General features: G+C 37.3%; 10 protein-coding genes, 1 long non-coding RNA gene, 2 other non-coding genes and 1 pseudogene across 27 annotated transcripts in view; 6 read left to right on the forward strand and 8 right to left on the reverse strand.

The window, feature by feature from the left end:
- Window positions 1-5,857: 5,857 nt before the first annotated feature.
- Window positions 5,858-6,534, reverse strand: LOC127503579 (uncharacterized). Its single transcript, XR_007927120.1, has 2 exons — window positions 6,411-6,534; window positions 5,858-6,298 (listed from the first exon to the last, which is right to left on the reverse strand). It is a non-coding gene; the product is annotated as an uncharacterized LOC127503579 (long non-coding RNA).
- A 4,522-nt stretch (window positions 6,535-11,056) lies between these two features.
- nudt2 (nudix (nucleoside diphosphate linked moiety X)-type motif 2) lies at window positions 11,057-13,909 on the forward strand. Its single transcript, XM_051877552.1, has 3 exons — window positions 11,057-11,222; window positions 11,944-12,070; window positions 12,567-13,909. The coding sequence occupies exons 2-3, from the start codon at window positions 11,947-11,949 to the stop codon at window positions 12,884-12,886; spliced, it is 444 nt and encodes a 147-aa protein (XP_051733512.1). The 5' UTR covers window positions 11,057-11,222; window positions 11,944-11,946; the 3' UTR covers window positions 12,887-13,909.
- Window positions 13,910-14,213: 304 nt separating this feature from the next.
- Window positions 14,214-24,921, reverse strand: LOC127503575 (ubiquitin-conjugating enzyme E2 R2-like; annotated as a pseudogene).
- Window positions 24,922-26,072: 1,151 nt separating this feature from the next.
- Window positions 26,073-33,335, forward strand: LOC127503573 (ubiquitin-associated protein 1). Its single transcript, XM_051877549.1, has 7 exons — window positions 26,073-26,254; window positions 28,209-28,257; window positions 28,400-28,524; window positions 28,604-29,398; window positions 31,022-31,180; window positions 31,295-31,396; window positions 32,310-33,335. The coding sequence occupies exons 2-7, from the start codon at window positions 28,218-28,220 to the stop codon at window positions 32,448-32,450; spliced, it is 1,362 nt and encodes a 453-aa protein (XP_051733509.1). The 5' UTR covers window positions 26,073-26,254; window positions 28,209-28,217; the 3' UTR covers window positions 32,451-33,335.
- A 3,687-nt stretch (window positions 33,336-37,022) lies between these two features.
- On the forward strand, window positions 37,023-49,053 carry LOC127503572 (DDB1- and CUL4-associated factor 12). The gene is made up of 9 exons (XM_051877548.1): window positions 37,023-37,445; window positions 41,223-41,513; window positions 42,531-42,809; window positions 42,998-43,058; window positions 44,136-44,329; window positions 44,429-44,494; window positions 44,607-44,769; window positions 44,854-45,032; window positions 47,401-49,053. The coding sequence occupies exons 1-9, from the start codon at window positions 37,389-37,391 to the stop codon at window positions 47,557-47,559; spliced, it is 1,449 nt and encodes a 482-aa protein (XP_051733508.1). The 5' UTR covers window positions 37,023-37,388; the 3' UTR covers window positions 47,560-49,053.
- A 404-nt stretch (window positions 49,054-49,457) lies between these two features.
- LOC127503569 (ubiquitin-associated protein 2-like) lies at window positions 49,458-70,094 on the forward strand. Of its 4 annotated transcripts, none has more exons than XM_051877543.1 (27): window positions 49,458-49,601; window positions 54,349-54,486; window positions 55,929-56,006; window positions 56,087-56,197; window positions 56,808-56,970; window positions 57,897-57,974; window positions 58,613-58,682; window positions 58,774-58,871; window positions 58,956-59,014; window positions 59,493-59,563; window positions 59,692-59,869; window positions 60,193-60,442; window positions 60,680-60,969; window positions 61,880-62,073; window positions 62,290-62,539; window positions 62,945-62,984; window positions 63,101-63,272; window positions 63,369-63,426; window positions 63,520-63,721; window positions 64,158-64,249; window positions 64,550-64,600; window positions 66,667-66,748; window positions 66,881-67,243; window positions 67,330-67,434; window positions 67,543-67,610; window positions 68,885-69,076; window positions 69,350-70,094. In XM_051877543.1, the coding sequence occupies exons 2-27, from the start codon at window positions 54,391-54,393 to the stop codon at window positions 69,443-69,445; spliced, it is 3,507 nt and encodes a 1,168-aa protein (XP_051733503.1). In that variant the 5' UTR covers window positions 49,458-49,601; window positions 54,349-54,390; the 3' UTR covers window positions 69,446-70,094. The 4 variants fall into 4 exon arrangements, with proteins under 4 accessions (XP_051733503.1, XP_051733504.1, XP_051733501.1 ...); XM_051877544.1 differs by having other exon boundaries at window positions 58,956-59,008; XM_051877541.1 differs by having other exon boundaries at window positions 58,774-59,008.
- Window positions 70,095-72,162: 2,068 nt separating this feature from the next.
- On the reverse strand, window positions 72,163-80,374 carry LOC127503571 (nucleolar protein 56-like). The gene is made up of 12 exons (XM_051877547.1): window positions 80,238-80,374; window positions 79,304-79,393; window positions 77,877-77,991; window positions 77,532-77,696; window positions 76,747-76,945; window positions 76,024-76,211; window positions 75,672-75,823; window positions 75,409-75,509; window positions 74,634-74,782; window positions 74,322-74,443; window positions 73,262-73,396; window positions 72,163-72,906 (listed from the first exon to the last, which is right to left on the reverse strand). Exons 1-12 carry the CDS (start codon window positions 80,238-80,240, stop codon window positions 72,697-72,699), a joined length of 1,629 nt encoding a protein of 542 aa, XP_051733507.1. The 5' UTR covers window positions 80,241-80,374; the 3' UTR covers window positions 72,163-72,696.
- Window positions 73,469-73,535, reverse strand: LOC127504394 (small nucleolar RNA SNORD57). The gene has a single exon (XR_007927363.1). It is a non-coding gene; the product is annotated as a small nucleolar RNA SNORD57 (small nucleolar RNA).
- LOC127504395 (small nucleolar RNA SNORD56) lies at window positions 74,514-74,585 on the reverse strand. The gene has a single exon (XR_007927364.1). It is a non-coding gene; the product is annotated as a small nucleolar RNA SNORD56 (small nucleolar RNA).
- Window positions 80,375-86,167: 5,793 nt separating the features above from the next.
- LOC127503574 (retinol dehydrogenase 12-like) lies at window positions 86,168-91,395 on the reverse strand. The gene is made up of 6 exons (XM_051877550.1): window positions 91,101-91,395; window positions 89,824-90,063; window positions 89,642-89,731; window positions 89,352-89,540; window positions 88,200-88,309; window positions 86,168-86,793 (listed from the first exon to the last, which is right to left on the reverse strand). The coding sequence occupies exons 1-6, from the start codon at window positions 91,261-91,263 to the stop codon at window positions 86,614-86,616; spliced, it is 972 nt and encodes a 323-aa protein (XP_051733510.1). The 5' UTR covers window positions 91,264-91,395; the 3' UTR covers window positions 86,168-86,613.
- An 8,442-nt stretch (window positions 91,396-99,837) lies between these two features.
- On the forward strand, window positions 99,838-109,913 carry LOC127503457 (aquaporin-10-like). Of its 4 annotated transcripts, none has more exons than XM_051877307.1 (6): window positions 99,838-100,086; window positions 103,382-103,508; window positions 103,586-103,723; window positions 103,838-103,956; window positions 104,047-104,264; window positions 109,646-109,913. In XM_051877307.1, exons 1-6 carry the CDS (start codon window positions 99,952-99,954, stop codon window positions 109,662-109,664), a joined length of 756 nt encoding a protein of 251 aa, XP_051733267.1. In that variant the 5' UTR covers window positions 99,838-99,951; the 3' UTR covers window positions 109,665-109,913. The 4 variants fall into 4 exon arrangements, with proteins under 4 accessions (XP_051733267.1, XP_051733265.1, XP_051733266.1 ...); XM_051877305.1 differs by lacking the exon at window positions 109,646-109,913 and adding an exon at window positions 105,379-107,019; XM_051877306.1 differs by lacking the exon at window positions 109,646-109,913 and adding an exon at window positions 104,746-104,791.
- LOC127503458 (tubulin polyglutamylase complex subunit 2-like) lies at window positions 105,794-109,660 on the reverse strand. The gene is made up of 7 exons (XM_051877309.1): window positions 109,513-109,660; window positions 109,047-109,126; window positions 108,862-108,949; window positions 107,757-107,888; window positions 107,540-107,650; window positions 107,262-107,425; window positions 105,794-106,175 (listed from the first exon to the last, which is right to left on the reverse strand). The coding sequence occupies exons 1-7, from the start codon at window positions 109,586-109,588 to the stop codon at window positions 105,954-105,956; spliced, it is 873 nt and encodes a 290-aa protein (XP_051733269.1). The 5' UTR covers window positions 109,589-109,660; the 3' UTR covers window positions 105,794-105,953.
- Window positions 109,675-133,201, forward strand: LOC127503455 (protein hinderin-like). The gene is made up of 11 exons (XM_051877295.1): window positions 109,675-109,913; window positions 110,400-110,435; window positions 110,552-110,790; window positions 111,491-111,591; window positions 111,726-111,841; window positions 119,910-120,034; window positions 122,090-122,622; window positions 122,854-122,958; window positions 123,466-123,587; window positions 123,688-123,805; window positions 132,809-133,201. The coding sequence occupies exons 1-11, from the start codon at window positions 109,859-109,861 to the stop codon at window positions 133,014-133,016; spliced, it is 1,758 nt and encodes a 585-aa protein (XP_051733255.1). The 5' UTR covers window positions 109,675-109,858; the 3' UTR covers window positions 133,017-133,201.
- Window positions 133,202-133,792: 591 nt separating this feature from the next.
- LOC127503456 (CUGBP Elav-like family member 4) overlaps window positions 133,793-143,188 on the reverse strand; it is a 103,220-nt gene continuing 93,824 nt past the window's right edge. For 6 of the 9 annotated variants that reach the window (XM_051877303.1, XM_051877301.1, XM_051877300.1 and 3 more), the window contains 3 exons: window positions 142,552-142,695; window positions 139,403-139,599; window positions 133,793-137,436 (listed from right to left, as the gene is read on the reverse strand). In XM_051877303.1, the coding sequence (XP_051733263.1) occupies window positions 139,472-139,599; window positions 142,552-142,695 (272 nt within the window). In that variant the 3' untranslated portion in view covers window positions 133,793-137,436; window positions 139,403-139,471. The remainder of the gene's footprint in view (window positions 137,437-139,402; window positions 139,600-142,551; window positions 142,696-143,188) is intronic. The other 3 variants (XM_051877304.1, XM_051877302.1, XM_051877299.1) reach the window with 1 other exon arrangement.

Consider the following 143,188-nt stretch of genomic DNA (forward strand, 5'->3'; position numbering starts at 1 on the left):
CTTCGCCAACAACTGCCTTCATTGTATTAACTCAAATTTTTCATTTCAATGAACTCAAAATTTTAATGTAACTTACTTTTTTTTAAGTTAAACCAACAATTCTTTTTTACAGTGTATATACAGTCAAACCAAAATTTATTCAGACACCTTGAACATTTCATTCATTAATACAGTTTATTCACTGTAAAAAAAAAAATGGTAATAAAATATGACAAGATCTCAAAGTTAAACTGTGTCAGAAAAAATTAATCTTAATATGTCAGATAACACTTCAGCAAAACATGGTCAGGTCAAAGGGTCTGAATAATTTTTGGTTCCAAATTTTATCAATTTTACTGTAGTCCACTGTATGAAGAATTTTTGGGTATAATATGTAACAGTTTACTTATTTTGCTATCCTCACTTACATAAATGAACTATAGTGTCCTACACCCTCTGTAAAAATATATCAAAAATGTAAAAAATGTCTGAATAATTTATGGTTTGACTGTATATATATATTATGGAATATATATATATTGAGCTGAAATCATATATATATATATATAATATATGATTTCAGCTCAACCAGCCTCTGAATAGTGAAATTTTTCAATTTTGTTTGCAGCAATGAGAGGATTTTTCCACATCTTTTAAAACATCTTTCATTTACTGAGGCCCCCTAGAGCCACTGGTGTAGAACAAAGGTGTAGTAAATTCAAAGTCGATCTCCTAGAGGCAACGTATTGACGCTGAAAACGCTGTTTAAAAATAGCATTTGACCCTATAACCTAATCTGCAAGGAATAAAAGCTGTCTTATTGTCTGTTCTCTTCATCTCCAGGAATTATTTGCCATTATTCATTAGACTCACACAACTCTATTCATAAACAAGCTGCATTACTTCAGTAAATTGGATACTTCTATTTTTAGCCAAGTGTTGTGTATTAATTTGCTTTGTATGCCACAATATGACATCAAAAAAGCCTCAGCACCCTTCAGATCCCCCTCTGAGATCACCAAAATAGCATCATCTCTCCTGAGCCGCAGCGAATCTAAGCTCCCATTCCACCTTATTTCCATCAGTCATGCTGTCCTGATCTCCTGAAAGGATCATTTTAATTCTACCATAACAAGCTTATTATCCAAACAGGTCTAATATAATCCCACATCCATCAACGTTGAACGCAAAGAGAAGCTTTGCATCATCGTTACATGCGGGAAGATTGCTGATTATAGGGTAAAAGTATAGGGATGTTTTTATTTCATGACCTACTGAAAAAAAAACGTGGTGTAGAAACAATTTTTATTCAGAAATTGCTAGTAATTTCACAAACAACTAGCCTAAACGGCAAGCAACAAATTGAAATAAACATGAAATTATGAAATAGAAAAATCTAAATAGTATTTTCTTGTAAAATTTTATTAGTGGTGCTTGCGAAGTGAAGCGATCAGATTAACGATTTTCGTCCAGAGGGAACTTTGTGACATCATATCTCCATATCAGAATGTCGTAGGGACTTGGGGGGCGGGCTCATTTCACTCGGCCTAGCAACCAGCCAATAAATGGGGTCAACTTCCTAGCCATGCCCTAGCAACCAGTTACAGCACCCTAGAAACCACCCCATAGACTTTCCACTGAAAAAGAATGTGAAGGATATCTCTGGATCAGAAAATTGTAGAGACATGGGGTCGGTCTCTTTTGATACAGACTGTCAGTAAGCTTTAGGTATCATCCTGGCAACTGTCTAGGCACGTTCTAGCAACCATTTAGAGCACCCTAGCAACCTTGCAGTAAATCAAATTGGGCTGCATCTCTGGATCAGAACAACATAAAGACATGGGGATGTGCTCAGATCAGACTGACAAGTAGTCTTTAAATATCACCCTGGCAACTGTCTATCCACACCCTAGCAACCATATAGCAACATAAACAAGCCATATCTCAGCACCAGAACATTGTATACACATGGGAGTTGGCTCTCTAGCAATCATGCAGAAGACGCTAGTAGAACTCAGCCAAGTGCCCGAGTTTTGCCATAGCAAGCGCCACTCACATTTTCTTCAGAAAATGTACATATTAACCAAAAAAAACACTTTTTACAGTGTAGTTGGACTTGCTTCAAATATACCCTCTAAAAAATGCTGGGTTAAAAATAACCCAAGTTGGGTTAAGCATGGATTGTTTTGACCCAGCGGTTGGGTTAAATGTTTGACTCCAACCTGCTGGGTTGTTTTATTCAACTCAACTATTGTCTAAAAATTTCTATATTGCTCGCTTAAAATGAACCCAAAATAGGTTGGAAATGAACATTTACATTAATTGTTTAATATTTTATATTTTAATTAAAGGGTTAGTTCAACCAAAAATGAAAATAATGTAATTTATTACTCACCCTCATGCCATTCCACACCTGTAAGACCTTCGTTAATCTTCGGAACGCAAATTAAGATATTTTTGTTGAAATCCGATTGCTCAGTGAGGCCTGCATAGCCCAGCAATGACATTTCCTCTCTCAAGATCAATTAATGTACTAAAAACATATTTAAATCAGTTCATGTAAGTACAGTGGCTCAATATTAATATTATAAAGCGACGAGAATATTTTTGGTGCGCCAAAAAACCAAAATAACGACTTATTTATGGCCGATTTCAAAACACTGCTTCAGGAAGCTTCGGAGCGTTACAAATCAGTGTATCGAATCATGATTCGGATCGTGTGTCAAACCGCCAAACTGCTGAAATCACGTGACTTTGCCGCTCCGAACCGCTGATTCGACACTCTGATTCATTATGCTCCGAAGCTTCCTGAAGCAGTGTTTTGAAATCGGCCGTCAGTATATAAGTCGTTTTTTTTTTTTTTTTTTGGCACACCAAAATATTCTCGTCGCTTAATAATATTAATATTGAACCACTGTACTCACATGAACTGATTTAAATATGTTTTTAGTACCTTTATGGATCTTGAGAGAGGAAATGTCATTGCTCCCTATGCAGGCCTCACGGAGCCATCGGATTTCAACAAAAATATCTCAATTTGCGTTCCGAAGATTTACGAAGGTCTTACGGGTGTGGAACGGCATGAGGGTGAGTAATAAATGACATTATTTTCATTTTTGGGTGAACTAACCCTTTAATTTCCAACCTATTTTGGGTTCATTTTAAGCCAGTCATATAGTAATTTTTAATCAATAGTTGAGTTAAATAAAACTACCCAGCAGGTTTGGTCAAACATTTAACCCAACCACTGGGTCAAAACAACCCAATCACTGGGTTTGTCCATATTTAACCCAACTTAGGTTGTTTTAACCCAGCATTTTTTAGAGTGCAGTATTCCAAACTTCCATAAATTCATTATCTAATGAGGATTTATCATGCCAGACAGTCCTTTCCATTCTACAAGCTAAAAGAAATGATTTCTGTTTGTCAACAGGCTGAAATAAATAATAAAACACGTTCTTTTTACAAGCATTGCTGAGAGGTGTATATGCTATTTAAGGCTGCTTGGTTGGTGTACCATTGAGAACATTTGTTTCTAAGGGCAGGGTGGGTTATTATAGGTCATCAGCCATGCAGAATCTTATTTCTACTCCAATGCACAATCACGTGCCTGTCTTGTGCATTCTTGGCCCAGAGATCACAATCACTCCACAGGGAAGTGTAACTCCTGATCTTACACAGGCTACACACATTATTCCTCATTGAGAATGGGAATAACAGTCCATTCAGAGCCATTAAACGGACAACAGGCCCTGTTTAAGCAGGATATTACGTTACAGTAACTGTACCATCAAGCTTTGTGAATTTTCTTTTAGATAAGTCCATAACTGCAGAATGAGAAGTGTATGGATATCTGCCAATCTAGTTAGTCAAGATACTTATCAGTGTGTTTTCTTGTCCTTTCTTTGTTCATAGTGTAATGGGATTTGTTAAACAGGCACCATTTGAGTTTATTAAAGCTTCTGCTCTCAGCTAAATAGATTCATAATCAATAATTCTGGATCATTTAATACATTTCACTTACTCAGCACACTGCTGCATGGTTTATCCTTTGTTAAACCAGTGAATGTTATGGTATTATTGTCCAGATATTGTTGCAAGATTTGTAATATTACATAGCATTATCACAATGAGGACCTTATTACATGGCTACTCTGCAAATTAATAAAGATACAATTCAAAAGTTTGGGTCAGAATAAGAAATACAAATAATACTACTTTAATTCAGCAAGGATGCATTAAATTGATCAAAAGTGTCAGTAAAGACATTCAAATAATACTGATCTTTCTATTCGTCAAATAATCTTGAAAAAATGATCACTTTTTCCACAAAAATATTAAGCAGCACAATTGTTTTCAACACTGATAATATTAAAAAATGTTTTATTACGCACATAATCAGCATATTAGAATGATTTATGAAGGAATACCCAGCTTTAAAATTATTTTAAAATATATTAAAATAGGAAAACAGTTATTTTAAAGTATAATAATATTTCACAATACTGTTTTTAGTGTTTTATTTTTTAATCTATAAATGCATCCTTGGTAAGCATAAGAGATTTCTTTAAAAAATATTTTAGAAAATCTTACCAACCACAAACTTTTGAACAGTAGCGTAAGTGAACATGATATACTGGCCAATCAGAATCAAGTATTCAATAAAGGCCTGTAAGGAGACAGGGTTGCCAGGTCTGTGTAACAAAACTAGCCCAAGGGCCAATCATAAAAATAGCCCAAAAGTAGCCTAATGACCATATCCCAATATGAAAACTCAAAATATGCCATTCCCACACCTAAAATACATAATTTACAGTCACTGTATTGCAAATTGAAAACCACTATATCGTAGTGATCATAAACACCGCTCAAAAGCTCCCCAATAGTGGCCCTTCTTCACAAAACTTAACATCTAGCCACTGATCATCAGTACATCTAGCTCAGATTTATCACTGGTAGTAATATAACATTTCAATACAAGCATTTCAGTTAAATATAAGTTATGCAATATATCAAAACTTTTAACCCACAGGGGGGAAAAAACAACCTGCGGCAACAGTTCAAAAGTAGCCCAAATCCATGGAAAAACCACAGACTTGGCAACCAGTGATCTCTTTTAGAAGAGACATGGATTTGTGACTGACATGGGGTTTGTTTTATTGTCTGGGAGTTGTGCTCTGCTGGGTCTAATGTGGCAATTTTCATGTGTCAGTTTATCAGATGAAAGACAATTAGACAACATATACAGACTATGTATTATAAAACCATTCCAGCAATGGCCCTCACATAATTACACAATTATGAACGATGTAGGCATGCAGGAGCCAAACAAATTGAATTATTTATTAAAATATGAAAATTAATTATGATGTATTCCAAGACTGTCTAATTTCTGGCACTTTGCCATTTACTTTCTGCTATGCTTGAAGTTGATGGTCATTGTTTCTCTTTAGTATATTTCATGCATGAAATAATAATTAAATGCCAAATTAAATATTTGTGCAAGAATCAATTGAATTTTTGCTAAAATAAACATGGCATTATCAATGTCAATATGAGCTCACAGCTTGAAAATAGACTGTTCCAACCTTCTGTTATACCCAAAGATATCATAATACGAGAAAAGTGTAGTTATCAAACCATCTCCAAAATTATTTTGAACATCTTTTACTATTATTATTGCATTCCTGTAACTAAAACAGTAGAGCATTCCAAGGAAATGCATGAACTAATAAAAATGTATGCCTTGAAAGCAGTGGCTTTGGATCGTGTCAAATGCATAAATGTAATATATGTATATATATATATTTATACTGGCATCAATATGAAATATGGAGATGTACAGAGAGCCTGGCACTGTCACCAAAAGGGTATGATATTATTGTGATTCATGATGTCAAATTGCATTTTTATTCAAGCAGACTGACTCTGAAATCATCAATCTTAATATATGCAGTTCCCTTAGGATCTTTGAAGCTCTCGTCTCACTGTTGCTTCCAGACTATACGTCTTCATCTGCATCTGCATTCACGTCTTCTTCTCCATCCTCCGACTCCTGCGCTTTTCTCAGTTCTGCCCTGCCCTTCTCAGTCTGATAAAAGTCTGACTCAATCCACCCGGGGCAAGTGGACAACGTCACAAAGATGTCTTCGTCTACTTCCGTCACTTTGTGCACTCTCTGCTTTATGCCTTTGGAATACCACTGCGGGGTAGGGACTGCTTCCATGGGGTTTTTGGCCTTGTATAACCCCTCGCCTTCAGCCAGAGTGATCTTATACTTGTGCTTTGGGCACACAATACAGAGCTTGTTGTTGATTTCCTGTGCATGAAACATTAAACGGGGTCAGAGTTCACATGGGAGGTAACAATGCGTATCAAGTGCATCTATGGATCACTCATTGATTCAGCTGCTTGAGCAGAAATGGCTTTACCTCAATATCTCCTGTTTCCAAGGTACTGCCAGCATCTGTTTGGGAAAAAAAAAAAAGGTCATTCAGACATATACAATAATCAGACTTGAGCAAATGACCTCTGATTCTGGGCTTTTACCACTAGTATTATTGGCACACATGCTCAACAGCAGTGCTACAGTGCTACTTTGGTCTCCTCTAGTGCAGAAAAATAAGCAAAGATGCTTTTCATGCTACTCACTGGTAACACTGCAGATCCATTGCATAGAACGTTCTCTGATGATATATAATAAGAATGTCTCTTCCATCCAGAGTTACAGTCGTTCTCTTGGCCTGAATGAGATTCTTCTTTCTTGCCGATAAAATACAAACGAGAAGGCTTCTTTTCCTCCATGTGGTGGCGTTTTGATTATGTCTTCTGTGAAAAGAGTTTTATAACTCACTTATATCAGTGCAATCCACCTACTAGTCACTGAAATTTATGATAAATAATTTCAATAAATAAAATCCAAGTAACAACATACATATATATATGTATATATATATTATATATACAGGTGCTGGTCATATAATTAGAATATCATCAAAAAGTTGATTTATTTCACTAATTCCATTCAAAAAGTGAAACTTGTATATTATATTCATTTATTACACACAGACTGATATATTTCAAATGTTTATTTCTTTTAATTTTGATGATTATAACTGACAATTAAGGAAAATCCCAAATTCAGTATCTCAGAAAATTAGAATATTACTTAAGACCAATACAAAGAAAAGATTTTTAGAAATCTTGGCCAACTGAAAAGTATGAACATGAAAAGTATCAGCATGTACAGCACTCAATACTTAGTTGGGGCTCCTTTTGCCTGAATTACTGCAGCAATGCGGCGTGGCATGGAGTCGATCAGTCTGTGGCACTGCTCAGGTGTTATGAGAGCCCAGGTTGCTCTGAAAGTGGCCTTCAGCTCTTCTGCATTGTTGGGTCTGGCATACCGCATCTTCCTCTTCACAATACCCCATAGATTTTCTTATGGGTTAAGGTCAGGCGAGTTTGCTGGCCAATTAAGAACAGGGATACCATGGTCCTTAAACCAGGTACTGGTAGCTTTGGCACTGTGTGCAGGTACCAAGTCCTGTTGGAGAATGAAATCTGCATCTCCATAAAGTTGGTCAGCAGCAAGGCTGCGTTGACCTTGGACCTCAGAAAACACAGTGGACCAACACCAGCAGATGACATGGCACCCCAAACCATCACTGACTGTGGAAACTTTACACTGGACCTCAAGCAACGTGGATTGTGTGCCTCTCCTCTCTTCCTCCAGACTCTGGGACCCTGATTTCCAAAGGAAATGCAAAATTTACTTTCATCAGAGAACATAACTTTGGACCACTCAGCAGCAGTCCAGTCCTTTTTGTCTTTAGCCAGGCGAGACGCTTCTGACGCTGTCTGTTGTTCAAGAGTGGCTTGACACAAGGAATGCGACAGCTGAAACCCATGTCTTGCATACGTCCTGTGCATAGTGGTTCTTGAAGCACTGACTCCAGCTGCAGGCCACTCTTTGTGAATCTCCCCCACATTTTTGAATGGGTTTTGTTTCACAATCCTCCCCAGGGTGCGGTTATCCCTATTGCTTGTACACTTTTTTCTACCACATCTTTTCCTTCCCTTCGCCTCTCTATTAATGTGCTTGGACACAGAGCTCTGTGAACAGCCAGCCTCTTTTGCAATGACCTTTTGTGTCTTGCCCTCCTTGTGCAAGGTGTCAATGGTCGTCTTTTGGACAACTGTCAAGTCAGCAGTCTTCCCCATGATTATGTAGCCTACAGAACTAGACTGAGAGACCATTTAAAGGCCTTTGCAGGTGTTTTGAGTTAATTAGCTGATTAGAGTGTGGCACCAGGTGTCTTCAATATTGAACCTTTTCACAATATTCTAATTTTCTGAGATACTGAATTTGGATTTTCCTTAGTTGTCAGTTATAATCATCAAAATTAAAAGAAATAAACATTTGAAATATATCAGTCTGTGTGTAATGAATGAATATAATATACAAGTTTCACTTTTTGAATTGAATTAGTGAAATAAATCAACTTTTTGATGATATTCTAATTATATGACCAGCACCTGTATACAGTTGCAAGAAAAAGTATGTGAACCACTTGCAGAATCTGTGAAAAATGTGCAAAATTTTAACAAAATAAGAGCGATCATACAAAATGCATGTTATTTTTTATTTAGTACTGTCCTGAGTAAGATATTTTACATAAAAGATGTTTACATATAATCCATAAGTCAAAAAAAATAGCTGAATTTATTAAAATGACCCAGTTCAAAAGTTTGTGAATCATTGATTCTTAATACTGTGTGTGGTTACCTGGATGATCTACGACTGTTTTTTTTGTTGTGTGATGGTTGTTCATGAGTCCCTTGTTTGATCCAAGCAATTAAACTGAGCTCTGTTCTTCAGGAGAAAAAATCTCCAGGTCCCAATAAATTCTTCAGTTTTCCAGCATCTTTTGCATATTTGAACCCTTTACAGTAGTGACTGAATGATTTTGAGATCCGTCTTTTCACATGGAGGACAACTGGGTGACTCAAGCACAACTATTAAAAAAAGTTCAAACATTCACTGATGCTTCAGAAGGAAACACGATGCATTAAGAGTCGGGGGTGAAAACTTTTGAACAGGATAAAGAGGTCCAAATTTTTCTTATTTCGCTTGAATATCATTTTTTTTTTTTCATTTAGTACTGCCCTTCGGAAGCAACAGAAGATACTTGCATGTTTCCCGGAAGACAAATTAAATCAAATTTACCTTGATCTTCAAATTCCAAATGTTTTCACCCCCCATCTATTAATGCATCATGTTTTTTTCTGGAGCATCAGTGAATGTTTGAACCTTTTTTAAAAGTTGTTTTTGAGTCCCTCAGTTGTCCTCAGTGTGAAAAGACGGATCTCAAAATCATTCAGTCACTGCTGGAAAGGGTTCAAATATGCAAAAAATGCTGGAAAACTGAAGAATCTGCAGGACCTGGAGATTTTTTCTGAAGAACAGAGCTCAGTTTAACTGCTCAGGACAAACAAGAGACTCAAGAACAACCATCACAAAACAAAAAAAACAGTCGTAGATCATCCAGGTAACCACACAGTATTAAGAATCAATGGTTCACATACTTATGAATGGGGTTATTTTAATAAATTCAGCTAATTTTTTTTTGTCTTATGGATTATATGTAAACATCTTTTATGTAAAATATCTTACTCAGGACAGTACTAAATAAAAAATAACATGCATTTTGTATTATCTCCCTTATTTTGTTAAAATTATTAACATTTTCACAGATTCTGCAAGTGGTTCACATACTTTTTCTTGCAACTGTATATAGATAGATAGATAGATAGATAGATAGATATTATAATTTTGTACAAACATTGGCACTTGGAAAAGAGCCTATGTAGACAATTTTCTATTTTGATTATAGCGTAATATATATACACATTACCGGTCAAAAGTCTGGACACATTACTATTTTTAATGTTTTTGAAAGAAGTCTCTTATCTCATATCAAGCCTTCATTTATTTGATCAAAAATACAGAAAAAAACAGTAATATTGTGAAATATTTTTACAATTTAACTGAATGGTTTTCTATTTTAATATACTTTAAAATATATTTTATTAATATGATTCAAAGCTGAATTTTCACCAGCCATTACTCCAGTCTTCAGTGTCACATGATCTTTCAAAAATCATTCTAATCTGCAATCTTGTCAGAAATCATTGCTAATATGCTAATCATTCTATATTATATACATATATATATATATAAAATCAAAACAGAAAGCTGCCTGCATAGCTTTTTTCCATGTGCCAGTGTTTGTGCAATATTATATGAACCATAGGCCTTCTCAAACTAAGAAACTAGTTACAAATAAAATTAAATATGCAATTTGGTATTATATATTATCAGACTGTATATAAAGTAGCCTAATATTGGTATAAAGTAAATACAAATAGGCCTATAAGTCCAATATCCATAAGATAAATCAGCTATGACAGGCTTCTCAAACATCAAATCAGTTTAAAGACAAAATGCATTTAAGCATTTAACACACTTATCATTTAATCGATCATTTAAATTAACTTTTTAACTGTACATATAGGGCTAATACATATGGACATTGCTGAGTAAACATTTTAAACAGTATTACCTTGTCCTTGTCTTGGTCGTTGTGAATCTTGTGAAACGTGCGTCAAATAGCGTTTAAGTATCTTCTGGTCTGAAGGATCCTGTTATCTCGAGCCCACCGGGTGGTGCGTCCAGCCCTATCAGCCCTGCAGATCAGGACCCACTCAACGCGTTTAACATTATCTTTGTTTAATGTATACAACTGAACGACACGCCATTAACTGACAGATTAATACACTTCGAGTTCTACGATACCAAAAAGAAGTTTTAAAAAGCTGCATTTGATTGCCCAACTATCTATTAGTAGCATCATATCATATTATTCAAACCAATTATTTCTTTAAAACATTTTTTAAATAATACGTCCTTCCCCATCCAAATCACATTTTATGTGTTTTCTCTTCATAACAGACAATAAAATGTCAAGATTGCTATTTAAATTACCACTGAGGGAGCCAATCATAGAGCGACTCACACTGCGTACTCATGAACATCATCTTTGCGCCGCGGTTGCGCAGCTGTGCCATCAAAACAGAAAGTAGCCTACATATTAGGCTCTTTTCCATTCGCCTATTAATGAACCAGGTTATGTCACATCTGTTTTAAACAAAAAGGAACATTCAGTCATTTCCGGCTAGACGTAAGTGGGAATTATTTCGTTAGTTAAAACAAGCCAAAGCTTAAACACGGCTAATGAATTGTGTTAGCCTGCTGTCTTGTCTAGATTAGGAAGTACATGCATGTTACACATACGCGAGCCCAATTTCTTTAGAATTTCTAACCCACAGCTTGTATTTAAATAACTGAAAACGCTTTGAATTGAAGGTCATATTACCTGTGGGGGAAAAATCATCTTAAACCAAGTGGTTTGAAAGTCTTGTGCCTAAACTGTCTACTTCATGTTTCACTGTTTTCTGAAGGAATTTTTTCATTTTTATCCATTGAAATGCAACGTGTTAAAGTTTTAATAAAGATGACTTTGAAAAACAAGCAAACAGACCTGCTAAGATCAGCCTAGAGATGTTCAAAATGATTTTCACAATCAAAGTATATATATACACATATATGTTAGTATTTAGGTACGTATTTTGCACATGGTAAATGATAGTTTCCTTTAAGAAGCACAGTAAAACCTCTATATGTTAAAACTGTAATAAACAGTTGCATATGCTTCAACACATTTTTAATTCTTAAAACTAAATAAAAATAAGTAATAAAAACATCCAATATCTAAGATAAAATAGCTATGATAGGGCCTTCTTAAACATTGTCACATCTCAATTATGTATTATTTTAAAGAAAACAAAGTGAAACTTGTTTTGTGTTAAAACTATAATAGACTTATAATGTTGTATTTCTAGGTTATGGCATTGCGAGCATGTGGATTTGTAATTTTTCGACGTTTGGCCCAGCACCTTCCCCCTGATAATATAGAGTTCCTGCTGCTGCAGACATCCTATGGGGAACACCACTGGACACCACCCAAAGGTGCATCCCACAGCTTCTCATGATTGTTTTCTACTGTGTTGAACTCACTGAACTGTCAATTCCTTTTGGAACCACTAGCTTTAACTTACTTCTGTCAATTTAAAAGAACATTATTTTCAACATAAAGTCTATTTCTACTAACAGAAAATGAGTCCATAATGCATTACCAGAAGAAAATCCTGCACTTATAAGTATACTCAATTGAAATGAAGATTTTACACAAATTTACAGTTCAAGTAACATTTTGCAGAGGAATTAAAGTAAACCATAACCGCTGCCACAAGTACTGGTGTTTAAGTCCTTTCGAGCTTAACTTAAACACTAATAAACATGAGTTAACAATGTATTGCGTTTTTCTATTTTAAATAAAATGTAAAAAACTACAACTTTTTACAATTAATGTCACACCCATCAGTAGAACCATGCAGAGACATGTGGCTATCTGCAATTTCTTAGAATTGTTACTGAAAGAATAACATTGTTCTCCCCCCATAAGGTCATGTTGACCCTGGAGAGGACGACTTCACCACCGCCTTGAGAGAAACACAGGAAGAAGCGGGTTTAGGTAAAGATCACCTGCGTACGGTCGATGGCTTCCTGCAGAGGTTGCGCTATCAGGTCCGGGGAAAGGACAAAGAAGTCCTCTACTGGTTGGCAGAGCTCCGTGACCCAAACACACAGGTCATTCTCTCAGAAGAACACCAGGATTACCGCTGGGCCAAACTAGAGGAAGCCTGCAAGCTGGCAAAATACCAGGACTTACAGGACACTCTTACAGCAGCACAGCGGTATCTAGAAACACAGTGCAAACAGTGACATTTACACTTGGTTTTGACATTTAGACACTGACAGAGTTGAATACTTGCATTCATCTTTATAAAATTGGTTTAATGAAAATTATGTATGTGTAAAGAGACATTTTACTTCCGTCCTTTTTGCATCTCTACTTGCTAAGCTGAATTTAATTTGAACTCATAAGAAGTTGCTTCCACATTGTTAAAAATGTTAAGATAAACTCACAACCACTAAATCTCCACCAACAAACAAAACAAAGCCTCCATTCATTTTAAAGAAGGTTCCGGGTTCAATACAAGTTAAGCTCTAATGACGCCATCTGTGGCAAGCTGTTAATTACCACAGAAAATAATTGAGTTGCCCTACAAAAAAAATGCACTGAAACACTTAAAATGGAAGTCTAGCATGTTTGTAAGTGCATTTTGATGCCATAAATACAATTCAACATTTCTTTTATCAACATTGTGCTTCATAAAGCTTAAATTGTGTATATAGTTCACTCAAAAATGGAAGATTTGTCATCATTTACTCACCCTCAAGTTGTTCCAAACCTGTATGAATTTCTGAACACAAAAGAAGATATTTTGAAGAGTATGAATAACCTAACAGTTGATGGACCCTATTGACTTCCATAGTCAAAAATACAATGGGGTCCATTAACTGTTTGCTTAGCGACATTTTTCAAAATATCTTCTTTTGTGTTCAACTGAAGAAAGAAATTCATACAGGTTTGGAACAACTTGAGGGTGAGTGATGATAAATCTTTCATTTTTGGGTGAACTATCCCTTTAAGGCAAGTCTTGGGAAGACACTGTGGTCCTTAGACACTTTTTATACACCTAATTATCCAATCTAATTGTCACTTTTGTTTCCACAAAAGCTTCTCCACATAATGTACATTTTTTCGAAGTTGCAGTTTAAGTGACTAGTAATGAATCAGAAATGTATAAATTGTATGCAAGTTATTTTGCTAACTCTTGCATCATACAGATTGTCCTAAATGAACTAAAATGAAACCAGTAAATGAAAACCACTGCTCATGAACCAGTGCTGTTTTAGTATTATTTATATATTATAGTTTTTATTAATTTTTCAAATTAGTTTTTCATTTTTATATTTTTGAGTTCAATTATTTGTCATTTTTATTATTTATAAAAATTATTTATTTATTTATTATAAAATTATTTATTTTTTTAAGTTTTATTTTCATTTCAAGCACTTAAACTTTAACTTAGTTGCTAAGGTTAGTTGCATTTCAGCTTTATTTAAATTAACAAAAATGTTTTTTTTTTTTTTTTTTTTATAGTTTTTTCAATCGCGACACATGAACTGAAAGCACCTATGAATGTGTTGTCTAATGGTTTAATTGCTAAGGAGCATTAACTCCTGTACATACACACAAACAAAAATGAATTGTGATCATACAAGCACAGTCTTAAAATTATCATACTGGACATCCCCCCGCCCCTCCACCCCAAAACTCAAATACTTATGTTTAGAATAGAAACAGGTATCGATTTAGATTCATTCTTACTGTTTTTCCATTCTTCTTCACGTGAATCTTTAGAATGATATTCCCTTTAACAACATTACAAGAAAAAGGAAATGCACTGAACTTAGAGAAAATAATGAATTCGGTTGTTTTGATCAGGACCACAAATCCTGTCAAAGAATTAGCATTTGAAAAACAAAAAAATGCTTAATGAAACATTTAAAACACAATCATGACACACAAATAATAAAATCCTTCAAGACAAATCCACTGTCGACTAACGTCACAACACTTTTTGAAATGAACTTAGTTGTTTTGCTGTGCACAGGGGTGTAAATACACCGAGAGTCTCTTGTTGAACGTGAAAAATCCAGTCCGTTTTAATCGATTCACGTCCTTTTTGAGCCCCCTTGGCTCATAGTCCAGAGGTTCAAGAGAGCGATTGAGTCGGGAACGATTGTTTTTGATAGTTCAGTGAGTTCCTGATGCTCGGCAGAATAAGAGAGCACGGTTCCCTCAAGATCCTCACTCCCTTTTGGAGGGGTTTTGTAGGACCAGGAATCAGCATCCGTGTCCTTGGCTGGTTTGCGGGAATAAAGGTGTACCTGAGACCCCATGTGCATAAACGTCTGCGCTTCCACCCCCTTTAATGAGACCTTAGGGATTCGTGTGCCTCATTGGATGATTGACACATCATAGAAAACACATTAAAACACACAAGCATGCTCTTGAAAGCTACGCCCCACCGTGGCACTGTTGCCAACGCAAAAAAGCATAAGACCGGGGATGAGAGGGCTCACGCTGATGAGCGAAATGTCCTCAGCAGTCACTGATCTCAAACCCCGAACTTAAAAACTCCCAAGATTATCTTCAAAATCAGTGAGGAAAAGGAGAAATAGAAATGGTTTGGTACAGCTGCTTGGACACTCATACATGATCACTTATGATGAGTATGTGTATACTTAAAAGCATAACAGTATGATTACCATCAGCCAAAATTGGTGGATCAAATATTCAGGGCCGAACGTTGGACATCATCTTAGTGACTTAAACAGTCTCAACATAGTTTCTGGGTCAGCGAATGAAGGTATGCTGGAAGTATTTTATGCTTGTGTTGCTGAGCACTTGAAAGCACCTTCATGTGCCATATAATCTGACACTGTGATTTAATGGCTCAAAAAGCTCAAATGATTTGGGGGGTACGAGCTGCGCATAAAAGAGTGTGTGTAGTTAGTAGTTGTGAAGGTGACCCTGCAGATGTGGATGGCTGGTCAAAATGATGACACTTAAATTTTATGTGAAAGAAACAGTCTATTCAAGCTCCATTCTCCCAACCTTGAATACTTACCTTTTTTTGTGGAAAAGTGGGAAATTAGATACATACTGTAGAGTGGAATCAGTGAAGCCCTATACTGTAAAGACAGTTCTGTAGAATCTGTACATACTTGAAAATCTGGGAAAAGAACAAAACATTCATTTGTTGGTGATTTTACCAGGCATAACTAGCTCATGGGTGGGTTGAAGGGTTAGTTACCTCAAAAAATTAAAATTGTATCATTATTTACTCACCCTCATGTCATTCCAAACCTGTGTGGCTTCCTTTGATTCAAACTGGCACACTGAATTCGGTTACGAAACATGCAAGAATCAAAGGAGCAAAATTGGCACATGAATGCTTAAATGAAACTTTAGAATGAATAACAACTTAAGTTTTGGCCTATTCCTCTTCTGAAGCCAACGTATGGCTATAAAATATTAAGAATATAGCTCACTAGTCATATTATTATGCTGCTTTTAGTGTCGTTTTAGGAGCGCGTCTGAAATCGCATAGTACATTTGATGAAGAACGAACTTCGCAATGGGGATGTTACTTGTGATTGGCAGTGAAGCAACATAGCTAATGCCACAACTCCTCTCTCGTGGCTTTATGGGATAGTAAAGCATCCATCAGATGCGCATTTCAGAATCTCGCTGGAAGTAGTAGGCAAAGACCCTTTAAGACAACTCACTTCACTCGGCGGCAGTCTTTGAAACACCTCTCCAGTGTTGCCAACTGTGGAATTGGGCTACTTTAACACTGTTGCCGCGGGTTGTTTTTTCATGTCCGCAGTTTGAAGCGTCCCCAAATGACATGATATTTAGCCCATGGAATGCGAATTTTACTAGAGGAACCCTGCCAAAAATGCAGATTTTACCCTCCGGAAAGCATTTTTTACCGGGGGATCCCCCCTGAAATGCGAATGTGCTAGTTTTGAGTAGCAATTGGGTGGGTTTTGTTGTTAACACCTGGCAACCCTTGCGCCTTTTGGGCATGCAAGTGCAGCTCCTATATCTTTGAATGGGGGAAACATCAAATTCTCCAAAACTGTTCACCAAGCCTACGATTAAAATTTCATATATGAAATCACCAATGAAATCTGACAACATCTGTCTTATAAATTTTGTTTCTAAACACTTGAATCATGACAAAAAACTGCATTTTTCACGATGGACCAAGCTAATGTGCATACGCAGTCCTAAGTGTGCGTCTCAGAACACTGACTGTTTCTACAGCAAACGGCAGCTGCAGTGACGTGATGACTTTACCAATCGTCGATTGGCTCTTTTATTTAGAAGTCGGGACTTATTCCGCCATATTGCGCGTTGCACTTTCTCCCATTTATTGTAATACGAGTGGACCGTCTTTCTGTATATAAAGTCTTTGGTTGTAGGTCAACTGGATACTTTACTGTTGTTATCAATACTGTGAATTCAGACATCATATTCCTTTCATATACTATATAGTAGGGAAGTAATATTACACAGGGATTGTTTGGTTATAATCTATGAGAAAAAGCAGCTCAAACATCCTTCAAAATCTCTTTTTTGTTTCACGGATGTAAGAAAGTCCTACAGGTTTTGGAACAACATGTGGGCTAATAAATAATGACATATTTTTCCATTTTTGTAGGAATTAGCCCTTAAAAAAATTGAAATGAACATATTTAAGGTGGCCTGACAAGCTCTGAATATCCAAAAGCCCTGAGGTTAAGAGGCAGGAGAAGGTGGGATGTAAAATGTAACTACAAATGACTGGTTTATGACCCCATAATGAACTTTACTGAGAAACTGGGAGGTGCTGTAAGGACAGAGATCTGAAGTTATGAGGTTTTTGGAACAGAGTGAAAAACGAAAGCTTTAAGCATAGGAAAAGAGAAAAGACAATATGAAACATGAGGCTGGTGGGGTAAAGAATAGTGAGAGGGCGAAGGTCAGTGTCACGGAAAGAAGGAGGTCAAGACTCCTCGTTGCCAGAGTCGTCTTCGTCGCCAAAACAGTCCCCGGCCATTTCGCTGCCAATCCCAACGGCCTCTGCCTCGTCGTCGTCATCATCATCCTCTTCTATGTCGTCGTCATATAAATCGTCGTAGAGCAAGTCGGAGCTACTGTCGTGGGAAGGCACTTTGGTCTGGATGCAGTATTCAGCTAGCGTAGTTGGTACTTTTACTCCATCTCGCTCTGCATCTGCCTTAGTGGACATCACCTGCTTCCTGTGCACGACGCAACGACACAGTGTCAGCAAATTGATTTAGATTATTGTAACAGCTGTCTGTGTAAATATACACTACCATTCAAAATTATTTGCTCAGTAAGATTTTTTTTTAAAGAAATTATTCAGCAAGGATGCATTAAATTGATTACATTTATAATCAATGATTTATATTTTTAAATAAATGCTGTTCTTTTGAAGCATCTATTAATCAAAGAATCCTAAAAACAGTATCACAGTTTTCACAAAAATATTAGGCAGCACAACTGTTTTCAACATTGATAATAATAAGAAATGTTTCTTAAGCATCAAATCCGTATATTAGAATGATTTGTGAAGGATCGTGTGACACTGAAGACTGGAGTAATGATGCTGAAAATTCAGCTTTGCCATCACAGGAATAAATTACATAAAAATTAAAAACAATAATATTTCAAAGCAATAATATTACTGTTTTTACTGTATTTTTGATCAAATAAATACAGCCTTGGTAAACGTAAGAGGCTTCTTTCAAAACATGAAAAATGTTTAAATGTTAGTGTATAATTTCACTTCTTTTTCCAAAGAACAAGCAAATCATTGAGTTTTCTACCGAGGGATCTGTTTTCTTAGAAAAGAATGTCAATAAGGTAAAAGTTCAACATTTTTCGCTTATGTTTACTTGCCCAAAAGGGAAATAAAGACACTCAGGACAGTATGTCCTGAACTTCAGTGGGATGGTGCAATGGAAGTGTGTTGGGCCAAAATTTGGCCTTAGCCAAAGTTTAATCAAGGTCTCAGCCAACCTCAGTGGTATAATTCAATTTTGGCATTTCATAAAGAATATGTAAATTGTGCAAATTGCTATGGTGTGCTGGGTGGCTGCCAGGGCACTGCTATGCTGTTAAGGTGTTGCTGTTAGAGCATTGCTTTACAGTTGCTAGTTAGTTTTTGTGTGTTAGCATGTTGATAGATCTCTGATCACTGCACTTATCAAATCAATTAAGCTTCACAGCTTCTTTAAACAGTCAAAAGTTCGCATGTCTCTATGATATTCAAATCTCTAGATATGGCTTAGTTCCCCTACTTTAAAGTAAGTCTACGGATTTTTTTCACACGTTTTATGGTTCAATAGACAACAACTATAAGTCTGATACAACAAGCCACACATTTTATGAAATATTATTCATTTTTGTAGCACAGACAGTGCAGAAAAAAAGTTATACACTGAAGTTTAATACTTAGAGTTTAAAAACTTTAGCAAGCATCACTAGTAATATATTAATCATTTAACTCCATCTGTACTCCATACACTTTATACATTGTGCGGTGAAGCAAATTGAAATGCAAAAGAAAACATCTCTGTGAAATTCTGTAAATATGGTCCAACAAAATCTCATTTGTATTAAAAAGTCAAGAGTAGGAAAAAAAGTTGCAGACTGACCTTTAAACTTAAAATAATTAGATGGAAAAAGCTGAGTATGAGTCATTTAAATGATAAAGTAATGGTACCTTATTATCTCGGCGTATTCCTTGTCCTTTCCTTTGCTGTCCCTCCACTTGCGAAACATGACTGAGGCATCCACGTTTGCAGGAGAAAAGGTATTGGGTTCATTCAGCAGTGAGATCACACTCAACAGGATTGTTCTGCAAACACACACACACACACTACCATAAGTTTGGGGTAGGTAACAATTTTTAATGTTTTGAAAGAAGTCTCTTATGCTCATCAAGGCTGCATTTATTTGATCAAAAATACAGTAAAAACAGTAATATTGTGAAATATTACTATTTAAAATAACTTTTTTAAAATTTTAAAATGTATTTTATTCCTGTTATGGCAAAGCTGAATTTTCAGCATCATTACTCCAGTCTTCAGTGTCACATGATCCTTCAGAAATCATTCTAATATGCTGATTTAGTGCCCAAAAAACATTTCTTATTATTATCAATGTTGAAAACAGTCGTGCTGCTTAATATTTTAGTGTTATACATTTTTTTCAGGATTCTCTAGTGAAAAGTACAAGAGAACAGCATTTATTTGACTTGTTTGTAACATTATAAAAATCTTAACTGTCGCTCTTGATCAATTTATAGGGATAGTTCACCCAAAAATGAAATTTCTGTCATCATTTACTCACCCTCAAGTTGTTCCAAACCTGTATGAATTTCTTTCTTCTGCTGAACACAAAAGAAGATATTTTGAAGAATATGGGTAACTAAACAGTTGATGGACCCCATTGACTTTAATAGTATCGGAAAAAAAAATTACTATGGAAGTCAATGCGGGCCATCATCTGTTTGGTTACCGACATTCTTCAAAAAAATATCTTCTTTTGTATTCAGCAGAAGAAAGAAATTCATACAGGTGTGGAACAACTTGAGGGTGAGTAAATGATGAAAAAGTTTCATTTTTGGGTAAACTATCCCTTTAATGTACCCTTGCTGAATAAAAGTATTTCTTAAAAATAAAAAAAACCTTACTGATACCAACTATTGAACAGTAGTGTTTATACATAGCCATAGTCATTCAGGGTGATTTGAGTGTAATTGTGGGTATTTTCACTCTAATACCTGACATTCTGTGTGGGGTTCCATCGCTCCGAGGGCAGCTCTCCGCTCTGGGGGTCATCCACAGGAGGATGGAGGATGGAAATACAAACATCGCCATTCTGGGGTTGAGAGATGTATATTAAGCAACAATTGCAGCATTGTTACCATATGATTACTAAAGTACATTTTAAGCTGTTGTAATCTGTTTGGTGGTCCAGTAAACATGTATTAAACAGACACACACACAAGCATTTTCACCTCATAGATGTTCGGATGCCACATCTTGGTGAGGAATCGGAAAGTCGGAGGAGAGTAGGGGTAGTCAATAGGAAATTTTATATGGGCCTGAGGAAAAAAAACAGAGTGAAACAAGGAGCATTATTAGCTCATATATGAGCCGTATTACAGCTAGTAAATGAGCCGTTATAAATCAGTCCCTAAATGGTAAGGGCACATTAGACTAAAAGGGTTGGTATAAATATAATCGTCATGAATCTCAACATCATGTACTCATCAAGTTTCTGATATGGTGCCAAAAGGGAGCTTGAGACGATAGTGCAGTTCAACTAAACAGAGCAGTGCTGTGTTAAATGCTGCACTCTCTTCAGTCCAGTGTACTATTTTGTGCTGCTGAGTGTTGTGATTTATTGTGGTTATTATAACAATAGTGATTTTGAAAGTGATTGTGACATTGAGTTTAGTTATAACAACTGCAATCATTGTGAGAGCAGTTAAAGGTTATACGGCTATGAGTACTGTTTTAAACGACTAGTTAAGCCAAAATTGAAAATTCTACATTATTTACCCACATGACTTTCTTTCTCACATGCAACACGAAAGGAGACATTTTGAACAGTGCACTAGCTTTCAGACACAATAAACAATGGGTCTCATTCACTAAGCATGCGTACGAAATCTCCACGAACAAACTAAGATTCATCAGTAACTTGCATTCTAAAATGTATTCTAAATTACGAAAAAATGTAGGAACAACTGAAACCGCTCGTATGTAAAAATTACATACCCTTAATGGCCTTATAAACATGTTAAGATGAAATTTTACACATATAGATCTTAAATAGGCTATATTTCATCATATATAGGCCTATTAGTAAAAAAGTAAGAAAAGGTGCATCATAGCTCAAGCTGCAAGGTAGCTCTGCATAAAGATGCAGATCCGCGTATGTACAGCTAGCTAATCAGAGGTCTGTAATGTCTTTATAAAAGGTGTTTGTCTGTTTGAACTTGTTTTGAGGATGGCACTCTTGGCATTGCTCGAAGATCGAATTGATTCTGATTCACTGAAAATTTTTGATTCGTTCATTCAGAAATTGATCACAAACACACCAAGTAGAGCTATTAGGGGTGTAACGATACCCTTATGTCACGATTCGATAGATATCACGATACTGAACTCAAGATACAATATTATTGCAATACTCCAAGACATATGGTAAAAGGATAACAAAAAATGTACTGTTATTAAAAAGCTAAATCTGGTATTAGATTGGGAGTGGAAATGAATAGGCTTGGACTTGGTGCTGGTAACCCAATGCACAGGACAATGGTGACACCAGAATAAAAATATTCATGATTCTAATGCTGAAACAGATTTATTTTAGATGAATATGTTTCCACCCTGTCATTGGCTAGATATATTTAAAATAATGTAGGCCACTTTTTACTGGTAACATACGACAAATATTCCCCCATTGCATTATTATACATTATATTCAACATTATATATAGTAGTTTAATGTAGAACTGACACTAAAACTCTGTAAACTTGAATTTTTTCCCCTCACACAGTAATTTTCATTTTTGGTGAACTATACACAACACATATTGTCACTATCCACGATACGATATTGTTGCATTTTTGTATTGCGATATATTGTGACACGATATATTGTTACACCCCTAAGAGGTATGACAGGTTTGTCACAGTTTGCAATTTGCAGTGAATAACAGTGAAAACAACTTTAAATTTTAATCTGTTCCTCACAAAAAGCTAACGTATGACTTCAAGGACTTGGAATATACTCCATAAGTCATATGGACTACTTATATGGTACTTTTATACTGCTTCTGTATCTTTTTTGATGATTGAAACCTCCAGATAATGAGAGAATTGCCATTTCTGAGTGAACTATTGCTTTGAACATGAGTGCGGTGCTGCTTCTAAGGCTGTATCTTCTCTGCATGTGGAAATCCTGCTACTCGCCACTGTTGCTGACTGCTGATTATGTGTCAGACTAGATGAACTGGCTGGTGCTCAAGTGCAGCGTGACTGTGGCGGTGTGAATGAAGATCTGTGTCTCAGTCAAAGAACTGAGTCTTAGAAAGGAACAACCTGATGTAATCTAACTTCATTAGTGATCATTAGGAATAAATGGGAACAAACGATACAGCTCTTTGAAGCTAGAAAAACGTTTTTTTTACAGGAAACTTTGCATACATACAAAGTAAAAGAAACTACATTTGATGTATAACAAATTAGAAGTGCTATTCTCCAAAGATGCAAAATTTATATCCATGCAAAATCATGCTGAAGCCTGATAGCAAATACTTTGTCTGATGGGTGGAACCCAAGCCTGTGCTCACAAAGATACTTTAATCTTCCTCCAAACATGCTGCATCACATATATCACCCAGATAAAACCACATATAAATGCACCACATTAAACTAATAAATGTTTTACTATTCAGACAAATAGGTGATCAAAACTCATGAGGGAATCGATCTACAAACAAACATAGAATAAAGTATTTTAACATAAAAAGACATTTAATTAAAACTATATGAATCAGTCAAACTGAATTGCTACCATAAACTCATATACCAAAACACTGTTATGATATAATAATATAACTGCTGAGGAATTCTGTTGTGGTAAAGTTGATGATGCGTCACTGTGAAAGTACGGACTATTGCAGTTGATAACATGCCTCTGAGAATAAATAACTATGGGGAATAAGGTTGAAACACACTGTCCTTCTCTTTTTAGCTCTAATATTGAGATGTCATTAATATCTGTCAAGGCTATAAATAGAGATCTAGAGTATAAGGAACGCACTACTGGGGAGAGAAGAACTAGAGAATGTGAAACATGGGGTATACTAGTGAGGTATACTATAAAATGAAATATAAAATTATAAATATAAAAACTGTGATTGTTGATCTGACTCGAAACACCCTGGTTCGATGGTAAGCATTCAAGAATATTTTTCAGGCTTACCTTGAAGTAGCCCCCCTCATAAAGTGTGTTTGGAGGGCCAAAGATGGCCACCTCCCAGTTGTAGAGGTCGACTCCTCCACCAGAGTGATGCGGAAACCTTCCACTGGCTCCTCCTGCAGGGATTTCAGCTCCAGCATCAGAGCCTTCTGTGAGCTCGGCATCTGCTGGTGTGCCATGTCAGTCCCGATCCTTCAGCCTTACTGTGGATTTAAGGAAAATGGGTTTAGTTTTTTTTTCTTCCCCAGAATAATATATTATTTCATAGTTTTTTGACAATTCCGTTATAATTTCTGGATTTTTTTTGTTTTGTTTGAAATATCTTCAACTCATTATTTATGCATAGTGGTATTAACAGAGGTATTACTACTAAAACGAATTATATATATATATATATATATATATATATATATATATATATATATATATATATATATATATATATAATTGCAAAATGAAATAAAAAAACTAATACATAAAAACACTTCTTTACAAATTTATGATAGATTAGTATGCAAAAACTATTTTGATAAATAAAAACATGTTTATAGACTGTTTATTACCTGCGCTGCTCGCCAGGAAATGTGATGTTGGAGTTCCTTAAACTTCCAGCTTCATGTAAATTTTAAAACGTTGCTGATATTTATTTATACCTTGGGGCCCAGAAGGCAATTTTCCTTTATTATTTCTCGAGTCCTGTTGCTTTTCCTGTTAGACGTGAAGTTATCCAGTCTTCAAGTAGAAATAAAGACAAATCAATCAATTTATCACCCCTATAAACAGTAAAAAAATAAATCAGCCGTTTGTTCTGTATCTGCTGCTGCCCGCAATGGAGGTGAAGGCGATGGGTTGGGAGTTGTCCTCGTGTACTGCAATAACGTCTAAAAACTCTACAGCATGCAAATAAATCCCTAATTTGGCTTTATATGACGCGGAATATGTTTGTCAAACCCTGCAGGTCGCTGTCATCACGCCGTTTTGTTGCGCGTCTTCGGCCGCACAGCTGATCAGCTGCTTGTTTACATTTGTTCTGTTGCGAGGCTTCAACGCACCTTCAAAACCACCCGTTTGCGCACAGAATTACACTGCCAACTCTGCTTTATCCGTCCAGACCGACTCGACAGCAAATTAAAGTAATGGTACGGGTGTTATGGAAGTGGGATATGGAGATTAAAGAGAGCACAGGAGAGATATATATGAACGAAATCGACAGGTGATGATCTCTTTCGCCGTTTCTCAATCGCTTCTATTGATGCTTCCGGTTATCATAGCGCGTGCCTGAACACGTCTGTACGTGTGTGCGTCATGACGCAAGACACGCAACTGTAAATACATTTTGTTATTATTTTGAAGTGCCCATAGAACAGTCCATAGAGTTATGTATTACATATGTACACAACATATGTTATGTATTATTACATAGGTAGTACCCATTCCGTGTGTGTATCAATTTCTTTCTTCTGCTGAACACAAAAGAAGATATTTTGAAAAATGTTTGTAAACCAAACAATTAAAGGGGCACCATTGACTTCCATAGTATTTTTTTTCTATACTATGGAAGTCAATGGGGCATATCAACTGTTTGGTTACCCATATTCAAAATATCTTCTTTTGTGTTCAGCAGGATAAAGAAATTCATACAGGTTTGGAACAACTTGAGGGTGAGTAAATGATGACAGTATTTATTTATTTATTTATTGATTGATTGATTGATTGAAGGGGTTAACTAGCCAAGTAAGAAGAGTAATTACATTTTAGTAAGTATAAAATTCCCTTAGGAAAAGCCTTAAAGGGATAGTTCACCCAAAAATGAAAATTCTGTCATCTTTTACTCACCCTTATATTTTTTCTTCTGTTAAACACAAAAGAAGATATTTTGGAAAATGTTGGTAACCAGATAGTTGATGGTAGCCATTGACTTCCATGGTATTTTTTTCCCTATGTAAGTCAATGGCTACCATCAACTGTCTGGTTACCAACATTCTTCAAAATCTTCAAAATATCTCCTATTTAGTTCAACAGAAGAAACTATGTTGGCCTTTATAACATCCTTATTATGTAAAAATAAACAACTTTGCATAATGTTTAATTTTTAAATAAATCAGACTTGAATGTGTAGCCTGATGGAGGGAGGATAGATAGATAGATAGATAGATAGATAGATAGATAGATAGATAGATAGATAGAAAATCTGGTCTACTTTTTGAAAGTGTATGGACAAACACAGATTCTTATCTCTCTTTTACTTAATGGTTATTACAGTTCACTAACCAACAATATCCACCAAACTAAAATAGATCAAAACATTCATTTTCAACGGTGACGGACTGAAACCCGTGCTGAACCCATGTGCAATGCCTGACACAGATGACGCTCCTCCGCTGCTCCTCGCTGATTGGTCGAATCTGTCATCATTCAGTGGCAACGCATGTCGTCACAGGAACCGAAAGAGGCGGTCAAACCAAGATGGCGTTCCGCGATGAAGCAGGAAATATACTCCGTTTTCAGTAAATCTCCTCATTTGAGAGCATCGACCGGAGTTTGTATGTCCGAGAACAAGTGAGAGACCTATTCGGAGACTCAAGACAGAGCAGATATTGGTAAGGACATTGGTGGGAAACGCAGGGGCAGTTTGAGGGGCGGTGGCAGAGGAAGTCGGGCCCTGTTAGGTCGCTTCACTAACCTTAACTGAAGCAAAACTAGACAGTTGTTTTGAACCAGATGTCTACATTCATTTCTGTGCCTCTCTAGTTCTTAAGTACCAGATCTTTGGTTTTTAGGTCATAAATATTTTCGTTATTTGATATGACAGATCGAAAAGAGAAAATCGTAGTAGCTTGGTAAAAAGCCAGGAAGAAATATGTGTCATCTCATCATCCAGTTTCAATAGAAGCCAACTTCGCCAGACTCTCTCATCAGTATATCTAAAGATTTATTGTTAAATTTGAACTGGTATGGGACTCATCGCGCTAGCTGTCTTTATGCATTTTTCATTGTCTTTATTATTACGCAACAAATCTGTTGGCTGTGTATAGTTAACATACTGGTTATGTTTTCCCCCTGATCAGCTGTTATGCTTTTTATGTAAGATATTATGGGTGGTGAAATGACATCAGAACCGGTTTTATCAGCCTGTATGTCAGCATGTGATACAGTTTTGGCCTATAGTTCCCTGGTTATCATAAAGTAGATTGTCACTTGTGCTCAGTCTATTGATGCTTTAGTTTGTAAACTTACTGTAAATGTAGAAGCTTATGTGTTTACAGTTTCACAAGAAAAATCCAAGTGATGCTTGTAACTTAATGCTGTTGGACTATGCTGTGTTTTCTACTGATCTTACTATGTATTTTTTCAACAGTGTTTGAAAGTATCCAATTATCAATATGCAGCCTTTTTTTTCTTTTTCTTTTTGACATTATCAAATCATTAGACAACAATGAAAACATTATATTCCATAATATACATTATTACTATTATTTATTCATTTTTTGTTAATGGTTAACTGTTAAGGTTTAAATGCTATGCAGTTAACACTTAAGAATAAATGTAATGTAAAGAGTAATTTATTCAAACAATATACAGAATACATTATCTGCGAAAGTGTTTTAAATGTGTTGTTGTGTATTGTTCTTTATAGACCCACTAAATTATGTAATTTATTGTAGACATGATATTAGAGCTGATACCTGATTAAATAGAAATAATGGTAAATATTCTACTGTTCAAAAGTTTGGGATCAGTACGTTTTTGGTTTTTTAATTTAAATTAAATTAATACTTTTTCTTTTATTCAGTCAGGACACATTGAATTGTTTAAAAGTAAAGATAAGTGCCAGTAAAGATATTTGTTACAAAAGATTTCTATTTCAAATTAATTTAGTTGTTTTGAACTTTCTATTCATTAAAGAATCCTGAAAAAAAATGTTATCACATCTGTTTTCAGCATTCAACAACAACAGTTTTGCCACCACAGAAATAAATTACATTTTAAATTGTAATAATACTTCACGATATTGCTGCATTTACTGTATTTTTCATCAAATAAACCCTGAAATACAACCCTTGAGACTCAAAAAACAAGTAATATTTTACCAGCCCCAAACCTTTGAACAGTATTGTATAATATAGGTCAAACTGATTGCTGATATGTTTTCCAATGGTTATGAAATAGTTTTTCAATTTTGTTTGTGTAATTCTTTGTATTTAAGATCAATAGTTAGATTACTACAGCTATTAAAGTTGAATTTAAATAGCATATTTCATTAGTGTCTTAAATCTCTTTGGTGTTGTGTTGGCATAATCACTCACAACCAAGAAATTCTGTTGTTATCGTAAACAATAGAATTGTAATTCTGTCTTTCTTTTACTTCTCAGCTAATTTTGTATAACCCAAAGATTATCTCAAACCTTGCTTATGATATTTTGTGTGTGTGTGTATATTGTAATTTTAATGTCAAAATGCTAACTTCTGCAGAGAAAGTCAAAGAACAAGGAAGTGAAAATAGGTAACTGTCCACAGTTTGTGTGAATTTATGTTGTTTGTTTATTTCATTAGTTACTCTAAATGGCTGCGAGGAAGTCTGGATCAGATATCCACAACAATGGTGAGTCAACCAATCAGCTGTCATGATTGTTTAGTTGTTTTTTTTTTAAAGACAAAAAATTAAAAATACAGCACAAGTAAATGATTAATTTTAAAATAATTTGGTTTCCTTGTTCTTCTGTTGCTTCACTTGATGTTTCAAGGACCTGTCAGCTACCTTGATGATGTTCCCTTCAAGCTCAATGAGAAATTCCGCTGTCCCTCAAAAGTGGGTCTTCCCATTGGCTTCTCTTTATCCGACTTTAATTCCAAACTCTTGGATCTGCAAGTAAGTCTGATTTTCCCTTTAACTTTCCATCATAAAAGTGTTTTTGTCAGAAATAATTAATTCTTTGCTTTTACTCCAGTATGACTTCAGTCTAGAGCGACGGAGCGTTCAGTGGGGGGAGGAGCTTGCCAAAGCACGAGCTGCCGAGGCTCGAGCAGCGGAGGTCGCCCGGGTGGCTTCTGAAAATGAAAGGCAGGCTGCTGCTCAGGATGTAGATGTCGGATTGGTTGGGGGGAAGAAAGCCCGCCCCTCTGATGAGCAGGACAATGTCCCACCAGCATTAAACCCGGTTTTAGCTGGCCTATGGCACAACGCAATCCTTACACCTCTCCCAGCCCCCTCTTTTGGACCGACGCGACCAGAACCTAGCAACCCGGCCCCGCAGAGTCTGAACTTAGCTGATTTTGAGAGAGAGGAGGACCCTTTTGACAAACTTGAGCTTAAGACACTGGACGACAAAGAGGAGTTGCGTAATATCCTGCAGAGCCAACCGCAGTCATCCGTTTCGCCTCCTCAGCTTCCTCCAGCAGAAAATCGCCCCGCTTCTCCAAGTACTACGCCTCCTCTTCAGGCCAAAACAGGAATGTTCCATAAACCCAATGGGCTGGTTGGACTGCTGGACTTAGACCGAGGCGGGGTTGTGGGGACCCCTCGAGGACAGATTGATGCTGACCGCCCATGTAATATTCGCTCACTGACTTTCCCCAAGCTTTCAGACCCAGGAGACTCCCCCTCAGAACCTCCTCTCAGCGCTTACCCACCACGCAGTCTGTCCAACGGCACGCCACCATCCCTGCAGAGAACAGCATCGAATACCAACACGACACTCCCCCAAGAGCAGCCTGTCTATGCTCAGAATGGGACTCCGAAGCAGGTATCCTTACATGGCTGAAAACATGCATTTCAGTGTTGATTGTTAGCATGTAAAATAGTCAACCCAGGCTCCTTGGAAAAACATGCTTGTGATGTTATGTAGCTTCTTGCATGTTACACAATACTTTCAAGTAAAATGAATCTTGAAGGAAAAAACATGACACTGGCAACGTTTTATTACATTGCTTGTTGTCCATATCGAAACAGTTTGAAAATGAAATGTCCAGTGAGTGGCGCTTAATTGCATTTGAAAATAGCGTAGCACCTAAGCTAAGCGGTGTAACCAACATGACGGTTCGGTACGTATCTCGAAATTGAAGTCATGGTTTGGCACAGGTTCGGTACAGCAGGGGGGAGAAAACTAAACATAAAAATGCTTCTTTTTTTATTAAACAGTGGGTTATTAAACAAATTGAATCTCTCTCTAACATTTTCTCAAGGATAAAAAAAATTATATCAGCTAATGCTGTAAACTATATATAGGGAGCCCTTTCTTGCACATTACTATAATATTAAAGGTTACAATTAACAACAGAGCCCAAACTATTAAATGAAGTTGCTATTTATTTTTAGATATAATAATCAACACTCAAAAAAAAAAAAAAACAACAACTTGTAAATTGCACATAAGGCAGGTTATGAATTTACTTCTAAATCTAATTATAAAATTATTACTCTAATTCATTTTTTAAATATAATCATTTACACCGTTACTGTCATAACTTGTTTTCATTACAAATTTATTTAAACATATATTAAATAATTAAGACATTACTAACAGGTAAAGTAAATATAATGAATATATAAGCTAATATAGTGCATATATTTAGTGAAATGCTCCCCTCTAGAGTTCATTTCTCTAGTGAACTAACATGCTGTGGACACTAAATGACTTGCCTGAGGTAAATGTAATGTTATGTGAGATTATTCTCAGGCTGTTTTATTGATGTCTTTCTGCAGTTGAAACACTAGTTGAGAGATTACACGTAAACAAATTCGTCTGTTCTTCTGTGTTTTTCCCTGTTGTGGCGGTTAGCAAACAGTGTTGCATTACTGCGCGCCCCGTTTTTGGTTTGTAGTATGGATCGCCTGTGGCTGACTGTATTCATCTTCTAACTGCATGAGCCAAACCGTGACATCCATACCGTACGGTTCGGGATGAATACATGTACAATTACACCCCTAACCTACATTAAACCCTACCTTAAACTTAGCTGATAGTGTTAATAAAAGCAAATGTGAGATATCAAAGGATTTGCTGAAGCACCCATGCTGTTTTAGCTTGCTTTGATCTTTTTATCATGACTTGTTTCACTTGAATCAAACTATGTCAGAAAAGCCATACATATGGAGCTGGTTATGTGATGTAAACATCAAAATGTATTAGTTCACAGATCATTCACAATAAATCATAAAGTCATAATGTAGTATGTTAAATCTTTCTTAACCAGTAAAGGTTGTTGGTGTTTTACTGCCACTGTTGGTCATTTCAGCTGGAAACTGCAGTGAATTTTATGCATAGGTACAATTTGGAGTTTTGCCACAATATAGTTAGAGGCACATTTTTCCAATAAGCCTAGGCTGAAAATAGTTAAAATTATTTTCTTTCTAAACGTTTTTGCAGTCAAACACCGTCACAGCTATTAACCATCCACCTGCTGCCACGATCCTTCTCGGCCTTTCTCCCAGTGAACGACAGTGTGTGGAGACAATTGTGGGCATGGGTTATTCTTACGAGGGTGTTCTCAAAGCCATGCAAAGACAAGGACAGAATGTGGAACAGGTCACTTTTTAGTCTTGATTATCCTTACTACCAGTCTCTGTGATAGTGTTGTTTATGTAAACGATTAAATGAGACTTAATTACTTAATTGTTATGCCATTTCTCTCATTCGTAGGTGCTGGATTACCTGTTTACTCACAGTCGACTGTGCGATCGAGGTTTTGATGCGACTGCTGTGGAGGAGTGCTTGGAGATGTACCAGGGTTCAGAGGAAAAGGTTGGTGAATTATGACAGCCACAAATACACACAAAGACTGAATTACAATCTGCTGTCTAATTTAAATGTACATTTCCATGTATACTTGTTTACATGTGCTTGAAAACACTGATCCTATAAGGAATGTAAAAAGAATTATACTTTGCAATAACAAAGAGTCATTTAAGAGTCTGTGAGGTAAATAAAAATAAATTTTGTTATCATTTGCTTGAAGGTTCATTTGAAACTTTTTTTTTTCTTAAACTGCCGTTCAAAAGTTTGGGATCAGTAAGATTATTATTATTATTATATTTCAAATAAATGTTGTTCTTTTTAACTATTTATTCATCAAAGAATCCTGAAAAAATCCATCCTGGTTTGCACAAAAATATTAAGCAGCACAACTTTCAGCTTTGATAAGAAATGTTTCAACCAAATCAGCATATTAGAATGATTTCTGAAGGATCATGTGACACTGAAGACTGGAGTAATGATGCTGAAAATTCAGCTTTGCACCACAGGAATACATTACATTTTAAATTATATTCAAATAGAAAACAGTTGTAATTTTCACAATAGTAACTGTATTTTTGATCAAATCAGATTCGAATAGTAGTAAAATATTAAAAATTCAGTTCAGATATGGCATTAAATGTATCTAATTTTAATTTTTTTTTTTTTATTCACACAAAGCTATTTCATGGTGTAGAAGGCCTGGAATATATCGGCTACTTTTATGCTTCCTGTATTTTTTTTTTTTTTTTTTTTGGAGCTCAGTGCCCATTCTGGACATTGTTTATTACATGTCCTTTTATGGTAATGGAATAAAAAGTCATACATATTTGAAACGAAATGAAGTTGTGTGTAAATTATGACATTTTTATTTCCTTTTCAGTTTTGCATTTTTATATTTATGCAACATTCTGTCCCATAGGCTCTTGAGTTTCTGCAGCTGATGTCCCGGTTTGGGGAAATGGGCTTTGAGAGGGACACTATTAAAGAGGTACTGCTCGTGCACAATAATGACCAGGACAAGGCGCTGGAGGATCTGATGGCCCGAGCGACTGCGAGCTGAGCTTCGAGAGTCTGTCCACCTGGAGCCACCCCTCCCCTGGCCCTCTGAGGGGTCCTGGCTATGGAAGGATGTGATTCTCTTATCTCTAAGACAGGACAACTGATTTTGTATCCTAATAAAGATATACCTCTTGATGTAGGGATTGATGGCACCGCCCAACTGTGCATTCATCCCTCTTCAGCTGTATGTCTGTTAAGTGATCTTAGAATGGTGATGAGTGGGAGGAGCCCAAACCCTCCTCCGAGAATCGGCATTGGCTAGTGTCTCTGTTGCCATGGTGACAGGCTAGACTGGGCGGTACTGGAGAAACAGAACTGAGCGGAGCCCCATCGACACCAGGTTTGACAGAATACGGATTCGGAGTGACACTCGAAGCTATTACGCTGCCATCTTCCGCTGCTGGACGCAGGCTTTCGAAAATTGAAACCTGAACACTCATAAATACAACCCATGGCTGAACAGAAACCCCACAGAAGTGCCCTCTCTATATTCTGTCTCTGCTGTTTGTTTGTTCATACGTTGTTTATATGTTTGACAGGCGAAAACACTTTATCTTTCTTCATTTGTCCTTTTTTTGAGATTGTGTTTCTTTGCTCTATGATTAGGAGCTGCTTTAACAGAACTAATCACAGTTATGTAAGTTCACGGAAAAAAACTGCAGCAAACTTTTGCCCAGTTGGCTTTTGCACTGGAATTAACACATTTGGCGAAAGAAATTGGCAACTTTGGCTGCAAAATTTAAATGATGCCGCCACATTTCCATACAATTGACATGCAAATACTGCACAGGCACACTGAATCACAGATGTTAATATAAACATATTTAAAGATCTGTAAAGATACACTGTCGGTTTCCATCTGTAATAAAGAAATTGAGAAAATTAACACCCTGCTGAGGTTAACGGATTAATATGAGATTTATTCTGAAATCTATTGGGGAACAAATGGAGGTACACTAGCACAAGGATGAAAAGTTTGGGGTCAGTAAGATTTTTATTTAAAGGAATTGATACTTTTGTTCAGCAGGATGCATAAAATTGATCAAAAGTGACAGTTATGATTTTTATAATGTTAGAAAGATCTCTATTTCAAATAAATCCTGAGTGTACATCTTAAAAGAACAGCACATAAGGGTTAAATTGTAATAATGTTTCACAATATTACTGTTTTACTGCATTTCAGATCAAATAATGCAGCCTTGGTAAGCATTATTCTTTAAGACTTCTTTTTAGAAAATGCGAATAAATCTTACTGACTCCAAACTTTTGAACCGTAGTGTACCTGATAGTTGTGCAATAGATCTGCAAATTCTTGTGGCACATCTTTTGGGCCATTAGAAACTGTTTGAATGGCACCAGAGGAAACCTGTATGTCTGTTCAAATACCTCATATGGTATTGGACAACTTGCTCAAACAAGCAATACTGGCTTCCTCTTTAGAGGCACGCAGGAATATGAGGAAGAACGGTGCGATGTAGGAACTTTACTGACATCACACAAATTAAAATTTTACTCCAGTTGAAACTTTTGGCTCAAATGTATAGGGCCAAATGTCTAACCTCATACTTTTTGATAGTGAATTTTGACCTTTAATTATCAGTGGAGTGAATGTCATGAAAAAAGGTCACATTCCACCCCAAAATCCTAAGAAATTAATTTGTGTATTATATATAAAAAAATCAAGCCCATTTTAAGACCATTAAGTTGTTTGTTTGTTTTGTTTGCTTTTGGATTATTTTCATGAGAATTATATGCAAGTTCTCCTCTTTTACTATTTAGTGAATTTTGTAACAAAAGGTATCTCAGTCTCACTGCAATAATGATCTTAATGATACATAGACTTTTATTTTACAAAAATAAGTTTTTTCTTTGTCTTTTGATTTTGTAGTGAAACATGACAGGTTTGGTGACATTCGCCTTAAAAATTGTGTGTGCCATTTATTTATTTATTTTTCTTTTTACTTTGGGTCAGTTCCCATCACACCAATGCATTTAGGTTGAGAGGTTGAGATGCAGCCAGAGACCCTCATTTGACTCTTTAAAGGTGTCAAATAGACAGCAGTCTTCAGTTGTAATAGGCTTTTACTTGGTATGAGACAGTCCAGAGAAACACGAGCATGTTACTGTTGGTACTGTTCCAATTATATCAAGCACTTTCCTCTGAGATGGGATAAATAATAAGAATCACATCTGAAAGAGATGTCCCTGTGGGCAGATAGGTTATTGGGTAGGTCATATCGCCCATCATGAATAAAAGTGCTGCATTTTTTAGCAGCCAGATGTGCGTTATCATTTTGTTTTTATTTTTTTAGTTTTCACCATTATGAGTACAAAAACAGGCTCTTTAAGCTCGCATTCCATGAGCAATTTATTTTGGTTTTTGCTTCAAAATCATGTATAAATTGTAATGCGAGGGTGCTTCTTGATGCAGGTGAAGCTCATGTAGATGTCAAGATCACCCAAAAATCAAAAGAAAAAAGTTACCATACTTTCCTCATAGATAATATATATATACAGGGGATGGTCAATGAAACTGAAACACCTGGTTTTAGACCACAATAATTTATTAGTATGGTGTAGGGCCTCGTTTTGAGGCCAATACAACATCGATTCATATTGGAAATGACAGATACAAGTCCTTCACAGTGGCTAGAAGGATTTTGAGCCATTCCTCTTCCAGAACAGTGGCCAGGTCACTATGTGATGCTGGTGGAGGAAAATGTTTTCTGACTTGTGAAAGTGGACTCATCAGAGAACAATACATGTGAGGTTTGTCTATAGCAGCCCGACCATGAATATTGACTCTGTGGAGCTCCTGACAAAGGAGAAACAGGAGGTGGAAATAGGAGAGTTGGGTTGTGCAGCTGTGGTTTTTGTGTTTTTTGGATATAGTTCGGGTTAGTACCATGACATCCTTTTCAGACAGCTTCCTCTTGCGTCAACAGTTACTCCTGTTGGATGGGGTTTGTCCTGTGTCGTGGTATGCTGACATTACACTGGATACCATAGCTCTCGATACACCAAAAAGACTTGCTGTCCTGGTCACAGATGAAACAATTTGTCCTATTTTGAACTCTAATATATCTCCCATTATGTTGTGTGGATTGCAATATTTAATGTACAGCTGTGCTATTGCTCTGCTTATTCAACCATCACATTCTGATCTTACTGATGGAATTTAAAATCAGTGAAGGTTGGCCACCAATATATAGGCATGAAACCTCCAACACTATATTGGCCAGTGTTTCAGTTTCATTGTCCAACCCCTGTATATATATAGAGAGAAAGAGAGAGAGAGAGAGACCTGCATATGTTCTTGACTGATTTCAAGAGGTTCACCCACACCATACAGGACTAATTATTGAAATCAAGTAAACATGGTTCTTTCTCGTCTACTTTTTGTGTCAGCGTTCCTCAATCTAGGCTGAACAGACTAGAAACCCACTGCTGGCTGCATCACAAAGAGCATTCTGGCCTGGAGTGAGTCAGCGCTCAGATGCAGATCTATTGTTATAATTGTAAACAGGGAAATGTCCTGAACCTGATGGACAGGTAGAGCAGATCGGAGGGCTTTTGTCTTAACGATACAGAGATCTATTGCTCTTTAATGTGATTTAAAATGTTTCAGACTTCAGTGTGATTAAACTTAATCTTCTTTTCAAAAAGTGTGGCTGTCACTGGTGTTTAAGATGTTAAAAAAAACAAAAAACCTGAACCTGAACTTTAACAAACTCTTTTTCTGGTAGCTACCATGGTGAAACTTCCAGTGGAACAGAAAGTGAGCAGCAACAAAGGTCACAAAAAAATTCACACCCTATGTGTTGAATTAAGTTAAACAGCTTATTGTCAGACAAAATAAACATTTCTGCATCAGCCGATGACATTGTTGAATCTGTGGAAATATTTTCATCACATTTAGATAACCAATATGAATATTAACTAATCAATAATCAAACATAACTAACTCAATACATCTCTTTCAGTAACCAACATAAGGTGCTGGACACTTATTTCCTCTTTTTCCTTCACTGTTCAGTCATCCTTTTTAAATAAAATTTAGTACTTTATATTTCTCTTAAACAAAACTTAAAAAATTTAAAAATGTTTATATTTCATATAACAGTGTACATGGGTCCAGAAAACTTAACGACGCCCCTAATACAGAATAACATAACAGACTTTAGTTAACATAATGAACAACTTTCTACTCAGATTAAATGAACATTAACATAACGACCACTAATGTAAACATTAACGTAATGCCTTGTTTGTTTTCCAAAATTAAATGTGCTGAATTTAAGTTTGATGACCAGAACGTATTATTATCCATTATTAGAATATACAAAGGAGAAATTGTACATTATAAATGCCATAACTTCTTTAATGGACTTTAAAAAGGCACCGAATTGTAAGAATGGATATATATCCACAGCAGCACAACTCATTTACAAGCAGAAAATGAAACGCGAGTCGTAGAACGTGAGAGAAGATAGGGCGCGCGCACGTACGCCCCAGACGCGCACGCGCACGCTTGACCTTGTTTTTGTTGATGTTTGACTGGAGTGCGGCTGCGCGCGGCAATGTACGTTGTTGGATGACGCGTTTTGTCAGGAGAACGACGGATAGAAAGAAGATAGGTGAAAAGTGAGCTCGGTGCAGGGGAGGGGCAGCTGTACCCTTGTAGCTCCTCCACACAGACGGAAAGCAAACAAGCCTACCCTGAAACGACCTAAATCAAACGGATTGGGGATCGGCCACTGAAACGGAATCGGACGGTTATTCGATTCATCCTCGGCCGACGCGACTCGGTTGGATTCGATTAGTCGCGCCGCTTCACTAGTCCGGAGGCCGCCGAAACAACCCCATCGCCATTATATGATCCACTTCCTAGCGTCGCTGCTGCCCTCCATGTGGGTGAGGGACCTGTGCGTGTCGGGCTATGGCGAGAAAAACAGTTAGCAGGAAAAGGAAAGCAGAGGAGCCCAAGGAACAACAGGTAAAAAAACAGACCTCTCTTATACATAACAAAGGCACCATATACGCAGCTATCTGCTAACCTCTCATTTCATATGAAATAATAACCACGTATAATGTGGAACAGAAGCTCGAAATGTGACAGTTTACAAACAGATTGCAGTTTAATGTTAGCACCAGTCATTGGCTAAAGGCTAATGGTGGGGTTGTTAACTTAGTTGTTATTGACATTGATCTGGCGTTGGTGAACTGGTTTATTAATGTGTAATCATTTATCAGTTGCCTTGGACATTACGGTTGTGTGTCTGTGTAACGTTAACCTTACGTCTTAATCCTGCACGAGATTACAGGATAATGATACTCCACCAAGAGCTAGACAGCATTAGCTGGTTAGTCCCCCAATACGACTGAGATCTGCTATAGTTCTCCATTATTTCATCGTTAAGATGAGAGATATCAATAACACTGTGTCTTTTGCTGCAGAATGATTCTTGATACGATACAAAACATGTCATACATTAGTTCTGAACGTATCAACATTTAATGTTCTTAACATATGTATATCAATGTATTCGATTATCTCTTTATTGTGATATAACCCTAAAGCCACATTTCCTCAGACTGACTTATTAAATATTTTATATAGGTAAAATGTATTTTAAGCTAACGAAAACGGGTATATATAAATATGTAGCCTTTAAAGAAATCTTACTACCTTGCCCTGACAGAAAGTGTATAATTTTAGCTACATTTCACAGTTGTCATTACTTTTTGTCAAAACCATGAGGTAATTATGGAAACATTTATAAAATCAGGCAATATCAAAGACAGGCTTCATCCTGAAGGTCCTCTTTCTAAATTTCACCTGCTATGAGTTCAACAAGGTCATATAGGCGCTTAGCGTTTATATCACACATTATTTTGTATCTGTTGATTGATATTGACCTATATTGAGTGATTGACCAGTAAAAATGCATATGTTCTGAGAAAATGGAAAAAGCAGGATATTTCTTTATCCCAGCACTCCTCAAGAATCAGTGAGTGATATCTTATTATGTCCTTGTAGGTGATGTAGATGTGTTAAATATGATTCACAGGACAGGATAGAGTTCTCATATGGGGGAAGGTGGTCTTCACTGCGACACACTGCTTGTAAGACTAGTTGCTTTCCTTTTTTGGTGGTGTTGAAGGTTTATTTCTGTTATCACAGGTTAACACTGGATGTATCCCTGTGGGACAGCCATATCTAAAAGAGAAAATCATTAAAAACAATTCACTGATAACATAGGCCTCAACAAATGATGTTAGTAATGACTAACTAGTGTATGTCTACACTGTTCATCTCACTGTTTATTTAAATTTCACAGGTATACCTTATAATATTATTATATGAAATATGAATAATTATTATAAAAATAAAATTATCTTATCGTAATTATTTTTTTATTAAAGCTTTTAGAAACAGTGTTTGATAATGTCCTGTTTGTTATTCTCCATATTGCAATCTTGTAAATATCATATCTTAAATAATATCATAATATTGTTTGAATTTATAGTCTATATTTTAAAGAAAAGATCAATACTTCCACATATCATAGCTTAATATACAGAGAGAGATCTACATCTAAGCTGTTTTGAAGATTTATTCCTCCGAAATGTATGTTTGTGTATCCCGGCCAGCGTCAACCAATGGCTGAATATGGGGGCGGGACTATAGGAAGCCAGATGAGATATTTTTGTAGTACAGCTTGATTGTTAATGCTGATCCTTGCAGGTTTCCCACAGCTTTAACACTCTTCAAGGTCTTTTTCTTTGTATGATCATACACTTTTGCAGAGTTTGTGAATGGGAAGGTGGCCGTGTATTGACTAAGATCCTATTCTGACCTACTTGGCTGTTAGGATCTGGGTCAGTCAGATAGGACTGACGTTTACTAGTCTGAAGGGGGATTGGAAGAGCTTTACTGGAGTAGAGAGAGACACATCAGTGTTTATGACTAGATCTCACTCAGGATAGATGATGTAATTTCAGCAAGAGTTATTTATATGGGTGACGATGTCTTGATAAGGATTATGATGTGAGTGCTGTTTAGCGGGAACAAGCATTAAAATGAATGAGTCTCCGTCTTACACATTCTGATTGTTGGGCCTATGGGAGCTGGTATACTTCAAGCCACTGGTTTTACACGCCCCTGTCATGGCTATATTTGATTTGTCTATGCTTGCTGGGAGCACAGTCGCTTTGTCTGCCAGCTGGTGTTAGCATCAGATGGATGCCCTCACTTTTGTTGTTTGGCTGTTTTAATGCAATTTATTGTGTTTGATTGTATAGAGTGCTGTTAGCAGGGTGAGGTGATGAATTTTCAGTGCCACCAGGTGTTTTTCTTTGAATGCAAGCTGTTTTTAAAAAAGTGCCTACACAGGGCTGGATTGCAAAGAAGCCACCTAAAACCAGATGTCCTGTGAGATTGTTCTCATAATTAGGGTTTCTGTTTTTAAAAAAAGTTACATAATCAGAATGAGAAAGAGATAATATTCAAATTACTAACAAAGAGCATTTTTGTGATGTAAAATTAAAGGGTTAGTTCACCCAAAAATTCTGTCATTTATTACTCACCCTGATGTCGTTCTACACCCATAAGACCTTCGTTCATCTTCGGAACAGAAATTAAGATATTTTTGATGAAATCCGATGCTCAGTGAGGCCTCTATTGCCAGCAATGTCACCAAACCTCTCAAGATCCAGAAAGATCAAAACATATTTAAAACAGTTCTTGTGAGTACAGTGGTTCAACCTTAATATTTTAAAGTGACGAGAATACTTTTTGTGTGCCAAAAAACCCCAAAATAATGACTTTATTCAACAATATCTAGTGATGGCCGATTTCAAAACACTCCCTCGGAGCTTTATGAATCTTTTGTTTCGAATCAGTGTTTCAGATTGTATATCAAACCGCTGAAATCATGTGACTTTGGCGCTCCGAACAACTGATTTGAAACAAAAGATTCCTAAAGCTTCGAAGCTTCATGAAGCAGTGTTTTGAAATCGCCCATCACTAGAAATTGTTGAATAAAGTCGTTATTTTGTTTTTTTGGCACACAAAAGTATTCTCATTGCTTTATAATATTAAAGTAGTTCATGTAGTCACATGAACTGTTTTAAATATGTCTTTAGTACCCTTCTGGATCTTGAGAAGTTTGGTGACATTGCTGTCAATAAAGGCCTCACTGAGCCATCAGATTTGATCAAAAATATCTTGATTTGTGTTCTGAAGATGAAAGAAGGTCTTACGGGTTTGGAATGTCATGAGGGTGAGTAATTAATGACAGGAATTTCATTTTTGGGTGAACTAACCCTTTAAGATTTAAATGAATAAAATCTCAAGTTTTGTGAAGAGCTCACTTAGTTATTCTTGTAAACACTAATGCTAATTTTTAGTAAATGTACTTATTAATATCCATTTTTCATGCTGTACATCATAATGTTGTGATGCTACTAGAATTTATTTGCAGCATTTAAAATGATTGATTTTAGTTTAGTGGCTTATATTTAATTTATTTGGTTAAATATATTTGGTGTATTTGATTTATTCTGTCATTTATCAGTTATAACATATTATCAGTAACTGCCAATAAATGCTTTACAGTTTGTTTCAAGTGATAGCAGTTTTTAAAATGAAGTCATGAATGATTAAGAACATTTATTATGAAAGTAAAAAAAACTTTGTGAAATGAAAATTTTATTAATTTTTATTTTTTACATGTTGTCGAATCACTTCTTCTTTTTGTCCCTGTGACAGTTGGACTGGTGTCAGAGTGTGTTTAAGCGTGCCCGCGTGTCCAGCTCAGCGCGTCATGCCCAGCACTGGTGGCAGAGTCGGCAGTCGGTGGTGTGCTCTGTGAGAGGGAGGGAGTTCCGCCCGCAGCAGCAGCATGAGTGGAGCTTTCAGCGGAGTCTCCGCGGATTCGCTGCCGGACGAATTCCCGGAATCCTCAGAGAGAGAGAGTTCTCCCTCGGCCGCCTCAACAAGGTGTTTGCTTCCCAATGGCTCAACCACAGGCAGGTGGTGTGTGGGACCAAATGCAACACGGTGAGATGGTTTTTGATTAGTACTTCAGTATGTAATGTTATCAATGTCATATTTATGATCTTCAGCATATTACTGGTCTTTCTTCCCATTTAAATCTTTGAATATAAAGTTTACTGTTAAAGAGTTAGTTCACCCAAAAATGAAAATTCTGTTATTAATTACTCACCCTCATGTCGTTCCAAACCTGTAAGACTTTCGTTCAACTTCGGAACACAAATGGAGATCTTTTTGATGAAATCTGAGAGCTTTCTGTCCCTCCATAGACAGCTACTAACATAGACGCAACTGACGCTTTGACGCTTCAAAAAATAAAGAGATCGTAAAACTAATCCATGTGAATTGAGTGGTTTAGTCCAAATTTTCTGAAGAGACACAATCACTTTATATGATGAACAGATTTAATTTAGGCTTTTATTCACATATGAACATTCATCAACTCACACTTCAGTTGTGGTAAATGGAAGCTCAAGCATGTTTGCTTGACGTGTGCGAGAACCAATGAGGTTCATTCTCATGTGTTATGCAGTCCGTTTGAGCTTCCGCAAGAGGTTTGTTCTCAGGTGTCAATCAGGTTCGGTTGAGCTTCTGTTTATGTTCGCTGATCAATGTTTATGTGAATAAAAGCCCAAATTCAATCTGTTTATCATATAAAGTGACCATGTCTCTTCAGAAAATTTGAACTAAATTGCTTTTTTGAAGCATCTTTATATATATCACTATATATATTTTATAAAAAAAAAAAACCTAATAAAAATGACATAAAAGTACCAAAGAATATATCCAACTTTTATGCTGTATATCCATGAGAGAAACACATCTATATTTAGCCTTTAGCTAAAACTTAGCTCTGAGATCTACATTTGATAAAGTCGCTATCCTATTTCATAAACATTCAATTATAATTTTCCCTATTTATGTGTTTATTTTGTTTGTGTATTTACAAAATTACCTAATTTTATTGAATCAGAATTCCCACTAGGGTAACTTTAGTAATCCCTTTTTTCTTTGTGCTTTTAGCTATTTGTGGTGGACGTCCTCTCGGGACAGATAACCAGGATACCCATGCTGAAAGACAGAGAGGGCAGGGGAGATGTCTCCCAGGGTTTGGGTGGAGTGGGAGGCCATTTCCATTTCCACAATCCAGGATCGGTCGGTGGCCTGGATGTCCAGCAGGGATGTGGCATCCACGCCATAGAGCTGAACCCCTCTCGTACTTTGCTGGCCACTGGTGGAGACAACCCCAACAGCCTGGCAGTGTACAGACTTCCCACACTTGACCCTGTCTGTGTCGGAGATGTGAGTCTGGCCTTTGCTCCCTTTTTAGTTATGAAAGTAGTGTAAATGTCAAATGGTTTAGTGGCTTCAGCCTTTGGCTTCATAAAAAGAAAAAAAAAACATGTGCTTTTAGTGGCTAGCTTTGGCTAACATAATTAAAAACAATTCTGTTGTGTAAAGACTTAAATTTGGTTCTGTATTTCTAACAGGATGGGCACAACGACTGGATATTCTCCATTGCATGGATCAGTGATACCATGGCAGTCTCAGGTAAGAAGCTTGCAGATCCAGTTTTGAGCAAACACTTTACACCATGTCCTAACACATTAAGTGCTAGTGTACATTTCAAGAAAACCATCAAGAATTGTCAGGGTCATATTTCACCCTAAGAGCAAAGGGAGAAAAGAAATCGAAAGTATGTTTTGCATGAAGAAAGTTGGGCCCAGTTCAGGAGCATTAAGATTGATATTATTTTCATTTCAGTTTTTAGCACATCCTTGTCCCCTTTTCTTAGTAACATGCTGTAACATGAAAATGACTCATTCTCATAACTGGAATGTGATTTATATTTTTTACATAATTAAATTCTAAATCTATTTCATTCTGATTTTAATTAAAAAGAAAAAATGTCTGGACATGATGGTTTTCATTAGTGTATTACAGTAATGAGAGTGACATTTTGAATTCTAGTAATTAGATTTTTCTTTCGTCTAAAATGTAAGTGACTTAAAGGGATAGTTCATCCAAAAAATGAAAAATCTGTCATCATTTACTCACCTTCAAGTTGTTCCAAACCTGTATAAATGTCTTTGTACACGAAGGAAAATATTTGGAAGAATGTTTTGTAACCAAGTAGATCTCGTCCCCCATTTACCTCCATAGTAGGAAAAAAATACTATGGTAGTCAATATCTTCCTTTGTGTACAGCAGAACAAAGACATTTATACAGGTTTTGTATATTATTGACGTTTTAATCAGGCTACTTGTCCGGTCGGGCAAGTAAAATTCTCTTTTACTTGACCCTTCAAAAAATTCACTTGTCCCACACAAGCGTTAATGTCGAGCCCTTTCTTTATTTTTCATATTAACAATTTTCTTCATAATATTTCACTATTTTTTTTTTTTTTTTTTTGCTGTGTGATTAGCAGGATAATGTTCAGTCAGCTAGTCATTTATACGAAATATCCCGCTTAAGGCGATGCAATACCCCTCTACTTCCCCTGACTACCCTGTCTGGGTGTATTTTGAGAAATTACACATTATCTCTTATGTGTTGCACACAATCATATGTTGTACAGATTCTACTGTTCCATTAAAAGAGAATAAATCTTTTCTTCACTGGAGCAGGATCTCGTGACGGTTCCATGGGTCTGTGGGAGATATCAGAGGAGGTTTTGTCTCAAGCAGAGAAGCGTCAGAATGTGGAAGGTGTTCCTTGTTACTCCCACATCTCTCACCGCGCTCTCAAGGACATCCCGAAAGAATACACCCACCCCTACAACTGCAAAGTGCGCGCACTGGCCTTCAACAACAGCCATAAGGTCAGCAGCTGTCTTTGACTCATGTGACTGTGCTGATTGTGCGTTATTCATCTCACCGTTTCTCCAATTCCACTTTCATCTATTTCATTCATCCATTAGGAGTTGGGTGCCGTTTCTCTAGATGGATATTTCCATCTGTGGAAAGCAGAAGACAACCTGTGTAAGGTACAGTTAGCAATATCAGCATTTTCTCTCTCTCTCATATATTGGCTTTTTATGCCAAGCTCCGTATTTTTTACAATTGTCTAATGACTGTTTTTTCCTTTTTTATTTTCAGGAGCTTTCTACGAAACTTCCTTACTGTAAGGAGAATGTGTGTCTGGCTTACGGGATGGAGTGGTCTGTTTATGCAGTCGGCTCTCAGGCGCACGTTTCCTTCCTCGACCCCCGGCAATCGACTCAGAACATCAAATCCGTGAGCTCCAGGGAGCGTGGCAGTGGTAGGTTTTTTGTTTTTTTCAAGATAGTTCATTCAAAGTTAAAAAGTTCGCAAAGCAAACTGGTGCTGTTTAACTACTTCTTAGGTATTCGCTCTGTGAGCTTCTATGAACACATAGTGACAGTAGGCACTGGCCAAGGTTCCCTGCTCTTCTATGATATCAGGGCCCAGCGTTTTCTGGATGGCCCATCCAGCACACCCGGCGGGTACCGGAATCGCACTGCAGAGGGCATCCTTAAACTCACCACAGGGAGAGGATGGCTGGTAAGAGTGTCCATTTTGACCCTGGTTCTCTGTCTTACATGCTGAAATTTAACATACTGATTAGACCTTGATTGATTAGACCAATATAATTATCTTATATTTGATGTAGGTCATTGCAGGCACTTAATAAATAAATATTACCTTTTTTTTTATTATACTTATATTTTAGATACGCTAGAGCTGCACAAATCTGGATAAACTGAGAATCATGACACACCCACAATTCTGAACAGACAGGTTCTGGCAAAATGTTAATTGCTGCAATCTATTTAAAAGTGTTTAATTAATTTGAATTATTTAAAAATTGGTTTAAATGAATGATTCACTGACTAGTGAGTCATAAAGTCTTCACTTGTTTCATTGCTGGATGAATCCATGTTTTTGAGCTTGAATGATTCAACAACTAAAACATTTTTAACAGTCGCTTGTCGCCACCTATTGGCATAACATTGTAATTGATACAATCTTTATTAGAAGTCAAGTTACTTTACTTTCAAAAGGTGATTTACTCATTTTGATTGCTATTGTAGAAATCAGTGTATATGTCTGAACTATAAACTTTTATCCCAGTACTTATATGATCATTTGAATTATTGTAAGACAGAAATAATGATACTGTGTTGTTGAAAAGACTGTATGTGAAGCTTTTTCATACATGTCAACTGCTCTCTCTGGCTCGTTGTTATTTAGGAATAAAATTGCGTGGCTGTTTGAATCGAGATCGCAATCTTTTCTTGATTAATTTTGCAACACGCTACCATTTAGTGGTTTGGGGTCGGTACATTTTTAAAATTTTAATTTAAGTCTCAGCAAGGCTCCATTTCTTTGATCAAAAATACAGCAAAACAGCCATACGGCAATTTAAAATGTAAAATAATTTACAATTTAAAAATATTACAAGTTTCTATTTTGATATATTTTAAACTGTAATTTATTCCTGTGATGGCAAAGCTGAATTTTCAGCATCAGTACTCCAGTATTCAGTGTCACATGATCCTTCAGAAATCATTCTAATATACTGTTTTGGTGAACAAGAAACATTTTTTATTATCAATGTTGAAAACAGATGTTTTGAGGTAAACAATTACACATTTTATATATACATATTCTTTGATGAAGTTCAAAAGAACATAAACTATTTGAATGTCTTTAGAGTCACTTTTGATCAGTTTAAGGCATCCTTGCTAAATAAAAGTATTAATTTATTTAAAGAAAGTCTTACTAACACCAAACTTTTAAACCGTAGCATATATGTAATTCTGTTTTAAATTAAATCTGATACCTAAACAATTACTGTTTTGCATTGTGTTTACTTACGGGAAATTTTATACTCATTCGATGTACATTTTATATTGCTTTTTTTATATTTATATTGCTTTTTTTTTGTTTCATTTGCTTTATACGCCCACTACCTAATTTTTGCCATGAAATCTTTGGGCAAACCTTTAAATTAATTAGTCTATAAATAAGCTTCTTTACACAAAGTGCTTACTTTAGCAGTCGGTTGCCTGCAGCATCAGCCTCTGCTTACCATATGGAAGTTCATTAAGCAGAAATGCTGTCTGCTGCATTAATCAGGAGTCCACATGGAAGTATAACTACTATTTGATTGGTTTAATTGACCCACTTAGGTTGCTGCCTTTTTGTCACAACTTTGAATAATGTAACAATGATAATGTACAGTCAGCCTCTCAATATCACAAAATAAACAACTCCTCTAATACGTCGGGGTCCTGATTTCCCTGTCTGAGGCTATTTTCTGATAATAAAGAGCAAACTGTACATTATCCTGCTTATTACATACATATTATACCTGCTGTTCAAAAGGTTTGAGTCAGTAAGATATTTTTTTTTTTTTTTTTTTTTTAAGAAAATCTTTCATTTAGCAAAGATGCATTAAATTGATCAAAAGTGTCAGTAAAAACATTTATAATAGTAGAAAAGATTTCCAATTTAAATAAATGCTGTTCTTTTGAACTTTCTATTCATTAAAGAATCCTGAAAAAATGCATCACGGTTTCCCTAAAAGTAGCAGCACAACTGTTTTCAACACTGATAATAAGAAATGTTTCCACCAAATCAGTATATAAGAATGATTTCTCAAGGATCATGTGACACTTAAGACAGGAGTAATGATGCTTTGACATCACAGGAATAAATCACATTTTAAAATATATTAAAATAGAAAACGATAATAAATTACAAAAATAAATACAATTTATTAACTTCTTTGAAAAACATTAAAAAAAATCTTACCAACCCCAAAAAGAAACGGTAGTGTATGTATATTTTTATTGAGACTGAAAAAATATCAGTCCATATCATTCAGGTTATTGTACCGATTCTAAAATGCTGATTTCTTCCACAGAATCACGACGAAACATGGAGAAGCTACTTTTCCGATGTCCGCTCCTTCCCGAATGCCGTGTACACACACTGCTATGACGACTCTGGCACCAAACTCTTCGTGGCCGGCGGCCCCCTATGTTCTGGCCTACACGGAAACTACGCCGGCCTCTGGAGCTAGCCTCCGTCCGTCATCCATTTCGCTCTCATGTACCATGGGCTTACAGGCCATCTTCCATTCTTCTCCTCACTCCTTTTCACTTCTGGTTTAGCTTCTATCCAAGATTATCCTCTTTCTCAAAGGACTCAGGAGCATAGATGTGTTTCTCAGATGTTTTTTTTTTTTTCTGCTCATTCTTCTGTCTTTAAATTTTCATTTGCCTGTCGTAGTCCTGAATTCACATCTGTTTTTGTGTGTGACAAAGAAAAAGCAGAGATGTGACCCTGACACGATGTCTGATCTCCTGGAGAAGTCCTGAAAAAATTGGTTGCCTGAACCTTTGAGAACTGTAGAATAGTGTAAAAATATATGAAAATATTTAACAGTCTCTCTGGGCATTACGTTAAAATTTATTTTTGTTTCACTTGCTGATTTTCTTCTTCTTTTTTTTTTTTTGCCAGAAACATGGCGTGTTGAGTTTGTTTTGCTGTGTGTTTTTCGAAGATCTGCCGATCAGCCCTTTTTCTTAGCTCACAGTGGACTGATATGACATTGTGGATCCTAAAAAGGCTAAGAATCGGCTTTTGGAGATGACTCTTGGTACAATGAACGGACAGCCTGACCTGTAACCTCACTGTGCAGTACTGGACACTGGGGTCAAGACTGTAGATATATGAAGAGCACGGAGTAAACATGGACGTGATTCGCATAGCGGTCAATGAAGACTCGCCTGTTGTTTTCCTTTTTCCCTTATGTTTTCCAAAATAATGGCAGGGAGAGACAATTGTAGGAAATCAGATACAGTTTGTGTTCTGTTTGAGGTATCTTGGAGAATGCCTCTTTTATTGCTGATTCTGTACTAACACACGCACACGCTCACATCAAGATTGCAATTTTCCCTCTGTGACATTTAGACATCTTATTTATTTTGTATTGTTGCCATCACTAGCACTCATGACGTTCAGGTACAATCATATTTGTTAGGATTGTTGCTTCTTATCTTCTCTGCTCAAATGCAGGGCAGTATTGTGTGACATTGTTGCCTTTCCAGAGTCTTTCTGTGAAAGACTGTTGCAGATTGAATTTGTTTAGGCTCTTTCTTTAGTCTTTTTCTTTCCGTTTTTTTTTCTTTTTTTACATGAAAATCTTCATGGAAATGTCACAAAATTGTTAGTACAATGAACACAGTAACAGGCATATATTAAGCAGAAATTAACCATCACTTTTAAAATGTATTTTATATATGAAATGTATATGTATACATATTTGGAATCTAATAGAGGGAGAATACCGTTTATGTAAATGTCAGAGGATATATGTGTGTGTGTGTGTGAGTGAACTAATCTGTCATTATTTTGGTGGTGCCCTTTTTTATACTCACTTCCTGAATGTTTTTACAGATTACAAGTGTAAAGATATTGTACAATATAAAAACAAAACAAGCAAAAGAACAGCAACATGAGACATTCTTCAAAAAGAAAATGAATAAAAATTTATTGATGTATTTTTCTTCCATTCTGGCCTTGCATCATGTTTCTTTATACTCTATTCTTCTGCAGACTATACATTATATAGTTTTTGACTTTTGTGAGATCACTGCACTGTAGTGATCAATTTGACCGCTGGGGGCGCAATTTGTGTTGTGACTATAAACAGTGGCGTAACAGAATGCGCGTTCACTATTATAATCTACACGATAGGGACCCGCAATATACATGTACAATAACTCAAAACAATAAAGCCTCGTTTAGTGATTAGAGAGGGCCAAATTTTCTTTTAAACTCCAGAAGCTTAAAAAATATAACCTTAAACAGAAAATGAGAAGTGAGTAAATCATGACAGAAATATCCTTTAAGATTTTATACAATTAGTTGCATCTAGATACATTGTATATTGTTAAATCGTGTTATTTGTATTAGTTGTTGTGTACGTGTGCGCGCACTTGTGAATGTGCCTGCTGGTGCGGGAGCGCGCCTGTAGGATCTGCATGGAGAGAAGCGGCAGCAGCGCGGTGACGGTCACGTGACGGAGTCTGCTGCTGGCTGAGTGAAGCGTGTTAGCAGGTAATCAAAAAAACAAATCTCTCTTTCAGTTTCTAATTGGTGTTTATATATCAGATGTTCGTAATTAATATTTCTATTTCTTTATCGCTTATCTGTTTTAATCCGTCGCTGAATGTTTTTTCGAGGTTATGTTGCCTTTTGTATGGCTTTGTTTTGCCTCCTCAGTTTAGCTTATTCGGCTTTAGCTCTGCTGTGAGACCGTTTTCCTCAGATATTTCTTTACAACAAGCCCGTATCACTATTAAGCCAGTTTTTCTTACATCAGAAACGTCATATTGATATACATCTTGGTGTTTAAGTGCTCTTGAGGGTTTAAATGTTATGAACAAGGACGCCGGGCGGTCGTGAGTTAGCCAGCTAAGCTACAACAATTGGAGAGAGGAAATGACATTAGAGATCATGGACAAAGGAGAGCAGGGACTGTATGCGCTTATATGCTCTTCATAAACTCTGTTTTTACGCATTCATGGGGTCAGAAAAAACGTCATATGTAACTTGAATGTATCCAAACATCTCTAATGAATCTGTAAAGTTAAACTAGGATGCTGACCCTGGTTCTGAGTCTAAAATCCCTTTGTTTGAGCCATCACATATCATTTTTTTTTTTTACATTGTTTATGCGTGTAGTTTTTTTTTTTTTTTTTTGGAATGATATAGAACATATTTATAGGAACTCAGAAAGCAAACAAAGTCATCTGTGCATGTGCTTTGATTATGGTCGTTTGTTTAAAGTTTTCTAATATGATGAAGCCATCATATATTTTGTTTTGATTACGAATGTGTCTTACAATTTTTGTCAGTAGTTGCTCATTATATAGGTTTTATTAGTGTTTGAAACTTAAAAAGCCAAACCAAGTTGTCTGTTTTGGTGATAAACCAATCATTTGGCAGATATTTGGCCGTTTTGAGATTATTGACATTGGCCAATAATTGTGCTCACTTGATTTCTTAACAGTAGTATTATGCTTATGAAAAGCAAAAATAAATAAATAAATAAATAAATCTTCTGATAACTGCTTTTTCAAAATTCACATTTTCTGTTTTCCTAAGTTTTAGTGCATTTTTGGTGAATGTTGTCAAAGTTCATAATTTTTTTCCCATTATTATTATTTTTTTTTATGTAAATTGTTTCATCTTCATAATAATTTTGTTTTTTCTGCTACCTATTCATAATCAAAGATGAAACTGATTGTAATTTTTGTGAGTTCTTTGACGTATTTCTCAATCTGCATCTCTAAATGTGCTTTATACACACCATATCTATGAATTCGAGGACACTATGGGTGGTCTGCTGACCAAGAGAAAAGGCTTTGTTTTTCCATTTTGTAAGGATCTCAGAAATGTCCCCACATGAGGCCGTTGTCAGCTGGTGGAATCACTTTTGTGGGTTGTTTTGCTTACTGTCATCATTAAATCATTTGACCAGCAGCGCTTGCACAGCCAGATTCAAAATCTTTTTGATGTATATTGCAAGCTGGGAATTTTTGCTGAATATTATCTGATGATCTCTATACGTCAGAATCTAGCTGGAACGTTGTTGTCGGGCGTTTGCTGTGTGACCGCGTAGAAGGGTTAAACATGCACAATAAGATCTCTTCTAGCAGCCAAGAAAAGCCCACTGTATCCATCACAGATGTCATGTGTGTTGCCTTGTCTTCTGTGCGAGCAGTGACTCTTGCTGATGTTTTAGTTTTAGTTTCATGGATGTGGAGAATCTAATGTACTTGTAGTCTTAGTAGTGGAGGTTTTAATTTGGTGAAAAATCATCTAAGAAGGTTTTTTAAAGGAACAGCTCAGCCAAAAATGAAAATCCTGTCATTTACCCCTATGTCATTCCAAAACCCTTTGACTGATTTCTTTGGAACACTTTCCTTGCTTTGAAAGAGAAAGAGGACAGTGGTTGTCCATTTCCAATACCCTCCAAAAATCACTTTAAACGTATCTTAAAAAATAGTCTATATTACTCGTGCCCTATGTTCCAAGTCTGTCGAAGCCATATGATTGTTTTGTGTGAGAAACAAACCAAATTTTAAAATACAATCCACTAAAAATCCACTTCCTCTCCAATAGGGCTGGGCGATATCTCACTAGTGCCCCGATGTTGATTTTAACAGTCAGCAATTGCCAAAACTATTTTACATAGCCCTGTAGTTACCATACATGTTTATTTATTTTTTAAGCATTTTTTGATACCTTTAAAGTTTTCCTTTAATTAATTATAAAGTATTACAGGCAAGATGCTGGTTGTCTATTTTTGTTACACACACATGCAAGAGCATGAATGAAATATTTACTCTAATAGTTAGCCTACAGCCTATTTTAGACAGCGATTTAAAATGGTTTCAAGAATGAAAACAAGGGTAGAAGATGGTAGACAATATAATTGTATATTGCAATGTTTTTAAGGCGATTATCGATAAGATTTTCTTTTTTTTTTAGTCTGCGTTCTGACATAGAACCTGGAAACTCTGCACTGTCTATACAAAGTAAACAGCGTAGGAGAATGACAGGGGAAGAGTAGAAATTGTTGAATAAAGTAATTTTTTTGTTTTTGCGCACAAAGTATTCTCATCGCTTCATAACATTAAGGTTGAACCACTGTAGTCACATGGACTATTTTAACGATGTATTTACTACTTTTCTGGACCTTGAATGTGGTAATTACTAGGGTTGGATACCGAACTCTGTACTTTTAAGGGCACCGACCGAATTACGTCGGTACTGCTGAGTACTGATTCACATTAAATCAATCGGTGCCAAATTTCGGTACCTGAGAATCTGGGCGCGAGAGGTACGTTAGAAAGAGAGATAGAGACCATGCAACACAACACATAGGGCAATGGCTAAACATACTGAAATGTGGTTAAATTTCACAAAACAAGATGCAGACTGAGACAATGCAATTTGCAATATGTTTAAAAAAAAAAAAAAAAAAAAAAAAATTAAAATGAAATTTCTCCAGTCCATATATGATCTATGATCCGCGTTGCTAATCTCATCGCGGCGTTCCACACAGAAACCGCTCGCATGCGCGCTCTGCATGTTGGTGCATACTAAGTATTGTCTCAGTCTTATTTTCCATGTGTTGTTAGTCAAACTCCAGCTCTGACAGCATCATAGGGAAAATGAAACAACTCTGTTGTGCTACTGTGCTGAGGAAACATACACTCACGGCATGCGTGTCTGAACGCAACGCCGAACAGCAGAGGTGAAGAACAGCGCGAGAAACGGTCATTCGTGACATTTGAATTCTCCACTCTAATGCGATCTCATGCATAGCCTACAGCGCATACATAATAGTTTTTGTCGAATGTGTAAAATTTCTGAAAAAAAAATTGAAATTGAGAGGTTTGGGCTTATTTTTTTTCACTGAAATAAACGTTTTTGTTATTACATGGAGAGTAAAGAATCAAAAAAAGGTACCGTTGGGTACCGGCACTGAATTTCAGGTACCGATACTGGTACCGGTACAGGTTAAAATGTGAATGGTACCCAACACTAGTAATTACGTTGCTTTCTATGGGGGATCAGAAACCTCTCAGATTTCATCAAAAATATCTTAATTTGTGTTCCAAAGATGAACGAAGGTCTTGTGTGTTTGGATTGGAACAACACGAGGGTGAGTAATTAATGACAGAAATTTCATTTTTGGGTGAACTAACCCTTTAATCATGAATGTTTGGATTTATATGAAATGGTAACACTTTACAATAAGAGTCCATCTGTAACATTAACTAAGATTAATTTTCATTCAGTATCAGTTTTATCGGTTGGTTAATCGGTTATTGGCCAGTGTGGTCCTACCAAGTTATCGTTATCTGTAAAATCCACTATCCGTCGACCTAGCATTTAGTATCATTAACATCAAACCTTGCGCCTTTAAATCTATGAAAATGAGATTTCGACTTTAAGGACTGCTTGGTGTTCTTATGTTATAACTGACTGTTTAGTTGTCTTTAATTTTTATAATTTTATGGTGCTTTTTTTCTAAATGGACAGCTTATAAGCATGGCAAAGAAAATAATTAAAGATGGAAAATCATGCAGGTTTTGAAACAATATGTGTCATTGATGACAGAATTTTCCTTTTAAGATGAGCCAGCTTTTTAATATTTCCTTGTTTCAACATTTTAAGTTGTATAAATGTGTTTTTCATGGTTAATGAAACAGGTCACACCAGCAGGGCTGACATAGTCTGGAAAATTTGTAATGTCACCGTCTTTCCTGTGAAATAGCTGGATGTTTAGATCATCAAATCAATACTTGCTTCAGTGTAGATTCGAGTTTGTTAGGTAATATACATTCCTTCATGTCCTCATGCCAGAAGACTAAGTTGTTATTTTGTATGCATGAGGAATGGCTATGTGATGTGATCTGTGTGTGAGCATTTTAGAAGCACACTACAGGATAGTTGTGAAGTGTTAGCAGACACCAGTGTGGTCTTGTAGCGTGGTCTTCATTTCAACAGGGCTCGGATAAGCTCGATTGTTTTTCTACAAGGGTTTCTGGCGGTCAGAGTATTGCTCAATCTTGCCCAACTGGGTTTAGGAGAAAGGAAATCTGATATGGCCCCTGTGTGTTTGCCTGACGCTGTGCGGGACACTGAAGGGAAGATCTACAGAAAACGTCAACTAGCTTGCTTGAACAAAACCTCGTCTGGTGTTTGCAAATATTGAGTAGAAACTAGGACATGGAAGCGTTTTCTGAGTAATAACCACTTCCTGTTTTTGGCCTTGTTTTTCTTCTAGATTTTTCTGTTTTGTACATACATTGTTTTGTATATACTGTATATGATGACCTCGGTGGGCATCGAACGAGCCCGGGGCACTCGGGACAAAGCGCTGCCCACTACCACACAGACCACACAACCACAGAAACAGCTTCAGGTGAGTGAACAAAAATATATGGGAACATATGCTATGTTAGGAATAACATACTACCATGTAGGGCTGTCACTAACGATTATTTTGGTGATCGAGAAATCGATCGATTATTTTGACGATTAATTGAGTAATTGGATTTTTTGTGGTAGCAAAAATAGAAAATTCGTTATGTACATTATGTATTATAACAAATGCCTGCAGAGGGCACCAACGGCCTAGTGATTGTTGTTGTTACACAGCAGATCAAATCCTTAATATTGGCCAAATGTTTACTTAATCTTTAATATTTGGCCACTTCATGATAGAAATGCTACAGCCACTGTAATTTCTTGAACAAGAGTATGTGGACATCAAAACATGCAAACTCAGAGCGAGGGATAAATGATTTAGGTTACAAATCTGATGAAATGGTGCACATTGCGTTCCCAAATGAACATTTTAAGCAATCCAAACTATGCAGAAATGGAGTTTAACCAAGCTGCTGAGACGCACTCCACACATGTGCAACAGTATGTGATTTCACGATAGCACTATGCTATAGTATTATTTTTAAATGGTTTTAATACATCGTGCAGCCTTAGAAAACTGTCTAATAATGCGGTTCATGGATTCTCGTCTGTGGAATGCACCACTTCCGGTATTTTGCCGGTTACTCGACACGGGCAAATTGCAGTCGAGGATTTTTAATAATTGAGTACTCGAATCGAATCGAGGGATCATGACAGCCCTACTACCATGCTACTCTTATTATTTCTGCAGTATATAGTATGAATGTAATCTGCTGGGTACTGTATCCCAGAATGCAATATGCTAGACTTCACCTTCTAGTTTCCTTAGGGGCGTTTAGACACACTTGCATTAAAAAATAACAGCAAGATGGAGCACAAAGGGGAGCGGATTGCTGGAGTGCTGAGCCGCACTTTAATAAGTTGAACTTTTTAAACGTGACGTCTTCACACAGTGCTTGTGATAGGATGTTAAAGAAAAAGCAAGACAAATGTGTTTGGCTTTAAAGTGGATGAATTTAACACAAAATCTTGTCATCCTTACTAATTGATTAGTCAGTTGCTATTTGATTACCAAAAGTTAACACATTTTTCACTACCTTAAATTTCTTAATTTTTATTTGGAGATGATAACTGGACTCTACTTGCCTTGCTGAATGAAACATGCAATGTATTGAGGTCTTGTGACAAAAATGTACTATTATTTGAAATGGTTATTGTTGCATAATGCATAATTTTATTTTTTATAAAGGTAGCAGACAGTATATACTGCACAGTAGGCTAGTAGCCAAACATACGTTGAGTGGACCATGTCTGCTTCCACTTGTATGTGACATGTCTTGGTCATGAATCTATCTGTTCATACAATTCCCTTTTATTTTTTCAAAAAGATCCTTGGTCACCCATTCTGATGTTCACAACTTGTGCTTCCAATTGCAGGCTACAGCTGAGCAGATCCGACTGGCCCAGATGATCTACGACAAGAACGATGCGGATTTTGAGGATAAAGTGAAACAGGTATGCAAAGCTCTCTTCCATCAGATTAAAGTGATGCTTAAATTTCTGTTAACCCCACTGATGTTTATATTTGCTCATAGCTCATAGAGGTTACAGGGAAGAACCAAGACGATTGCATGGTTGCTCTCCACGACTGCAACGAGGATGTCAACAGAGCCATCAACTTTCTGCTTGAGGGAACCTCTGATGCGGTAAGAATTCCACATCTGATCTAGACTGCTTAGTAGGCACTAAAACTCATGATGAGTTATTGAAAAAGAAGAACTAAAACTGTTTTTATTGAAAAAGTTGATGCTACTGTCAGCTGTTTTGTGGCTGGGCTGTAAAAGTCAAAACAATGAAAAGGTTTTTTTTTTTTTTTTTTTATAGCTTAACGTTGAGCATGCAACTGTGCTTAATGTCTATATTCATGTGTGACTGACGCTTATCTATTTCAGAGATAAAACCTCTGGGACTGTTGTGGTGAAATTTGAGAGGCCTCTTCTTATAGACTAGGATTTGTTTGAATTATTTCTGGGAATGAAACTCAAAATTAGAAAGTGGGTCACTTCTGTAGTGTTGATGAGAAGGTAATCCTGTGTCATAACAGACCTCTGCCTCCTCCACTGTGTCATAATACAAGCTCCTAAATGTCCTTCATCAGTAATGAGGATTCAACTGTGATGATTAGCAAACCTGAATAAATCAGTTATGTAAAATGGCACTGCACTGATACCCAACATCTGCTGTATGTTTATCTTCTTTTACTTCTTTTTGTTTGTTCTGACTAGTAGTAAATTTTTTTTCTCTGTCATCTTGCAGACCTCTTGGGAAACGGTGGGGAAAAAGAAGAGTCTTGGGAAGGATGGCACCTCCAATGAGAGTAAGGAGAACAAGGAGAACAGGGAGAAGAAAGAGAGGGAAAGCAGCAAGGGTCGTGGTGGAGCGAGTCGCCGTGGCAGAGGGACCAGTCGCAACAGGCCAGGTGAGTGTGGTGTTGAGATTTCCTTGTTTTTTGCTATTCAGAGCCTATTTACACTTGTCTCTTAATGCATTTTGACTGATTGTTAAAGGGTTAGTTCACCCAAAAATGAACATTCTGTCATTAATTTCTCATCCTCTTGTCGTTCCACACCCGTAAGACCTTTGTTCATCTTTAGAACACAAATTAAGATATTTTTGATGAAATCCGATGGCTCAGTGAGGCCTCCATTGACAGCAAGTTAATTTACACTTTCAATGCCCAGTAAGGTACTAAAGACATATTTAAAACAGTTCATGTGACTACAGTGGTTCAACCTTAATGTTATGAAGCGACAAGAGTACTTTTTTTAAAATCTTAAAGAGAATGATAAAATAACATTATTAACCGGTTAATGGTAATTTCAAATAAGCGTTTTTGTTCAGAACGATGAAACTTGATTTTAAAAAAATTCTGTTTTCAATTTTGTTTGTTCCTGTTAATTTTTCTTTTCTTTCCTTTTTACCGGTTTAGAGCCCTGTTTATAGTATGCCTATTTACAGAAACCATAAATTTTCATGAAGAAACAGCATTTTTAAATAAAACATTTAGTCTCATTGTGAACTTCTTCAAACTGCATTATACTGTAATCAGTTCTATTTTTTTTATTTTATTTTATTAAAAGTTTAGATTAGGCTTTTTTGTTTGTTTGTTTGTTTTTTTGTTTTGTTTGTTTGTTTGTTTAATTGTGTGAGTGGCACCAATTCTTTCAGGAATCCAGACTTTTTTTTTCCCTCCTTTTTTTAATAATAAAAAGAAAAGTAGCTTCAGGTTCAGAGTGAGTAGTGTTGACGCAGCAAAAACTTTTGTACTTTACCTTATAATTGTGTGTGAGTAGGTTATAATTTTTTTTTAAAGGGCTTATGTGTGATCTCTTGTTATCTGTATAGCAAGGACAGAGGAGAATGGTGTGGACCCTGCTCCTGTTGAGAGAGGTGCTGATCGTGGCCGCAGGGGCCGAGGGAGAGGTGAGCCCACACACACAGTATAAACATCATATTCACGTCAATTGTGCTTATTCGGGATGTGCAAAACTACATTTACAAATTCAACTAGTCTGGTTTTCTCTATTGCGGAAGCCCTGTATATGTGTTTTTAGAGATTTATGGCTAAGGTGCTTCAGTAAGGTGACTGACACATATTCAACAAATAAATAAACCAAAGCTTTTGTTACACCAATTTGACCATGGTCCTTATAAAACACTGAGATACGAATGTTACTTCCAACAGGTGATTTGAAGTCTGACAGTCTCTGTCGAGTTATTGTTGAAAGCAGTGCTTTGATGTCTGTAGTGGTGGTGCTTTAAAGGGGATGAATTTCTCCTAGGTTTTTAGTGGGTTTTAGCCCCCCAAAAGCCTGACAATTATAGCAGCTATAGACTGTCAGCAGCGCATTAAAACCTCTGAGAAGCTGCTTTTCCCCAGCCATTTGAAGTGCTAAATAACTTAAAGATGAAATGCTAAGAAAAAAATCGAGCTGTTGAACAATTGAAGTGTTTGACCATCCTGACCCATCCCTAGTGCTTAAGTTTTTATAAGTGCTTATGAGGTTTTATTATTATTATTATTATTATTATTATTATTATTATTATTATTTTATTCACAGTGTCTGGAGGTGGAGGTAGAGGCAGAGGTCGGGCTCCGGTTACCAGCAGGTTTACAGCACAGGGGATGGGGTGAGTATCACTCAAATGTTATTTAAACCTATAATCAATTTTTATTGTCATACAGCCACCTAAAAACCCTTTTCTGTGTATCCTCCTGCAGGACCTTTAACCCTGCAGACTACACCACAGACAGCGGGACATCAAACTCGCATGCTGATGTTTGGGAGACAGGGGCCAATGACACTACAGATGGGACAGGTGAGAGACGCACCTCTGTTGCACAGAACTTTTCACAATCCTTTGGGCCACTCTCATCTCTCTTTCTCTCTTTGACACATTCAGTGGCATGGCAGAACACTCTGGACGAGTGGGCAGCTGAAGACTGGAGTGAAGATGTGAGTGTGAGTCATGCTCTATAATTAACCTCCTATGCATTATGGGATTTGCAGAGCTTGAATTTAATAAGCCTGAAAAGACATGGTAAATGTGTTGTCCAGAAATGTTGAAGATCCATACTGTATGTAGACAGTAGTGATGATAAATAGTTTTATTATTCATATAATTGCGTAATATCACTCTTAGTCTTTTATATATTGTTTATATTATGCTAAATTGTTATTGTGTAGTTATAATTCTGTAATATATAATTAATATTTATATTTTGTACATCTGTATAATTGTTGTATATATTATATAAAAAATTATATTAGAAATATATACATTTATAGTATATAATTGTAATATAATTATTTTATATTACAGTTTTTATATACTATTTAGATTTTTCTTGTATAATTTTATATCACTTCATCATGTATGCTACAGTCATATTCTGGAACAAAAATAAAAGTACTAACTGGCCCTTTTTGATCTCCAAAGCTCTCTGAGACCAAAGTGTTCACATCCTCTTGTGCACCTCCAACTGAGAACCACATCACACCTGGCCAGAGGTAATAAAGTCAGAGCTGTGTTTGAGTTTAGTAAAAACTTTTAATTCCGATCATATAATGATTATAACATTGCATAGTGAATATAATGTCTTGTTTATTTCACTGACTGTATTGTGTGTTTGTTGTAGTCTGGATCTATCATCACTGCTGCAGAAGCCCGTTGATCGAGAAGAGGCAGGGGGTCTGAAGGCCGTGGGTTCCTCTCAGGGGCTCGGCCACAGTCTGGTCTTCACCAACTCCCACCACCAGCCTGCTCGAAACGGAGGCACTTCTGCTGGCTCCAACAGCTACACACACGCCACTCTGGTGAGACAATCCACAGGGATAATTTATAGCACTTACAGAACTGTTTTCCTAGAGAACAAATGGCAGTGACTGGTGTACCTATGTTCATTTCAAGGGTGCTTAAAGGACCTTTTCTCAAACTTTATTCATTTTTACGTGTTTGATTTCGAGTTAGCAATTTTAACTTTAATTTTAATATATATATATATATGTATATACAGTATATGTGTGTGTATGTATGTATAATATATATATATATATATATATATATATATATATATATATATACACACACACACACACACACATTCCTGATGGCACCTTTCCTTTGTGTCTTTTCCCAGTCCTCTGTTTTGGGTTCTGGTTTTGGAGAGCTGGGTGGTCCAAAACTTGGGCAGACGGCCGGGCAGCAAATACTGGAACAGCTGAAGGGGCCTGGTCTTGGGCAGCTTACCTCCCAGCCCTCCAGCACAGGGACCAACTGCACCCCTGTGGGGGGGCTGGTGGGGACGGGGATTTCTGTGCCCTCCTCCTCCTGGGACATCAAACCTCCTGGAACACAGAGCTCTGCTTCACTCCCATCCCAATTCAGTCGTGAGTGTTACAATTGCTTTACTGGACCGGAAACACGAAATTTGTTCATACTTGCAAACGTGAATATTACTATTAACCTGTTTGCACCAAATCTGACTTTTCTACACAAATAACATAAGTAGCTTTTAAAATGAAACTATTCAGTCCTATCAACTTTTTCAGACTGCATCTAAAACATTTATTTAGTCACTTCTGACTTGGTGTGAACATGCTTTTCCTGTATTGTTTGCTCTGTAGGGGAGTTTCAGATGCAGCCAGAGCCATCTTTGGTGCTAAGCCAACTTGCCCAGCGACAGCAGGGCTCCCTGACCCACACGGGGCCTCTAGCCAGGCAGCCCAGCCCTCCCCCACTGAGCGCCCCTTCGCCTGCCCCGGGAACACTGGAAGCCTTTCCTAAAGCGCCGGAACCATCACAGCACCGTGACGGGCCCTCGATGGCCCCCTCACAGGCTGCAGACTCTCAGGGCAGCAGCACACAGCAGCGACAGATAAAGACACAAAAGCGACGGATACCTCCCACTTCCAAGGTGACTAGAGATTTAAAAAACATTGAGGTGGAATGCTTTGTAAGATCTCTTGACCTATTACCTGCTGCAGTTTGTAGATAAACATACATGAAATGGCCTTTGCAACCCATTTTTCTTACATAATCTGGCTTATTTCTGGGTTCAGTGGGATTTTCAGCCAAAAAGGGTATATAGGGTGGGGCTTGGTTTTATCCATCTGGAATTTATTAAATCGTGAAAAGTGGGTGTTACCAGAATGTAGGGCGAAGCAAGTTATAAAGAAGAAAATGCACAGATGAATTGCTCTGGAGCATGGTTTATGAACATTTTGATTTTATGTTAAAAGTTTTCTTTCTCCTCTTTTTTTTTTTTTTTTTTTTTTTCTTCTTTTTTTCTTTTGCACAAATGCTTACTCCTGTGTACAGCATTACCGTTTAAAAATTTGAGGTCGGTAAGATCTTTAATATTTTTGGAAGAAGTCAAAAATGCTCACCAACACTGCATTTATTTGATCAGAAATGCAGTGAAAACAGTAATATTGTGAAATATTACAATTTAAAACATTTTTTCAAAAATATATTTTAAAATATAGGTTGTTTTTTTTTTGTGGCAAAGCTGAATTTTCAGCATCATTACTCCAGTCTTCAGTGTCACATGATCCTTCAGAAATCATTCTAATATGATGATTTGCTGCTCAAGAAATATTTCTTCTTATCAGTGTTGATAAATAGTTGTGCTGCATAATATTTTTGTGGAAAGATATAAACTCGCAATTCTGAGAAATAAAGTCAGAATTGCCAGATATAAACTCGCAGATGAGGAAAAAAAAGTCACAATTACCTTTTTTTTATTTTTTATTCAGTGGCAGAAACAAGCTTCCATATTATACTGAGACATACTGCCTGTTTTGCATGTGTTTGTACACATCCAGATTCCTGCATCTGCTGTAGAGATGCCTGGGTCAGCAGATGTGTCCGGTCTAAATGTGCAGTTTGGTGCCCTGGACTTTGGTTCAGAATCTGCCCTGCCAGACTTCGGCCAGTCAGAGAACTGCAACAGTGAACCCATAAGGGAGGCTGCAGTGGTTCCTCAGTCACAGAGCAGCCTTTACTCTAAACCAATCAGGTCAGTCAAATGGGAGAAATGGCTATAATGAATACAAAATGGTCGCTCTGTTGTCTAAATTGAATTTAGGTGCTTTTTCTTTTTTGAGCAGTGGACTTCATGTATTGCTTATTTTCCTAAATCTCTCAACGCATGTCTTTCAAACCAGTGTGCTGTCTTTAGCTTTAAAAACTCCATTCTGCATGCTAATACTTTTCCCATGAATCTCCCCTGCAGTGAGTCTCTGACCAGTCCGGTCCCTTTGCTGCTGCCTCTGGCCTCTTCTGACAGCATCTACCCCTCTCCCTCGGTACCTCTCCCCAGCCTTGCCCCCTCCCACAACACCCCCAGCTCAGTGACAGCCCCCTCGTCCTCCTCATCTTCCTCCTCCGCTGCATCATCGGCGGGTAACAGCTTTGACTGCGGTGTGGCCCCTCACTCAAGACTGACCTTTTCTCAGAGCAAGGAGCCTTCTGGACCTGTGACGGTGGGTACAGACAGAAACCTTGGTTTTCACTCAAATTCTCAGTTAAAGGGCTACATCAACCAAAAATGAAAATTGTCATTTACATTACCGTCTAAAAGTTTGGGGTCAGTAAGAAGAAAATAATACTTTTATTCAGCAAGGATGCATTAAATTGTAGTAATATTTCACATTTTTACTTTTATTTATACTGCATTTTTGATTGAATAAATGCAGCCATGGTGAGAATGAGACTGCTTTCTAAAACATTAAAAAAATCTTACTGACCCTCAAACTTTTGAACAGTCATGTACGTGCTCACATGTTGTACCATGAATGCACTATTTATTTAGTGTACAGTACCATTGTACATCAAAGAGGTTATGCTGCTAATATTGATTAAGTAGACTTTGTTTGCATCTCTGACAGAACGGTTTCAATGGTGCGAGGACCTCTGCTGCTTTAGACAGTAAGTCAAACTCATCAGCTTTACCCTTCTTTCTGTGTCATGCATTAAAGATTTAACTTCACGCTCTTTAACTGCTTCAGTTTTGTAATATATAACACTTATGCCTTCTCCATCAGCCACATCGAGTTCCTCCACTCCAAAACAAGAGTCTCCCTCTCTGGGCAGCAGCACAAGTGTTGCCCCCTCTGCCCCATCCTCACTGTTGCCCCCTTCTGTTACACCACACAGCTCTGTTCTGCCCAGCCTGGCATCTGAGCTGTCCTCTGCCAGCTTAACTCCCCTCAGCAGGTGAGCGAGATGTTTATTTATACCTTTTCTTTGTATTACTCATTCAAGTGTTATGTGGGATACTTATAACTGTGACACTGCCTGTTTTTCCTGTAGTCATGTGAACAGTGGCCATCCCTCTGTGTCGGCACTTTGCACCACATCTTCACTTACAGTGAGTTCTGTAGGATGCACAGACGCAACACACACACTCTCTCCTCACCACCTCCACTGTCTGTAACACCTCCGTGTGTGTATGTGTCCTCAGTATACCAGTGTGGACAGCATGAACTCTCTCGCCTCCTCATCGATGGCATTTTCCTCCCCGCCTGTGTCCGCTCTGTCCAGCAGCAGCGTGAGCAGTGCAACGAGTGGCGGCAACAGTCTGCACGGGTCTGCGTTGGGTCACGGCACCAATGGTAGCACACCTTCCGGTATCAGGGCTGCCCCGCTACTGTCTTCCTCCAGCGGTGAGAGCACACACACATATCACGATATTGTAATCATATAGCTATTATCACAATACCATGTAGTATCATGATTTGTGTCCTTTGGATGTACTTTTACACATCTAAGGAGGGTCAGAGTGTTGGCATTTAAAGGGATAGTTCACCCAGAAATGAAAATACTGTCATCATTTGCTCACCCTCAAGTTGTTCAAAACCTGTATGAATTTCATTCTTCTACTAAACACAAAAGATATTTTGAAGACTATGAGTAACCAGACAGTTGATGGACCCCATTGACTTCCATAGTATGGAAAAAAAAAAACACTCCCGGTGTTATCGGTAATACCGGTGTGAAAATTTCCTGTCCGTGACATCCCTAAATCTAATTAGCCACTTTAGTTCAGTGGGAAATCTGCAATTCATCATTCTCCAACAATTCTTCCCTATCTGTGTGCAGGTAAAGCTCCTCCTAATCTCTCTCAGGGGGTTCCTCCACTGCTGCCTAACCAGTACATCATGGGACCCGGAGGTCTGCTGCCTGCCTATCCGGTAAGAATCCTCATCCTCTTAAATCAAAACAGATCAGCTTTTATCATTCTGGGAAGTATTGTAGTGTATGTGGAATTTCAGGATTTGTGCACGCGTCTTTGTTTTGGGTTGGGTGATTCAATGGTGTTGCTTTTATGCACTCTTGTAAAGTGGTGTATTATTGTGTAAAGAGTTTGATGCGTATTTCATTATGTGACCCAGTACAAGCTCTGAACCTGTGAATAATGAAATACTGAATATTGATTTCAGTAACATTTACAGTGTGTATGAGTGCTGAAAGTTCTTGTTTGTGTTGTATAGCAGATTTATGGCTATGAGGACCTCCACATGCTCCAATCCAGACTACCAATGGTGAGTCTGAGACCATCAAATTTCCTCTTAAAATCTTTTAGGGCAGTGATTCTCAACCAGGGGTGCCTCAAGATGACTTGATTATTTAAAGTAACACCGTGTCCTAACCAGACGCGATGCGATAAGATTCCAGGGACAAGCAATTTGACTGTCCACACTAGACGCGACGCGACAAAGAGAAGCGATAAAATCAATCAAAAACCACAGCCAATCAGAAGAGAGTGTGGGCGGGCTCTCTCGGCAAGAGCACAGCAGACACAATGAAATGGGCAAGTACATAGTAAAATTAATAAATATTACACAATTTAAACATTACTTAAAGTATACAGAGTGACTGAACCAATCTTTGTCATAGAATACACTTGTTTGTTCGCTTTGAGTTGACAGTTTGAATGTTTTTGTGCCCATTTATTTATTTTCAAGATCTGAGGTGAATTAGCCAGTGTTGTTTTCATTACAGCTAAAAAAACTGGGAACACAGAATGATATTCAAACTCACACTAGACGCTTTCAACATTAAATAAAGCACATAAACAGTACCTGATTGTCATACTTTGTGTTGTTGTTCCAGCCGCAACGTCTCGGAGAAATAGAAACCGTTTCTAAAATAGAATTGTTGCGTGTCGCGGTTTTGCATTGCGTCTGGTTAGGACACGGTGTAAGACAAAACAAGCATTAAAATAAACTAAAACATCTAAAATTTGTATATATTTTATAATGAATATACATTTCTAGTTATAGGTTGGGGGTGGGGGTGGGGGTGGGGCTTCATATGTTGTTGTGGACAATGACAATGAAATCAAAATGGTTGAGGTCCACTGCTTTAGAGCTGTTGCTGAGCTTTGTTTTCTTATCAAACTTCATTTCTATTTTCTTAACTATTGGTTGACTGACATTAAACATCTTGAGAGTAGAATGGTGGATATAGGTCTATGATATTAGACTGGCCTAATGGTTAGAGAGTCAGACTGGTAACTCAAAGGTTGTAGGTTCGATTCTCAATACCAGCAGGAAATGACTAAGGTGCCCTTGTGCAAGACATCTAACCCCCAGTTGCTCCCCAGGCGGCGCAGCAAAATGGCTGCCCACTGCTCTGGGTGTGTGTGTGTCCATGGTTTGCAGTGTGTGTGGGTTTACTACTCACTACTCCTAATGAGTGTGCACTAACATGGATGGGTTAAATGCAGAGGACAGATTCTGAGTATGGGTTATCATACTTTGCCTCACATCGTGTCACTTAAAAACACAACTGCTGATGTTCACATATTGTCAAGATATAAATATTTTGGGAAACAACGGAAGAGCTAACATCTGTTAACCACACATGCTTGGACCATTATCAGCTCAAAAGCCCAAAGATTAATCGGCCTGGCCCAGGCTTGTTGAAGTCATTACATAATCGCCTGATTATGGTTATTTGATTTAATCATGAGTATTTGAGATATGATCATTGTGCACTGTAGATTCCAGTCAATTTAAAATGACCACCCAGATAAGGCATTTTTAAGTGAATATAAAAATGCAGAAATCAAAGCTCTTCCTTTGTGAAGTAATTTTAAAATGATTAAAATCCAGTGTAAAGTGAAAAAATTAGGACAAATATATTTATGTAATTGTTGTAGTAATTAATTCTTATTAAATACATAAGATACTTTTAACTAATTATATTACTATAATATTCAATTTAATGTAAAGTGGACTTGTAACATTTAAAGTGGCAAAAAAAAAAAAAATGTTTAAATATTCATTAAAATAAAATCTGTCCTGTGCAGTATTTGAACACATGGCCTTAAATCATGTAGGTTTAATTTTTGAACTTGCTGTGTATGTATAATAAATTTAAAATCTAAATAACATGAGCACAATTATTTTTTATTTTGAATACTTTTTGAATATTTTGAAACTGAATTTTTATTTTTTATTTGAGTATTTGACAATAATTACAATAAATTCACAATAATGGTGCAAAACTTTTACAAATGCACAATTATTTGACAATGACAATTTACTGGCAGCCCTAGTCTAGCCAAATGTTCACTCTCTCTGCTTTTTTCTGATCCCTGTAGGATTACTATGGAATCACATTCCCAGGGCCGACTGCTACGCTGTCTGGCAGAGATGGGAGCCTCGCCAACAACCCTTACTCAGGTACTACATCGTGATATTCAATCGCTTTTTAGTGGTCTGTAAGCTTTGATTCAGAATGATGGACATTTGTGTAGACAAAATCAGAAAATAAAAAGTATCTTTTTTTTTTTTTTTTTTTTTTTCTTCACTCAGGTGACATCACAAAGTTTGGCAGAGGTGAATCCACCTCACCAGCACCCTCTACCAGCCTGTCTGCTGCTCACGCCCCACAGACGGCGCAGCCTCTACAGGCTCAGAGCCAAGGCCAGAGCCAGCCCCAGCCGCAGGGCCACCACAACACCCAACAGACCTTCCTAAACCCAGCCCTGCCCCCTGGATACAGCTATACGGGCCTTCCCTACTACCCCGGGGTGCCTGGTGTGCCCAGCGCATTCCAGTATGGCCCCACCATGTTCGTGCCCCCTGCCTCGGCCAAACAGCATGGCATGGGGCTGAGCAACCCCACAACGCCATTCCAGCAGCCCAGTGGCTACAGCCAGCACGCCTTTAGCTCAGGTTTGTGCAGATTAGACATATACACAAATTCTCATGCATACTATGTGCTGTTGAGTGTTAAAGTATTCCCTATACCCTGTTTCAAGGGTATGATGACCTGACACAAGGCCCAGCAGGAACTGAGTACAACAAAGGCTACAGTAACTCTTCTCAAACACAGGCCAAATCTGCTGCCTCTGGCCCAGGGAAAGGTACAAACATACTCGACACTTAATTTCATTTTTCATACTTGACACTTCACATTTCATTTTTTATTTATAAATTAATTAAAATGAATAATGCATCATTTTGTGTCTCAGGTGTCTCTGTGACATCTAGCAATTCTGGGGTGCCAGACATCAGTGGAACTGTTTACAATAAAACACAGGTACTTTTATTCATTTGTGCTTTACACACACATATGCACTACCGTTCAAAACTCTCTTATGCTCACCAGGCCACAATTATTTGATCAAAAATACAGTAAAAACAGTAATTTTGTGAAATATTATTACAATTTAAAGTCCCCCTGTGGTGAAAATCAAGTTTTTTTTTTTTATTGTTTATATGTCTGTGTGGTGTTTTTAATATGCTTTAAGACCAACCATGTGCAAATTCACAAGTACATTGCTGAGTATTTTCTGAGTATTTAAAACTGCAGTAAACCAAAGACCGTCTCAAAAATGTGGTTTGAAATCGCTGGTATCTGTGACGTTACAAACTACCTTGTAACCAATCACGTCAATGTGCCGGCGGCATTAGCATATCATTAACTATGACCGCTCTGAAGCAGGGAGTCTCAAGAGAAGACCGGTTATCCTGGTATATTTTTCTGTTGATATGAAAAATCGGGTAGATTTAACAATTAGCGGGTGTATGTTCAAAGCATTTCTAAGGATATTGATTTTTAAAAGGCTGACTCAGATAGTGAACAGGAACATGGTTTGTGTAACATTTAGCATCACCTTATTAGCTGTTTGATAACAGTCAAGCTAAAGGCTAATCCTATTAATTACCATCGTGTCCGATGTTGTAAAAGCGATACCATTGTGCAGCGTTTACCTCAGTAAGTTGACTGAGTGGATCTCTGAGCTCGTGCGAGTGAGTGGAGGCGGGGCTAATTAGCATATTCATAGATCCGCGTATACTAAATGAAGCAAGGGTGTAGAGTTACATTCAGGCTATTTTAAGGCATGACATTTTTTTCACAAAGATGAGTTTTAAGGGATAAAATTATTGACTACAGGAGGACTTTAAAATATCTATTTTCTGTTGTAATATATTTTAAAATGTAATTTAATCCTGTGATGCAGCCATTACTTCAGTCGTCAGTGTCACATGATCCTTAAGAAATCATTCTGATATGCCGATTTGCTACTCAAGAAACATTTCTTATTTTTGACAATGATTGTGCAGCTCAATGTTTTTGGGGAAACTGATACTTTTTTTCTTTTCTTTTTTTTTTTAGTATTCTTTGATTAATGTTTAAAAAGAACAGCATTCAATGTTATAAAAGTCTTTACTGTCACTTTTGATCAGTGTAATGCTTCTTTTTGCTGAATAAAATTATAATTAAAAAAAAAAAACTTACCCCATACTTTTCTATAAATATAAATGCATGTATATAAAGACTGAATATTATGTGTGTACTTTTTCCTGCAGCCGTTTGATAAGCAGGGTTTCCATGCTGGCACACCTCCTCCTTTCAACCTCCCCTCGGCTCTGGGCGGCACGGGACCTTTGACCCCTGGTGCTGCCCCTGGTTATGCTCCTGCTCCATTCCTTCACATTCTGCCGGCCCACCAGCAGCCCCACTCACAGCTGCTCCATCATCACCTCACCCAGGATGGACAGGTCAGTCCCTGCCTATTCACACCAAGTCTACATTTCTCAAACAATTCCCTTATACAGAGTGTGAGATGTTATTGAAATGTACATGAACCAAAAAGAACAAAAATGAATAAACGTAGAATATTTTACACTTTAATGTCAATACATTAATGTTAATGTCATTTTAGTCACAGAGAACATGGCTTCACTGTCTTCAAGTGTTAAGATGTTATAGTTGTCAACATGGTAACCTTTCACCCTTGTAAGCTCATCTGTTTGGTGTGTTTGTTCACATAGGGTGGGCCAAACCAGAGAAGCCAGTCCAGCACCATGCAGCAGAAGACCCAGGTCAACAAGTCCAACTATGGCAGCTCTCCCTACTGGGGCAACTGAGCACAGTCCACAGCGCAGGTGCCGTCCCGTACCCGACGACACGCTGATCAGAGCAGAGGGACACCGTACACACACTACCATCATCATCCTCATCCTCCTCCCACGTTCTCATCTCCCCTTTTCAAAGTTTTGGCTGTTGTATGTAAAGTATATTTATGTATGTATTTATACAGTATATATGTATTGGTAGGATATGAAATGTGGTTTTTCTGCATTTTGATTTTGAAGGATGTTTTTTTTTTTTTTAATTCATTGCTAACTGGCTAAGAGGATATGATGACAGAGAAGTGATGAGAACATAACAGAAGAGTGAATATACTTGAAGCAGAGCAGGCATCATGATTCAAACATGGGAGTTTTAATTTGTATACATACCCCTGATAATGTATGTACATTACTGCTAAGCTTGATCACTTGATGGTGAAGCCTTTTTTTAACTTTTGTATTTTGCTCCTCTCCCACCCCTTCACCTGTGAACTTTTTTTCTATTGAGGGGGATTTTTAATTTCAGTGCTTAATTTTGTTCCCTCTGCCCTTCATTTGTGAAATTCCACCCACCCACCAAATTGGCTAAATGGTAGCATTTTAGATCCGATTTTGTTTTAACATTGGTTTTACCCTTGTTGTCAAAATAAAACTGTCCAGTTTAGTCGTTTCAGTCCGATTCTTCACGCACACAGTACTTGAGCACACACGTGCAGTAATATAGGAATACATTTCATTTATTAAAAATATATGACACATAAGAAACAAGCCAATCTGATATACTTGCATTGTCATGACAGATCATCTCTCTAATGCTGCATTCACAACATGTCAGAATTTATGAAAAAAACATTCACAATGCTGTTGATGTTGTGTAATCAGTGCAGCGCTACCGGGATCTACGTCAGAACGCCGGCTCAGCTTATGTTAGCAGCACACGTGGTGCTCACGTGAACAGCGTCGGCCAATACTGAGACGTCGTTCTGACGTAGGATCTGGAAGCTCTGCACTGAGTCTACAAATGTAAACAGTGTAGGAGAATGACTGGAAAGAGAAGAAATTGTTGAATGAAGTCGTTATTTTTGTTTTGTTTTTGCACACAAAAAGTATTTTCATCTTCATAAGGTTAAAGGGTTATTTCATCTAAAAATGAAAATTCTGTAATTAATTACTCACCTTCATGTCGTTCCACACCCGTAAGACCTTCGTTCATCTTTGGAACACAAATTAAGATATTTTTCATTAAATCCGATGGCTCAGTGAGGCCTGCATCGTCAGCAAGACAATTAACACTTGCATTGCCCAGAAAACTACTAAAGACGTATTTAAAACAGTTCATGTGACTACAGTGGTTCAACCTTAATATTATGAAGCAGCGAGAATACTTTTTGTGCACCAAAAAAACAAAATAACGACTTTGTTCAACAATATCTAGTGATGGGCAATTTCAAAATACTGCTTCATGAAGCTTCGAAGCTTTACGAATCTTTTGTTTCGAATCAGTGGTTCGGAGCGTGAATCAAACTGCCAAAGTCACGCCCCCCAGTGGTGAACCAATGAAATTTCGAAACACTTTACTGAAATCACTTGACTTTCACGCTCCGAACCACTGATTCGAAACAAAAGATGAATAAAGCTTCATGAAGCAGTGTTTTGAAATCACCCATCACTAGATATTGTGGAATAAAGTCGTTGTTTTGTTTTTTTGACACACAAAAAGTATTCTCGTCGCTTCATAACATTAAGGTTGAACCACTGTAGTCACATGAATATGTCTTTAGTAGCTTTCTGAGCAATGTAAGTGTTAATTATCTTGCTGGCAATGCAGGCCTCACTGAGCCATCGGATTTCATCAAAAATATCTTAATTTGGTCTTATGGGTCTTATGGGTTTGGAACTACATGAGGGTGAGTAATGACAGAATTTCAATTTTTGGGTGAACTAACCCTTTAAAACCACTGTAGTCACGTTGACTATTTTAATGTCTTTACTACCTTCCTGGGCCTTGAAAGTGGTTGTAACGTTGCAGTCTATAGGGGAGTCTGAAAGCTCTCAGATTTCATTAAAATATATTAATTTGTGTTCCGAAGTTGAAGTTCTTAAGAGTTTGGAACTACATGAGGGTGAGTAATGACAAATCTTTGGGTGAACTAACCCTTTAAATGACTACAATGGCACATCACTATGCTTAATGACACATCCAGTGGCATGTCACTTAATGTTAAAACTCCCTCTCGATTTCACTTTACAGTGTCCGTTATACGTTACACGTACTTTACAGTGTCCGTTATACGTTACACGTACTTAATATAGTTTTAACAGTAAATTATGCATAATTACAAGCAACTAACCCTAAATTATATAGTAAGTAATCTACGTTAATATTGCTCTTATTTGTATAATTACACTGCATAACAAGGGCACCTTAAAGTGTAACCCAAATCTCATTTATAACAATCTCATAATACACAATTGTAACTATTCATGCCACCTCTAAGCTGCATTAAATAGTGTAAATACTATCTAAATGCCTTTGTCTTTTCTAAATTAATTTGATTTAAAAAAAAAAAAAAATTTTTTTTGCTGTTGCCTGTAGTCGTGATAGCTAGAGAAACAAATGTCTCTTTGCGAGTTATCCAAGTATCAAAACTTGTAGACTTATTGTAGCATTACTAAAAAACATTTACAAAGGAGTTCTCTTCTAATAGTAATTAACATGACAGGAACACAGCTTAAGTTACAGAATCTAATCAATTTATTAAATGCCAATCATTTATGCATTGCATAATGAATCAATAGATGGAGTACTTGGAAAAACAGCTAAGTAGACCCCACATGCATGATATCAGTTCACATTTACAGTCTCTGCAAATTTTAATTTCAGTATGTGTAACTACAAAAATATGCTTAATTACAAACAGCTCCAAATCAGAGATTACCTTGAATAATTAAACTAGCACACTTCAAGTGAAGCCTTTATCAATTAGAAGCATGTGACATTTAAAGTGAAATTCGGGTGACAAACAAATGTTTTCATAGATGCCAAAGGGCCGCCATTTATTAGAGCAAGGCACGTAAAAGAACTGTTTCAGAAAGGTGCTTTGAGAGTGACAGGAAATAAAGCAGTTTGTATAAAAGAAACATGACGGATCATTTTCCTTGCGCATAGCTCACAGACATCTTAAACGCTTGACCATGAGTCCAACTCATAAATGAAACTAAAAATAAAGCTGTACAATACTGAAGTCCAGTCAGAAGGAACATGTTTATTCATCCTCCTCTGCCGGCTTTTTCTTTTTCTTCTTTTTCTTCTCCACCTGTGTCACATCAGCCTCCTCCGTCACCTCAGGCTCCGCCTCCACAGCATTGATCTTCCTCTTTTTCTTGCCAGGCGTGGCCTCAACAACACCGTTTGACGTGATCTCTTCCTCAGCTGCCTGCTTTTTCTTTTTCTTCTTTATTGTATCCGTGTTCTCCTGAAGAACAAAAGGAAACCATTAACACCATGTATGAAACATCAAACAAGATTATCATACTCAGATGATCATGTCCTGCTCACTTCAGTGATCAAACCCACTGAGTCGGGCCTGTCAATGGTTCGGAGGAGATTTGCTCTAGCATGACAGATATGAGACGGGTCCATGAGAAGGTCCAGCCTCCAGTATAGGCATGCTACATGTGCTAGACCAGGGGTTTTCAATCTTTTTAAGATGCCAAGGACCCCCAAATACAACAATCATTTATGTAATTTATATTATATAATGTTGCCCTGAAGCCCAGTCTGAAAACCCCTGCGCTAAAAAACACAGATGAAGAGTTATTCACAAGTACCTCAGCATCACCATTGGCTTTCTCAACTTCATCTTCTGCTGTGGAAAGCGCTTGTAGTTTCCTTTTTTCACGCTTCTTTTTCTTCTTTTCCTTCTTCTCGAGCTTGCGCTTGATTTCAGCAGCCGCCTCACTAGCCTGCGAGTGAGAAAAACCATCAATGTACTTGCATTTGTACAAGCCTAGTAAAAATAAGAACTTCACAGTGCTGTGTCAGGCTCATTAAATCAGTTTTTGCCTCCATGTAGGAGTCAGGAGATAAGTATCATCACTCACAGCACTTCCTGAAACTATAGTAACAATGATTCCTAGTAAGAAACCTTCACAATCAGCACTTTAAAAGGCATTATTAGCAATGGAAAAAGCAGTTACAAACAGCTAACTAGCCTTAAGCAGCACAAGTCAATACCAGAATGCAATGCGCCAAGCTTAGAATTATACATGTAAAAATACCCAAGGCTGCATCCGAATATGCATACTTCCAAAAAGCAGTATTTGAAAATAATAAGTCCGAATTAGTATGAATAAAGTTCTCCAATGACCTATAAGATGCTGAAGTGCGCAACCAATCCGCACTTTACTATCCCATGAGGCCATGGGAGAGGATTTGTGAATAGCAGAAGCAACACAACCAACACTGTAGGTCACGATAATGACAACATGCATATAGTCCAAATTTCATTCAAAACACATTCATACTACACAGAACATCCTTTAACGTCGTGAAGTAGCTACTTGTAGTACGCAATTTCAGACATAGGTCTGAGGTTTGATTTAACAATATTGTCAGATATACTCTATTTTTGTGCCACGAGTATTTTGCTGTTAGCTTATTCAGGTTAACTTAGTTCAACATTAGTGCTAAGAGTTAACTTACCCATTTAAAAGATGAAATTATCAAACTTATGTGTGCTTGGAATATTATGCCATTAACTGCCCAACATTAAATAATTAGTTGTTGGCCATGAATAACATTTCATAGCCAGCATGCTAGCTAAAATGAAACCCTTTAAGTGACTGATAATTAGCTGCCCATATTGTCCTGGTTTGGTTTAGCTCTCACCTCTGCAACAGCTTCTTTCATGACGTCCAGATTCTTTCGTGGGGCCTCACCGGTCTCATAGAAGGTCAGACGTTCTTCTACTTGGTCACGTAGCTTGTCTCCAAACACGCATGTGGGAACCTCTGTGTGAAAAGAATGAAGACAAAGATGAGGACAAACAAGTACTGCTGAAAATGTGTTTGGTCCAAAGTTCTGCTCAGGATTACAATCTCAACATCCACTGAGGTGGGTTACTGTTGACGAAAAATATAAACATCACAGCAAGAACCAAGTAGTGGCAACTCAAGAAATGAGAGAAGATGGGATGCTCACCAGAAAAGCAGTCAATGCGCGATGCAATGGTACACTTGTTGGCCAGGTAACGCGAGATGCGACCCTTGTTCTTGGCAGCAGCACGTCCAATGAACGTTGAATGGAAAATGAGACCGTACTTTGGGGTGTTTCCTCTGGTCTTCAGCGCCCTGATTCATGGGACAGAACAAAATCCATCTAATACAGCTTTGAGGGTGTCTCAGTCACATTAAAATCAGTGATGCACCAATTTTTTTTTTTTTTTTTTTTAAAAATGGAAACCAAAATTAAAGACCTTATTTAGCCAAAAACAAAAGTTGATAATTAAATTTGGACAATACTGTGGAATACTGGGTTTTCGGGTGCTAAATTAAACCAGCCATAGTAAAGTTCAAGAAGTGGCTCACTGCCCAACTAATTCCACATATTGCTACTTTGGATCATAAAACTACTTTACCTGAAATGGCAATTTTTTTTAATTTGAGTTAAATATTTTCAGGTGCGAAATTACGGCGCATCACTATCAAAATTTTACTCAGAGTGTACTGCTAGAAACTCAAGGACTAACTCAAGATGAAAAATTATTAGGATTCAGAGTCGTGCGGACTCAACATTTCCAAATGTATCTACCTCTCAAAACCCTCAGCAGCTGCTCAGACTGGGGGGTACGTGAGATCGAGCAGGATCACTTTACGGTGTGTTCAATGACACGCCAAATCACCCGCTCCTGCTACGCCCCGGCCCTGCCATCACTGCAGCTGTGTGAAACCCCAGCAGGGAAGGGGAGCCCCAGTACCTGAACAGGGCCTTCTCTGCCCCCAGGATCTGCACAGTGGAGGCTGGATATTTGGCCAGGTTTGTCAGACTGCCAGCGTGAGAGATGAGACGGGCACCGACCTATAAAAAGAAAATAAAGGTCAGAGAACGTCTCGTTCATCTCCCGAAAGAAACAAAACAAGCTTTGTTTTGGCCTGATTTTTGAAATGACGTTACACTAGTTCGTTCTTAAACTTTGCTTTAAGTATATCAGAGCCTTTTAGTTTGCTGACAAACACATACCACATCACCAATGAGAGCCGCGAGATTTGGCGCCACCTGGCCCATTTTAGATCGCAGGTATTCTTGCAGTTCCTGTCTGTACTTTGTGAGGGAAACCACACGACTGGAGAAGCTCTCAATGTTGATCAGATCAATAGGTGAGATATCCATACCTTTAGAAAAAACAATTTGATACACAAACTTAGTACAAAATCAATGGAGCACTTAAACTGGTTGAGCCAAAGCGACTCAAAGGTTCAGTTAGTGAGTGTCATCACATGGTTTCAGTGGATTGACAGATTATAATAACATCATAACACCTGAGAAAATCCCCCACGGAGCTATATTCATGACATCAGTGAGCTCGTCTTACCCATAGAGCTGCGGGACGCGTCGAGGATGGCCTGAGCTTTGCCACTGTCCATTGTGATCTCCTCTAAAGCTTCCAGAGTCTCCTCACTCAGTTCCTTTCGGTTCCCTATCAGCTTGGCCAGCTTACAGTATGTACTGTTATCACTCACTATCTTTATCAGCTCTGGGAAGTGGTAACCGTACCATTCACTGCACAGATAAAAAGAGAGAATTATAAACAGCTCTGATAAGGTTGCACAATTTGGGAAAATTGTAATCTCTAATTATTATGACTTAAAATTATTGTTAAAAACTTACTACTCAAATATAAACAAAAGCTTCTACATTTTACTGTACAAAAAAAAAAAATTTACAGTACAATTTAGAAGAGTATTGAAAAGTATGGCTGTTCATTTCTTAAATTTTCAAGGGTTAAACTGAGCTTTTTTCAATTGGATGGTCAAACAAAATCAAAATACCACAGTCGCGATTATGGCTAATCGTGTAGCCATAAATTACGATTACTAAACTCAAAATAACTTGTGTAGGAAGCCACTCAAAGGTTTGTCTCCCCCCTCAGGTTGTATTCGCTCCAGTTTGAGGGACCAAACACCCCAGAGGAAGGAGTTTACTGTCCCTCCACTTCCTGTACAGCCAGTGCACTAGAGGGCGCTGTCTGTGGTAAGCATTAGGAGGCTGTCGGATTAGATCCAACTACAAGAAAGTCCAGTGAAAATCATCTTACCGCACACGCATGGAGAAAGTGTTGATATCCTTATCCAGCTGGTCGAGGAGGGCGATTGACTGGATGATCATGTTGTCTGCCCTATTGACATTGAACTTGACTTTGGCTCTGGAGTAACTGTGACCCAAACCCAATTGAGCTTTGGACGCGGCCTGAGCGGTGAGTCCCTTAACCAGGGAATGGAAGTGCAGACGCACACCTGTTGATCACAAGCAGATGCATTAACAACAAATCACTGTTGGACTCGTAAATTTTTTTTTTTTTTTTGCCTGTCTGTTCAGCTTTTCAGTAGAAAACATCAGAAATCAGGTGATCAAGGTACATCATTACAGCAGGCTGTTAAAAACTGTTTGAAAATGTGATTTGCATTATAATGAATTAAACCAGGGGTTCTCAAACTTGGGTCCAAGGACCCCCAAGGGTTGTTTTTTTTCCTTCAAGTTAATGAATCAGTAAACAAACAAAAAAAAAAAAAAGTAATCAGTGAATAAATAAAAAGGATTAATCCAACTAAAATAATTTGAAAAAAATAAATAAATCTAATACATCCAACAATAAACTACTACTACAGTGACTAGGGGTGGAAAATAAATAATTTCCTAAATAATTCCACACATTTGTAACACTTATTTACTGCAGTATAAATTCAGTCTTTATATATGAAAATGTATAGCTGCCTTTTAAATTTTAAGATTGGGGGGTGGGAGGTCAACGAGGACGATCATATTTGGGGGTCCGTGGCACCTTAAAGATTGAAAACCACTGATTTAAATAATCATGCTCACCCCTTATGATTTCAGCTACAACACCTCCAGTCTGAATGGACAGATTAAGCTCTTCCTGAAGTGCTGCACCAATCTTAGCGTCAGACACCCCCAACGTGGGCTTCTTTTTAATCCCGGACGAAAGGTTGGTCTCCAAGAACAACTTGAGATCTGCATGGACAACTCCTGCCAGGATCAGATGAGGAATGAAGCATCAGTAATTGGAGGTCACAATTTGCAAGTCAACAAATCAACCTCAGATGATCAGTTTATAGGAATGCTGTCATCACAGTAATTCAGTGGATTGACAGATTATAGGTACATCATTTCAGTGAAGCAATTTGAAATAACCTTCCTTTCTCTTACCTTCTGAAACGGCATTGATATTTTCCAGAGCAGCCTGGGCGGATTTAAAGGGGAAGAACGCACTCAGTCGGATTACGCTACTGAATTTGCCAATATTTAGGACACTTTCCTCCACCTATGGAAAACCAAGGAATCATTATATATTAGTCATTTAAAAGTAGTGGTTGTTTTTTGATGGCCAATATCTTAGAGAGAAGGATGGCCAATATATACACACTTTGAGTTAATAATAAATTAGTAAATAATTTGAAAAATAACTAATAAATCTCTAAATTAAACACTTTAGATGGCAAATTCTAGATTCTGTAATCGCATTAAAGTATTTCACACAAATAAAGAAACAGTTTGAAAAACAATATGAATAAAAGGAAGTAAACACTAACCAATAGGGCACTCGTAATCTGGTAAATTTATGCGCACTAGGAATAATTCTCAAATAAATAACTAATGAAGGCGAAGAATGGGAGGGCTGTGTGCTCAGGCGCTGGCATTCTCGGCACCGTCAAAATAAATGTCCTGCTTCCAACACATCAGCCAAACAGAAAACCTTATCGGACGATGCTGATATTTAAAAGAAGCTAAATATCGGCAGATTTATCAACACTTAGCCTATTTAAACTTAAATTGATTTCTCATTTCATTTTAGAAAATACATTTTACAAATCCATTTGGTCTATTTTTTAAATGGTAGTTTTATGGCTAGGATTTGAACCAACAACCTTACGATTACATGTCCAGATCTTTAAAGGATTAGTTCACTTTCAAATGAAAATTAGCCCAAGCTTTACTCACCCTCAAGCTATCCTAGGTGTATATGACTTTCTTCTTTCTGATGAACACAATCAGAGTTACATTAATAAATATCCTGACGCATCTAAGCTTTATAATAGCAGTGAGCGGAATCAAGGCGTATGAGCTGAAGGAAATGCCTCCATCCATCATAAACGTATTCCACACGGCTCCGGGGGGTTAATAAAGGCCTTCTGAAGCGAAGCATTTATTTAATTTATAAAAAAAAAAAAAAAAAAAAAATCCATATTTAATGAGTTATGAAGTAAAATATCTAGCTTCCGCCAGACCGCCTTCTGTATTTAACTTACAAAGAAAGTGTAAACCCCCCACAAACGCATCACTTCAGAAGGCTTTCATTAACCCCCGGAGCCGTGTGGAATGCGTTTATGATAGATGGAGGCACTTCCTTCAGCTCATACTTATTGATCCCACTCACTGCCATTATAAAGCTCAGATGCGTCAGAATATTAATATAACTCAGATTGTGTTCATCAGAAAGAAGAAAGTCATAGGGGGCAAGTAAAGCTTGGGCTAATTTTCATTTGAAAGTGAACTAATCCTTTAAACACTTCTCCACATTATTGGGAAGGACAAAAATATTTGTACTTCCTTTTGCATTTCCTTAATACACATACCTGAGGTAGAAGCATTCCAATCTCTTCCACTTCTTTGACAGCGAATAATGCATATCCAGCTGCATGCTCGAACAGCACGTGTAAAAGCACCTGAGAGAGAGAGGGTAAGATTATAACTCAGCACTAATACCATAAATATAACTAGTTACAACAAAAAGGACAAAGTCCCAAACGCTTAATTCGCATATTAATAACTAGCAAATAGAAATAAATGTTATGAATTTGATCTGTTCAAGTTGCAGGTCAACACCAGCACGTGCATAAAGCCCACATGGTGGTGGCACCTCCAGGGACAAAGAAGCCTCGCTTTTGAAGCAGCCTCATTTTTAAGTATTTAATATGATAATACAGCATTGCGTAAGTAGAAGATAACAAGTCGTTAATAAACTACCCATGTTTAGATTTTATTGCATTAGAGCTTGAAGCTGGGGAGAAACACATTAGCATGGGTTAGCACAGACACAACACGTGGTACTCCAGTGGATCAAATACTCAGCGCGTGCCTTATAAAACTGAACAACATCTCATAGCACTGCAATCAGAACCAGAACATCGGTCCAAATCACTAACAGGAGGTGAGTGAAACATGACGAAACCGTTAGATTAAATTTAATGGCTGCCGTGGGCTTTAATATCACACTGAGGCCCTGTGTTACCGGATTCGCCTGTTTATCCTCTCAAATAGGCTACAGTAATTGCATATATGCGGTTTGTATCTTGCGAGAGCATAATCGCTGTTCAATGAACTAATAAAAATGATTATAATAACTCTGTAATAGCAAGAAAGCGCAAATCTACACATCTCTACAAACATGCACGTCGGCCATCATAAAAGCCCGATTTATAATACAAAACGGTTGTCACGTTTAAAACGTTGCAAAATACCAATCTGCTAATTTCTATAGATTGCATAAAGAAATATTGCATGTTTTACCATGTTTAATGATCTCGTGCGCCACGCACGAGGGAGCGTTCCGTTCCTTCGGATCACTTGAACAGGAAAGAAATTCACATGCGCTCAAGTACGAAAACCCACATGATTCAGTCACGCAGCCTATCGCGAGATTTCAAAAGGGCGGGATTTTGCGGGAATGTGTGCTGCGTCACCTGTTGGAAATGCTTAGAAATGCAAGATGTGTGGCACAACATCCCGTTTGCTGGAGAAAAAAAACATTATAGGGTAGAATTGATGCCCATGAGAGAAATAAAATAAAACATTACAAAAAGTAAAAAAAAAAAAAGTCATTCTGATTCAAATAATCATATCAATTCAATAAACTAGATTATGTCAAAAAATGATGACATTCTATAATTTTAATTAAGTTAGGCCTGTATACAGTTGAGAAGGTCAAGGCCTGTATCGTGTTTTCATGCTACGCTAATTTAATGTTTAGTGTTTATTATTAGTGTTTCATTAATAGTATTTCAAACACATCCAATACATCTCAAAAACCTAAATATGCGCTTCCTTTTAATCTGAATAAGCCATAAAATACATGCTGCAAGCATTTGCCCAATAAAACTTTATTAATGCGCCTGAGAGTGTTTAGGAGGGACAAATTGCCAAAATATATTTAATGCAGGAAACATTTCAAGAGTTATGACAGGAGTCAGTGTTGGTTGCACAATCATCCATCCACTTATTATCAGACAAATGTGCCATAATGTATGACTCACAGTAATAAATACCAGTGTTGACTTCATATTTTAAGAGATAATTGAATTTATGACTTTATATCCACATCAGATGGGAATGCAGAGTCTTTAGAAACAACAAAATGCACACACTTGGAAATTAATGTTGTATCTAATGTTGATGTTTTAATATGTTGTATTCGGGAATACTCAAAATTCTTAACCCAGCCGAGTTTACAACAGGGAACATTCTCAGAACTTTGGCTAAAGTTCTGGCTAGGCTCTATCTCAAAGTTATAAACAAATGTTCTTCCAGTTACTTTAATTGATCGTTTGTTTGAAGTTATCTGGTCTTTCTTAATGTTCTCAGAATGTTAGCACAAAAATGTTATTTATATGCTGTTCACTGAGCGTATTTTTAAACGTTTAAAGGGTTAGTTCACCCAAAAATGAAATTTACGTCTTTAAGTACTAGTACTCACCCTCATGTCGTCCCAAACCTGTAAAACCTTCGTTCATCTTCGGAACACAATTTAAGATATTTTTGATGAAATCCGAGGGTTTCTGAACCACACATAGGCAGCGACGTCATTGCACCTTTTGAGGTCCAGAAAGGTATTAAAGACATCGTTAAAATAGTCAACGTGACTACAGTGGTTCAACCTTGTTATGAAGCGACGAGAATACTATGTGTGCGCAAAAACAAAACACAAAAATAGCGACTTTATTTAACAATTTGAACTGTTGTCATACGCAGTTGACGTAATGAACACAGAGCAGCGCTTCCGTGTTCTATGTCAGAATGCTGACTCATTATTGGCCGGCTTCTGCGTCAGCATCACACGCATGCGACATACTGCTCATGTGTACAGCATCGGCCAATACTGAGCCGGCATTCGGACGTAAACACGGAAGCGCTGCACTGCGTTCACTACGTCAATAGCGTACGACAACAGTTCAAATTGTTAAATAAAGTTATTTTTGTTTTGTTTTTGCGCACAAAAAGTATTGTCGTCGCTTCATAACATTAAGGTTGAACCACTGTAGTCACGTGGACTATTTTAACGATGTCATTAATACCTTTCTGGACCTCAAAAGGTGCAATGACGTTGTGTGGTTCAGAAACCCTCGGATTTCATCAAAAATATCTTAATTTATGTTCCGAAGATGAACGAAGGTCTTATGGGTTTGGGACGACATGAGGGTGAGTAATTAATGACAGAAATTTTATTTTTGGGTGAACTAACCCTTTAAGTTGGACATTCATCAAACTACTACTTGTTTTCCAGAATAATAAAATTGAATGTTCCCTAAAGGCCCGTTCACACCAAGAACGATAACTATAAAGATAATTATAACGATAGCTAGCTATATTAGCGTCAACACCAGCGGACAGTAACGTTATGCTTATTCCAAGCGTACGCTGCAGTTTTGTCGTATGCCGCTTTAAATGCTCGAGCTCGTTAAAGCAGAATGGATTCTGATTGGCTGTCAATATTTTATCGTTCATCAGCCCCCCCCCCCACCCCCCCACCCCCAAAAATCGTTCTGAAAGTGATTTCAACGATATTGTTTCTCTGCGCCGTTATCATTATATTTGTGGTGTGGACTTTGCTATTCTTTTACATTTAGAAAGTTTTTTAGAACTATATTTTTATCGTTATCATTATCATCCTTGATGTGAACGAGCCTTTAACTTTTGGTATAAAAAAGCATTTAAAAAAACTGGAGCAGAACGTTTTAGAACATATTTTTGTTAGCTGGGTAATTACATTTACTAAGCTCTAATATACAAAAACGTAACATACACCAAGTCTAGAGTGACTACAACCAAGTTATGCCAAGTCCTCTCTTGTCTCCATGGTCAAGGTGGAGGAGTTTATGGAAACATACGTCAGAGATAGTAAATAAGAGCTTAGTGTGATCCGAGGGTTCCTATAAAGCTGACTGCTCTCTGACCACTGACACAAACATAAACCCTGCCACGAAGGCCACCTGCATGCTGTACAAAGGTACAACTCTCAGCCTCTCTGTCTCTCTCACTCTTCCTGATTTTATCATGAAAATAGATCCTATCTCTAATTCTCACTGCTTTGCGTCACAACTGGACCTAACTTATCAACAAAAGCATGAGCAGTACACTATGTTATCTCCCATGATGTGTTTAACACTTGCTGATTTATGTTTTTATGCCACCCAAAGATGCGTGGAGCAGTTACAGGATGTCTGGTGCTGGTGTATGTTATTGCTCTTCAGGCTGACCAGGCAGAGGGACACATCGCATTCTTCAGCCCCAAAGAGATGAGAGAGCTCAGGGTTAGTATTTATTTCAATTCAACCTCCAGTTAAGCCTGAGTTTAAAAAAAAAAAAAAAAAAAGTTATTAAATGAGAAAAAAGTTATTAAATTTCTCCCTTCATCTTCAACAGGAAAAGGAGGGAAGGAAAGATGCCGATATGCGGGCAGAGGAGGTTTTGATTGATGAGATGTCTCCAGAAGAGAACAGAGGAGAGTCAGCGGTGAGGAATCTCAGGATGTGTTTTTTCTTTTTCTTTTATGTATTTCATAATGTATTTGTTTCTGACTGGCTGTGTTACTGTCTGAAGGGCCAGCTTGTAGAAATAGGGCTGAAGCTCACTGCTAAAAAGGGCCACATTGGATCTGCTTTTGGTAAGATGCTGCAGAACATCGTAGAAGAGCCAGAGACCGGTAAGGAGCATTTAAATCCATACAGTAAAATGTCTTTCTATATTTCATATGCAGAGATGGGCACAAATACATCAAAAAGTATTAAGTTACAAATTACAAATACTTACTCATCAAATGTATTTAAATAAAATACAAAACACTGCTGTAAAAAAATGTATTTAATTAAAATACAAGTAATTTGAAGATACAAAAATACAAACAAAATTTACATGCAATCATTTGAAGTGTGAGAGTAACAGTGGAGTTAGAGACATGTAAGAGAGTTGCTCTCAGTTGCCATGTATAGCCAAAGCATTCAAAAAGCACTAACAACTATTTAACAGTAGCATTAAAGTATACAGAAATTGAATAATCATGTAAAAATAATACACAGTCCTCATTGTAACAATTAAATATAGATTGATGATCCTTATAAAAATACTAAAGTTATTCAGTCAGGAGCAGTAAATAATTTTGTCTTTTTCTTTTGTTGCTTGATTAACATTAATGACAGACAGCAGCAGGTTTATTATGCTGTTGTTACTTTAAGAACGAACGCACAGACCGAATATACTTACGGTTACATTAATTTAAGACACGACCGACTGTGTTTTCCCCTGCAATTAATCAGAATGTTATTTTTTATAACTTGACCTGCCCATCCGTGGATTATCTGCAACGCCTGTGGATATAACTGCGATCTGCGCAACACTAGACAGCGCACGTCATGCTTTAGTTAGCAAGTCAGTTCACAAGTTCCAGCCATTTCCGTTAATCTTCTGTCCTAATGACATTCAGTGAATAATATCTGATATTATATTTTACTAGGACCTTTAAGCAGTTTGACTGAGCACAAAAGCAGCTTCTTTACCTGCTTCTGACCTTGCTATGCAAAGTAAGATAGACGTTGGTCCACTACCGAAACACCAGCTGCCTTTTACGGTGCATTCACACAGGACGTCGGCGTTAACGCTTTTCATTTACTTTGAATGGGTGATGTCATGCGTTGCCGAACTGAATTGTGGGTCACTTTACTCGCTATGCTTGCGGCATAAGTTGAAAATTTCTCTTTCAAGTGCCAACAGAAGCGTCAGCCAATCAGATCGCCTTATGCAAATACCCTAGCGCAGACGCTAGCCAAATGCATTCATGCAACACCGGAAAGTAATGCGATTGGCTGTTGTCACTATGACAGTCACTTCAGCACCAAGCTTCAGACACGTCCTCCATCAAGCATTGATGCCGATGCCCTGTGTGAATGCACCGTTACAGTTCCTCCTGAACCAAAACAACAAGCTTATGCTGAGTTCACGCCATAACTACCATAATTAAGAGATGGCAACCCGTGACGGTGGTTCGTGACTCGAATTTATGCGTTTCAATGGCAACACTATCAACGCCGAAATAAATCTGCAGCAGTCAGATGCTAACGTTACAGGTCAGTGCTCTTTAAGTTGTTTATGTTTATTATTATTGTAATGTTATGTGCTTTGAGCCAATGAGGTAGTTTAACGCAGTCTCTCGTGATGCTTTTTCTCCGTTGTGTACTTTCATGTGTTTTGAAGGAGGCGTGGCTTTGGAGACGCTCTGAAGGGATCTTATGCTTTCAAAGCTAGTTCACTATTGTTAGCCCCTCCGAAAATGACCTAATCACCTTTAAGCCTGGTGATGAAAGTTACTGTATGCGAAAATAAAATAATATATTTGAATGCATTTTAAGTATTTTAAATACAAACTACTTTCTCTCAAAGTATTTAATTACAAATTACATTTGATTTTTTCTTTGTGAAGGAAAATACAAATTACAAAATACTCAAAAGTAATTAAATACGTATTTTAAATACATTTAATTAAAATACTGCCCATCTCTGTTCATATGTACACACAGACCATTCTGATGTTTGTGCTCTATTTTGACAGTGAAATAAGGCCGGCATTTTTATCTGCATTCAACGACAATTGCAGTCTGATGATTCGCCACAATTGCAAGCACAAATATTTTGTCTATGAATGTAAATGAATCACAATAAAATGAAATTGCATGCAAATTCAGTTTCTTGTCATATATAGGTGAATTTTTAAACTGTTAAACAATATGTTGAATTGCTGTTTGCATCTGTTTTAATTTGACTCTAAACTTAAATGCCTTGTTTCCTGTAATTTTGTTAATTTTTACTATTACTATATTAATAAATATTGTCATTTAATATGCCAAATGGTTATGGTAAAATCATCTCAGCTTCACATTTTATTGCACAAATGCCTTTGCTATTTACACTACTGTTCAAAAGTTGTAATGTTTTTGAAAGTCTCTAATGCTCACAAGGCTGAATTTATTTGAATACAGCAAGATTGTGAATTATTATTATAATTAAAAATATTTGTTTTCTATTTGAATATATTTTAAAAAGTCATTTATTCCTGTGAGATCAAAGCTGAATTGTCAGCATCATTACTCCAGTCTTCAGTGTCACATGATATTTTAGAAATCATTCTAATATGCTGATTTGCTACTCAAGAAATATTTCTTATAAATATGCTGTTTAATATTTTTAAAGAACAGCATTTATTTGAAATAGACATTTTTTGTAACAATGTAAAAGCCTTGACTGTCACTTTCGATCAGTTGAATGCATCCTTGCTTAATAAAATGATTCATTTCTTACAAAATCTTACCAACCACAAACTTTTGAAGGGATGACATGTTTTAGTCATTTAGCGCATATATGTGTTTGTGTGAGTTGAATGTTCACACTGGTTTCAGTGTCAGTTTGAGTAGAGGTCAGCATGTTGGTTGGAAATTATAGGATACAGATTTGAGCATTTTTTTAAAAGAGGCTTTAGGCTTTTATTGCAAAACTCAGAGGAAATAGAGAACATATGTTGAAACATTTAGATGTGTCATTTAGATGTGAAAAGTGACAATTCACATTGCATATGCATATGAATTAATGATGACGGAGTTTTCTTCTTAGGTGGATTATCTCTTTATGGTTTAGCAGTCAGTCTCTCACAGAACTCATATTCCTTCACTCCAAGAGCAGGATCTCTGGCAGGAGGTGCTGCAAGGACCAGGGAACAGTCACTGTCGAAGTATTTTCCAGTGATTCCCTCTGTTTCCTCTGAAATGGCACAGTAAATTGGGCTGAAAGCCCCCTCTTCAGGAGTCTGTGATTAAAAACACACAAAGTCAATGGATATTAAACAATTTTTTGTTAAATATTCAATGCATGTTGTATAAAACAAGTGTCACTTGACAAATCTCATTTGCTGTTGTTAAATTGTAGTGCAGCTGTGGGGTTTGTTTGTGTCCTCCCCAGTAAGAATTGCACACACACAAAAAAATTCCAGTTACCATGTACAGCTTTTTATTTCACTCCTTCCAGGAAACTAGGCAATTTCTGTCTTCTAGCAATTTCTAGTAAGTCCCTGACTGCTGAAGCATCACTATAGTAACTCTCTTCTCAGTCCCTTACTGTTGAAACATCACTATAGTAACTATTGTTCTCTCTTTCCCTTTCTTTTGTAACAATCAATGTTAAAGTGCACTAGTTGCTTTTCAGATTTTACCTTTCATGCAGCATGTAATATACAGTAGCTGTTTGTGAATGTAAAAGGTCTGCATAGTTTCAAAGATCATAGTGCTCGATAAATAAAAGTTATTGTCTGCCAAAAGAAAGAACCGATTCTGAATTGCCTGAGTAATCAGTAATTCCAGTCTTACTTTTTTATGACAAATTTACATAATGCCAGCATATGGTCTTCATTGACTGCCCACGAACAGCTTCTACTGTGAGCCGCCCTTAAACACTGTAGTTGTAGCTGAGACTTGAAGAGTTTGATTTGTGTTGTCGACATGTCGAGAAGACACTGTTTTCTGGGCTGTGAAAGCAAATCCACTTTGCATGAGCTTCCAGAGTATGAGAACTCGGGCTCGAATTGATATGGTAAAATCGACTTACTGTTCATATCACTGCGAATCAAGTGCTGAGAGAGCTGAAATTCAAATATGGTAATGAACGTTTTGTTTCAGACACACTCTGTAAGTGATAGACCAATCACAACAGACTGGGCTGTCTGACCAATCAGAGCAGAGTAGGCTCTCGGAAAGGAGGGGTTTAGAGAGAATGAATCTTCCAACGAACCATTTTCAGGCTCTTTGATAAGTGAGGTGATGTGCACTGTATATTATGAGAATTTTTTTTTTTTTTGACCTTTGATGCATTTGAAAACCTGTTGTAAGAGACCTTCAAAACTAAATTAGGAACATTTAGCACAGCATAATAGGGACACTTTAAACTAACCAAATTGCTATATATGTACTGTATGCTATAAATGCTATGCTATGTACTGTATGCATAAAGATGTAGAGTAGCTCCCACACACAGCTGAAGTTTAGAGGTTATTAAATAGAATGTTTAGGACTGTGGCAGAACTGCAGTAAGAACAAAAAGCCCTAACACATGTCATCCATCTGTTTTGGAAACTAGTGCACTAGTGGTTCTAGAGAAATTGGCAGGAAGCAGCCAGGAGATGTGTGTTGTTAAGAGTCAATGGATTGATACATAACTCACTTTGAAGAAGAAAAAGCCGACCAAGTTGAAGAGGAATCGGATAATGAAGTTATAGTTTCTCATTACATCTGTCATAACTACACCTGGATGCAGAGAGTTTGCTGTTACTCCTGAAACATACACAAAACAATACAAGATCCTTTTGTTTGTGAAGAAAGTGAAAACATGTGAGATGGCCAGCTGTTGCATCATTTTGAATCAGGAAGACTTTTTGAGGAAAATTAATGCTTTTTTTTTTAAGCTAGGACACATTAAATTGATCATAAGTGTTACAGTAAAGACTTTTAAATTTTGACAAAAATAATTAATACATTTATTATATTGCATTATGCACATTATAGAGTACTGAATCATCAAGCAATGCCAAATCCAAATATAGCTGTGAGCAGCAATTATCTGGGTTCAAGCGCTTTAAGGTCTTTAAGCATATGCATAAAAAGCTATTTTGTTTTTTTTAGCAAGCATGTTACCGCTTAGATCATAGATGGAATTTACAGCCAATACAGGTAACTTAATAAGGAAATACATGGTTTTTAAAGCTTTTTAACATAAAAGTTTGCATTCATGTTTAGAATATTGTGTCACATGTGCACAACTATTTGAAGTTCTGAGTTTTTGTTTATGATTTATAGGCTTTTGAGTGTGTTTTGCCACTCCCATTTTCTAAATGACCTTGGTATAGCTATCCAAAGGGTAAAGTTCGACTTTTTTGATAATTATTGATCTAGAAAGTCCAGAGAATTGTATTGCACTGGTTTGGCTCCAATCAAGCCTAAAACCTAGGACTAGTTCACAAAAGTAGGTTTTTCAAAAAAATCAAAATATCCGAAATTTTGCCAGAGCGACAATCAAATTTGTTTTGTCCGTCTTGAGCCAAGGTTCCAACGATATAAGTTTGTTCATTCCATCAGGCCAATCAGGGTGAGCTTTGGTGACATTGTAGATGGTGTGAGTACTACCAGCCCTTAAAGTTTCAAGGCTCTCGACTTACGGTTTGGTCTGCCCGATCAGTTTTAGGGGAGAATGCTGATTCTTGGGATTCAAGCTACACACCTGAACCCCAATAGTCAAAATCTAATTACGACTCTCTGCTCATTTTCTAATGCCACACAGCAGACAGTCAGTGTAGTGAGATGCGTTTTGGACATGTACCTGTGCCCTGAAGTCTGCGTGCCAACTCATTGGTCCAGATGACATTGTGCAGCTTGGTGTGGTTATATGCAGCATCCATCACATTGCTAAGATTGTCCCCACGGAAATGGGAGAAGTCCACTTTGCCTTTCCAGTGATTCATAGAAGAAACATTTACAATGCGAGCTGGGGCTGATTTCTTCAAAAGGTCTGTGTGACAATAAAAAGAAAAAAGGCATTATTTATGAGTGTTACTTGCAGATTGTCTTTCTGAGATTGGAATAAAAGCATAAGCAATGGGAATGTTTGACCTAAAAGCAAACTGGTGAGCAGGAACGGCCCAATGTGGTTGGTTGCAAATGTGATTTCCAACCCATCAGCGGTGATCTTACTGGGTAGGCCTGTAGGAATGAACAGACTACTGTTTGCATGGACATATACAATATGGACATACAGTATATGAGAGAAAGAGAGAGAGAGACGGCCGTTCCACCTGAGGCCCCAGCATTATTGACCAGGATGTGTAATTCCTTCTCTTCCTCCAAGATCCGTGCCGCAAACTTCCGGACAGACTCGAGCGACGAGGTGTCAAGCAGACGCAGATGCACGTTCTGGTTCCCACTGCTGTCTCTGATTTCTTGCAGCGCTGCAGTCCCACGAGCCTCGCTCCGGCAAGCCAGGATCACCCGCGCCCCACGACGAGCAAAGTCCAGGGCAATGAACTTCCCAATCCCTGAAAAGTATAAACAAGAGATGAATGACCTAGCAGTACACTCAAGAGATGAATGACCCAGCAGTACACTCAAGAGATGAATGACCCAGGAATGCACTCCTAAAAATAAAGGTTCCAAAAGGGAGTTTTGTAGTGATGCCATATAAGGCCAATTCACACTGCACAAACGACAACAAACAAGTTGGCCGTTGGATTTAGAATTTTATGAAAAATAACTATCATGTTCAAAGCTGACTGAACATGTTCACTCAGGTGAAAAGAAACCCTGACCAACGCCAACAGATGCAGACAGGGATAACACACTGGTCCAACAAAACCCAACAAACGTGTTTGTTCGCATTTGTCTGTGCAGTATGAATTGGCCAATAGAAGAACCATTTTTGGTTCCCCAAAGAACCTTTTAGTGAAACATTCTTAAAAGTAAGTTTTTCTTATTGCGAAGAACATTTTAATAATCTAACAAACCGTTTTCCACTATAAAGAGCCTTTTGTGGAATGGGAAGGTTCCATGGATGTGGTGAAGGTTCTTCATGAAACCATCATTGCCAATAAAGAACCATTATTTGCAGTGGATAATAATAGCATTATTTAAGACTTTATGCAAGAGAACAGCACGTTCCAGCAGTGTTTTGGTTATAAAAATACATATCTTTACTTTTATCATCATCATATCAAACTTCAGTTAAGCTCCACCATGAACTAAACCAGCCACTACAGACACATACCACACACATGCGAAACATCTGATAACACATACACGAGCCTGTCTGCTAGTGTAGCCACGACTCTGCGAAAAAATGAAAACTATTTTAGACTTTCTAATGATAAAACATGTCTTAAACTTCCTTGTATTTTTTTCTCTGACATTATTTATTGCTTCATCGTCGATACGATGTGTAATTTGTCTTCTGCGTAAAGTTATTTCCCGCAATTCTTCCCTTTCCGCAATTCTTCCCGTTTAAGCATTTGTATGTTCACCACCATTCATTAAAAACATAATTTATTAATATTTTAAATAGTAAAATTGAGATTCTCACCGGTGTTGGCGCCAGTAATAATCGCAGTTTTTCCTTTTAACTCCACAGGACAAGCGCGTGGGTTCCAGGGCACTCTCCGCTGCGCGCGCACAATTATAGCCAAGATCGCCGTTGAAACCATCCATAACGGATGGGAATGTATGTCACTCCACTCCCAGGTCATTTAATAAGTCCGTGTGCCTCCGTTGAAATCCTCGGTTTACTTAAAAGAGACCAAATGTCTAGCTTAGTCCGAGTGACCCTGGCACGACTGCGCACTGTGCGCGTGCACAGGGCAAAGACTATAAATGCATTAAAGGAATTCGACTCTCGGTCTTAACTTCGGAACTCATTTGATCATAAACCTGCAGATATAAGCCTACAGTTATGAGTTGAAGCAGCTCCAATTACAGTAAAAGACAGACAGACAAACAGATAAATTTCGCTTTGGAACATGAGACAAATATATTCACACCTGAGAAGCAAATCCATACGGACTATTCAATAAGTGTTGCAAACACGTCAGAGTAAATACACATTTCATAAATAAAATATATTGATTTATGTATCGGATTTTTTTTTTTTTTTAATTTTAACAATTTTATCAAATTTTAATATATTTTATTATTATGAATGAAATATTTATTATATATTAATATATATTATATTATATTATATTATATATATTAATTATTGTGTACTTATGTAAACATATCGGTGATTAAAATAGCATGAACTAAAATAGTAGCCTATTTTTTGGAATTCATAAATCCTTTGTAATTAATTATATACTAAATCAATAACACAAGCAAGAAATTGATTTTTGTTTTTTTTTTAAACAATAATTCACGTCAAGTATAGGCTATGGGAAAATGCCCTTTTGTGTGTGGAACTACTTTCTTGCATCAAAAACCAGGATCTGCCTTTGCTAGTTAAATTTTACTATGATTAGGCTACTAAGTCGAAAACGTCATGTTAGAATATAGAAATGAAAGTTCTAGCCATTTTTATAATAATTATTTGAGTAACAAAAAGGCAGCACGATTTGGTAATATGATTTTTATACAACAGTATAAAGTCAAGAAGTTAAAATTGAATGACTTTCAATGTTGCCAGTTACTTTGTGTTTTGTTTTGTTCCTGAATGATTCACTGTTTTGAACAAATCGGTTGAATGGATGGCGCAATAATTCATTCACAACTTGTTTGGTTCCTAAATGAATCAGCATTTGGAATGAATTAACGATTCAGTGACTCAATTATAAAGACAAACACTTGTACTGGCGTAAGGATGTAACGTGAAGAAACAATCTGAGCTGCCTGCATGCAGTTGAAAGGTCAAGTTGGCTGAGGAGATTTGTTGTACTCCAGATTTCCTTTTATCCTGTCTTCAGCATTCCTTTGACAAACAGAAACATCAGATAAAACTTGCTCATACAGGACAACCCTTGGAATATTGTATGTGTGCAGGTTTTACTTCATGAACACTTCATGAATAATATACAGGTCAAGGCCGACCAAAACTCAGTACTGATGAACAGGAAGCTGAGGAAACATTTTCTCCCTTCGCACAATGTAAACCCTTTCAGTTTCCTTTCAGAGTTCCTTCCGATCTATCCATCCACACCCACAGACCCTGTGCGCATGATCTCACTGATACATAAAAATAAAATAAATACCTCTATAAATACAGTCCTTTGCATTCCAATGGCTCTCTTACACTTTCATTCAGCTTTTTAAAAAACGTTACAGCAGCTTTTCATCTACCCCACATATGCAAAGGTCAGTAGCCTGTTATCAACTTATCAGCCCTTATCTTTGCTGAGGAAATTACTTGTAGGTCCCTTTCACTGTTTGTAGTTCTTAAGTCATATTACTCAGCAAATCATGTATCATTATTATCATGTATCATTATTTTCCAATGTATAACTGTAAGTATGGTGCACAAAACAATTATATATACAGTATTTGGTTACATTTCGCAAGTCTGTGATTGGCCAAAAAACGTATAATTACTATAATGAACCATATGGGCGGTGTTAGATCAAACTGGTTACTTTGTAGTGTCTGTGTGAGTGTGTATAGTTAGGGCCCGAGCACCAATGGTGTATTACAATGATTTCTGAAGGATCATGTGACACTGAAGACTGGAGTAATGATGCTGACAATTCAGCTTTGCATCACAAAAATAAATTTTTCTAAAGCATATTAAAATAGAAAACCATAATTTTAAATTGTAATAATATTTCACAATATTATTGTTTTTTTCTGTATTTATTATGAAATAAATGCAGCCTTAATGAGCATAAGAGACTTCGTTCAAAAACAAAAAAAATAGTAATGTTTCCAAACTTTTGACTGGTAGTGTACCTAAAATAAGTTAAAGTTGAAGTATAATTGAAATAAAACTAAAACTGAAATTAAATTTTTAAAAATATTTAGAAATTGTTGGAAAAACAAAGATGAATAAAAATGACAAGATGAAAATATGAAAAAAAAAAATGAAAATATAACAATAAAAGCTAATTCAAATATAAATAAAAACTATTATATAACTACTGTATATATATATATATATATATATACATATATATATATATATACAGGTGCTGGTCATATAATTAGAATATCATCAAAAAGTTCATTTTTTTATTATAAATTATTTTTAAAAATGAAACTTTCATATATTCTAGATTCCCTACATGTAAAGTAAAACATTTCAAAAGTTTTTTTTTTTAAATTTTGATGATTAGAGCGTACAGCTCATGAAAGTCCAAAATCCAGTATTTCAAAATATTAGAATATTTCCTAAGATCAATCAAAAAATGGATTTGCAAAACAGAAAAGTTCAAGTTCTTTAAAGTATGTTCTTTTGTGCACTCAATACTTGATCGGCAGGACATATTACAGCAAATGACTTGCTCCTAGCACAAATTACTGCATCAGTGAAGTGTGGCATGGAAGTGATCAGCCTGTGGCACTGCTGAGGCACTATTGAGCCTTCAGATCATCTGTATATTGTTGGATCGACTGTTTCTCATCTTTCTCTTGAAAATATCCCATAGATTCAGGTCAGGCATATTGGCTGGCCAATAAAGCACAGTAATATCATGGTCAGCAAACCACTTGGAAGTGGTTTTTGCACTGTGGGCAGGTGCTAAAGTCCTGCTGGAAAAGGAAATCAGCATCTCCATAAAGCTTGTCAGCAGATGGAAGCATAAAATGCTCCAAAATCTCCTGGAAGATGGCTGCATTGACTTTGCACTTGATAAAACACAATGGACCAACACCAGCAGACGTCACGGCCCCCCCAAATCATTATTGACTTCAGAAACTTCACACTAGACTTCAAGCAGCTTGGATTCTGTGCCTCTCCAGTCTTCCTTCATACTCTGGGACCATGATTTCAACATGAAATGCAAAATTTTCTTTTATCTGAAAAGAGGACTTTCGGCCACTGTTCACTGTCCAGTTCTTTTTCTCCTTAGCCCAGGTAAGATGCTTCTGACGTTGTCTCTGGTTCAGAAGTGGCTTGGTAGTCCTTTTCCTGAAGATGTCTGAGTGTGGTGACTCTTGATGCGCTGACTCCGGCTTCATTCTACTCATTGTGAAGCTCTCCCAAGTGTTTGAATCGGCTTTACTTGACAGTATTCTCAAGCTTGCGGTCATCCCTGTTGCTTGTGCACCTTTGCCTACCCAATTTCTTCCTTCCAGTCAACTTTGCATTTAATATGCTTTGATACATCACTCTGTAAACAGCCACCCCATTTAGTAATGACCTTCTGTGACTTACTCTCTTTGTGGAGGGTGTCAATGATTGTCTCCTGGACCATTGTCAGTTCAGCAGTCTTCCCCATTAGTGTGGTTTCAAAGAACAAAAGATACCCGGAATTTATACTGTAGGGATGGTCATTTAATGAAACTCAAATGTAAATATTCTAATATTTTGAGATACTGGATTTTGGACTTTCATTAGCTGTACGCTCTAATCAACAAATTAAAAAAAAAAAACCTTTTGAAATGTTTTACTTTACATGTAGGGAATCTAGAATATATGAAAGTTTCATTTTTTAAAATAATTTACAATAAAAAAATGAACTTTTTTACGATATTCTAATTATATGACCAGCACCTGTATATATAATGAACTTTATTTTATATAGTGCCTTTAAAGGTAACATCTCAAAGCGCTTTACAAGCATAGAAATAAAAAATGAAATAAAGAACATACAGGTGCTGGTCATATAATTAGAATATCATCAAAAAGTTGATTTATTTCACTAATTCCATTCAAAAAGTGAAACTTGTATATTATAGTCATTCATTACACACAGACTGATATATTTCAAATGTTTATTTCTTTTAATTTTAATGATTATAACTGACAACTAAGGAAAATCCCAAATTCAGTATCTCAGAAAATTAGAATATTGTGAAAAGGTTCAATATTGAAGACACCTGGTGCCACACTCTAATCAGCTAATTAACTCAAAACACCTGCAAAGGCCTTTAAATGGTCTCTCAGTCTAGTTCTGTAGGCTACACAACCATGGGGAAGACTGCTGACTTGACAGTTGTCCAAAAGATGACCATTGACACCTTGCACAAGGAGGGCAAGACACAAAAGGTCATTGCAAAAGAGGCTGGCTGTTCACAGAGCTCTGTGTCCAAGCACATTAATAGAGAGGCGAAGGGAAGGAAAAGATGTGGTAGAAAAAAAGTGTACAAGCAATAGGGATAACCGCACCCTGGAGAGGATTGTGAAACAAAACCCAATGAAAAAATGTGGGGGAGATTTACAAAGAGTGGACTGCAGCTGGAGTCAGTGCTTCAAGAACCACTACGCACAGACGTATGCAAGACATGGGTTTCAGCTGTCGCATTCCTTGTGTCAAGCCACTCTTGAACAACAGACAGCGTCAGAAGCGTCTCACCTGGGCTAAAGACAAAAAGGACTGGACTGCTGCTGAGTGGTCCAAAGTTATGTTCTCTGATGAAAGTAAATTTTGCATTTCCTTTGGAAATCAGGGTCCCAGAGTCTGGAGGAAGAGAGGAGAGGCACACAATCCATGTTGCTTGAGGTCCAGTGTAAAGTTTCCACAGTCAGTGATGGTTTGGGGTGCCATGTCATCTGCTGGTGTTAGTCCACTGTGTTTTCTGAGGTCCAAGGTCAACGCAGCCGTATACCAGGAAGTTTTAGAGCACTTCATGCTTCCTGCTGCTGACCAACTTTATGGAGATGCAGATTTCATTTTCCAACAGGACTTGGCACTTGCACACAGTGCCAAAGCTACCAGTACCTGGTTTAAGGACCATGGTATCCCTGTTCTTAATTGGCCAGAAAACTCGCCTGACCTTAACCCCATAGAAAATCTATGGGGTATTGTGAAGAGGAAGATGCGATATGCCAGACCCAACAATGCAGAAGAGCTGAAGGCCACTATTAGAGCAACCTGGGCTTTTATAACACCTGAGCAGTGCCACAGACCGATCGACTCCATGCCACGCCGCATTGCTGCAGTAATTCAGGCAAAAGGAGCCCCAACTAAGTATTGAGTGCTGTACATGCTCATATTTTTCATGTTCATACTTTTCAGTTGGCCAAAATCCTTTCTTTGTATTGGTCTTAAGTAATATTCTAATTTTCTGAGATACTGAATTTGGGATTTTCCTTAGTTGTCAGTTATAATCATCAAAATTAAAAGAAATAAACATTTGAAATATATCAGTCTGTGTGTAATGAATGAATATAATATACAAGTTTCACTTTTTGAATGGAATTAGTGAAATAAATCAACTTTTTGGTGATATTCTAATTATATGACCAGCACCTGTATACATATCTGTACATATGCACACACCTAAAACAATGAAATCACATAAATGCTATCCTAAAAAGTGGGTTTTAAGAACAGACTTAAAAGCACTAAAAGATTTGACCTGTGTAATCTCAATGGGAAGAGAATTCCAAAGTTTAAAAGACCAGAATCGGAGGAACGGAGATCACGTCTCGGAGTGTAGATAGTTAAAAGTTGTGACAAGTAATGCGGAGCCATACCATGTAAGGCCTTGTAGGTCAGCATAAGAATTTATATAGTGTATATATATATATACAGGTGCTGGTCATATAATTAGAATATCATCAAAAAGTTGATTTATTTCACTAATTCCATTCAAAAAGTGAAACTTGTATATTATATTCATTCATTACACACAGACTGATATATTTCAAATGTTTATTTCTTTTAATTTTGATGATTATAACTGACAAAAATCCCAAATTCCAAATTCAGTATCTCAGAAAATTAGAATATTACTTAAGACTAATACAAAGAAAGGATTTTTAGAAATCTTGGCCAACTGAAAAGTATGAACATGAAATGTATGAGCATGTACAGCACTCAATACTTAGTTGGGGCTCCTTTTGCCTGAATTACTGCAGCAATGCGGCGTGGCATGGAGTCGATCAGTCTGTGGCACTGCTCAGGTGTTATAAGAGCCCAAGTTGCTCTGATAGTGGCCTTCCGCTCTTCTGCATTGTTGGGTCTGGCATATCGCATCTTCCTATTTACAATGGGGTTAAGGTCAGGCGAGTTTGCTGGCCAATTAAGAACAGGGATACCATGGTCCTTAAACCAGGTACTGGTAGCTTTGGCACTGTGTGCAGGTGCCAAGTCCTGTTGGAAAATGAAATCTGCATCTCCATAAAGTTGGTCAGCAGCAGGAAGCATGAAGTGCTCTAAAACTTCCTGGTATATGGCTGCGTTGACCTTGGACCTCAGAAAACACAGTGGACCAACACCAGCAGATGACATGGCACCCCAAACCATCACTGACTGTGGAAACTTTACACTGGACCTCAAGCAACATGCATTGTGTGCCTCTCTTCTCTTCCTTCAGACTCTGGGACCCTGATTTCCAAAGGAAATGCAAAATTTACTTTCATCAGAGAACATAACTTTGGACCACTCAGCAGCAGTCCATTCCTTTTTGTCTTTAGCCCAGGCGAGACGCTTCTAACGCTGTCTGTTGTTCAAGAGTGGCTTGACACAAGGAATGCGACAGCTGAAACCCATGTCTTGCATACGTCTGTGCGTAGTGGTTCTTGAAGCACTGACTCCAGCTGCAGTCCACTCTTTGTGAATCTCCCCCACATTTTTTCATTGGGTTTTGTTTCACAATCCTCTCCAGGGTGTGGTTATCCCTATTGCTTGTACACTTTTTTTTACCACATCTTTTCCTTCCCTTCGCCTCTCTATTAATGTGCTTGGACACAGAGCTCTGTGAACAGCCAGCCTCTTTTGCAATGACCTTTTGTGTCTTGCCCTCCTTGTGCAAGGTGTCAATGGTCATCTTTTGGACAACTGTCAAGTCAGCAGTCTTACCCATGATTGTGTAGCCTACAGAACTAGACTGAGAGACCATTTAAAGGCCTTTACAGGTGTTTTGAGTTAATTAGCTGATTAGAGTGTGGCACCAGGTGTCTTCAATATTGAACCTTTTCACAATATTCTAATTTTCCGAGATACTGAATTTGGGATTTTCCTTAGTTGTCAGTTATAATCATCCAAATTAAAATAAATAAACATTTGAAATGTATCAGTCTGTGTGTAATGAATGAATATAATATACAAGTTTCACTTTTTAAATGGAATTAGTGAAATAAATCAACTTTTTGTTGATATTCTAATTATATGACCAGCACCTGTATATATATATATATATATATATATATATATATATAGTGTGTGTGTGTGTGTGTATATATATATATATATATATATATATATAGTCAAACCAAAAATTATTCAGACATTTTTGATATTTTTGATATATGTCTACTAGTGGGTGCAGGACACTATAGTTTATTTATGTAAGTGAGGATAGCAAAATAAAGTAAACTGTGACATATTATACCCAAAAATTCTTCATACAGTGGAATACTAGTAAAATTGATACAAATTTGGAACCAAAAATTATTCAGACACTTTGACCTGACCATGTTTTGCTTAAGTGTTATCTGACATAATTAAGATTATTTTTTTCTGACACAGTTTAACTCTGAGATCTTGTCATATTTTATTACCATTTTTTTTTAAACTATAGTGAATAAACTGAATTAATGAATGAAATGTTCAAGGTGTCTGAATAAATTTTGGTTTGACTGAATATATATATATATATATATATATATATATATATATATTCACATAGACCTACACTATTGGGTTGTACATTGGTCAGCTATTAGCTGTTTATCTCTTCCCTCTAGTTCCTACATTCCTCAATACAAATCAGTAAGGGATAAACTATCTTTATAACAAGCACAAACCTTTGGTATATACAGATGATAGCGTATGAGAGTACAGAGTGCAAAGAATTACTTATTTATTGAATTATTTGATTGTTCAAGTTTATTAATAGTAGCTACAGAAATCACGTAAAACTATATAACTATATGGTTTTATTTAAAGCTGAGACTTTGTATCAGTACAACTGTGAAAAATCATGTGTGTCAAATTACATGTGTGTAAAATCACAGTTTGTGTAAACGCATACACATGCGTGAGGTTAAATTACAAGTGAATTATTAGTTTTACTGTAAGAACATATATATCAGTTCATATATATGATATATTGCAGGATTGTCTTATCTGTAATTGGAACTGATGTAACATTTGAAAATAACTCGTGATACTGCTGTCAGTGTGTGCTTCCTGTCATGCGTGGGTAACGGGGAGGGGCAAAGACTTCATATAAATAGACATTGCTGACAAACTGACAAACACTACAGTACAAATCCCAATGACAGCCATTCAAAGAGCCTGAATTAGCAAAACTGAGGGAGAATATTGCAGAAAAAGAGCAAGGAAATGAAACAGGAAGTCACCATAATGGAGGACGGTATTCAAGGCCATATGGCACCTACTGTGGTCTCCATGTTGAAGATCAAGAATGAAAGCATTCGAGTGGTCCTGGCAGAGACCCTCTGCACATTCATCATGATGGTAAGAGGTTTGTGAGAATTCATTATGCTGCTTAATAGTGGCTCATTTCATTGCATAAAGACTTGAATAATCATGACGATGTCAAGCTTGGAAAACGGTTAATATAATTTTACTGTGGAGTATTTTACTGATGATTTCTTTCATTGTTTTATTCATTCATTCACGATGTCTTTGTACTTGTCATTGTAATGCTTTGGATCACATGCCAACAGATGCACAAGTGGTCAGTATAGTCTGATAGGAGTCAGACCATGTGCTACATACTTTCTATTTTTAGAGAGATTGGACATACTTTTTTCCATTATCAGGTGAAACTCAATGTGACCATGTCAAATGCAAAAATTTGGCCAATAAATGCTAACTGACCAGTCATTTAAGGAAACAAACCTACATTCAGTCCAATGTTTTTTTAGTATTATTTATATACTATTATAGTTTTATTAATATTTTGAATTAGCTTTTGTTTTTATATTTTCAGTTTTCATTTTAATTTTTAGTTATTTTGTTATGTGTTTTTGTCATTTTTTTTTTTTTTTTAATTTTAAATATTACTATTCAGCTATAATTTATTTGGTAACACTTTACAATAAGGTGTCATTTGTTAACATTAGGAAATATTAACTAACATGAACTAACAATTTTAACCTTTATCAATGTTAGTTAATGCAAATGTTCATGTCAGTTCACAGTGCATTAACTAATGTTAATGTTATCTTAAAAATGGTTTAGATTAACAATAACTAAGATTAAGAAATGCTGTATAAGTACTGTTCATTGTTAGTTCATGTTAACTAATGTAGTTAACTAATGAAACCTTATTGTAATGTGTAAATGTTTATTTTGGTTTTAGTTTAGGTTCAGTTTTAGTTTTAATTTATTTTCATTTAGTAATTTTAGTGCTTTAACTTAAACTTATTTCAGATAGTTTCCAAGGCAACATTTCTTATTTTTTGCGTAGTTTATTGTATTGTTCACGCACTGAAAAATAAATGGGAAGCGAATTTCATCTAGTGGAAACATTTGGTACTGCGCCCAAACAAAATCTTACTGAAAGCTCATTTTTGGAGATATCAAGCTCAAATTTTGAGCACAACTTGTTTAGATTTATGGCTTTGATTTCCTTACAGTTTTGGAGTAAAACAAGTTTTGGAAAATATACAGGTGCTGGTCATATAATTAGAATATCATCAAAAAGTTGATTTATTTCACTAATTCCATTCAAAAAGTGAAACTTGTATATTATATTCATTCATTACACACAGACTGATATATTTCAAATGTTTATTTCTTTTAATTTTGATGATTATAACTGACCACTAAGGAAAATCCCAAATTCAGTATCTCAGAAAATTAGAATATTGTGAAAAGGTTCAATATTGAAGACACCTGGTGCCACACTCTAATCAGCTAATTAACTCAAAACACCTGCAAAGGCCTTTAAATGGTCTCTCAGTCTAGTTCTGTAGGCTATACAATCATGGGGAAGACTGCTGACTTGACAGTTGTCCAAAAGACGACCATTGACACCTTGCACAAGGAGGGCAAGACACAAAAGGTCATTGCAAAAGAGGCTGGCTGTTCACAGAGCTCTGTGTCCAAGCACATTAATAGAGAGGCGAAGGGAAGGAAAAGATGTGGTAGAAAAAAGTGTACAAGCAATAGGGATAACCGCACCCTGGAGAGGATTGTGAAACAAAACCCATTCAAAAATGTGGGGGAGATTCACAAAGAGTGGACTGCAGCTGGAGTCAGTGCTTCAAGAACCACTACGCACAGACGTATGCAAGACATGGGTTTCAGCTGTTGCATTCCTTGTGTCAAGCCACTCTTGAACAACAGACAGCGTCAGAAGCATCTTGCCTGGGCTAAAGACAAAAAGGACTGGACTGCTGCTGAGTGGTCCAAAGTTATGTTCCTGATGAAAGTAAATTTTGCATTTCCTTTGGAAATCAGGGTCCCAGAGTCTGGAGGAAGAGAGGAGAGGCACACAATCCACGTTGCTTGAGGTCCAGTGTAAAGTTTCCACAGTCAGTGATGGTTTGGGGTGCCATGCCATCTGCTGGTGTTGGTCCACTGTGTTTTCTGAGGTCCAAGGTCAACGCAGCCGTATACCAGGAAGTTTTAGAGCACTTCATGCTTCCTGCTGCTGACCAACTTTATGGAGATGCAGATTTCATTTTCCAACAGGACTTGGCACCTGCACACAGTGCCAAAGCTACCAGTACCTGGTTTAAGGACCATGGTATCCCTGTTCTTAATTGGCCAGCAAACTCGCCTGACCTTAACCCCATAGAAAATCTATGGGGTATTGTGAAGAGGAAGATGAGATATGCCAGACCCAACAATGCAGAAGAGCTGAAGGCCACTATCAGAGCAACCTGGGCTCATTATAACACCTGAGCAGTGCCACAGACTGATCGACTCCATGCCACGCCGCATTGCTGCAGTAATTCAGGCAAAAGGAGCCCCGACTAAGTATTGAGTGCTGTACATGCTCATACTTTTCATGTTCATACTTTTCAGTTGGCCAAGATTTCTAAAAGGAATTCTTTGTATTGGTCTTAAGTAATATTCTAATTTTCTGAGATACTGAATTTGGGATTTTCCTTAGTTGTCAGTTATAATCATCAAAATTAAAAGAAATAAACATATGAAATATATCAGTCTGTGTGTAATGAATGAATATAATATACAAGTTTCACTTTTTGAATGGAATTAGTGAAATAAATCAACTTTTTGATGATATTCTAATTATATGACCAGCACCTGTATATTTCATTTAAAATTGCAATAATCTGCCAAGTGTCATCTTTAAAAAAGATACCAAACTTAAGTTTGTGCTCCAAAGAATTTAAGTTTATGACAGTTAAATTTGGAAATTTCATTTTCAGGTCTATGTTAAAAAATGGATAAACAGGTAGGATAATAACTATTCCATAAATATAATTTAGTACCATAAAATCCCCTAAAAATACAAAATATTAAATAAAAAACATTATCAAACTGAAATATAGTACATTTATTTAATTGAAAAAAAATCAGGGATTGTCGACTGCCATGCGAACAGCACCAGAGAGTTAATAGTTTTACTTCCATTTTTAGTTAACAATAATAACTCTGTTTCTGTCTCAATGCAGTCTCCAAGTAGACCTAAAATCAACATTTTATGTCAATTTAATTTTTTATCTGATAAGTAGCCATGAAATAAGCCTTGAATCAGGGTTTATTTTCCTATTATGTCCTGCTGCACATCATCAATGTTTAGTTTCTCTGACAGACTGTTTTTGAATTCCAGGTTTTCGGCCTTGGCTGTGTTGCACAAGTGGTCACAGGAAATGGATTTTTTGGAGAGTACCTCAGCATAAATGTAGGCTTTGGGCTGAGTGTGGCTATGGGTGTGCACATTGGTGGAAAAGTGTCAGGTGAGACCCTCAAACACCAAGTCAAAGCTCTCCTTAATGACAATTAATAATGCAGTATGTTTGACTCTATCACATAGGAGCTCATATGAATGCAGCTGTTTCATTCACAATGTGCGTGTTTGGCCGTTTACGCTGGAAGATGCTGCCATTATATGTCTTAGCCCAGTTTCTGGGTTCCTTCCTTGCTGCTGGGACCATTTTTTCACTTTATTACGGTGAGCAAATACTCATCTTCTTCTTCAGGAGTTATTTTTGTTCTTGGAGTGTTGGAGTAGGTCATATAAACTGCCACAAGGTTTCTTTGCTCACATCTGTACTGTGCTTTATAGATGCTATACATCATTACTGTGGGGGCAATTTCACTGTGTCTGGCCCCAAAGCAACAGCTGGGATCTTTGCCACATATCCAGCACCTTACATCTCAATCTACACTGGATTCTTCGACCAGGTATTTCAAAATGAACAATGTGCAAAAAAATGGCTCGACTGTACCCATTAAGCACATTTAGAGGAAGTTATTTTAATATCTCTGAATCAGGTTCTGGGCACCGCCATGCTGTTGCTGTGTCTGATGGCTCTGTCAGACCAGAGAAACCAGCCGGTTGTGGCAGGAGGTGAGCCTGTGGGAGTGGGGCTCGTGGTGCTGCTCATTGGTGTCTCTCTGGGGAGCAACAGCGGCTATGCTATCAATCCCACCCGAGACCTGGGGCCAAGAGTCTTCACACTGATGGCAGGATGGGGCATGGAGGTTTTCAGGTAATTAAATATAATCTAAAATCAAGCTATAAAACACTCTTTAATATTTGTTTGGATCAAGGTTAATGATTTGTAACATTTCCCACATTTTCAGCCACGATAACCCTGTGTGGTCTGAATTCTTGATGTGCATCCATTGTTTTTGTTTTTGCTTAAGTTAGTCACAATTATCTTCAGAGTCCCTAAAGGGACAAGGTGATGGAAAAAATATGAGATGGGAGGAAAAAAAATATTTCAATGCTTTTGAGTTCACTCGCAAAAGTTTTGTGTTCCCCCGAGAAACTTTGCATTCGCTCGCAAAACCTTTGTGTTCCCTCGCAAAAAAATTTTTTGCATTCCCCTAAGAAAAATGCACAGTTTCTCAGGGGAAAGCAAACATTTTGCGAGCGAATGCAAAGTTTCTTGAGAGAATGCATAAGCACTGACATATAATTTTTCCTTCCATCTCATGTTTTTTTTTTCCATCCCCATGTCCCTTTAGGGGCTCCGTAATTATCATATCAGATCTGTAACAGGAAAATATTTTGAGTTGTATGCCTGACCTGAACTTGGTGCATGGTTTACCATCACTGTAAAATGTAAGTTATTTTACACAGGTACTTTATTTAATATTATTAATAATAATGTATTATGTTTACATAAATGTTTATTAAAATAATATTTAGTTATTCAAATAATGTAGACATAATATATATTACATTATTATTTAATCATATAATGATTAATGCTTGAAACATCCATTGTGATTTTGCTAAAAAGTTGACAATAGGAAACATCACAATTATCAGATCAGATCTGTAACAAGAAATTTTTTTTTTTTTAACTGGTATGCCTGAATTTGCTGAGACTGTAAAAATGTAAAACTATGTAAAATTATTTTATTTAAGAACTTGATTTAATAATAAGTAATAATCAATATTTTAAAATAATCCAATTAAATAAAAAATACATGAAAATATAAAATAATATATTATTATAAAATATTATTTATTAAAAACAACAAATAACAATGCAAAAAATATTACATTTTTATTTATTATTTAATTTGGAAGTGTAAATTACACTAACAATACAGTTTAATTTGATTAAATGTAATGACTTAATTTATTTCCAGGGCAGGCAATGGATGGTGGTGGGTACCCTTGGTAGCCCCCTTTATTGGTGGAGTGACTGGGGCTTTAATCTACAAAGCATTTGTAGAGCTACACCACCCTGATCTTAAGAGCACTAAGACACAGTCTACAGAAGATCCTGAATGTGTTCCTCTGGAAAAGTACAAGAATAGCACTACAGAGATATCTGTGTGAGACCTGCTTAAGTTAAGGACAAAGAATGGTTCAGGGACCAAATAAGGAAAGTGCAATTTCCACCGAGTGCAGCTGGGATGTTTCCAGGAATAACATGAGACACGGATACCAGTCAAAAAGGCTATGGGGTGAATTTCTCAGGCCAACTTTCTCAGTCCACGGTGTACTACCACCTTATGAATTATAGAGGAATAAGCTATTGAAGAATCTCAGGACTCCATGTCCATGTTTGATCTTTAATACATTTTTTGCACACAGACTTATGGGCATCAAAAGATGAAATTAAACTGCTTAAATCAGGATAAATGCCCAGCATTAGCCAAAAGAACAGTCAACATGCCTGTATGAGAACAGTCAATGGGCATTTGTTGGGACAGCGGGGTCATCGTTTAGTCACGCTGTGTCTCCCCGAGGCCCCCTGTCCTTTAGCTGTACTTCCGCCGCTCGCTGGGACCTGTGCTGGCTGCTTCTTCTTGGGAGTGGGTGGCTTGGCCTTGCCGCGGAACGCCTTGGCTGGGTCCAGCTTGTTCAGTAAAGGTTCACTGGATGTATCAAGATGGAGATCACCATAGAACGTCAGGGGTTGGTAGAGAGCAGCCCATTGCTGTGTCAAGAAAGCAATGGAGAACTTAAAGTTGCTTTGTAGCAGTTGATTACATAATGAAACTGTGAACATACACTACCGTTCAAAAGTTTGGGCTCATAAATTTTTTTTTTTTCAACGAAATTAATACTTATAAAGGACACATTAAAATTAATAAAAAGTGGTCGGTGCCAATAGCCTCGTGGGCAGAATGACAACATATAGCGCAGTTGCGCTTCAGGCGTCCTGACTTCGAGTCTCGGCTCATGGACCTTTCCCGATCCTGACGCCCCCTCTCTCTCTCCAACTTTGCTTCCTGTCAACTTACTATCTTGTCATAATAAAGGCAAAAATGCCAAAAATAAATCTTAAGAAAATGATAAAAAGTGATTTATATTTCAAATAAATGCTGTTCTTTTCAGAGTTTTCACAAAAAATATTGAACAAAACATTAGGAAGCAACTGTTTTCAATATTGAAAATAATAAATGTTTTTGAGCAGCAAATCAGCATATTAGAATGATTTCTGAAGGATCATGTGACACTGAAGACTGGCGTAATGATGCTTTTCCATCACTGGAATAAATAAAGTTATTTTAAATTGTAATAAACTTTCACTATATTACTGTTTTACTGTCGATTTGATCCAAAAATTCAGCATTTGTGAGCTGTGAGCATAAGAGAGTTCTCTCAAAAACAATAAAAAATCTTATCAAACCCAAACTTTTACTACAAGCGGTAGTGTATTACAAAGAGGCCTTCAAATGTATTTAAAACAGGCCATTTAAAGTCAATAAAGTGATTGTTACTTTATACTTGTTTGTGTATATTAAATAAATTATCCAGAATAAAATAAGGAAGCTAAAGGCAATTAAGTATTTTAACAGAAAAAAATACAAATATCTCCTTTAATTTAATGTGTTTTGGATGTGAAAAAAAAAAAATCAAAATTTTGTATCCATACATACTGTATCTGCCACCAAATATAAATGTGTAAAACATATATAAAAATATAAATGTTTTAAAATTATTTTGTGTAGAAAAAAAAAACAATTTTACAATAATTTCAATATTCTTAATGTGATAGAACTGAATAGATAATGCTGACCTTAGCTTGTGGGCTGGGGCCATACGGAGTGAAATTATACTGCCACTCCGGCAGCCCCAAATGAGTGATCATAAGTCGGTAGTAGGCAGTGAAGGAGGGGGTGAGATAGTGCCAGAAAAGTGATCGGTCCAAGAACCACACCTCACACTGCTGGGCCATTACACCTACACAGAATGGACCAGCAGACACAGGGCCAGATGGTAGATTAAAATTATGTTAACTTTTTTGTATGCTATCTCTTTATTTCCTTCAGGATTAAGTGTGGGATGCATAATCACCTGGAATGCAGCTCTTGTAAACAAGGCAGACTTTGCCATTACTATTGCAAGGATCCAGCTCAAATATGCGACTACGAGAATCAAAATGAGGTTGTACAGGGCCATCAGATTCTAAAAAAGAGAAATGACTCTCAAATACATCTGGATATATAATTCATGCAAATTTGCATGCAATGAAATGATGCTAAAAATGCCTAAAGATGAAAGAAAATCTCACCCTCTAAGTCATCATCGAAGTCAAGATCAGCTAACGTAGGTGCATTGGGGAGGGAATATACATTTGACTGAATCAGGGGGCGTAGCTGAGCAACACTGTTTATCACCATACATCCCACTTGAACCACTTCATCTGTAAAACACAAAAGATATATACTTATTAGTTCTTTTTGAATAAAAGCGTAACCATAATGCGGAATCCAGAGGCGGCATTTGCAATTCAGAGGCCCCCCTCGTATTGAATTTGACTGCAATTACTTTATCTCTGTTATATTTACAATGTTATCTAATATTTCGCTCTTAATAGTCTATTTATAAATGCGTTCTATCTCTTTAACCAGAACTATTGTTACAATCATGACCGTAAACAAAAACAGCATTCAATCTTCATCCCTCAGTCCCTCAGCTAAAATGAAATGATACTAAAACCGCCAGTAGGTGGCAGCAAATCAGTGTCTTAATGAGTTAGTCATTGAATCATTCAGTCAACCGATTTGTTCAAAAACGCGGATTCATTCAGTAATGAAAGTGAAACTGTGCTCTACTGTTTGGAAATATTTTCATTGGGAAAATAGAGAAAAAAAAGAATATATTGACAATATTGTGTCTAAAATGTAAGTCACCTAATAGCCTATTAACTTACTGTTTATTGAATTGTTGTATAAAATCAATATCACATTTGCAAACGTGCTGACATTCATAAAAAAAAGCACTTTTGCCTGTGTGATATTGCTTATAATTATTAAAAGAACTCATACGGACACTTTTTTTGCACTATATCTTGGTTTTTTGAAGTATGTTTGTTAATTTTGGTGGCATTTTTGCCCCAAGCCACTGTTAATATACGATCATGGTGTGTGTGCGCTGCGTGATGGCAGAGCGCAAATGGATGCCCCTTCTGTTGCGAGGTCCATTTCAAGTGAAATGGGTGAAATATAGCAAAGACCACTACTGATGGAATCAAAAAAATTATGTGCATGTATAATGATGTGGTCAAATAAGTAAAACGCTGATCAGATCTGAAAAAGCAGGGCTAATAGGGCTAAATTTAAGGCATCATTATAGTGGCATCATTAAGAGATGAGTGCATGTTTCAGGGTGCTCACTTTCCAGCTTGGAGTTCCAGGCAAGCATAAAGCCATCTGTTGTGAGATAGAAATCTCGGAGATCTTCTGGCAAAGCACAGTTGTTTTTCTGGAGAACACACAGGAAAAAAACACACCTAATATAAACATACCCACATCAAAGTTCTGCTTTGAGAATATTCTTTGTTATATTTGAAATACCATACCTGCTCCCAAGAGAGAAGGCATCTCTTTTCTGCAGGAGCTTTCTCTGCAAATCGTACATCCAGCACACCAGGGAGGTTCTCTGTCAAGCAGAAAATATGCAAACGAATAATGCACATAAATGCATATGTAATAACAATTAAAAACTCATTTAATAAGATTAATTGATAATTGACTTGGTTTGCATTAGTGCTTAGCAATCCTGATGGAAAACACAGACACACACACACAACAAAACAGACATATTAAATCACCCTAAGCTGCTTTGTTGTTCTTAGCAGGTTTAAGATGGTCTCCCAGTCTGGCCAAGCTGGTCGTCAGCTGGCCTCCCAGCCTGATCACCTAAAAGGAACTCCAAAACCAGACCAGACCGGGAGAACAGCTAGCTACGATATTTTCCTCAGCAGGGCATGAAGCCTATTGTAGGATGCGGTCTATAATTATTTATATTAAACATCGTTCACTCACCCAAAACCCGAGTAATACCGAGGGTGAGTCTATCCACAAACCCCTTGTATGTCTTGTCATCCTTCACCTCCTCCATTCCAAAATAACACAAAAAGCATCTATATACTTCTATGCCATTTATTCTTTGCTGCAGTCACACAGACGGATGCTGAGGTTACCAAGCACGCAGAACCAAAACATTGCAGTTCTGCACTCCTATTGGCTAAGAAAATGAGAGACGAGTGATTTGACCAATAGTATCCTGGATGGGCGGGCGCAGCAAGTTAATGTCAGCCAATCACACGCACCAGCGTTGAAAAATAGGAGGAGCTCCTGCACGTAATCTGGAAGTGGCGGTTGTTTCAGTATGGCGTCTGTTGCTGAGGGAGCAAATGGCAGTGGATTCTACTGGATTCATGACAGTATCCTTACATTTATTCGTGTTTTTGTTCGATGAGTCTGTTTAAATTAGTTATATTATTTTGGTTTAACAAGCATAAAGGTTAACTGTGGTCAGTGGTCGGTGTGTATGATGAGAGAAGGGAGGCTAATAACTTATTAGCGGATTTTCATTGTCAGTTTAACCGGACTCTAGTTTACACACTACACAAATCCGCAGTTGACGTATACGGAACTATACATGTACTGTTCTGAATATATATATATTTTTATGAAGTTATATTATTGAAAAGACACATAGACTGCAGTGAACGTAGAACAATACTATACAATACTACAGTAAAATGCATGCAACTACAGTTATTGTATACAGCACATAACTGCATTTTTATCATATAGATTGGAGTACTGCTGCTGTAATCTTATGTTATTCTCTTCGGTATTGTTATAGACTGTTTGGCTTCTTTTATTTTTATGGTAGGCATAGTTGTTTCTCTTAACTTGCATAGAATCAGATGAAGAACAGCCCATGGTTTTTGTTACAGGTGAGACTTGTCTATTTTAAAATTTTAGGCTGTTACTGTCATACTAAAATATCCTGTTCATCATTCTGACACCTCATGTTTAATATTTGAAAACTGTCACTCCCATCGTCTTTTAGGGATGAGCAGGGACATCGGTCTGAAGTTTGGTTCAACAAATAATAAAGAGGGAAAGATAAAAAGGAGAGCTGGCAGCATGGATAAAAGTGGCAAGAAACCAGGATTGCATTTGGCAATGCAAAGTGCTGAGATGGCGGCGGGAAAAGCTTCAGATCAGAAGCTGCCTTCTACTGTAGCCAAATCCAAAAGCACTACACATGCACCAGAACCAGACCTGCCTCCTCTCACGTCAACCCAGGTGAGCATTGATTTATTAATATTTACAGTGTTTGTGTGGTGAAATGCCTCTGACTTTTCACAGTTGTCTGCAGGGGTGCGAAACTATCACCTTTAGCTGAAAATTGCCCTTTTAAATCCAAAATAGGTAATTTGTTGGATTTCACCAAACATTCATCCCAAATTTGAAATGAAAATCGTTTATAAATCTGTTGTCAACAAAAGAGAAGCTTTAAATGGAAGTTGTGATCATCTTTTTTTACCTATTGTGATTTGTGACAAATATCTGAGTGAAATGGCTTTGAATCAGAAAAAAATGTAGCGTGGGACGTGATTTTGTCATTCTGGAATTGATTGGATCATTGTGGTTTACTATTACTGTAATGTCATGTGAGTGACAGGTTGACCCACCCTTGTGCCGGTGAACATGTCATCAGAGAAGAGATGTCATTGCAAGGCGGAGGGAAAGTTATTTTGACTAAAGATTATGAGGGCACGCAAATTAAAAAACAAGCTAACAAAAACAACTGGAATTTTTCATAAAAAAACCTTCAGCAAATGCAAATCTAATTCTCTTTGACAGTCATAAATTGACAAGGTTATTTTTTAGGATGTACAAAGAATCTCTCCAGGTTTGTTTATTTGATTTGTACATGAAATCTTCAGAAATTCTTGTTTTATAGATGTTCAATCAAATTGAAAGTGTCTGTTCTGGATTGCAGACTCTCTTCAGCGCTGCCCAAGCCAAAAGTAAGCCATCGCTGAAGGATCTCTGCCCAGAGGACAAGCGTCGGATTGCCAATCTCATCGAGGAGCTGGCCAGGTAAAGCCCTCTCATTATAGTGATCTGATGCTTTTTAGACTGAATGAATGATTACAGTAGACCTCAAGCCAATGTGATTTACTGTGCATGGTGATACAGCAGCAGTGGATCCGATTTTGTTTGTTTCTTTTCAGAGTGAGTGAAGAAAAAGAGGAATCTGTACAGAAACTCAGGGATGAACAGGAAACCTTTGAGAAAAAAATCCAACAGTTAGAGCAACAAAACCAACACATCGTGCAAGAGAGAGAAAGTATCCTTTTACAACAGAAACAGTAAGAATGCTCTTGTAGAGTTTAGGTTTTAGGCTTTTATGTAAATGAAATGCTGTCATCAATCACAACAAATTAACATTGATTACATTTCAATGGCAAACAATCAGTGGTATTTTCCTAGTTTAATCTAGTGGTGGTGGCTATGACCAATATCATATCACTGTATACGATTTTATTTCATATATTATATTTAATATATTTATTTTTTGCTGATAGTTAAATTATTTATATATTAAACATATCCTCAGCTGTCATCTTTACTGGTGATATTAATTCAGAATAGACATTTTTTGGCTATGTGAGTAATTTAGATTATTTCATATATACACTACAACTCAAAAGTCTTGGGTCGGTAAGATTTTTTTAATGTTTTGGAGTCTCTTATGCTTATTTATTTGATCAAAAATACAGTAAAAACAGTAATATTGTGAAATATTATTTTAATTTAAAATAACTGTTTTCTATTGTAATACATTTTAAAATGTAATTAATTCCTGTGATGGCAAAGCTGAATTTTCAGCATCATTACTTCAGTCACATGATCCTTCAGAAATCATTCTAATTTGCTGATTTGCTGCTAAAGAAACTTTTCCTCTTATTATCAATGTTGAAAATAGTTGTGCTGCTTAAAGGGTTAGTTCACCCAAAAATGAAATTTGTCATTAATTACTCACCCTCAAGACCTTCATCTTCAGAACACAAATTAAGATATTTTTAATAAAATCCAAGAGTTTTTTTTAATCTCCCATAGAAAGCAACAAAATTACCGCATTCAAGGTCCAGAGAAGTAGTAAAGACATTGTTAAAATAGTCAACGTGACTTGAATGTGGTAATTTCATTGCTTTCTATGGGAGATAAAAAAAACCCCTCGGATTACATAAAAAATATCTTAATTTGTGTTCAGAATATGAAGGAAGGTATTACAGGTTTAGAACGACATGGGGGTGAGTACTAGTGAGTGTAACAGCATTTATTTGAAATAGAAATCTTTTGTAACATTATTAAATGTCTTTGTCACTTTTGATCAGTTTAATGCAAAAGTATTAGTTTCTTTAAACGAAACAAAACAACCTACTGACCCTAAACTTTAGAACGGTAGTGTAATTCACAATGTGGTGACTCAAATCACAGTCCACTCTTTGGAAAAAGTGAAGGACTGTTTTGTATTTTAGACTGACAGGGGGCAGTGTTGTCTAAGCATTGGATTCATGTTCAGCCTTGTCGTGACTTCTGTAGGGGCAATATAACCACAGGACGTCATTGAGACGGTTTTTGAATTACACTTGTGCTTGAAAGGGTGAGGATCCACTTTCTTTGGCATTATGTGTCACATTGGACTACTTTAAAATTTACTCTTTTTGTTGAAGATGAAGTAGGCTTTATTTGCAGCATGATTGTGTGAAATGCAACAGACAAACGACAAAGAGAATTCACACTGAGTTATGTTTAATATTTACTATTTTAGATGCCAGTTTTTGAGCTCAGGGATAAGACCCGTCCTTGGTTTGGGTTGAACTGCTTTTAATTTTCGTTTGAAATTGAAAGGGCTGGCACTGATCACATGACCACTGGGAACAGCGTGAGTTTCTTCTCGTGCCAACCTGTCATCCGACTGGCACATCACAAACTTTGCACAGTTCGGATGCTCCCTTTTTTTCCTTGTGGCTCTGCCAGCTTTGGTGATCTTGCTTTGGTCAAAAGACATGGCGAATCATCAGTTTCGCCCAACACTGTGAAATACGAAGAGCAATCGCAGGCTGCTAAATTGCAGATTTGGCAGGCGAGCTCAGAAATTAGGCGAGCTCAACTCAATTAAATGCACTTTGGCTCCACGGCCTGGCATTTCCACTAAAATTCAAAACTCCATTAAAAAGAGATTGTAGAGCAAGACAAACTCTATGAAAGCCCCCTGTGGAGACAGGGCGGTCTCTAAAGGTATCAGACAGATGCTGGCCAACAGAGCTGTTCTTAAAGGGATAGTTCACTCAAAAATGAAAATTATCCCATGATTTACTCGCTATCGTAGTTGTATATGACTATCTTCTTTCAGACGAACACATTCGGAGATGTATTCAAAAATATCCTGGCTCTTCCAAGCTTTATAATGGTAGTGAATGGGGGGCCTGATTTTGAAGCCCAAAAAAATGCCTCCATCCATCATAAAAATAATCTAGACGGCTCCAGGGGTTTAATAAAGGCCTTCTGAAGTAAAGCAATGGGTTTTTTGTAAGAAAAATATCCATATTTAAAACTTTATTAACTATAATAACTAGCTTCTGGCAGACGGTCGTACGCATCAGTTTGCGGCGGAGAGTAACCCCTGACCCAGCGCGTGACACAATGATGAATGCGGAAGCGCAGAGGATAGAGCAAAACAAAACACCGGTCCTGAATCCTGCGTCATACATCGCGTCAGACGTTACTCTTGTGGCGCAAGTCAAATTGCGCAGTATGCGTACGGTCGTCTGTAGTTGTAAACATGGATATTTTTCTTACAAAAACCCATCGCTTTGTTTCAGAAGGCCTTTATTAACCCCCTGGAGCTGTATGGATTGTTTTGATGATGGATGGATGCGTTTTTTTGGGCTTCAAAATCACGCTCCCCTCCATTCACTACCATTTTAAAGCTTGGAAGAGCCAGGATATTTTTAAATATATCTCAGATTGTGTTCGTCTGAAAGAAGATAGTCATATACACCTAGGATGGCTTGAGGGTGAGTAAATCATGGGATAATTTTCATTTTTGGGTGAACTAACCCTTTAAAGGTTAAGTGGGACGCAAAAAGACAAACTGTTATGAGGGTCTGTGTAGAATAATTGCTCGCATTGTCTCCATCTCATCTGCCAGGATTGTGACTATCAAGAGGAAATCTCTGTAAGAGGGGCGGGAAAAATTACAAAAAGTTACATTCTGAGCGTAGGAAGAATTTGAAGCTCGTGTACGGAATGAAATTAGAATTTTCTCAAGCCTGTCTTTGGCATTCTACACCACGTCTCTGAGTGGTAGATTCTATTACAGAGAAGCTCGCAATCTTTGTTCTTCACAAGGAATTTACATCAAGAAGCACGCAAGACACAAAGGAGAAGTTGAATGCGTTCATCAATATCATTAATCTTATTGAAGTTTGCATGGTCGCTTTTTCCGAACGCTGCGGATGGATCAGAGGAGCAGAAGTCCTTTTGTAATAGTTTGTTTGACTAGTTCTGAATCCGTGCATCCTGGCGGGATGAGCTTAGGTGGGGCGTAAGCCCTCACAGAAATGCCACTTAATCACAAACCCACTGCTCGCATATTGTTTATGACCAATTAGTTTTGTAGACACACTAATAATTGGAAGTAATAAACCACATGCTCGCAGCAAATGAAGTCTCATGATATATAAATAATCAAATCATCAGTGGCTTGGTGAGTCATTTTCACTGTTATTTAAATCGAAGCGTGCGGTTGAACTGTCCTCCTATCGATTTACATCTCAACCTACACACGCAGACCATCCGGCCGAGAGGCCCCGTAAAATATTCTCTTCGGCGCAATTTTGTTCTATCTCGAGGTGGATTTCATTATTTTATTTCTGCGCTGGCTGACAGGGGAGTGAATCATGTTGACAGCGCCTGTCTGAAATATCGAATGCAAACTCTGATTTTGTGTATTTTTGGATGGGGGTGGAGACACACCGTGCCTGCAGCTTTCTTTTCTCCTGATGTAGGCCCTCGGAATGAGCTCTGATTGGCCGGCAGCCAACAGAGGTGCCTGCACGGCGGGAAGCGGGAGAGAATCTTATCAGTCCCGCTCCAGTCGCTCCAGATTACCAGGCGCTGAGCGTTCCCGCACGCCCTTCTGTTAATGTATTAATATGTGTGTTTACGCCCAACCTGTCTATCGGAGTATCAGAAGCCTCTCGTCAGCTGTGAGGTAGATGCCTGCGTGTGATGCGCTCTATCTATGAGACAGGCTCTTTGTTCTCATTACAAATGAGAGGCCTATTTATGGTAAGGGTCCTTGTTGAACAGTTACTCATTTTATACCTGCTATTACACAGAGGTTTGACATCCAGCTGTCATAAAGGACATTGTTTTTTGGCACCTCAGGATTTGATATCCCTTTGTATCCTCTCATTTTAGACAGTCAGATGTTGACTAATGAACTTGAATGAGCTGAAATAATAAACCTGATGGATTTAGGTAAGATATTTTCACCCATATTTATAACAAGGACTCAACAGTCAGTTTGGGTTATGCTTTCTTTTTGTGACCTGAGCATGCGAAACAAGGATGTCAAACTCATGTTTGCGTCACCTGACTTTACGTGGGTTGCGTGTGTACACTACAGTTTAAAAGTTTGGCGTTGGATGGTAAGATTTTTCCAAAATGTTTTTCCAAAAAATACTCTTTTTGCTCACCAAGGCTGCATTTATTTACTCAAATATATGTAAATAAATACCCAAAAAATAATTCTAAAATGTGACCTGTGCTGGCAAAATGAGTCGGAATGCGCACAGACTAATTTCGAGCTACAGGCAAAACAAGTGAAAAATGTCAATTTTGGTCGAATTTGAGGTTTTCACAAAAACAAGTTCATTAAGCCCTTGTCAAGCAATCCCAATGCTCCAAATAGCAATTAAACATCTAAAAGTATCTTTATTTGTATGTTTGTGTTTGAGATGAGTACCTTTCCTTTGACCATGAAAAGTGTGTATTTCTCTGCTCGCTTCTGGAGGACTGGCGCTTCCTCTCAGCACAAGTTCGGTATTGTTGTAAATCGCAGCATTCCAACTTTGAGAATATTCATAGCGAATTCTCAATGGCATGAGTCTGAAACAATGAAATGTGATTTTCAAACTCATGCTGATGTAAACAAAACAATCTTACTCGCGCTCACTGACAGATCCGAAGCGCGCTCACAAAGACGCTACGGTCCCGATATACACATACACTTATACAGAATTACAGTATTTAAAAAAATCTGGCGAGTATTCATGCAAACATTATCTGTTATATCTTAAGCGAATGTTTGGTTAACTGTTTGGGAAAAACGTCTGATGTTTATCATTATATTATATCCGTGTGATACAGTAGGCCTAGGTCTTAATATATAGGCTATCTGTTCATTAATGTTAATCAAACAAATGTGGAATTATGGAAAAAAGTTGAAAATGTATATTTTTTCCTATAGATATGGGTTTTGACTTGGTTTGTGCCAAATTTAGTGGTATTACCAAGGATTTTAAGGTGATTTTGTTTTGGAACCTTGGAACTAACTCGATTTTTCTCAAAATTGACTGTGCTGACTCTATCGACTTCAAACCGGTGTAGCTCAGTCATTTTTTTTTTTTTGTCAGATTCCAACAAATCATACATCATTTTGAAGGTTTTTTTAATAGGGAATGTGAACTCATTTTTGAAAAATTGTTCATTGAGGCTCATTTTGCCAGCACGGGTCACGAAACTTTTGTGATCAAGAAACATTTCTTATTATTAATCTTGAAAACAGTTGTGCCTAATATTTTGTTTAATATTTTTGTGAAAATGCCTTTATTGTAACTTACTCTAACTGTAAATCCAAAAACCCAAAACATCTTATTGACCCCAAAAAAAATCAAGAATCCAGAGTCCAGAATCAACCCTTTTTTTAAATTCTGCTTTAATAACCAATATTGGGGTAAAACAAATGGGAATAGATGAAATTTGCAAATTTGATTTATCAGATGCCTTTATATTACATTTCTAATTACCAAATGAAATTGGTATTTGGGGAATATTAGAACCACTCACTCCCTTGGCTCTTAACTTTAGTTTTTAATAGTCTAATATATTTAATACTTCAATAATCTTAAACTGAGCATTAACACAAAGTTAGTAATTTGTTGTAATTGAATGGCTAATTGTAATTACAGGCCTGCTTCTCATTCAAACTGACAGAATTGAATCAGTGGTATTAGTGTAAAGCATATTTCTCTTTTTAAATCACGAATTTACATTATGTGTGAATACTGAATGTAGTATGTAATCAAGCGAAACGTTACCACTTTAAGATGCAAGCTATAACGTGCAACGCAACAAATTGAATCATTTATCTGTCCTCTATGACCTGTTTGACTTACTTTCTTCTGTGGAATGCAAGAGAGGAAGACAGCACTGAACCGCAATGACTTTTATTGTGTGGACAATTCATTTTATATTCTGCAGAAGAAAGTAAGTCTGGAATAACATGGGTGAGTTCTCATTTTTGGTGAACTGTTCTTTAATGCACTATATTGCTTAGCAATGGTAAGGAAATTATCATACAAATGCTGTATTATTTAAATTATTGAACATTGGTATCCTGGTTCGTTCTTATACCAAAAAGCCTGTGAGATTATACCACTTCACCTTGCCTTTACCATGGTAAAACTCACTAATGCATGGCCTCTTGTGGGTTATGAAATTCCTTTTTCTTTTTCTATTGTGCAGTATTCTGGAGATTTTAATACTAGCCTTTGTTTTTAGGTAAGATTTACCGTGCTTATCTTATGGGTATTGGATTGAGAGGCTGTTGAGCAGAGGCTGGATTTAGTGCTTATTGACATTGTAATAACAGAGATATGAGGACTATAAATAATCTCTATATCGTTCTAACTTTCAGTTGGTTTGATCTGTGTTGCCCCCCTCGAGTTCCTGGGCCTTGAGGTATTATGATGATCTCTGAGCGGTTGTGTTCTGCAGCCAGGCTGATTATTAAGAAGAAAGACCAAAAAAAGTCGCTTTCCATTATTGCTTTCCACATTGGAAAATTAGATCTACCGAATGGATTTCTGCAGAGCTTGTGAGAGTAAGCAAGCGTACGTCACGCTGTCATTAGTCGGCGCAGTCGGCGTGTCTGTGGTTCTGCTCCAGATCAGTTGAGTTCTGCCCAATGCTGCATACGTGCCAGCTCTCTCTGTCTCACAGCCTGGCATTCTGCCCACCCCTGCCCAGCCAGACCCAGATGGAGGAATGTGTGAAGCCCTCGCCCTGAAGAAACACTTCTATCTCTTCTCTGCAGTGCTGCTGTCTCTTCTTGCTTTCTTCTCTGTCTGTGCACTTTTTCAAAAAGTCACAAACATGACTCCAGGTATTGGCGGCTGGGATTCAGCCAGAGAGACTCAAATGTCAGGAGCCAGAGTAGAAGTCCAACTCTCGATATAAGGACACTGGGCAACTGAGCTCTCAGTGGGAGAATTTTTTTCATATTTTAAGTTCTTCTTGTAGCTTTTCCTGTAATACCTAAACTTATTCAATGGATTTTTTTTATTTTAGGATGTTTGAATTGTATGTGGCCAGTTGTATTTTTATTTTGAACTTTTGTTTTTCAACAAAACTGCATGATACAGATTCAGATTTTTTTGGCATTCTCTGAAAAAACTTATAAATGATTTGCATCCAGATCTTAACCTGTGGTTTTAAGCACTGTACAAATTACCCTTGGTTTATACCATATTCAGTGTTGGTACTGATACTGCATGATACCAGTTCAGATTTTTTGGTGTTCTCTGAAAAAAATGTATAAATGAATTTAATCCAAACAAATTTGCCTAGCCATATGAACAACAAAAATATCACCTCAATATTTTTATTTTATTTATTTTTTTTATTATCATTATTTTTTTATATTTGCTTAGCCATATGAATAACAAAAATATCACCTCAATATTTTATTATTATTTTTTACCCTGTCAACGTGCAGACCACTGACCTAGACCAAGAAAGCCTATTTTATTATATATTATTTGCTTTGCCTCTCAAGCTGATCATATCAGCTTTGGGCTTTTCAAAATATATTTGAGTATTTACTTTGACATACAGCTGATTTTACAGTTATTAGTAGCCTTTGGGGCACTACTTTAAGGGAGGTTCTTTCTTTTTGTACCTTATGTATAAAATCTCCTGCCTACTCAGCATTAGGTTGGCAACACTACATTGGGGGAAATGGATTACCATGTCTGGCTTGGGAAGAGAGAGAGTTTTAGTCTAAGTGGGAACAGTGGCAGAGTTATCCAGTGCGTGTTGACCCTTGACCCACGGCACAGGCCTGCAGCAGCAGTACCGAGAGTGTCAGGAGCTGCTGGGACTCTATCAGCAGTACCTCTCCCAACAGCAAGAGAAACTCAACAAGTCTATCACACTGCTCAATCAGTCCTGCTCCCACAGCAAGGTGAGTACTAAGAGAGAGTGTGTCTGTGTGTGGGAGAGCGATAGAGAGAGGCCACAAATGGCTCAGACAGAACATGTGCGTGCACTGAATTTGTATCCTCTATACTATGTTGGAATTTCAGTTGATCAGTCATGGCATTGTATAACCATAGCAGGCAGAAATTCATTTGAATGGCCCACTATCTTTATATCCTGGCAGACCAACCAATTTATCAGCTGTTATTTGGCCATTTTGAGATTGTGAATGCTCACCCAGAAAATTTTTCTTTTTCCTTAAAAAGTAAATATTGGGTGAATTAATCTTATTTCGATTACACATTTGAAAGATTCTTTTATCTACTATGACTTTAAGTGTGTGTTTTTATATATATATATATATATATATATATATATATATATGTGTGTATGTATAAAATTTCATTGTTTAATACTGACCTGTGTCTTGCACATAGTCAAAGAGAGAGATGAGACCACCAAGGTTGCAGTTGCACGAAACATGAAATGGCATTCATGATTCATTTTACTTCTGTAATATGACATTTTGAAATGAAAGAGAATATTTGAAAAGGAACAAATGAATCAATGCCACATATTATCCATCTGAAGTTGTTTAGACATCATCGGAATTCACTGCTGTGGCAGAATATGTATGTATGTATTTTTAATAGAGGTCGACCAATTTATCCTTGCCGATAGTTTTTCCGGGTTGTGTCTGTTGCAAGAGCTATATTAGGAGACTGGAGCATGTTTGAATGTCTTTTGTTTACTTCAATATTTATTCATATAATTAATATATTCATATTAGATTTATATCATTTAGCACATTTTCATGGTTCAGTACTTATTTAAAACTGTTTTACTTAGTGTTATTTTATTTTATTTTATTTATTTATTTATTTTTTTAAATTCAGTATGCATTTTAAAAACTATCTGCTGATTAATCGGTTATCGGCAAGTATGGTCTAACCTAGTTATCGGTATCAGTAAAATCCAATATCGGTCGACCTCTAATTTTTACACACATTTGGAACAATTTCTGCAACAGAACTATTCATATCAATTCTCAATTTTCATAAATAAAAATATATAAAGAACATTATAAAGAAATTATAAATGAATTGCATCCAAAAAATGAATATGAATATAAATAACAAACACCACATATCTGGGGGAACTATTTAGTAATATTCAAAACTAGTGTATTTATTTATTTATTTAATTCAACCCACAGACCACTTTTATGACCACTTATAAATCTTTCATGACCACCAGTGACACATCCTGTCTGAAGAGGGTGACTAACAGATATTCAACAAATTAAAAAAAAAAACACGAAAATATCTACCCCCTTTTATTGCTCACAACTATCATAGGTCTTTGGGTTTTTCATGATAATGCCAACGTTGCTCACAGCAGGCGATTTAAAGTCCAACAGTAATTGCCTTGAAATGTGTTGAAGGTGAATTTGTTACAAAAGCACTGTTTTGATGGCTTTAGCGGTGGTGATTTTAAAGGGGGTGGATTTAGAGAAGCAGCCTCTCAGAGAGGGGTTTTGGCATGCTGACACTTTAGCATCTATAACTGTTAACCTGTCAGCACACTGAAACCCTCTCAGAGAAGTTCCATCTCTAAATTTATCCCCTTTAAAGCACTGTTACTAAAAATATTAAAGCTAAAACAAACCTCAATAAAGGAAACTGTGAAACTCATATGTTGTTTTAGTTTAGAACGTGCACCCTGTGCACCCTTCATCTTAAGCTTGTATAAGGGAAATGAGCTTGTCCTCTCTGAAACCTTGGCTGTGAGTAATGTATGTTTACATGCTCCACGACCTCCTCTTGAATTAGTCAGTGGCCCTTTTCTGTCCCCTCAGAGGTGGACGATTCTCCTTTGTCCTGAATGTTTATCTCTTTGGTGATTGACCTTGGGTTGTTGCATCCTCTTGGGATGAGCCCACCCTCTCTGACTCCCTTGAGTAAAACCTGCTTTCGTTGCTACATTATTAAAAGGTCAGAGGTGACGTGTATAATTTCTCTACTTCTGCTCCATCCCACAGATTCCTAGTAGTGAGGGGGTGCTCAGAAGGTCTTTGGGTGGGAGAGGAACTGCTTTGGATGGATCTTACTTGGACCTTCCTCCATCAGGAAGTAGAACCGAGAGAGGTGGGTCAGTGGAGTGCACTCATTCTTTCTCAACGGGACCTTTCAGTGCACCTTCCAGCAGCGAGCAGAACTGCGAAGTCTATGACAGGCACACCAATCGCAATTCTGAAGGTGGACATAGTGATCCCAGGTTCTCCAACAGGGAGCCCTCAGCCGGTGATGCCTTGAAGCTGCATGTTGCCTCTGAACCCAAGTGCTCTCATCAGTGCCACAGAATGGAGAGTGACAACATGCATGGTGCTAATCGAACTGGACTAGCGCCGCCGCCTGGTCGGGAGAACTGGGAGGAGAAACGACAGTGTCTGCTCCTGCACAAGAAACAGCTGGAAATGGAGAGGGAGAGAATTCAAGCTCGGTTGGCTCAACAGGAAGAAAAACTTCTGCTCCAGAAACAGCAACTCCGTCAGTCTTACCTTCAGTACAGCAAGTAAGAGCCTGGCACAGGACCTTTGTTTAATGACTAATAATGCATACACAGAAGTTCATGCACCTAGAAAGTATTTATAGTTCACTGTACTATAATCATGATTTTTGTCTCATTAAAAAATCTAAATAAGTCCTGCTATTTTCGGTGGTAATCGACATTGTCACAAATTCTGTTAATACAGCCTAACTTGATCTGAACCATGAAAATTCTTTTAATTTGTCTCTTTTGAAGGCTTCAGGAAGCAACTACAACAAACTTTGAGAAACCCCTAAATGGAGACAGCAGTTTTAATGAAGGTCCACAGTCCTGTTTTGTAATGGATCAGGTAACACGCAGGTAAATATTGACTTCAAAACTGCATTGAATGCAAAAAGTGCTGGAGAGATAAAAATAAAAGATAAAAATAAAAAATCTTTAAATATACAAAATTTCCCTGTTCAAAAGATTGGGGTCAGTGAGAATTTTTTTTTGTTTTTTTTTTGAAAGAATAATTTTCAAAGAATCCTGAAAAATGTAACAGTTTTTACAAAAATATAAAGCAGCACAACTGTTTTCAATATTGATAATAATAGAAATTGTTTTTTGAGCATCAAGTCAGCATATTAGAATGATTTCTGAAGGATCATGTGACACCTATGACTAGAATAATGACTGCTGAAATTTCAGCTTTGCCATAACATACATAAATGACATTTTAAAATATATTAAAATAGAATAGATATGTTCAATTGTAATAATATTTCATAATATTATTGTTTTTAGTGTATTTTTGGTCAAATAAACGCAGCCTTGGTAAGCAATTCCAACTTTTAAACAGTATCTTTCTCTCTCTTTCTTATACAGCAGTGAAATAAATGAGGGAAAGTCACACATTCTGCAGGGAACTGTTCGACAACCATTGAGTAATAAACAGTCACAGGGACACACATCAAGTATTCAGCAACCTACACCCAAGCTTTCACAAGGTATGTTCACAAAAAATTATGCTGAATATGTTATTCCTTTCTGCTTTTTACTTTACCTTCTTAATTGGAGATTGAGAAATCTCTCATTTTCTCCCTGCAGAGATCTCCATTACCAGGAAGGATATGGCCACTTCTCCTGTGATTCCAGAAAGCTTCCGGACATCTGCTCTTCCTAAAATTCCCCCTCTTGGCCTTCCCAGCACTCCACAGGCCTCCAGGTGAGTTAAGGTATCCCTCAGGGTTCTGTCTTTGGTCCACTCCTGTTTTCTATGGCATGGATTGGCTTCTTTATACAATCATCTAAGTCATCCCAGCCTGTCTAACACAACCAATGTGTTTTACCACACCCTTTCTGTATTTTTAGATGAGTAAAACATTTAATTTTGCCATTTGCCAATTGTGCGGTCACTCTGCCAATTTAAGATTCTGTAGAAACGCTGCTGTTGCAATTTAAAGATGGGGGGAAAACTCCTGGTGCTTGAGAGAAGCCACTTTCAGGAAACTCAAAGAACCACACAAGTAAATGCAATTTAACATGTTCAATTCAAAGAAAAGTGAAAAGAAGGAAATGACAGCAATTTTGGCTCAACAGCACAGCAGGGGCCAAGCCCATGTATTAATTGTGTTTTTGGAGTCCCTGCCTTTGTGATAGAGCTTCTTAATGCAAGAATGTGAAATAGAAGAAGGGGAAGGAGAAGTGGTATGTGGGGGAATCTGAATAAAACAGGGGAAAAAGGGAGAAGTAAAGGAAGAGGGGAAAAAAACGAGGAAGCTGGTTTGGGCCGAACGCAGTGCGAGGCCTGTTTGATGAGTTAAATGAAGATTTTTGCCGGCCAGCGCTGAGGCTGACAGGAGCCAAGCTGAGTCCCATTAGCTGGCGTAGCAGGGCCCAGCAGCAGGTGTAATTGAACCGAGTCTTCCAGCTCGGGCTGAGAACGCGCCGCCTCCCTCAGCTTAATGAGAAAGAGTGAGGCAGAGAATGAATCACTGACCGCTAGCGCGAGACACACTCTGGGATAGGGAAGGAAATTCATTACCGTTTTCTTTTAACGTAGAAAGGTAATTAATGTGACAGCATGTCTTTTTTCCCCCTCCCCCAACCCTCACTGCGAGAGAATGAGCATGTCTCGTTTAGCGCGCCATCTCTGAAAAATGCAGATTATTTGTAAGTCGTTTGTTAGCCGTATTTCTTCTTTTTTTTCTAGGAGAAAATCTACTGACTTCAGAAGTAATTGCCTTTTTTTCTCCCTCTGTTATATGTTATGGTGAATATTTTGCATTAATATGTTTTTTTTCTGTCTCCGACGTTTCATTACCGAGTCAGAACTTTTACAGGGGCCGGGAAAATTAGGTTGCTTTGTGTGCAGCCATGATATTTGTGGGAGGCATACCAAGAGAATGTCAAAACTGACAGGGAATTGAATACTTTTGTATGCTTAATATGTACCAGGGAACTTGATAAGGGCCAAATGTGATCTAAGACTAGGACAGAGATGTGTCACTTAATGAACAGTCAAATTGTTGAATAATTTCAAGTGACCATTCCAGATTCACCTTTCATTGTGACATCAAGCAGCTTTGAAGCATTAAGTCAAAAATATGTGATACAATAGGCAATGAAATAGATCTTTAATTAGACATTTCGACTAGGACGGTCAGTCGATTTAAAGATTTTAGTTGAATTAATGTTATTCCATTTTTGTAATTGCACTTGTCAATATTTACTTAGAAAGGCATCTAGACTGAATTGCTCAAATGGTAAGAAAATCTCCACAGAATTCAAATTTCTGTACTTGCATCTGTCATGCAAGTCATATTTTGATTTTAAAAGGACACACTTTCCTTTGTTGATGATCTTGATGATTAGTAGAGCATCATGGGAAACCTCCCTTACACACTAATACCAAACAGGCACATAAACTCTAACAAGATACCCTAACTAGCGCTATGGAAAGTTTATGTATGGACGATAAATGTTTTATTGTATCCCACTGTCTGGAGGGTACTTTTGCATTATTCAAATCCAAACTTGATTTGAGGAAATCAATGAAGTGTGTCATTTATTTATTTATTTTTAAGAAGCCAGAGGTTGGATGCTGCCAGGCTGTCTCCTGGACAACCTCAAGTCTGATGGGTCTGATGCCACAGGGACACACTTTAGAAGAACAACCAAATGCCCTGTCAGCCCACAATGAATCAATAAACAAGCTCTGTACTACTATGAGTTTGCTTAAAAGGTGAAAGATGCCCTGGGGAAATAAGTTTGGGTTAATGAAAATGATTATGGATTATGGATCTTGTGTCTGCTAGAGATCATAACATTTCACTCCACCTGAAACAGGTAGTTTTCTTTGAATGTCAGTATGCTTTGGGATTTGTTTTGTGTTTCGAATTCAGGGATTTTAAGTTTTTGCTAAGGCAAGTGGCACTATTTCTATTTTTCATAGTAGGTAGGGATGTTTGTCATCCCGTTTGTGGAGAGTAATGATCGAGGAGAGGTATGTGCTATTACTTTTCTTAGCAACCAGGCTTACTATTTTCACATGGTGGGCTATAAAACTGTCGTAAAATTCCTCGCATTGATAAAGAGATCAGAGATTTTGTGGTTGGCTCTTTTGACTTAGTTAATTTTTTTTTACTATTTATGTTGCAATTTTATATTACTATTTATGTTAAATAAATTCATACCATCGTGATGGTGTATTTTTCATTGCAGGCTCCACTCACATTTCCTTTTTGAAAATATAAAAATCTTGTTCGAGTTCATCTCGCTCAGGAGAGTGGACTGCACTGTAAGTGTCACAAGGCAATGAATTATGCAGTCAGACTGATAAAACTCAAAAAGCTCTGCAAGAGTCGTCAAAACAATACACTTATCAAACCACGTCCTTCTTTCAAATTACCTCCACCTTTTTAAATTAACCTGTGCAGACTTGGGCCATCTCTTGTAAACTTCTCTTCACTTTATAAGGGGAGTAAAAATTGTGTATCATTAAAATTTTCAGGGCTGTTTTGATAGAGCTGAAGTGAGAAATGTCAGTGCTCCTGCCCATGCCCTGTGCTTCTCCTCAGCTTACTATTGATTTGAAAGAAAATTGACATGCAGTTCTGTCGGTATTTGCCTTTTAGGATTTTTATATTACTGTTTGGGTACAAATTTGTTTGGGCTCTCAGGCGTGACGGACATTTTTAATGAGAACAGTAAAATAAGTTGAGTCGGAGGCAAAGGAAACTGATAAACTGTCTTTTGTTTGGAATTATTGAAGTAGAACCTGATTCTTTCTCAGTGTCTTTCACCCTCTCTCTGTATTTTACTCTTCCTCTCTCTCATTGATGAGAGTAGGAGCTCGAGGTAATGCGTTAACCTGTAGAGATTCTCATATATTGTTTATACCATGTTGTGATTTCAAAAAATCCACCACAAGCGCAGAAAACTAGAGCCTATTCTTCAAAAGAGTATTGCAAATGGCTGATCGCACTGAAGACAGCTTTGCTGATTAGAAGTCACTTACATTTTTCTTTAATTTATTTCAATTTATATTATAATTGTATATTAAGATCATTATGTATTAAATATATTCATTTAAAAATATTATAATATAAAAATAATATAATTTGTATTACTTTATTAGCTTTGTAAAATTTAAGAATTCAGTAATTGATTTTATTTTTCTCTTCAATAATCTAGAGACTTAAATACTGCTATTGTACTCTACTTTTCTTTTCCAGGCATCTTGAACTCTGTTCCCAACCCCTAGCTGATTCGTTGAATGAACAGATAGCTTTTGGGATTAGCAAACCTCCTCTTAAGTGATATTAATGTCTCGTGGTCATTCGCCAGTGGACCTTGTGAAAAGCAATGAAAGCTTTTGGGTAAATATGACTGCCAAACACATTAGCATTCTCTCCGGCAATTTCCTCCTACCAACGCCCTAACATTCCCCTCCCCCGCCCAAACTACACCTACCCCTTCCCTTGTTATAGATTGTGACCGGCGGTAAGAAATGCATTATTCATATCGGCAATGTCGTCCGTTGATGGATGGCTGTTTGAGAGGCCTGTCCGTTAAATAAATCAACAAATAAAAATGCTAATTCTCACATTTCTAGAGGGAGCCTTGCCAAAGTCCCACCCCATCAGCCATCCACCCTCAGTGTAAGCTCTCTTTCTCTTTCTCTCTGATGCACATGTGCAAAAGAATTGTCGGATGACAATCGATTGTCATTCGCCCAAACGACAAAATGAGATTCCCAGATTGGACATTACTGTCATTGTCATAGGACTGGATTAAAACGAAACCTAGATTCAAGTTTCAGGCTTAAAAGCAAAAGAACATTAAGCAGCTTGATCCATTATGATGTCATGAAATATTTGTAACATTTTTTTATACTGACATTCAGTAAGCAAGTCTCTTTCTCAAACAGTCTTGTAACTGGCTGTGTAATCGCTAGCAAATGAAATATAACTGACAGATAAAGTGCAAATGTTGTTTGCTTTTGTTAGTTATGATCATAATTCCTGTTACATAATATTTATTGCAAAGTAATTTTATTATAAATGTCCCATTTATACAAAATAACAGCAACATCAAAGAGAGTGCACAAAAACATTCAGTGTAAAATTTCAAGTGTGAAATGAACCATTCTTTATTATGTTTGTATTACTGGAATATGGGTTGACAGGTTAACAGTGCAAAAACAATGTATGAGTCAACATTAAAGGGTTAGTTCACCCAAAAAGGACATTTCTTTCATTAATTACTCACCCTCATGTTGTTCCAAACCCGTAAGAACTTTGTTCATCTTTGGAACACAAATTAAATTTTTTGTGAAATCTGAGGGTTTCTGAACCACAAATAGGCAGCAACGTCATTGCACCTTTCAAAGCCCAGAAAGGTAGTAAAGACATCGTTAAAATAGTCCATGTGACTACAGTGGTTCAACCTTAATGTTATGAAGCGACAAGAATACTTTTTGTGTGCAACTTTATTCAACAATTTCTTCTTTTCCCTGTCAGTCTCTTATGCTATTGACGTAGTATAAACAGTCCAGTGCTTCTGGGTTCTACGTCAGAACGTGACTCATTTTTCTGGTCGACTAGTAGTCGTTCATATTAAGCATTAGTCAACTAATCGCACGTTTATTAATAAACCATATAAATAATAATAATGAGCCTTTAATGCCTACACAGCCTAATCAGCGTTCAAGCACATGAATAAAAGTAGATTTTTCACAAATTCAAAAGCTGTATTACTCTTATCTGTATGACCAGAAATCAGTGGAGTATTTTAAATGCAAGTGATTGCAAGCACACTATTATGCAGCTTTCAAACTCTGCACAAACACTTGAATAGCGCACATTTTTCTAGGTTAACGTTAAAGTGAGCAGCCATGTAAAGTTGCTACTACTTACATGTTTTATATGGTAAGCCATATTTGAGGTCGAAGAATGAGCGTTTGGATGTCCTGCACAATGTACTGTATTTACCATTTAGACCAGCTGTTAATGATCTGTCACAGACTGCGTGAATTCGCCATTTCCTGTGGAGTTTTTTTTTTTTTTTTTTTTGCGACTAAGCGACTAATAATACACTATATTGCCAAAAGTATTGGGACACGCCTCCAAATCATTGAATTCAGGTGTTCCAGTCACTTCCATGGCCACAGGTGTATAAAATCAAGCACCTAGGCATGCAGACTGCTTCTACAAACATTTGTGAAAGAATGGGTCGCTCTCAGGAGCTCAGTGAATTCAAGCGTGGTACCGTGATAGGTTTCCACCTGTGCAATAAGTCCATTTGTGAAATTTCCTCACTACTAAATATTCCACAGTCAACTGTTAGTGGTATCATAACAAAGTGGAAGCAATTGGGAGCAACAGCAACTCAGCCACGAAGTGGTAGGCCACGTAAAATCACAGAGCGGGGTCAGCGCATGCTGAGGTGCACAGTGTGCAGAAGTCGCCAACTTTCTGCAGAGTCAATAACTACAGTCAATAGAATCACGCTTCTCTGTCTGGCAATCCGATGGACGAGTCTGGTTTTGGCGGTTGCCAGGAGAACAGTACTTGCCTGACTGCATTGTGCCAAGTGTAAAGTTTGGTGGAGGGGGGATTATGGTGTGGGGTTGTTTTTCAGGGTTTGGGCTTGACCCCTTAGTTCCAGTGAAAGGAACTCTTAATGCTTCAGCATACCAAGACATTTTGGACAATTTCATGCTCCCAACTTTGTGGGAACAGTTTGGGGATGGCCCCTTCCTGTTCCAACATGACTACGCACCAGTGCACAAAGCAAGGTCCATAAAGACATTGGTGTGGAGGAACTTGACTGGCCTGCACTAAGTCCTGACCTCATCCCGATAGAACACCTTTGGGATGAATTAGAGCGGAGACTGCGAGCCACGCCTTCTCACCAACATCACTGCCTGACCTCACAAATGCGCTTCTAGAAGAATGGTCAAAAATTCCCATAAGCACCCACCTAAACCTTGTGGAAAGCCTTCCCAGAAGAGTTGAGGCTGTTATAGCTGCAAAGGGTGAGCCAACTCCATATTAAACCCTACGGATTAAGAATGGGATGTCATTAAAGTTCATGTGCACGTAAAGGCAGGCGTCCCAAAACTTTTGGCAATATAGTGTATTTTGGTCAACTAAGCCTCTTCTCGTCGACTAATGTTTAGTCGACTATTAGGGGGCAGCCCTATCTACATCATCTCATCTTTGGCCCCTCCCACTGGCATGTTAATGAGATGGAGAGAAGAGAGATACAGGATCACTGAACTAAAAATAACATTACCTTCTAAAGAATCCTAATACTTGGAAAGTGGTTATTTATTTTTAACTATGTGAATGTCTCAGTAGAGCATTATTTGTTTTTTCAGTACATTTCACTGTGGATTCTTTGGTAAATCAGTTGCAATTTCTGCGAAGGCTTTGCAAACAGATTTTTACTGTGGATCTCTTATATAGGACAGTAAGCTATAGTTTTTGTCTGACAGAACAGCCAGTATAGTGCAGCATATGTAGGTTTGTTAATGGTGAATGGTCACTGCCTCCAGAGTACAGGGTCAGAGCCGTAACAGTGGTTAACAAACTGCAGTGGGTCCAGGTGGTCTGTCTAAGGTCCAGCTTCTCAGAGGTCTTCGTATTGTGTGAAGTGAGATCAACTGGCCTGTAGTCCTTGGGGAACCGGGGGATTCCGATCTTTGGCAGCGGAACAATGCAGGATGTCTTCCAGAGCTAGGGCACCTTCATCAGTCCCAGCATGAGGGTGAACAGGTGCTCAGGCACCCCACCTAGATGGCTGTGTGAACATGTGTTCAACACTCTGGGGATCAATCCGTCAAGCCTCAACTCATCTTTACCTGTGCAGAGATTCACCAGTTTGTTCAGTCCTCACCTGGTCAAGGAGTAGGTATAATTTTAGGTTTTAAAGGCATAGTTCACCCAAAAGTGAAGAGTCTATCATCATTTATTCACCCTGATGTCATTTTAAACCTGTAAGTTTTGAAATATTCTTTCATCAATTTTTTTTTAAATATTGTGTTCCATGTAAGAATGTTTTTAGGCTGCTTTTTTTCCAATCAGTGACAATTGTTTGTGTTGCCAAGCCTCAAAAATGACAAAAAAGCACCATTAGGGGCCATTCACACAGAACATGTCTTTGAGTCTAAAAACGCAAGACGCAGCGCTCAGGATTAGTTAATAAAGTTTTAAATATGGATATTTTTCTTACAAAACCCCATCGCTTCACTTCAGAAAGCCTTTATTAACCTCCTGGAGCCATTTGGATTACTTTTATGATGGATGGATATATTTTTTTTGCTTCAAAATGTCTAAAAAAATTTTTTTTAAATATATTTCTGATTGTGTTCGTCTGAAAGAAGATAGTCATATACACCTAGGATGGCTTGAGGGTAAGTAAAGCTTGGGGTAATTTTCATTTTTGGGTGAACTGCCCCTTTAAACATGAAAAAACACTGTCAATGTCTCTTTCAATTAGAATTACAACTTCAATTTCTACTATAAAGCGGCATTTCAGTGTATTCATGCTTTTACTCACGGACGTCAGACCTCGATGGACTGAAAAGAAAAAATTAATCAGAGAAGATTTCCATGTTAAAGAAGGTGGAGCCTCAGAGCCACACCTACCTATTACATCATCGGCATGGACCAATGGTAGTATGAAGGTGTTTATCAGCTAGAGCAAACTTTTCCAGAAAGTTTGCTTTGGCAAGCTGTTTCAAACTCCCATAACTAACACAAAATATACGTTATTTTGGACTGATTTTGTTTGAAATGACGTCACACCAGTTCTTTTTTTTCGATTTCACTTGAAGTATATCAGGGCCTTTAGAGGGCAGCTACCTAAGTAGGTTGTAAGCAGCTCACTTGGTTTTGGAACAGAGCTAATGTGTTGCCCGAGAAGGATGGAAGTTTTTTGTTTTGACAACCTTTAATTTCTATTTACCTTTCTGTGAAAACATTTTGAGATGTACTTGACCGATACTTTTATGATTTCATACCCAAAAAGTGTCAGACATGAAGGAAATAGTGGATGGCGTGTTTCTCAGTGTCTTGTATAATCATCACTATCATGACCATGAAGCAAATACTGCTTTCAAATGTCAGAGGCACTCAGTGGATGGCACCGTTTTCTGCCTCTCATAGAAGCTGAGATCCCTTTCACGCACACACACATCTGTATGAATACCCACTCATCCCTTCTGCTGCATGGATGCAAATCAATGCTGTTTAGAATGAGCAGTGAATTATGTTAGCAGCATCAGTGGAGCGTGCTTTAAGAATTCATGTTTTATATCTGAAATGTGCACGTCTGTACTCGATGAATAATTTATTAAGCACCTCGACTGAGGGGTTGAATCTTTATTAGCTTAATCTTTGTTTATTTATTCTTTTATTTATTTATCTCCTCGCTCAGCTCTCTTAGTTTTCCTTCCAAACTAGGGAAAAAAAAAAAAACGTGCTGGCTTGTTCTTCATATCCATCCTAAGGCCACATGTTTCAAAGCCTGTGAAACTATTTCTCTAGTCAGATGCAACATTGTTTTTTTATGTAGGGGAATCTGAGGATGTGCGGCATTCTGAGCAGTATGTAAATTATCATGCTTTTTTATATCCCACTTGTCCACTTCTGTTCTGGTGTATAAAATAATTGTGACATTTCCTGAGTCTGAACCTGCTTTTTTTCCCCCTCATTGTTAGGTGGGATGATTCTTTGATGGAGCTGTTGGACATTTTTAGCCCTGTATCCAACCTAGAAGGATGCCGAATCAACCCCTCATCCCGGAAGAGTTTCGTCGCCCCTCGGGCTTCTCAGAAGACCCTTTTCTCTCCTCTAGGCCCCAGTCGGTCCTCTTTGCAAGACCTGGAGGAGAGTGAGATCTTAGAAGACATCTTTTTCATCTGTTGAAGGGTTGTAATGGCGACTCAGGTTATTTGTTGGAATACAAGAACTTATTTGAATGGTCATTATTATTCATGTGCTCTTAATTCTGCCTTTTAAAGTCTTGAAATAATTATGGTCTTATTATTATTTTTTTTTTTTAACATATTCAAGTGTTGTTTCTGCCTTAATAAAATGTGTTTATTAATAAATGGTGTTGTTTATTCAGTCACAGATGGTTGGGCAGCAGCTCCATAAAAGTCTACAGGCTTTTCAAGGATCTGACTTGGCAACGTAAATGTTTAAAGAGATTCTCAAGAACAATCTGTAATCCCACTATCATCTGATGAAATGAGAAATTTCCGTGAGAGTGACTAGTCACTAAGATGCATTTCTAGTCACAAACTCATGAGTCATCAAACTTTCTGCATATGTTAAAAAATTCATATTTCTTTTCCAAAGGGGGTGTAGCTCATTTTATTTAACGTGTCCCCTCACTTTCCTATTCCCCTGCTTTTCCAGTATACACAGCATATATGCTTTGATACCTAAACCTAGATCAGGGAGCACCGGTATATGCAATGGGATTCAGCCAAACATCGCTCCAGGACTATTGGTCTAATTTGATCTGAAGAGTTGTAAAGAAAGTTTCAGAAAGTGTGTGTGTGTGTGTGTGTGTGTAAACCCTCCGCCTTTGAAGTGGTTTCAGAGTACATCAGTTGTGCCACAAATCCATAAAAAGAGTGAAAGAGATAAAAACAACTCATAAAAAGGCTTGTATAGACATACAGAAGGAAATGGGACAAGCATAATGCTGCTTTATTCTACACTGTGCTTTATTACTGGGCTTAAGCGGAAACGCGTCATTCAGTAAAATTACAAAAGAGAGTCTAGGGACCAGAGAAAAGTGGAGTTGAGAACAGGGCAGGAGCTGTGGCAGCACTCCGACTGCTAATACAGCTCAATCTCATTGTGATAGGCTTGGCAAAAATCCACAGATACCACCCAGCACGCTCAACTGTGCTCAAAATGTCTTTTTTTTTTTTTTTTTTTTTTTAACCCCATTTTACTGCATTGTTTCTGTAAGTTCAGACTGTTTCTGATGAGTTGAAGACAGTTAGTGCTAATGAAGAAAGGCTATAAAACAAGAGTTGCTGAGAGTCTGATGGATTAGTGCAGTTTTTCTTCCTTTTTTCCAGTGTGTTCGAAAAAGCGGCGAAGCAAATCGGAGTTCTGACAGACGCATGGAATCGCAGAACAGAAGAAAACAGCAGACAGTTCTAACAGGTGCAGCAAAAACTTTTGACACCAGTCCTTCATGAGTTCTACATTCTCCATAAAGAATTACCCTGATTCTGCCAGTTGCATTGTTCCATTGTGTCTCACACTACAAAAAACATGTAAAAATATATTTTTAAAAAAAGCATCGTTTAAATGACAAAAATGATATTCGGTGTCGTTACAAACATAAAAAAATACAAACATTGAAAAGATAAAAATACATATATTAGTATTTTAAAATGAAACGATAAATAAATGAACAAATATGAGTACATAAATAGGCAAATAAATATGCATGTTGGCAGCAGTTCTGTTAAAATGTTTTGATTAAATCTGATTGGCTCTTTTTACTTTCCTTGATTAAATACCATACAACCATAATGCATCTCTAAGGACTAGAGTTTAACCTGCTTTAATCCAGTTTCATTTTTTTTTTTTTTCTCAAGTCATCCAGTCCTTCTAGATAGAAGTAAAAGATTATAAAATATGCAAACCTATATACAGAGGAACAGAGCAAAAAAGAGAAAAAAACATTTACAGTATATTCAGTAGTTCATGTATATACTTATATATATTTATAATAAAATTTCTGTTCTGTCTTGTTGGTTTTGTCAACTCTACATTTCCAGATTGCTATGTAAACAGTTGCAGCTGAAACGATTAACACGGAGGGAGCTGACGAGCGTGAGACAGAAAGGGAGAGAAAGACAGGTGACACTGAAATCCAACAGACTGAATGCATATCCTTGCAAACGAACCTGGAATACCTGAATGATCATGTGTCGGAAAGATCTAGAAGGCAAAATGCAACATTCTCGGAACCCGTCTGAAACCGCGTCGATTCAGAACTGAATTCCCCTTCCAAATGAGGTGAACTGACTACTGCTTTTCCCCTCCCCCCACACTGTACAGACACTTTACTCTTCGGTAAAGCAAATTAACCAGCTCTGAAATTATCATATATTTACAATAGTGCCATCTTGTATAATAGAGCAGTTGCAAAGCGTAACCAAAATGAAAGTCCTTCATTCAAAATCTCGCGTTCCATCCTCAACCCAAACTAGTGGAAAAAGTTCCCGCCAATCAATCAGAACTCCGAAGCAGCGCATGTAAACACGCAATATGATGCGGATTCTGACGATACTTGTGCAAAACGTACATAATGCCCACTTCATTGTAACCGTAAGCAGAACGTCGAGTGGGTGTATCTGTAAAATGGCGGTGTCAAGCTGCACAGCACAGGTTTGTCATGTCAACAAATATTTGAAGGCTTCGCTGTTAGCTGTAGTTATAGTAGTTGTCTTTTTTTGTTTATTTTTCTTCCTTTTATTTTTTATTAAGAAGTAGAGTGTTTTCCGTTGTTTTGACATCATCATCATCATCTTAATCATCATAATAATGAATGGCTGCTAGCGGTGTCATAGCACAGTGCTGCCAGGTGCACGGACGCACGGCTGACGATTCGACGGTGCATGCGCGAACGCGGCGAGGTTAAAAAAACCGATAAAGCCAGCGCTCGGTTCGAGTGAATAACGTCGTTTGTTCGCGAATGTTTGCAGAGGCGGGAGGCAGATATGTCCGTATTCTGTACTATTTCGTAATGATCCTGATTCTTTTTAAACTCTCAAACGAGAGGAGGCCTTTTTGCATTTGTAAGTAGCATATACACATATATACACAAACGGAATCTGTGTGTGTGTGTGTTGGCGGATACGGAACGTTATATCGGATCGAGAGGAATGCCTGCAGATTGCAGCTGCCGATTTGAGATTCTTCCCAGTGGTAAAAGTCCAAAGCAGAGCAGAGGTTTCAAACTCCAGCTTAAATCTACAAAAAAATTACAGCTCTACATATTGAATAGCCAGTTTCTATATATACACACATATAAAATATATGCATATAAATACATATATGGGTTTTGGGATTAATATCGTATGTATCCATATATATGCTGTACAGGTGCATAAATATGAATACATATTGCTTGAACGTCGTCTGCTATACATATACATATCGTATGTACGTTATATATAAACAGGATTGTTTATCTCAAACCTCTTTAAGATGGTCTCTTAACTACAAGGTCAGGACATAAGATAGAAAAGGTAAGGCTGCATTATGGAACAACCCTTCCCATGCACCCTTTCTCTCGCCACAGAGAAAAACTAGAAGAGAAATAAAAATAAATATTCTTCATTTTGAGCAGTAATTGTAAACTAGCGAAGTGAACGGCCTCGACGGACCATCGGAAATAGTTCTGCCAGTATTCAAAAGCATATCAGCAATCTATATGTATGCATATAGTCATATATGTTCTTTTTATACATATATCTTTTTTAAATACCACTCTAACCGATTGGCACAGCAAGAGATGCAGTGGTCCGATTATGTTACAGGTATGAGTCTTTTTTTTTTTTTTTTTTTTTCCCTCTTTTTTTTTTTTCTTTTTTTCATTTCTGATAAAAAGGTTTGGTCATTTGGTCCCTACACAACTAAGGAATGACAGGTAAGTCTCCCAGCGGACGGAGGCTGCGATTTGTGGCAGCCATTGCCCCTGGAAACGGACAGGCACTCCAAGAAAAAAAGTTGGCCATCCCGAGTCGAAGCAAGTTTGTGTCCTGAATTGTCACATCCTTCCAAAAAGTTCTGTCTTTCAAGTTTTTTTGTTCTTTTTTTAATCCGTTTTGTTGGTTTCTAAAACAGTTCTTTAAAAAGTTTTCCCAAAGACGTGTTCAATATTACATGATTTCCATCTAAAAGTCTATCTTAGTTTTAAAAAGTGTTTTTCCCCCCATACTACTTATTCGTAGATTCAGAGCCTTCTGAGGGCTTACATTGTTTTTCTTTTTTTAAATATATATATATATATTTTTGTGTTGGTCTTCAGTAATATGTCCTGTGGTCCTGCAAAATAAGGGCTTGGGGGTTCAGAGAAGGGAGTACGGTATGGTCCAGTTACACCGCGGCTCCCCTGAGTTAAACACTGAAGTCCAAAAAGGTCCATTGAGCCTGGTGGTGGTGGTGGTGGTGGTGGTATATCACGCGGCTACATCTTCCTCATGTTCTGCTTCAGCTGTACTGTGTCCCCAGCCCCAATGATCTTGATCTTGTTGTGTTTTCAAATACATTTGGCATGTTATCAACATGTGTTCCAGCTCTACAAAACCTAGGAAGCAAACACAAAAAGTACAGAAGCATTTAAAATCAGCATGAAATGAAAATTCACCCCATCTATTCTAAATTCAATTAATCAGTGCATGCTTTTGACCCCATAAAGTTGAATCAAATGATCATAACTGGACTTTCCAGTATAAACATCAGTCTTCTCTCTGGTGATGTACGCAGGACACATCACACACACCTACATCTCACAATCCAATCAACAACTGATGGATAGAACCAAGTCCCCGCCTTACATGTTTTATTTTTTGGTAAGCTGTTACACTCGGATGTACCTCACAGTATGGAAGAAAACATCTGCTGCTACTTTTGTTTCATCGCGGCTTTGAAGACCATTTCTTGTGTCTTCTAGTCTGTGTCGATTAGCTTTGAGTCCATCCGTTGCTGGCGTACTTAAGTTGACGAAACACTTTTTTGTCAGTTGTAAATAATGTTAGTAATTATTTAAAGTAATTATTGATGTTTTATTTGTCAATATTAATGCCATTATTATAAGTAATTATTAAATAATTTGGCCCCTGGGCCATGTTCCAGGTTGCATTTGCACTGGGAATAGGAACTCTGAAGCGTCCGACAGCGGCGTCTTTAAGCGCGGCATTTACAAACGCTAAAAACTGGTGGATGGAGGATGCCGTGATCGGAACCGTTTGTTGTGTGTCGTGGGTTTCGTGATAGTGGAGATGGAATGTAAACATATAATTTACGCGACTGAAAGAGCAAAAATTGGGCCTAAGAGACAAAATCTCCTATGACAACTTTCAGTAATACATATCATTGAGGCAGAGAAAAGAACACAGTCCTGCAGACAACAGGTAAATGCCATTATCGCCGCTTTCCATGTTCATGAAGTAAATATTTTTACACGGCTTTTTAACTTTTTAACACATGCGTTTGACCAATCAACGAACACTTACGTCACTGATAGTTCCTATAATGCTGGTTTAGACCCTACTCTGAAGTAGAAGCTAATTTATTCCCCCAAAAGGAGTTCCTAGAACTAAAATCCAGGGTTGCTGGGTTTTCACAACAAAACCCAATCGTGTTTCAGGGGGGTTCCCCGGTAAAAATCGCAATCTGGGGGGTAAAATTTGCATTTTTGGCGGGGTTCCCCTGGTAAAATTCACATTCCAGGGGCTAAATATCATGTTATTTGGGGTCGCTTCAACCCGCGGCAACAGTGTTAAAGTAGCCCAATTCTGTGGGAAAACCGTGGGCTTGGCAACACTGCTAAAATCGTTACTAGTTCCTGCGGTGCGAACACGGCAAAATTCGGGTACTTCAGCCAATAGTTCTAGGAACTATGAAAAGGTTTCTCTGGTGCGAAAGCCCCTGCAATTTGTATTGATGAACTGGTCCCTTCAGTACCAAATTGAAAAATGTGTAGCATATGTGTAGGTATTTTTACTGATAAACAAGACAAAAACACTGATTAGCAAAATGATTTTGGCTGGCTGGAAGAGTTTTAATGTATCAGGTCAGTGCTGAGATGTGCAGGAGCCTTACTGTGTCGTCTAAAGAGGCGGAGATGGCTCACTAGCTTTGTAAGTAGGTAATAACTTGGCCCAGTAAAAGGCATCAGCAGGGTAAATTAATGACACAGCATTGATTTTCCATCTTCATTTAGATGAGGAGATGTGAGATGATATAAGCTACATGGAGATGACTAATCTTTCCCCCTCTGCCACAGTCCTTTTTAATATCATATGCTGTTATACTGCAGGCTTAAAGTCAACATGAAACCGCATTCACAAGCCGTTTTACTCCTGTAATGTGACATTTCAGAGTGAAACTACAGAAAAAAAAGACTATTATTTTCTGAATTGTGCAGAGTAAGGACAGTGAATGAATCATTCTTATCGATGAATCGGTTCACAAATTTGACTGAACCAATTCGTTCACTTGCATAGTGTGTGTATCTTTGTGTCTTTTGGCTCCAAGGTGATTTGGCTGACCTGTCGTTCCCTGTGCGCTGCGGCGGCCTTCACCCCCAGGGTCAGGGGTGGCTGGGGGGAGGGACGGGGCTAATATGGGCGGTTGGCGTCCTTTGGCCTCTTCAGCTGCACTTTGAGTCTCTTCATGCCGATCTGAAAGCCGTTCATGGACTGGATGGCGGCCTGAGCGCTGCCCGGGTTATCAAAGCTCACGAAGCCTGGAGAATGAAGGGAGAAAGATGGAGACAGAGAGAAGACGACAGGTTAGCACCAGATGGATAAGAAGGTAATGCAATGGACAGATGGACATTAGATAGGTTTGAGGGAAGGTGGAGTCGGAGGGGGTGTGAGAAATGGGTCACAGTGATGGCAGAAATGATTTTGTGATAAAGAATGAGGTGAGCGTGAAATGAAGAGAGGGAAGGGTATCAAACAAGTTTACTTAAGTCATCATATTTAACCAGATACATGTTTAACATTCAACATATATGCACAATTAAGTCAATCAATACAATACAACATCATACATTTGATACACAATAATCAGAAGCACAGAGAACATGCAAAACCTAACACAATATCCAGTCGCTCCTTGAATTAGCGAGAAGTTAGCCAGAAGTCCTTTTTAACTCTCTTCCTGCCAGCATTTTGTTTTTTTGTTTTTAAAAGTTGCCAGTCAGCACCAGCATTTTTGATTATTTTCACAAAATATTCATGGCCCACATAGTATTTTGTTGTATGAATATCTGAACATATAATATATAAAAAGAAAGAACAGAGCCTCTGCTTTAAAATAAATCCCAGCTTCATGCATTCTTTTTTTAGTAAAAGTAACATTTTGAAGAAAAAGCTGAGAAAATCATGTTTTTGTCAGAAGCTACGTCCGGATCGGATTCAGAACGATGATCAAAACATAGATTGAGTAGATCAAGTCCATCAACACTCCCAAACCTTTGTGGGTTTGACATTTCATTCGGTAACGTTTGGCTGTTTTCATTTATATGCTGTTGAATGTTTGATGATCGCATTAGTGTATAAGCCATGCTTCTATCGCTTGTTTCTGCTTCTTCTTCGCCTGTGTTTTGATCAGGAGATTTTGTACTCTATCAGAAGATGTGTAATAGTGTCCCCTACCACATAACAGTGGAAACACAGATTGCTGGAAAATTCTGTCAATGGCGGGGAAGCATTGTGTAGTTTCCGTCAATGGCAGGGAAAGAGTTAATAACATGCAAAATACAGAAAATTGCAAATAATTGGCCTGCAAGTGTTCAGACAGCTTAATGTCTCATAAAACATGAACATTTGAATAACTGGATTTCCACTGCATTAACAACCATGCACAGAAGTAGCCAAGTACAAATAGCAACTAACTATTAACTTAACTCTGTTTTTAGTAGCATGAAAGTAGCTTAGATTTGAGCAAAATAGCATAGTTTTTCCAGTTACAAGTTTTTTTTTTCTTCAAAATGTCTCTTGGCTTTGAAGACATCTGTTGCTAATGAATAATTATTAATTTTTAATATATAATTTATTATAATTATTATAACTATTATATTTTGTAATTCATTTTAATATTATTTTGTGATATATATATATATATATATAACATAATATAATATAATTATTTTTCTCTTTTGGGAGAATGGTCCACTGATATACTGTAATACTGATTACATCACTTTAGCCTGCTAATATTCAGATAGCATAATGTCACATAAAAAAGTTTGAATGAAAACTATTTCTACTACACAAGCAACAAGTCATAAGCTGTTTTTAATAAGTTATATATAAAACGAAATAAAACTGCTTGCTGAGTAGGGATTTACTCCGTGTTGACGTATTCCCTTTTTAAGCAGAAAGTTTGTGCGAGACAAATCAAATTCTGTGTAGTGAAAGATGAATCGTTATAATTTTTTTCAAAGTGTGCTAGCATATTGATAGTGTTGAAGCTAACAAACATAAGCTAAAAACCACAAAAAGAGTTGATTTTATGGGGTCTTTATTAATTATTGTCCCATTTAGCAAATTTCATGTTGCTATTTGTTAGTTGTTAATTTGTAGACTAGCTACTTAAAAAGGTAGCTTGAATTATGACAAAATGCATTATTTATTATTATGTATTATTTATCATATTTTCCTTTTCTGGTAAATAAAGTAGTGTAAATCAGCTTCAATCTGTTCTGGAGGTCTTGGCAATGACAGCAAAACTCTGCCAGTTAACACATGAACATTTCAACGCAAATTATTTCCTCTCATTTTCTCATCTATTTTCTCACTCTCGGTTGCTCTGTCTTGAGGTATTGTGGTGATTTTAGCTGGCTCAGCGTTTCAAATCATCACGTCTGAGTCTCTGAAACACCTCCCGCTAACTGCGTTTATATTAAGTTGAAATCGAATAGCGTTGTGTTTGTTCATGCATGGGATGCCTCTGATAAGTCAAGGAGCCAGTGAAGCTGCAGATAGCGCTAATTAAAATATAGAGGTTCACATTAGTCACAAGCGGGACACACGAACACGCTTCTGCAGTTTCCCCCTACAGCCTCATGTCCCGCGCTGATTAAAGACATAAAGATGCTACACTACGTCTTCTTTTTTTCCTTTTAATTTTCCATTCATTCTTTTTTTTCTGTCTTAAGCCAGGTGCACACCGTGTGATTTTAACCCCTCTGTCCTCTACGATTGTTGCTTGTCAGATTAAATATTGTGTCTTCAGTGACATTTGAGGTGTAAAATATACATATCAGCTACTACTTTGCTTGTGTCATCAGTTTGCATTGCAGTTTTCACACAAAACATGTAATAACACAGAGCTAAAACTCAAAACTGCACAAACCCCAATTGGATAGTATGACTGAAAGGAACACTAAATAAGATATTTGGTATATATTGCGCAGACAAGCTCATAAGAACTTTGTTGGAAGCTAATAATCATCGTAAAGGTAATATATCACCCTTTGGTCAACATGTTATATTAAGCGATCTAAAACTCAGTTTAGCCCTACAATTCCTAAAATGCATCTCAGATGGCGAAATAGTAGCAAAAAGCACACAGTGTGCACACGGCTTTATTTGAAAGCTTCGCTGTGGTAGAGAAATGAGGTAAAAATGTTAATAGTGTGAGTAGGAATGAGAATAATCTTCACAGGTGTCTTATCATTTTTACCCACCAAAGCATTTACTTTGGTTTGTCGCCCGATCCACAAACACTTTGGAGGAGATGACATTACCGAAAGGCAGGAACATCTGCATCAGCTCGCCGTCCCCAAACTCCTGAGGGAGGTGATAAATAAACAGGTTACAGCCCTCTGGCCCTGGAGACAGAGAAAGAAAGAGAAAGACAAGAAGGATTGTGGGATACAGAAGATTAGAGAGGCGGTTAGACAGGAGAGAAAGAGGGCAGGCAGCACAGAAAGAATAGGTGGAAATAAGGGGAATAAAGAGAGAGAAGGCAAAACAAAGACACAAATGGCAAAATTAGACTTGGCTTGCCGAAGAAGAAACTATAGCAAGAGTTTCTCTTTATTGAGCAGTTGCCCTGGCATTTGAAAGTAGCAATTCTCTCCTTAAGTTATATAGATGAAATAACCGTGTACAAACAAATGCTCGGTGCGACAATTCCAGGTTTTTCAGGCACTCTTGAAAAGGTGCTTTAGATTAGCTCTTCCTTCAAACTGACCAAAAAGTGCAGCTAAGTGTAGCTAAAATTTGTTTCCAAAAGATTATTGGAGACTTGGGCTTCTTCAAATTCTCCTCAGGATAAAGAAAACTCTTTGATTTGACAAAAAAAAATATAGTTCACGGATC

This window comes from Ctenopharyngodon idella, chromosome 21 (genome assembly GCF_019924925.1).
Source record: "Ctenopharyngodon idella isolate HZGC_01 chromosome 21, HZGC01, whole genome shotgun sequence".
NCBI lineage: Eukaryota > Metazoa > Chordata > Actinopteri > Cypriniformes > Xenocyprididae > Ctenopharyngodon > Ctenopharyngodon idella.

Bases quoted from the DNA above. Each gene is read 5' to 3' on its own strand.
- nudt2 (XM_051877552.1), top strand. From the start codon at position 11,947: ATGGCATTGCGAGCATGTGGATTTGTAATTTTTCGACGTTTGGCCCAG. The intron at 12,071-12,566 runs GTGCATCCCACA...TCCCCCCATAAG, and splicing joins CCACTGGACACCACCCAAAG to GTCATGTTGACCCTGGAGAG.
- LOC127503573 (XM_051877549.1), top strand. From the start codon at position 28,218: ATGGCTGCGAGGAAGTCTGGATCAGATATCCACAACAATG. The intron at 28,258-28,399 runs GTGAGTCAACCA...TGATGTTTCAAG, and splicing joins ATCAGATATCCACAACAATG to GACCTGTCAGCTACCTTGAT. The intron at 29,399-31,021 runs GTATCCTTACAT...ACGTTTTTGCAG, and splicing joins AGAATGGGACTCCGAAGCAG to TCAAACACCGTCACAGCTAT.
- LOC127503572 (XM_051877548.1), top strand. From the start codon at position 37,389: ATGGCGAGAAAAACAGTTAGCAGGAAAAGGAAAGCAGAGGAGCCCAAG. The intron at 41,514-42,530 runs GTGAGATGGTTT...TTGTGCTTTTAG, and splicing joins GTGGGACCAAATGCAACACG to CTATTTGTGGTGGACGTCCT. The intron at 45,033-47,400 runs GTAAGAGTGTCC...TTTCTTCCACAG, and splicing joins CCACAGGGAGAGGATGGCTG to AATCACGACGAAACATGGAG.
- LOC127503569 (XM_051877541.1), top strand. From the start codon at position 54,391: ATGATGACCTCGGTGGGCATCGAACGAGCCCGGGGCACTCGGGACAAA. The intron at 56,971-57,896 runs GTGAGTGTGGTG...TTATCTGTATAG, and splicing joins GACCAGTCGCAACAGGCCAG to CAAGGACAGAGGAGAATGGT. The intron at 67,435-67,542 runs GTACAAACATAC...TTTGTGTCTCAG, and splicing joins TGCCTCTGGCCCAGGGAAAG to GTGTCTCTGTGACATCTAGC.
- LOC127503571 (XM_051877547.1), bottom strand. The intron at 77,992-79,303 runs GTATGTGTATTA...GGTTTTCCATAG, and splicing joins TTGGAATGCTTCTACCTCAG to GTGGAGGAAAGTGTCCTAAA. The intron at 72,907-73,261 runs GTACTTGTGAAT...TTTGTTCTTCAG, and splicing joins AAGCCAATGGTGATGCTGAG to GAGAACACGGATACAATAAA.
- LOC127503574 (XM_051877550.1), bottom strand. From the start codon at position 91,263: ATGACCTGGGAGTGGAGTGACATACATTCCCATCCGTTATGGATGGTT. The intron at 89,541-89,641 runs GTCAAACATTCC...ATTGTCACACAG, and splicing joins GCTCACCAGTTTGCTTTTAG to ACCTTTTGAAGAAATCAGCC. The intron at 86,794-88,199 runs GTGAGTTATGTA...TTTTAATCACAG, and splicing joins TCGGCTTTTTCTTCTTCAAA to ACTCCTGAAGAGGGGGCTTT.
- LOC127503457 (XM_051877305.1), top strand. From the start codon at position 99,952: ATGAAACAGGAAGTCACCATAATGGAGGACGGTATTCAAGGCCATATG. The intron at 100,087-103,381 runs GTAAGAGGTTTG...TTTGAATTCCAG, and splicing joins TCTGCACATTCATCATGATG to GTTTTCGGCCTTGGCTGTGT. The intron at 103,509-103,585 runs GTGAGACCCTCA...TCTATCACATAG, and splicing joins CATTGGTGGAAAAGTGTCAG to GAGCTCATATGAATGCAGCT.
- LOC127503458 (XM_051877309.1), bottom strand. From the start codon at position 109,588: ATGGAGGAGGTGAAGGATGACAAGACATACAAGGGGTTTGTGGATAGA. The intron at 107,889-108,861 runs GTGAGCACCCTG...TGTGTTTTACAG, and splicing joins CTGGAACTCCAAGCTGGAAA to ATGAAGTGGTTCAAGTGGGA. The intron at 107,651-107,756 runs GTGAGATTTTCT...TCTCTTTTTTAG, and splicing joins CTTCGATGATGACTTAGAGG to AATCTGATGGCCCTGTACAA.
- LOC127503455 (XM_051877295.1), top strand. From the start codon at position 109,859: ATGGCGTCTGTTGCTGAGGGAGCAAATGGCAGTGGATTCTACTGGATT. The intron at 109,914-110,399 runs GTATCCTTACAT...TAACTTGCATAG, and splicing joins ATTCTACTGGATTCATGACA to AATCAGATGAAGAACAGCCC. The intron at 111,842-119,909 runs GTATCCTTTTAC...CCCACGGCACAG, and splicing joins CATCGTGCAAGAGAGAGAAA to GCCTGCAGCAGCAGTACCGA.